The 144,179-nt window shown below is 32.6% G+C and overlaps 2 protein-coding genes across 3 annotated transcripts; one reads left to right on the top strand and one right to left on the bottom strand.

The window, feature by feature from the left end:
- Positions 1-75,578: 75,578 nt before the first annotated feature.
- Positions 75,579-76,646, bottom strand: LOC141898923 (uncharacterized). The gene has a single exon (XM_074785069.1). The coding sequence runs from the start codon at positions 76,644-76,646 to the stop codon at positions 75,579-75,581; it is 1,068 nt and encodes a 355-aa protein (XP_074641170.1).
- Positions 76,647-88,705: 12,059 nt separating this feature from the next.
- Positions 88,706-130,849, top strand: LOC141899260 (transmembrane protein 127-like). Of its 2 annotated transcripts, XM_074785447.1 has the most exons (4): positions 88,706-88,799; positions 107,703-108,129; positions 120,424-120,594; positions 129,531-130,839. In XM_074785447.1, exons 2-4 carry the CDS (start codon positions 107,844-107,846, stop codon positions 129,848-129,850), a joined length of 777 nt encoding a protein of 258 aa, XP_074641548.1. In that variant the 5' UTR covers positions 88,706-88,799; positions 107,703-107,843; the 3' UTR covers positions 129,851-130,839. The 2 variants fall into 2 exon arrangements, with proteins under 2 accessions (XP_074641548.1, XP_074641549.1); XM_074785448.1 differs by lacking the exon at positions 120,424-120,594 and having other exon boundaries at positions 129,531-130,849.
- The last annotated feature ends 13,330 nt before the right edge of the window (positions 130,850-144,179 follow it).

Raw genomic sequence — 144,179 nt, 5'->3', positions numbered from 1 at the left:
ATCACACTTGATATAGTAGAAGCATATTCAATGATTAATGATACCAAGTCCATGTATGATGAATTACGCAAGTAGATTCAAACTTCAAGAAGATATACGACCTGAGTGTCAGAATGGCTGAATCGGTTGGGTTTTCGCCAGCAGGACCACGCATAAATGCACGCCAACGACACAGAGATAATATTCCTGCGCAATCTTTCGAAGAATACTTTAGAAAAACTTGGCGATACCATTAATCGACCATGTAATCAATGAGCTATCTCAGTTTTCTAAACTGTCAATGAAAGCGGTAACCTTCTAGGTTTAGTGCCTTCCGTGATGATCGGAAAAATCTCCAGTACTCCGATCTGAAAGATGCTATTGAAATGTACAAATGTGACTTACCGTCCCCAGAGCTGATAGAGTCCGAGTTGTTTTCATGACGTGTTAAATTCCGGAAGCTTGCTGCTAGTGACCGCCCAGATTCGTGTGCAAAGGCTATCAAAATTTGTAAGCAATTGGAATATCCAAATATCTTCATACTCTTACAGATCGCGTGTATGCTGCCGGTCACGTCAAATGAATGTGAAAGGAGTGCAAGTGTAATCAGGCCCCTACATAACTATATGCGAGCAAGCATGGGCCAGCAAAGGTTGTCTTATCTTGCTCTTAGGCACATTCACTATGACAAAGATGTCAACATTGATACTGCCGTACAGAAATTTGAGACCATGCACTCCAGGTGTGTACGTTTCAGTAACTTAATGTTCGATGATTGATATGATGGGAATGCACCTGTAACACTATAACTAATGTCTATTTCAACTTGACTTGAGAGCATTTCAGGTAGCCTAGCTCAGTCAGTTTTTGTGGTACATACCTGATACAGGTCTTATTAGGACCAGGAAGGACCAGCAGTTGACCGAAACATTGCATTTTAATCCATTATTTACTGTATTGAAAGATCGCCAAAAAGTTTTCATTGAAAGGGGTGAAATAGAGAAAAGTGACACCATGATTTGAAAGTTTAACAATATGTTTCCATGCCTACACACCAAATGTCAGTTGGTAGGCATGGAGACATGGGGCACTATGGCCAGCCTATCAGCTTTTCATAAAATGGCAAATGATGATTCATTCTGTGGGTTAAATTTGTCAAAATACACTCCAAGCTCAGAGTCAATACCTAATAATTTACACAATACAATCGTACAATACAAAAGTAGCAAAGACAGCGACTGGATCTGGCAGGAACAAATACCTTAGATAAATCTTTCCCCTTGGTCTTATTGATTTTAATGCGGAATAGAATTGAATTTTCTAAAATTTGCTCAATAAAACAAAATTGAATTGGATTTGATATTTTTATTTGTTCAATAAAGTGAAATTGAATTTTATATTTTTTGTGGAATAAAATTTGATTGAATTTGTAGTTTGAGCACATGGCTAATTAGCATATCAAGGTCATCTATCCGATTTAAGAAAAAGCTATTTTTCCCGCACAATGGTCAATGATATTTTCTGTAGTGCTAATAAAAATATTCCTCCTAAAAACCAAATCAACTAAAGCTTTCACAGAAATCGATCTTGAAATACAATTTTAGATCTTAAAATAAAACCCGGAAGTAAATCGCTAGACGATACCGCTGGTTCACGTGAACACCTGCTGATTTCTGCGGCTAAGCCAATCATAGAGGAGTCTGCTTTCTGATTTGCTTTTCAAAACCAATATTTTTTGTGATCAGATATTCGCGAAAAAGCTCATATAAATTTTAACAAACCCTCTTTCAAAATTCAGCTACGTAGAGTTTGGAGAATGGATAATGCTTTAATGAATGATTTGAATGAATATATGCTCTGTTGCACAGTAAAAGAGCCTTTAGTTGTCGAATAAACACTATAATCCGTGTAAACTGTAGATAAATGAAGAAATCCCACACTTCGAATTTGAAATTATACTATCAAATTTATTATTACGAAACCACAACGTTTCGGCTGTTGACTAACAGCCAGCATCAGGTGGAATGAAAGAGCCTTTGCTCTGGAAACCATGTCATTTAAATTCGCTACATTTGTATAGTAATAGGCTCAGCATACGGCTGGCCTAAAAACGAAACCATTTTTAACCTCAAACGTCATTTAACTTTTATTCTGTTTTCTAGATAAACGTACTCCAGTGATAGATAGACCTAAATCACCGGCTAGATGCACGATCCGTGCATGAAGCAATATGAAGATTCAAAGGCTAGAATTGATTATTCATTGTGAAACACAAAAACAAGGCAAATGTCAAAACATATTCACGAATATCATGTTCTTTTTTACGGTATTACATCTGAAACTAAATAGAACTCCATTGGTATTTATCTTGTGCCTATATTGAAACGATGACATCAAAAATACCCGAATACTCATGTAAAATAGAATACAAAATGAATACCATAATAAATCTCTTTATATGTCATCGATGATATTTACAGCTTTCGTGTACAAGCTTAATCAAACGAGTTTCGGATACAAATTTCATTGAGTATTTCAGAGTACATGGGCGGTGGAACCGGGGCGTTTGGGGCGTTATTGGCCCGACCAGTATTGTTCTATTTAGTTCCGCACATTTTCCGACTAAAAGACTTGGGTTAAAGGGGCACTGCAGTGAAACATTTTTTATATCTATATGACGTGTTAGAAACCTTTATAAATAAATTTTCAAAACAGCCGACAAACATTTCATCTAAATCTTTATCCAAAAAGGAGGGTTTTGTAGAGTGCCTGGCCGCCGCCATTATCTCCACGTAGCAGACGCTTTTCTCTCGGCTGTGACGTAGTTCGGCCCACTTCGATACGTGTTACTGCTGCTGTTCATAGTGTTTTCATCACTTAAAGTCCAATAACAGTTCTTAAATGCAGCATAATGCCTCATCAGCAATTATTTGGATATGTTTCACACAGTGAGTGGATAAATAAAAGTAAAGACCCTACTGGCAGCCCAGCAGGAGTATTTTAATCACAATTCTCAACTGAGATCTTCAAGGAGTGTATCTATTTGTGTATACACCGGAGTGTGTGATGGGCCGGGATACGTCATCAATGTTTACATGCCTCACTTTGGAATTTATATATGGCGGCTCTCATCTGCCGTAAATTCTGCTGATAACAGTATTAAAATCGTTGTAGCCTATACAAGTTAATTAGGAAGAATTGGAAATTTCAACTAGCATTATGCTAAAAAGCAGCAAGAGTAGAAATGAATGGCCAATCATAATTTTTTGACTGCCTTTCCCCTTTGAAAAAAATTAGTCTTTTCAGTTTAATCCTCGGCCTGACAACCTCTCTACACGCTAAGTAAGTAGATGCCTTTATTCAAGGCTTCATAAGCTAAACCTTAAATTTTGCCAGAACACAGGTCCCTATCCATACACTGAATTCCATAAGGGAAACGGAAATTCTACTTCTAAAATCGCTATACTTCTATAATTACAAATACTCTCCTATTTCGGAGGGATTTTCAAAATGAAAGAACTATCATTAACATTAGAAATAGCCAGAATTGAGATTGATTTCATGGATAGTGTCTATTTTTTGGAAAGAGCCATTTGCTCGTCGAATAAAAGGAAATTATCTTGTTATCGAGAGGCACCCCACCCACCTACCCTACTGGCAGTCATGCGATAATCCGTTTCTGACTGCTTGGCTTTCAGCTTCAAACAAAATTTCAGAGTTCCACAGACCGATGTGAGAAAACCTATTACGCTAATAGACTTAATTAACAAAATAAAATAAATCTAAAATACCCAAATCATTCAAAAAGTGACAAATAGATCTGCATGCACTATCTATACCTAAATTGCGATTGTTTCGAGCTCTCGTCAAATGCTTGCATCTAAACTGTGCTACTTGAGGGCGGGTTCGATTGCTACGATCGATAGTTCGGCAGTCGTGATCAATTCGCGGGAGCCTTCAACCCTCCATTCCCTTGCGCGAGTTATTCTAATTGCAGCAAACAAGAAATTTTGAGATGATCACCTAGCGAGTAGCCAGCTGACGGTATTGTTGAGTATCACTTTCGTCCGTAGAAATACAGTGTATATAAATTTTTCATTTATTTAATTCAAACAGATTAATCAACATCAGACTTCATACACGCAAACAATAATGAATACAGTATTACCAACATTATCACGATCCGCACATACTCATTTAGAAGCATGATTTTAAGAGTAATACGCCCATTTAACTTTCTATCATCCCACCGTCCCCTACAAATTCATTTTCATTCACTCTCGAATTATCGAGTAATATGAACCGCCGTTAAGCCGTTAAGCGTCGGGTTTTTACATTTCGCCTCATCAACTAATGATGACCTAACAAATTATTTATAGACAGGATTAAGATTATGATTGATACAGAACTATATGACTAAACTATTTGAGCGTTTATTGATACTGGACAGCGGAGGTAAACGATTGACTAATCCTCGGCAACCACCGAATACTGATGATGAGCGTCATAAACTATTATCATATCGGTGCTAATTGAAAGGAAAAGTAAGAACCACAATGTAAACACAAAACAAATGTTTAAAAACACTTAAGTTTACAAAAATAAGTTTATGAACGCCAACGGTGTTCATGGTCAACTGTGAGTAAAGAATGCCCACACAATCACAATCGCCAATTATTCCAATTGGGAGTGGTTTACAGTACATTGATAAACGGAATCCCCATAGTGAAATATTAGATGTACACTGAGATAGCATTGCTGCCTTTGTACAATGTATGACCTTCTGAAATCCTAAATAGCGTAGATTAGCTTTTGGTTCCACCAATTAAGCCTTTCACTTCCACTTATCGCACACATCATATTTCATCTCATTTCCTCATATATACCGGTAATTCCCTTCATTTTGAATGTAGACGATGCAACGAAGTAGTTACTGCCGCTTTGAAGCTATTTTTTTTCTAAATTTAGTCCGTATTATTTTACGAGACGGCTTAAATTAATAGCGTGAGAAACACAGCACGGCATTTTCAATTGTAATAAATCATTTCCTGTCATTATGAAGGTTAATGCAAATCGATTAGGCCAGTGTTTTGATAGTCTTCAATGCATTGGTCTTGCAATAAATCAGAATCTCATCTTACACGCAATTTGTAAATTTTGTGAATTTTTTTACTTAACTCAGTATTTAACACTGAACGGCGTCGACATTTGGATCTAAAGTGGATACTTGACAATCTGGTGATTAAGTAGATTCAGCATGTCTAATTATCTGAAAAGAAATCTGGCAGTTTTGTATTTCCTTAATTGCAAGATTTCAATTTGAACAAAAAAGAGACTCCAACGGCTCACACAAGTTGTGCAAACAGGTGGAGCAACATGATGATCACATGAAAGATCTGACTGTGGATTTTAATTCACAGGCAATTCACAATTTTAATTCACAATGAATATTTAAATGAGGAAAACAGTTCGAAATCAGTCAAGCTAAATAGAGGCCAAAAAACTGTCGCATTGGACAAACAGCAAAGAGTGATAAAAAAAACCTCGAAAACCTGTGCATGGAGCTCCAGTGCACGATAAATAGTTTTCAACCCCACGACCCTCTGGTAAACACGGATGTAACTCTCGTTGTAACAAACCTCCACTACGCCGAGAATAAAAACGTGACAAAAATGTGAAAACCTTGTAAACAAAATCGGGCTTAACCGAGAAGCAAAAGTGGTAAAAGCTATCCGTCTTAAAAGTAACCCAGCATACCTTGGTATAGTTAAGTTTTCTGTACAGGACAAAGAAACGAAAATATCAGTCTTAGGAGCAAACAAGGTGCCCATGGGCACTGTAAGATTCAGCGCAGAAGTGAGTGAATTGAAGGAGTTAATCATATTCACCTAATATTCACCTTGTAAGGTGCTTTATCAGCTTATACTTGACATAAAAGGAAATGCATGTTATGAAAGTATAAGGTAATTAGATTTTATATGAAAAACAGTTGTTTATACCAGGAAAAGAAGGTAAATACGTAACTCATTTTAAGTAGGCCTAATAGATTTTGAAATGAAATACATACATACAATCATTATAAATTATAAGCCTCCTAATGACTTATAAGGTTTCGTTAAATCAAAAGCATCTCAGATGTCATATTCATATTCTTGTTGCTGAAGCTGAAATCAAATCTAGCTGTATCGGGAGATGAGAAAGTATTCTAAGTTCCATACAAACTCTGTCCCGATTTTCAGGATTCAAAGCCAAGACCTAAGGCTAAAAAATTGACACCTTGTCTTTCAACTCATTGTTGAGCTTAATAGTTGACACAGCCGGCCACATATCTACCTTGTACACTTTTTTAAAACCATGATCAATGATATTTTTATCAGACTCGGCAGTTTAGAAATGAACTGATAAAGTTCATAACATTTTACAACTAAACAGATTATTTCTGTGTGGTCGGGTTTGTCAAGTTCGACTTTCTAAAGAATTGCCTATCTATTTTTACACTACGGTGCACCAGCCCGACATGAACAATATGTACGCGAGAGCGGTATCTATTGGACAGATAGCTGGACAGAAGCGACAGTCAACGTTCCCTCGGAGTATCATTCTATCGGCGAGGCAGCTGTATGAGAGAGGGCGCGGATCGCCGCTTCCGTACAACGTGACCGTCTCATTATAAACCTTTACGTCAAGCAGTAGTGCAAACAAGACGCCGAGGTCAATAGGACGTTTTCCACGCATTGGCATTTTTTCTATATCTTTATTTTCCAATGGAAAGCTCCATTACATCTTCATCGCACCCACTGGAGTCAGGTGGGGGACTGAATAGTTGTTACATGATTGTAGCGAGAAATTGCAGGTCAAAAAAGAAATTACCTCAAGATATATCCGTGCATTAGGTGTAAAAACACCTTACGACCGAGATTGAAAGTTCATCGGTCACTGTCATTTCAATTTATATTTTTCTGCTTTAACTAAATATAATGTATTTGTTTTAAAAATGTTCATGTTTTTAAATTTTTTTCTAATTAATATTTTTTCCTTTTAGATTTCGGAGTATTATACACGATAATCGGTACGGAATCCTATTTACATACTATACATTAAAAATTCAGCATTCTTCAATATATATACACACATACATGATTTAACGAATTTCTACGCATACATACACATCAATAACAAGATCGTAGCGAGTCACCCACGGCACAGCGGAGAGTCCGAATTCAACTTTATACTACACAATATTGGTCGACATGTATGGTGTTTTCAATGCGAATGAGAATTGTTTAAAATTCATCTGCAGATTGGAAAAACGTTTTATTTTTTCGTCAAGATAATCCCGAGCGTATGCATAATTAATTTTAATTCAAATATTTTCTAACAAATCTTTTTTTATTAACATAATATCCTTTATCTAAAGATTAACGGCTTCGTTGACTTTGGTGAGCTCCACATGTTACTAAAACGAGGGCGCTATCATCACAGCTCCGCAGTAAATACTGCAAACGACATTGCTGCATGCTCAAGATTAAAAATTCACGCTGATCAAACATTTCCACGACGCGATTGACGGCTCCATTGATTCCGAAGTTTTCAAAACTCCGGGTGCTAGCAATAAACGCAAAGTGAGATCTTTCACGGCAACGACACCATCAGCCAAGAAAGCTTAAAAAAACCAAATGTTAAGTAATATGAGTTACTTAAATATTTCTCCCGATCGCCAGGGAATTCTTAATTTTTCCTCACATTTGTGAGGAAGGAGTGTGTCGATTTAATATTTTTTCAAATTTAATGAATATTGTCTATTTTCACTTATGTAATTTAGCATGTGTTAATCAGTGTACATTACATGGAGAACGTTATTGATATACCCAGTATAAACAACAATTGTTTATACGTAAAAGATGATTTTCTCGTGGACCACGGGCAACTCACAATAATCTCTCATAATGTTCGAAGTGTTCATAAAAATTTCGACGATTTTGATTTTTTGTCATATGTCAGTGGTAGTTTATTAATCATTGGGTTAACTGAGACATGGACCAATGATATGCACGATAACTCTGCCTTGTATCGTCTTATCGATTATAATAGTATATTTCAATCTCGTATAAATGGACGCTGGAGGTGGTGTCTCTTCTTATCAAGAACGAGTTTAATTTTAAACCCCGGTCTGATTTATCCTCTGATTTTGAATCTTTATTTATAGTGATCAGGGAAAAAACTCAAATGCATTCGTTGGTATAATTTACCGCCCACCACGTGAAAAGTTAATTACTTTCCAAAATGAGCTTGATATTTTGCAGTGGCGGATCCAGAGGCATAATATGACTACCGCATTTCGGCAACCGAGATGTGCCATACGAGTGCCGAAGGCACCACGTGCCTACTGGGGGTTTGGGGGTCCTCCCCCAGATAATTTTGAAAAATTTAAAGGGCTGAGATGACAATTCCTGGGTTTTGGAAGAGAAAAATCCTGTTTTAAAATGGTAACTTTTTTACAAGGAATCAGCTAAGTCAAGTCCATCCATGAAATAAATAAAATGTTGTTAGAGGAAAAATGTTGACTACCGCATTAGCGGCAAGTGCGGTAGGCTAAATCCGCCACTGTTTTGTCAGATATACTTAGCGGAGAAAAGAAACTTTGTTATCTAATTGGTGATTCAACATCGACCTTTTAAAATGTAGTGAAAGTTCTTTTCCTTTTATGGACATCAATTCGAAGATTCCGGAGTTCAATATACCATGGATATCACCCGGTATAATTCGATCGATCAACAAAAAATATCGTTTGTATAAAAAATCTTTGCGCTCTAATTCTGAGCTAGTTCATGCTAGATGTAGATCTTATGAAAATATTCAAGTTATAAGAAGTGTCGAAACATCATATTATTCTGAAAAATTACGCGCCGCTGGTATGAAAGATACGTGGACATTAGTTAACAATGTATTAGGGAGGAATTCGTCCTCAAAATTACCTAACCTTTTTATTTCTGACAACCAGACCATTATTGGCAGCAAAACATAGCAGATAAGTTCAATGAATATTTTATAAGTATTGGTGACAGTCTAGCAAGTCAAATTCCTGGCACTAGTGAGGATTATCATCTATGTTTCACAAATCACGTAAACGATAATTTTTTCTTTTTTCATACTTCAGCTAAGGAAATTAGTGATATTGTATTGGGTTTTCGCTCCAAAGTGAGCACGGGTCTTGATGGCGTTAGCACCAACCTTGTCAAGCGGGTCATTGACATTGTTAATCTCCCATTGTCCCATATATTAAACTGTAGTTTACAAACCGGTATCGTTCCATCTGACCTGAAAATAGCTTAAGTGTGCCCTTTATTTAAAAACGGAGAAGAGTCCTCTTTTAATAATTATCGCCCTATTTAGGTCCTTCCAGGTTTTTCAAAAATTTCGGAAAAGATCGTTTATTCCAGGTTGATATCCTTTTGTGACAAACATGAAATTATAGTGCCCAACCAATTTGGTTTTCGGTCTGCAGCTATGGCCCTAACTGAGGTTATTGACGATTTATCAAATAATCTCGAAAATAAAAAGATTACCCTTGGTCTATTCTTAGATTTGTCAAAAGCTTCTGACACTCTCAATCATGATATTCTTATCGGTAAATTATATCACTACAGTGTCCGAGGCATAGCCCTCAACTTGTTTAAAGATTATTTGACTAATCGGCGTCAAATTGTTAGAACAAACAACACCTTTTCTAATCCCTTGAATATCTTTGTAGGCGTTCCTCACGGTTCGATTTTAGGACCCCTTCTTTTTATTTTAGATATTAATGACGGTGTTAATGCTTCGAACATATTACATTTTACACTTTTTGCCGATGACACGAACTGTTTTTTAAGTAACACCGACATAAATAGACTATTTTTCAAAGTCAATCAAGAACTTGACAAGCTATCTAAATGGTTTCAAATCAATAAGCTCTCTCTCTCAACTTGAAAAAAAGTCATTACATGGTTTTTGGTAGTGTCAATCCTTTAATCTGTCTATGAAATTAAATAACGTATCCCTTCATCAAGTTCATAGTACTACTTTTTTAGGACTTCATATAGACGATAAATTAAAGTGGGATGTACATATAACACATGTTTTAAGCAAAGTTACCCGAAGTCTTGGAACTTTAGATCGATTGAAAAAGATATTTCCCTCAAAATTGTTGTCTACCCTGTACTATAGCTTTGTTATACTATAGCCATACCTTCAATATTGTAATCTCATTGGGCTAGCATATATGATACTATCCTTAAGCCGTTGATCATATTGCAAAAGCGCGCCATTAGAATTATTAGCAATTTACACTCTCGAACATCTTGAACATACCGAGCCTATCTTTAAAAGACTCAAAATTCTCAAATTCAAAGCTATTACCAAGTTTCAGTTATCCTTATTCATGCATAATTACATCAACTCAGAGTTACTTAGTTCTTTTAATTCCTATTTTCAAAAAGGTGCCAATTTCCACAGTTAAGCCACTCATTTCGCATCGATAGATTTTAAACCCAATATAGTGAAATTCTCTGTGAAAGTATCTTGTCCTACAGTTTGGAATAATCTACCTAAATATTTAAAAAATATTACCAGTACCCTATCATTCAAGGTCAAATTAAAACATTATTTAATCAATCAATTACTCAGTGTCTGTAATATTTGTCGTTTTTCATCATTATGGTTTCTGTCATCTATCACTTTATTATGCGTGCGTGCGTGCGTGCGTGCGTGCGTGCGTGCGTGCGTGCGTGCGTGCGTGCATGTGTGTGAGTGAGGGTGAGTGTGGTTCTTTGCGTATTGGGGGACTTGTACGTTTGACATAAGTCTTAACTGGCTTCTTCAAGCCTCCCCTATATATTCCCCCTAATATATTCTCCCCTAATATTTCATTTAACTTCATTTTTTGAATGTATAATGATATATTAAATATTCAGTGGATAAAATATATTATTATTATTACGTAAAATATGTTATGCAGCTGTGTTAATTAAAGTTATTCAATTAACACGGCTGCATAACATATTTTAAGGTCAGTGGTACCTTCACGTGCCAGGGTTTGATTGAAGTCACAAATCGTGCCTGCAAACCCTGCATTGGTCTAAGAGATTTCTTGGGGCGGTTAGGTAGCGTCCACCATTCTGTATATCAAGTCAGTTGCGTTGTTTTTACCGGAAGGTTCGCTCGATCAATTACCTTTCATTTGAATGGCTAGAGGGCTGGAGGGCCCTGAGTGGGAACCCCTCCCCCAAAAATCTCTTAGATTGAGTGGTGATCTATTAGATCAATGTAGGGTTTGCAGCCAGAGTTTGTGTTGCCGTGACCTTCGGTCAGAGGCAATCAAACCCTGGCAAGCAAGGATTTGTTGGCGGTAACCTATGGCATTAGGCCACACAACGAAATACCCTAGTTTCTCAAGAAAGTCAAATGCCGCCCGCGTCAAGCTTTTTATTTAAAATTTTTATTTAAAAAAAGCAACAACTAGGGGTCCAGGGGCTCCATGCCCACTCTCGGGAAGTGGTTTCTAATGCTCAACAATCTAACAACTTCAATATTCAACGCCCCCTAGAGACCACATACAAAAACCAAAACCTTGAAGACCTTTAAACTCGCCACAATCATAGTACATGTCAGCAGCTACGATTTTATAATTGATTGTGATAATAATATATGCCTTGTTACCAATTTAATATGGAAATACTAGGTTATTCTACTATTCAACGCCCCCTGGTGACCATATACAAAAACCAATGACCTTGAAACTCACGCCAATCATAGAACATGGCAGCTGCTACGATTTTATAATTGATTGTGATAACAAAATATGCCTCGTTACCAATTTAATATGAAAATACACAGTAATTCTACTATTCAACGCACCCTGGTGACCATATGCAAAACCCAATGACCTTGAAACTCACCATAATCGTGGAATACGTTATGAGCTAATTGACAATTGATTGCAGTATTGAAATATGCTTAGGTATCAATATAATGTGGAAAAACTTTTTCTCACCTACGAATGAGTACTGATGACACCAAGATGGCCGCAAATTGCATCATAATTGGTTGATAAGAAATACCTGTCTCGGGTATAAAACATCCCGTTCCAAAGAATACTCATTACAAATTGCAATGAGAAATGGCAAACCAGTAGGAAACAACAGGACTCAGAATTCGGCCAAAATTGACATTTTTTGGGAACTAAAAAGGTCATAGGACGGTCATCTTGAGTCCAATCGACCCAATTTTTCTTACGCTGATAGGCCTTTGGAGGACTCAAATATATACGAAAGATCAAGGTGATAAAATTGATCAAAGCGTCTTCAAAATTTCTCTAAAAAAGATAAAAAATGTGTAAATGTGGCAAACAACAATGGCTGCCAGTCGGCCATCTTGATTCTGACGGGGCAAGTTTTATGGCGGTAGATGTGTCTAAGGTAGATGCATGTGCAACCCAAATATCAAGACATAACATTGAAGCGTCTTCAAAACTTCCCAAAATAACTCGATTCCGTCTACGGACGAACGGTCGGACGACGGACGAAAAGTGAACACAATAGCCCGTTGGTCCCAAGTGGGCTTAAAATAAGATTTGCTCGCCCTCGCTACTCTCCAGAAAAAGATCTGAGAACCTTTGGTATTTCTTTGTGTGGCCTAATCCTTTTGCACATAAGTAATTAAACTATTGGCAATTATAACTTGCCAAATCGACAGGAAATTTTAGGATCCCCGAGGCCCTTTTCGTACCACCAACTGATAATGGTTTTGGATGACACATGACAATTTCATCATTGTTGACAGATGATACATCTTCAACACTTGGTTTTACGAAATGGCCAGGCACTTTCTTACTTTTCCGAAAATACAAAACGACAGGCTCATCATCTTCAGCGTACTCCATTAACTCTCCAACATAGTAGTGGGGTTAATTTGCATTTGACATTAGTAATTGGTAAATCAGGCGTTCAGACCAGAGATTTATTAGCAACAATAAATAACAGAATAAAACCAGCAAAAAAACAATTTGAAATAAAAAAGTTAGTCGATGTTACAAAAGAATTGAACATAAAATATTGAAATTAGAAAAGATAAAAACTAAATATGGAGAGAAAGTATCAGCAAAATTAAGTTACTGTAATGTTAGTACAACGCGAGAATTTAAAGTATTTGTACCTGATAAATGGGTTTCATTGACTACAGAGGAATTAAAAGATTTAGAAGGATTTAAAATAATTTACCATTGGAAGAATGAAGACGGGCATCATGATTTAGAAATTGTTGATTAAAAAAATGAATTGATGATAAAATTAATCATATATTAAGAATCCGAAATGATTTATTTAGACGATTCAATTGATCGAGGCACTGACAAGAACGGTTGATAGTGTGTTTGCTATATACAGTGATTGCGCGTAACAACCAGCTGTGCTCAGATAGATCGATGCGGCGAGGCACTGACGAGAACGATCGACAGCGTGTTTGCTATATATAGTAGTACAGTGATTGTGCAACCGGCTGCGCTCGGAAGATCGATGCAGCAAGGAACTGATGAGAACGGTTGATAGCGTGTTTGCTATATACAGGGGGGAAGGTGACCGCGTTCTGATGGTCCCGCGTCATTTAATTGTTTCAAAATAGAAATATTGTTTGATGAATTAAATTTTTAACAAGTAAACAAAAACAGTTTCAAAAACTAAATCTATTTCAAATAAACCCTACATGGAAAATGTTAGAAATTATATTGATTCACTAGAAATAAAAGATACAATTGAAATTTTAGAAACACTACTTAGTAAAATTGGTCCTGCAGCTATTCTATTTAGATTTTTTAAAGGAGCAACAATAGAAGACTATAGCAAATATAATGAAATTATGGAAAAATAATAGATTTTGTAACAGATGTTGAATATCCAAAAATTAGTATTTCTGGAAAAGTTAGTTTTATAAAATCAGCAAAAAATATTTAATGAATTCAAAAGACATATTGAAGAAAGATATTTTGAGGGTTCTGGCTTATCATTGAATGAAATTATATTTTTAGATTTAGATATATATAATACAAAAAGGAATAAAACATCAAAAAATAATAAAATGTTTAATAATGATTCGAACTTTACAACAGAAAAGGATATTAAAGCATCATCTTATATTAAATTGCCATTTAAAACTAATGCAGTAATTAATATGCAGAATGATGATAATAAATGTTTTCTGTGGGCGATTATAAGTTGCTTACACCCAACAGAAGATATTACGCATCGTTTTAGATTAACAGATTATCGGAAATATGAAACATTATATAAAATTGATCAATATCCAGTAACTATAAAAATGATTCCTAAAATAGAAAAAGTTAATAATTTAAGAATTAATGTTTTCGAATGAATGCAATTACCAAACACAAAAGGTGAAAATATTAAAGATTATACATTAGAAGCTTTATATTTAACAGAATATTATGATGATGAAAATGTTATAGATTTATTATACTATAGAAAAGATGAAAATGAATATTATATGTGGTTAAAACAAATTGATTTATTCTTTAGAACAGAAAGTAATCATCATAATAAAATTTTTCTATGTAGAAAATGTTTACCTAAATTTATGACAGAAAATTTGTTACTAAAACATAAAGAATTATGTGATAATAAAGATGTTTGCAAATTAATAATGCCAACAAAAAAGATTGTAAGTTGAAATTTATTAATCATAAATTTAAAAATATTGTTCCATTTGTAATTTATGGGGATTTTGAATCGTTGAATAAAGAATTAACTGATCAAGATAGAAAAGAAATATATAACAAAAGCAATTTTTAAAATCAATGGATAAAGGAAATTAATTAAATGTAGACATAAGACCCGCCAATCATAAATACAATTTAAAAAGTTCATCAAAGAGCTGCTGCTTATGGAATTTATATAAAATCAAATTATCCTGAATTATATGAAAGTCAATATATTTCTATTAGAGGTGAAGATGTAGTTAATGATTTTTGTAGTAAAATAATTAAATAAGAAAGTGATTTTGCACAATTATTAAACAAAAATAAAAAAATAGTTATGACAAAAGAAGATGAAATCGATTTTAATTATGCAACTCATTGTTGTTACTGTGAAAAACGTTTTTATACATAAGTAATATGTACAGCTGTATTCATATGGTTATTCCAATTTGATGGACTGTTTGAAAATTCACCTTTACAATAACCACAATAATTTCTATTTTCACTATAATTTAATATTATTTCATTATTATATGTAGAAGGTAAAACATTATCAGATGTAGAAGGAATAACATTATTATCAATTTCATTACTTAAAATATCAACAACACCACTTTTATTATTCTACTTATTCTATATTTGAATTGATTAAAGTATTCTCCAAAATACTTACTATATTCTTCATGAGGTATTACATAATATATATCTGATATCATTTTACTTGGACTTTGTATTTCATATATTCCTCCTTCCATTTATTATAGAATTTTTTATTAAAATTAAAATTTTAATACATAACACTATTCAATTAAGAATTTACAATATTTAATTGCGCGTCAGATATAATATAAATGTGCATTTTGAAATTTAAACTTCTTTTTTCCTTTTTCATGAATAATTGTATTCACTCTTTTGTTTTTTGTAGTTTTTTCCCAGAACCATGTAATGAATTATCTTCAGTTGTTCTAAAATCTAACCATAATGCGTATGTATTACCGGTATAATAATCAATTTGATTATTATTACAATTTTCAGATGATTTTATTTTTTCATTCATAAAATGTTTTCTAATTTCTGGCCACTGATCTATCATTCTCATTCCAAGAATTACAAGAATTGTGATACCTTCTAGTTTAAATAATAATTTTATTCTATCTTTTAATGATATTTCAGAATTTGGTTTTATCAATAAATCTTTAAAAATAACTTTTAATCTATTAATATTATAATCGTTTTAATTTGATTTTAATAATGATTTCATTTCTTCTTTCTGAAATTCTATGTTATATTCTAAATCATCCCTTTCTTTTTCTAAATATGCATTTCTTTTTTTAAATTCAATCTCTTCAATAACTTTATTATCTCTATCTAATTTTAATTGTTCTACTTCTTTAATTTCATCAGTTCTATCTTTTTCTAAAGCTCTTATTTTAAAATCTCTTATACTTTTATCATGCGCAATTTTATCAGATGCAAGTCTTATACTAATAATTTATCTAATTGCTTTATCAGAAAATATATCTAATTCTTCTAATTCTTGACCTGTTGCATCAAGTAACCCATTTGGTAAAAGTTTTTCAATTGGAACTTTATTTGATTTAAGTTTACTAGTTTTGGAAGTTATATTCTGTTCAGAGGTTGTTTCTGTTTCTAAATTATTTTTGATTGTTTCAAATAAATCATTAATTCTTTGTTTAAATACTCTTTTATTTTTATTTATTTTTTTTGTCGGTAACATTTTCTATTTCATTACTATTACTTATTCTTTTAATTCTAGATGGTTCTAAATTACTCAAAGTTGATTCTGCTAATATTTTGTTTTGATTTTTATAAGTGATGTTAATATAATAATCATCTTTCAAATGATAGTAATATTCACCATCTATAGATTTTAATTCTCGTACTAAATATCTGGCACCTCTATCATTTATGCTATATCCAGATCTTTCAAATATAGGTTTGAAATTATAAATATATTCATTATATTCTAAATTTTGTTTTACTTGATCTGGATTTTCATTTTCAGCATTTATTCTCGATTTAGTTTTTTTATCAAATTCGTCTGTTGAAGGGGCTTTAGAACCACTATCTGCTAAATTAGAATTATATGCTGATCCATCATCATTATCAATATTAGTTTCATTAAAATCAGGTTGTGGTTCATCAGGTATAAATCCATCATTATTATTTCCCATTTCTCCCATTTCTTAAGCTTCTCCACCTTCTACTTCCATTTATATCTTATAAAAATTAAAATTTGAAATATAATATTCCTCCTATTACAATTCTTATACAAGTTATAGCTAATTTAGTATTTTCATCTGATTTATTATCATTATTAGTTTTAATTATATCATGTTGGATAATATCGGCTTATATATTTTCTGTTGTATTGTAATCTTTTACTTTAGAATCATTATTTGATTAAATATTCTTAGTTTTAGTTTCTGTTGATTGAATATGTTTTTTTTTTAATTTTTTCACCTTCCATTAATTTTGGAGCAGTAATAATCTTTTAATTTATATCATTTAATCCAAATGAATTATTTATTGTTGCAGTCTTAATTAAATTATTATAACCAATTATATTTCCCATTTTTAATATTAAATCATAAGAAATAATTAATAAATTAGGACCTATACAATAATTTAATCTTACATGTGATTTATCTAAATAATTTTGGTACCTAACTATATTTTCTGGAATCGATCTATTTTTATCATTATGAATTGAATCTTCAAATAATACTTTAAATTGTTTTTGTGTATCAAATGATGTATTTAAATTTCCAATTATTGGGGATCTTGTTTCAACTTGTGCACCTTGAATACATATCAAATAAGTTCTAATTGTTTGATTTATTCTTTGTATACCTGATTTAGTAAAACCTTCACTATTATCTAAAATAAAATAAACCCAACCATTAATGTTTTCTTGTTTTAAATGATCATAAAATTTCGGTAATTTATTGACATTTAATGTTTGTAAATCCATGTTTTCTATTTTACCATAACCTAATTTATTATTATAGGTATTATAAAAACTATTAGATGGTATGGGAAGTGCACAATATTGTAAAATATTTTCAGGACAAGGAATTGATCTTATTGTTCCAATTTTTGTTCTAAAATCAGAATTATTTATATCTATATCAAATTCGTTACAAACTCTATAAAACGCTCTTGTAATTCTGTTGATTATTATTATTATTTACATATTTTCCACTTTTTTTTCGCACAAAAAGTTCATCTATCAGATTCGACAACTAACAGCTTCTAATCGAAATGTAGAATTCCGATAGTAATATAATAATCATTCTATCCGCGTAGATTCTATCTATGCACTCTCCATCCTATTTTTAACGTAAAATTACGTACTGTAAGATAACACCAGATGAAAGTAGCAATCGCCACTCGCCGTGTCGCGTCCTCCCACTAACGGTAAAAGACGCGTCCTGTCCAGTGGCAGGGTGGATAAGGTGTTTGACTCACAACTAAGAGAGTAATAGGGGTTTAGTTGTTCTATACCAAAGGTCGAGAGGTCGAGTGAGTAAAAAAATAAAAAATAAATTCTCGCACACTCGAATTTATTTTTTATTTTTTACTCACTCGATCATTCAACCTTTAATATAGAACAACTAAACCCCTATTACTCTTAAGATATTCATATACATGAATAACATTTAAATTGACAGATTATTCAATATAAAAGTGTAAGCTCTTATAGAATAGATATATAGATATATTTTAAACATTATTTCAATATTCATATTTGTATGAGTTAGATTTTTAGACATTAAAAGTGTTAGTAAAGTGTGATTGAAATAATACATGATATAAATTATTGAACTTCTAAAATCAATTTTAATAAAAAATTTAGTATTAAAATGGAAGCAAATAAGTACTACTGCCCAACATGTAATATCAATATAGATAAATCCCAAAAATCAAGACATAATAAAACTAAAACACATTTAGAGAATAAATTGAAACTAGAATATAAAGATGATATATTAGAAACTAAATTAGATGAATTAAAGAATGAAAAAGAAACATACAAATGTGATACATGTAATCAATCATTCAGTGATAAAAGATATTATAAAGAACATTTAAAATCTAAAAGTCATATTAGAAATATGAATAATGATATTTTAGGTGAAGATTATTTTGATAAAGATAATGATAAGAAACAGAAGACAATTAAAAGCATAAAAAATAAATTAAACAATAAAAGACCATACATGGAAGATGTACGAAATTATATTAATTCATTAGATAATAAAAAAGATATAGAGATAACCGAAGCATTTAAAAGTGATATTGGCCCAGCAGCTATCGAGTTTAAATTTCATAAAGGAAAAACATTAGAAGAAAATAAAAAACATTTAGAAAATATGAAAGAAATAATAAAAATAATAATAGATGTTGAATACCCTAAAATTAGTATATCAGTTAAAGTAAAGTTTATAAAATCTGAAGATAAACCAATATATAATATAAATTCTCATTCACAACATATTATATATAAACAACATATAGATGATAAATTAGATAAATGTTATAATGAAGTAAAAACTAAAATAGAAGAGAAATATTTTGAAGGATCAGGTTTAATATTCGATGAAATAATATTTATGACTTTACATGTGTATAACACAAAATATAATAAGTTAACTAAATCAAAACCAATTGATGAAAATAATGTATCATATTATAAAGAACCAGATATTGAAGCATCTAGTTATATTAAACTACCATTTAAAACTAATGCTGTAATAAATGTACAAAATGAAGATGATAAATGTTTTCTATGGACAATTATAAGTTGCTTACATCCAACAGAAGATATTACACATAGTTTTAGATTAACTCATTATAAACCATTTGAAAATAATTATAAGATAGATAAGTATCCTGTTATAATTAAAAACATCCCAAAAATAGAAAGAGATAATAATATAAAGATAAATGTATTTGATCTAATCAAATTACCAAATACAAAAGTTAACAATATAAAACATTATACATTAGAACCTTTATACCTATCAAAAGATTATGATTCAAATGATGTTATAGATATATTATATTATGAGAATCATTATATGTGGATTAAACAAATCGATTTATTTTTTAAATCAGAAAATGATCACCATAAAATATATCTTTGTAGAAAATGTTTACATAGATTCAGTAATGAAAGTACATTATTAAATCATAAACAATTATGTGAAAATCATGATTATTGTAAATTAGTTTTACCAAATGAAAAGGATAAAATATTAGAATTCAAAAAATATGATTACAAAAATAAAGTTCTATTTGTCATATATGGAGATTTTGAATCATTAAATAAAGAATTAACTGATCAAGATAGAAAAGAAATATATTATAAAAGAAAGAAATTAAATTCTAATGTAAATTATTTTTCAGATGAACCACCAAAAACAAATACAATTAAAAAGATTCATCAATCAGCTGCAGCTTTCGGACTATATATAAAATCTGATTATCCAGAACTAATTAAAAGTGAATATTATAATTATAGAAATGAAAATGTTATCAATCATTTTTGTGACTTATTAATTGAATATGAAATAAGATTTAGTAAATTATTGAATACAAATATAGAAATTATAATGACAGAAGAAGATAAAGAAGAATTTGTGTTTGCGGGTAAATGTTATTATTGTGAAAAGATATTTAATTATAAAGATAAAAAAGTAAGAGACCATGTTCATTTGAATGGAAAGTTTAGAGGCGCAGCGCATGAGAATTGTAATTTACAAGCCAAAAAAGTAAATTTTGTTCCAGTTATATTTCATAATCTATCAGGATATGATGCACATTTATTTATCAAACAGTTATGCCATAAAATAGAAGAAATTAATAATGAAATAGAAAGATTAAATTCAAATAGATCAAAAGATAAAATACCAACTTATAAATTTAGAATGTTAGCTAAAACATCTGGAATTATATATCATTCCAATTTGGTTGCCTAAGATGTATAGATTCATATAGATTTTTAAAAGGTTCATTAGATAACTTATCAAAATCATTAGTTGATGATGAATTAAAAATATTAAAGCAACACTACCCAAATAATGATGATTTTCAATTAATGAGATATAAAGGCGCAATTCCATATTCATTTTATAAATCACATAATGATTTTAACATAACTGAATTATTAAAAGAACAATTCTATGATGAATTAAAAAATGAATATGTTAAAGATGAAGTATATAACAGAACATTGAATATTTGGAATCATTTTAGAATGAAAAATCATGGGCAATTAGTAGATTTATATCTAAAATCAGATGTATTATTATTAACCGATATATTCGAAAGGTTTAGAGATGTAAACCTAAAATATTTTAACATTGATCCTTGTCATTGTTATTCATCACCAGGTTTAACATGGGATTGTGGATTAAAATTTACAGATATAAAAATGGATTTGTTAACAAATATAGATCAATTACTATTATTTGAAAAATCTATAAGAGGAGGTGTTTCAGGTGTATTAGGGGATAGATATTTCAATGTAAATGATAACCCTGGATATAAGTTATTATATATGCAAATAATTTGTATGGTTGGGCAATGATGGAACCACAACCTTGTGGAGTATTTGAAATAAGTGAAGTTTTACAACGTGAAAATAATGATAAATTTGATTGGAAGAAAAGAATTCTAGATATTGCAGATGATTCAGATACTGGTTACTTCTTTGTTGTAGATTTAGAATATCCTGAACATATTAAATTTAAATCTAGAAATCTAGCTTACTGTCCCGAACATAAAACTGTAACTCATGAAGAATTATCAAATTACCAAAAAAGAATTAAACCCGAAAATCGTATTCATACAGAAAAGTTAATGGTAACTCAGGAAGATAAATCTAATTATGTAGTACATTATAGAATGTTAAAGTTGTATCTAAAACAAGGAATGGTTCTAAAAAAAGTACATAGATATATTTCATTTAGTCAATCTAAGTGGTTAGAAAAATATATAGATTTTAACACCAAACAGAGAACTCAAGCTAAAACTGATTTCGAGAAAGATTTCTTCAAGTTAATGAATAATGCATTCTATGGTAAGACTTGTGAAAATATTAGAAATAGAAATGATATTGAGTTAGTAAGTAATGGCAAAAGGATAAGGCATTTACAAACATATCCTAAATTTATAGGTAACAGAATATTTGATGAAAATTTAGCTGCAGTTAAGATGAGAAGAACATCAATGAAATTTAATAAACCAATCTATGTTGGTGCTTCAGTTTTAGAAATATCAAAGCTATTGATGTATGAATTCTATTATAACGTATTACAACCTCATTTTGGAGAAAATCATATAGAAATTCTATACTTTGATACTGACAGTTACATATTAAAGATAAAAACTAATAACATAACTGATGATTTAAAAACATTTAAACATCATTTTGATTTTAGTAACTATCCTAAAGATCATGAATTGTTTAGCAATGATAATAAAAAGCGACCCGGGAAGTTTAAGGATGAATTAGGCGGTGAAGAAATGATAGAGTTCATTGGTATTAGATCTAAAATGTATTCATATAAAACTAAAGAACATGAAGCTAAAAAGTTAAAAGGAATAACCAAAAGTGAAGTAGAAAAGAATATTCATTTCAAAGATTACATCAATTGTATATTCAATGAAGAAGTTAGAAAACACGAGATGAAATGTTTAAGATCTGAAGATCATGAAATGTTTATTGAAGAAATTGAAAAGATAAGTCTAAACCCATTTGATGATAAAAGATATATTTTAGATGATGGAATTCATACAGTTGCTTATGGTTGTAATTTAGATGAATACCTAAAATTTAAAAGAGAAGAAACAAAAGAGAAGGAGATACTGAAAAGAATTCTAACGTGTTATTCAAATTTTAATAAAAATATGTATAATAAATGGAGAGTAAACAAGCAAACAGTGAGAACAACAAATCATTTCTAGATAGAATAAAAGATACTTCAAATGTCAAATCAGTAGATTATAAATTTAAGAAGTTAAAAGAATTAATAATCCATAAGAAATATCTAATTACAAATATTGATACAGTTACTAACAAATATGGAGATAAATTAGTTATACACTTAGAATATGAAGGATTAAAAGGAAATACATATAAATTTAGAACATATTTACCAGATAGATTTGTTAGATTATCAAGTAAAGATCTAGAAGAATTATGTTCTGGAGATTTCTATTTCGTATACAAAGGGTAAGAATGAAAAGGGGCACCACGAAATAGATTTCGAATAAAATATGTAAAATAAATGGTGGAACTAAAAGAATACAGAATATTTCTAGATTCTACAAAGACTTACAAATTATAAATCTCATAATTTACTAGTACAATTAGATAGAGAATATAAAAATTGTGTTGATTTAAAATTAGTAAATATAAGTTTATGTAACTCATTTTACAATATATCGAATAAAACTGTTGAACATAGAGCCTTTTTAATTTTCAATAAAAATAAAAATGAATGGGCCTATATATATTTAAAACCGGGGGGTTATATAATTTAGATACATTGGCACAAGAAATTAATAGAAAAGCCTGGCACAAGTCAGGTAAAAATTCCGGGTCTAATATTAGATTTTTAAAAAGTGAGAGTTCTGACAAAATAAAGATAAGGTTGGCTGATATTGAAAAACATAAATTTATGGTAAAAAACCTATAGCTAAACTGTTAGGAATTCCTCCAGATAAATCTTTTACAAATATTGAGGCTACACCAAACTTGATACCTTTTACACACTTTTATATTTATTGCAATTTAATCGATCCTACAAAAACATTCGAAGCAACAAAAGATATAACTTGTAATTCTGGTTTACTAAACATTTTACCATTGAAAAATGTTAAAGAATTAGGAACGCAAATAAATTATAATTTAACAGAATGTGATTTCAAACCATGCATTCCTCGTTTTAATAATTTTAGATTAGAAATTAGAAATCATAATGGATACTTAATTGATTTAAATAATTTCCCTGTAATTTATGAATTAGTTATAAGATGTAGAGAGTAATTTTTTTCACTATATAAATGAATATAACTGTTGGGCCGAGTATATGTTTTGGGTTTGATTTTAAACATGGTAAAGAAATAAGAATTAAACTAAATGATGTAATTACTGATATAAAAAGTAAATCATTTAACAATGCATCAATGATTAATAAAGAAAATTATAATATAGAAAAAGTAATTGATTTAATGAAATCACCTTTAGAATATTATGAATTAAATGAAGATGGAATTATTGATGATATTAAAAACATATTAACCAAAATATATGATAATCATCAAAGTAGTAATGAAATAAATGTTGAATTAATCATAAATAAGATAACTAAATATTTTGATGATAGTAATTTTTTTGATTAATAAATGAGTGATAATAAGTGGATTATAACTGGATTATATAATGGAGCATTACTATCAGTTGGAAACTGTTGGTTATTCAATGGTATTAAAAAAAGTATTTAAAATGGGAAGTGTTAATGTTGATAGATTTGATATAAATGATATTTTAAAATTAACGTTAGCAGTTACTTTATCTAATTTAACTATTGATTATTTGGAAAAACAAAAATATATCCCTCCCATATAAATACATAATTATTTTACTAAATAAATGGCTTCTGCAGTTATAACTATTATAGGATCGGCAATTGTTAACGCTTTAGCATTTACAGGTGGCGGTTATATATTTAAGCATATCGATAAAAATGGTTCATTAAAAGAACAAAAAAGACATAACTTAGCATTAGAGAAATACAATAAAGCTGCAGAAGAATAAAGAGAAAAGAGACAAAACTATATGGATTATATTAACAAAGAATTATATGATCAGAAGATTTCACACAGAGATGTTCAATCAGTTGATGATGCAATGAGTTTATATAACGCAGTAACAAATAAAGAAAAATTACATCTACATTAACCTACAATATCAGATTATTATACCCCAAGTAAAGAACAACAGAAATATGAAATCATTTGGATTTTAGGCGGAACAGTTATTGTTATATTTGTTGCTTATAAGTTTACTAATTAGTAATTTTTTTTTGCTAAATAAATGGATGATAAAGTTGATAATATTGATATTATTCCTCATGATATAAATAAAACTAAATTAAAAATATATTTAGAAAAACAAATATTAGAATTTGAAAATGACTTAAAAGTTAAAAAGAAAAAATATTTAAAAAGTAAAATTATATATTATCTTATTATTAGTGGTTCGGTTACAATTAGTTCTGTAATAACATTTCTAGCAATATTCAGTCCATTAACACCTTTAGCTATATCAATTGGTGTATTAGGATTAAGTTCAAGTGTTTTAACTGGTATAAGTTCAAAATTAAATATAAAAAGTAATAAAGAAAAAAATTAAAACTAATATAAAAGAAATTAATAAATTAAAGAATACACTAGATTATATAATAAGTTTAAATGGCCATATAACAGTTGAAGAACAAGATAAATTATTAAAAGAATTAATAAATTATTAAATTTTTAGTTATATAAATGGCAGATAGTTTTCCAAAAGCTTTCCAATATAATAAATCAATTAAATACAATATTCCAGCAATAGATTTTAATAAAGATATTACATATAGAAATGAAGTTTTTAATTCATTAATTGATTTATATATTTATGTTACTGAAAGTAATAATTTTCATGTAAAGATGGAAAATATATTTCATGTGTATACAATTAATTTTAAAAATTTAAATGAGGCAAAACAATGGTTATTAAAATGTAACATGAAGTATTGGCGGAACCAATAAAATTTTGCTGTTTATTGCGCAACAACAGGATGTGGAATTAGTTGGAATGATCATTTAAACAAACCAAGTTTACCATTGATGTTATCACTTTTTAGATTTCATACTTATTTTCAAATAAAATTAATATTAGATGAATTAGAATGTCCTTTACCAGGTTCAAAATATTTTAAAGAATTGAATAATAATATTAATTTTTCTAAGTTTTATAAAATATGTAATTAATTTAATATTAATTCAAATAAAGATTTTAGAGCAAAAATTGGAACAATGGGCGGATTAGGAATATTATAAACTAAAGAATTTGGAAAAATAATGACAAATTCAGATATAAGAACACTAAATTGGAATGAATTACCAAAATATTATAATAATAAACAACAACAAAACAATAATGGTTGGGTTAATTTCATTTTAGAAAATAGTGAAGGTTTTACTAAAGCTGGAATACAAAGAATAAATCAATCTATTAGAACTTATTTGATATGTATTTTAGGTGCGCAAGTTGAAGCAAGATCCCCAATAATTGGAAATGATAACACTTCATTCGATGCGCAGAAACAATTTAAAGTAGTATTTGAAGATTCCATTCATAATGATAAAAATAGATCGATTCCAGAAAACATTGTAAGATATCAAAATAAATATATAGATAAATCACATATTAGATTAAATTATTGTATAGGTCCTAATCTATTAATTATTTCTAATGATATAGTATTAAAGATGGGAAACATAATTGGTTACAATAATCTAATTAAAACTGCAACAATAAATAATTCATTTGGATTAAATGATATAAATAAAAAGATAATTACTGCTCGAAAATTAATGGAAGGTGAAAAAAATAAAAAAACATATTCAATCAACAGAAACTAAAACTAAGAATATTAAATTAAATAATGATTATAAAATAAAAGATTACAATACATCAGAAAATATTAGAACTGATAATATTCAACATGATATGATTAAAACTGATAATGATAATAAATCCCATGAAAATACTAAATTAGCTATAACTTGTATAGGAATTGTAATTGGAGGAATATTATATTTTTAATTTTAATTTTTTTATTATGTAAATGGCAGAAGGTGGAGAAGATATTCAGTTGGATCCTTTAGATGAACCTGGTATAAGTGATGAACCACAACCCAAATTTAGCGAAACAAGTTTCAGTAACGATAATAAAACAGAATATAATACTAATTTAGGTGAAGATGATGATTATGATGGAATTAATACCGAAGTACGTGAAAAATTAAATAAATATTTAGAAGCTCCTGAAAGTGGTAAAATTTCAACTAGAACAGAAAGAAAAGAATTTATGAAACTATAAGAAAAAGAACAAGAAGAATATCCTGATAAACCCATGGAATTATATAGAATGAAATCTAGAGTAACAGATAAAATTGTTAACGAATTATTGCCAAAAGTTGTAATAGATGAAATTGATTCAGAAGATGTTGTAATGCAAATTTTAAAAGATGACCCATTTTTCATGAGATCGATTAGATAAATTAAGATCTTCAACACCCGAAACATCGAGAAGAGATATTCAACAAATTGATAATGATTCAAGCCAATTACAATTAGGAAAACATTTAGATAACTTACTGGATACAATGAATTCATTTGAAGAAGAGATGAATAGTGTTTTAGATACACCCGGTACTGAAACTGGAATAAATCGAATACAATCTTTACTAGAAAAAGGATTATTTGATTTAACTGATGATGAATTAGAAGCATTTATTTCCTGAACAAGCACGTAGAGAAATAAAAGGTATGCAAGAATCAGCTGGTGAAATTGCTAATATTAAGATGAGATTTTCTAAAATAACCATGTTAGAAAAAGAATTAACTAATGCAAATGAAGAATTAAAACAATTAGAATTAAATAGAGATCTTCAATTAATCGAGGAAGCTGATTATGAAAGCAGAAAGTTAGCTTTAGAAAAAGAAATAGATGATTTAAAATATAACAAAGAATTACAGGAAAAAGAAAGAGATACATTATTAAAATCATATGATCTTAATCATATAAAAAAATTAAAAGTTTTTTTTAAAGATTTGTTGATAAAACCAGATTCTATGATATCATTGAAAGATAGAATAAAATTATTATTTAAGTTAGAAGGTATAACAATTCTTTCAATTCTAACAGCTGTAACTATGTTATTTACAACAATTGGTTTAGCAATATCAAATACTTTAAAAACTACTCCTACTCCAAATAAACCGGATAAGCCCCCAGGTAATAATTCTATACAAGATAAAGTTGAAGATGGTTTAAAGAAATTAGCAAAATATTTATGGGAACTATCTAAAAAATCTGCTGCAGCATTGCCAGGAGTTATTGCATCAATTGTTGGTTTTATATTGAAATCTGCAGGAAACATTATTAACTTTGCTGCTGAACATATTATTTTATTTTTAATTACAGTTGTAAGTGCAATTATTTTTGGGTTAGTAAATATGATATCAAAAAATATCAAGTAAACATGATAAAAAATATATAATTAATTTTTTTGTTAAATAAATGAGTGGGAGTTATATCAATCCTTCTAAGAATCATAGAATATCTAATGCTATTAAAGCAGAAAGATCTCATCATAGAATTACTCATAACCCTTCTAATATTAATCCCGATGAAACTTTATATGTTAGAATTCCTCGATTAACACAAAATACTTTTTATGTTCCAAATAGTATTTATTTATCAGCCGATAGAAAAGTAACCGGTAATAATAATAATTATGTTGTCGATAATGTTGGGAGATATTTGATTATAAAATTAACGATAAAGATTGGTCCAGAAACAGTTTTCTCATTAGATGATTATAATTTATTTATGCATTATAAAGATTTATGGTTAACTAAAGAAAATAGAAATAATATGATATTTCAAGGCATCCAATCAGAAAACCAAAATAAATTAAGATCAGAAGCGCATAATGCAATATTAACTAATTCTATAGATTAATTGATAAAAAGTATATATGGAAGCAAATATAAAATTCCATTAGACTTTGAATTGATAAATAATAATGCGCCTTTATATAAATACGCAATTCAAGAAGACGTTATATTCGAAATAACATTTGCTCCTGTAAATGAAATTGTAATATCTAGCGTTAATAAAGATATGAGTTATAAATTATCGAATATATGTTTAGAATATGATACAGTAACTGATGAAAATATTTCAAGTATAATTCAAACTAAATACAATCAAGGATTTTCATTATTATATGATTATATTGATAGATTTAAAACTGTAACTATTAATGCAAATGATGAAATTATTAATGAGAATATTAACTTCCCAAGAAGATCTATTAAAGGTATATTAATATTTTTTACCATTGCAACATATACTAATGGCGCAATAAATGTTGATAATTATTATAATCCTGAAATAACAAAAGTAGAAATAACTATCGAAGGAATAGCAAATAAGATATTTTGTCAAGGAATGAGAATGATTGATCAATGGCCAGAAATTAGAAAACATTTTATGAATGAAAAAGTGAAATCATCTGAAAATTGTAATATCAATCAAATTGATTATTATACCGGTAATAAATATGCATTATGGTTAGATTTTAGAACAACAGAGGATAATTCATTACATGGTTCTGGAAAAAAACTGCAAAACACTAAAGATGGAATACAATTATTCATGAAAAAGAATAAAGGAATCAAAAATTTCAAAATGCACATTTATATTATATCTGACGCGCAATTAAATATTGTAAATTCTCAATTAAATAGTGTTATGTATTAGAATTTTAACTTTAATAAAAATTTATGTAATAAATGGAAGGAGGTAAAGTATATAAACATATTCCATACATCGATACACATGAAAATAATGATGGTTTATATTATGCAATACCTTGTAATATAGCTTTGATATTTGATCTTATTTTCAAAATTTATAAAACAAAACTAATAGAAATAGATAATAATAAAAGTGAAGTTGTTGATAATTTAAGTAATGTAATTGATAATAATGTAATACCTTCTATATCTAATAATGTAATACCTTCTACATCTTATAATGTAATACCTACTACATCTAATAATGTAATACCTTCTACATCAAATAATGTAATACCTTCTACATCAAATAATGAAATAATATTAAATTTTAGTGAAAAAAGAAATTATTGTGATCATTGTAAAGGTGAATTTTCAAACGCTCCATCAAATTGGAATAAACATATGAATACAAGGGTACATATTACTAATGTAATAGAGCGTGTTGGTTTAAGAGAATTTATAGAACACCCATTTAGATATGTTACAAAATTTGTTTCAAATAAAAAAGTAAATAGTAAAGAATTATATGAAGATTTATTATTAGCAACACCTAATAAAGATGAATTAGATTTAACCGATGCTAATAAAATATTAGGATCAAACATTATAAATGAAATATTAGGAGCAAACACTAATAAAGATGATAATGAAAATATAGTTACAGATATTGATAATAAAGATTCTATGAAACATAAAGTAGAAAATAATGATAAATTTGATTGGATGAATAAGCATAACGATGAAACAACTATTGATGATGCGGTAAAAAGGGTGAAGAATAAGTATAAAAATAATGAAGAATTAGAAGTAGATTCGATAGAGCATTTGAATAAATTGTTAGGGGGGTCTGATAGTGAAAGTGATTAAGATATTAATTATATTTAACTCAAAAAGTAATAAAGGTTGAAAATTGTAAAAATAATATTTATTTTAAAAAAGGGGGTTTTAAGTATTTAAGGCATTTAAGGTATCTAATACATATCTAATACAATCTAATACAATCTAATACATAAAATATCTTATTTTATAAACTGATATTCATATGGAAATTGAAACCTCAGTAATAATAAATAACCTTTATTATTTTCAAACTTATTCATATATTAGTTGAAAAATAAAAAGAAATTGGTTGAAAATTGTATAAATAATATTTATTTTAAAAAAGGGGGTTTTAAGTATTTAAGGTATCTAATAGGGTATCTAATAGGGTATCAGGTATTAGGGTATCTACAATGAATAATGTATTTGATCCTTTATAAGTATCAATTGTTATTTTTATACAATTATCTAAATTTTCTTTTACTGTTTTAGGATCTAATATAATAAACTTTTTTATCTTAACTATATCTCTATTATATGTTTTATTCATTACATAAGTAGGACAGAATAATATTATATTATCAAAATGATTCTTTACTAATAGTTTCTAACAAATCTAATATGAAATGTGTTTTACCACAGTTTGTTACACCAGTAACTAACATAATATGCGGTTCAAATATAAATAAATCTTTATTCATTTATTCTTTTAATTTTACTAGATAAAATCCATTCATTAAATTTATCATCGTATCCTTTATATTTCACCAAAGAATACTTTTTTCCTTTAAGAGTTTTTGTTTTCAATACTTTTTCTATTTTGTATTCTATTTCATTTGGATTTGGTACAAGTGATAATTCTTGTTCATAGAAATAACCTAATATTTCTTCATCTTTTAGATCTTCTAATTTATAAACAAAAGGTTTAGTTAATATTATCTTTTTAATCTTAAATATTTCTTCTGTAAAATTAGGGGTATAACCTTTATAAAAAGGTTTTTCTATATTTAGATATTCTAACGTGTTGTCCAATTTTAAATTTAGGTTCTCCAAAATCATGTTTAACAAACGCACCATATAAATTTTTCCAAACTATTTCTGAATTATCTTCTTTTCTAGCTTGTATAGGTTTCATATTTATAGAACTATGTTTAGAATTATTATAACCTTTCACTAAATCATCTAACACATTGATATATTTATATGTTTCATTAGCAGTAAAATATTTCCACATTCTAGTTTTCAATGTTTTATTAAATCTTTCTATAATAGATGCTTTTTTATCTGAGTGTGTTGAAAAATAATCTACATCGTTATCAGATAATAGTTTTTTGAAATGTTTGTTATAAAATTCTTTACCTCCGTCAAATTGTATCTTATCTGGAATAGCTTCTTTAAATATTGATTTAAAAGCATTTGTCACTTCTATACCAGTTTTATTTTTGATTGGAATTGACCATGCGTATCTCCTGAATATGTCTATAACATTTAATATCCAGAAATATCCTTTGTTGTATTCTTCTAAGTTCTTCATATCAATTAAATCTGCTTGCCATTGTTGATCGATATATGAAACCATAACTTTTCTTGTTAAATAAGTTTTATCCATTTTCTTGTGGATTTGATATGTTGGTTGATTTTGTAACCATGATTTTAACTCACAATATTTTATATTTTACTTATCAGATTTAATTTTATTCCATAATTCTGAAACGTTAGAATATGATACTTCACTTTCTGGGTTATAATATAAATCTCTTAAATATTGTTCTTTTTTCATTTTATTTTAATCCATTAATAATAATTTAGATTTAGTTTCAATAGCTTTATGATTTGATTTATTTTCTGGTATAATAGGTTTATTATCATTGAAATCATCTTTATCATCAGATTTGAATTTTGATTTATATATTACGCCGGATAATATAATAACTGTTACTAATCCAATTGTAATATATAATTTATAATTACTTCCAGTATTAGAAGAATCAGATGGATTATTATTTGAATCAATATCAGATAAAGTCTGTGATTCATTTATATCAGTTAATTTCTTTTTCTTAGCTTTTTTTAATTCTGAAGATCTTTTACCTAATTCTCTTGCCCATTTAATTTGTTTCTCGGATCTAACCTTTTTCCATCACTCATTTAGTTTAGTTAATTTTTGTTCTGATTCATTTTCTGTTTCGACGTTTGGTTGTAGTACATCTGTTTCGTTCTTACCTGATTTATATTCCATAGGCTTGATATTCGAAAATGTTATGACGCCAGTAGAAATTAATGTCATAACCGATCCTAATTGAAATGAAGCATCTCCAACCCATTTTTGTAATTCAGTCATAACTAAGTAGTCATTTTTCAAATCACTATATAATTTATTTTCGTCATCAATTGGTATTAACTGGTTACATAACTTAGAGCAACATTTGACAATACCATCTGAAATAGAATCATTTATTCTAGCTAATCTTGCTTCTTCATAAATCTTAAAATATTTTATTACTTTATCTGGTTTCATAGCATCTAATTCTTGAAAAGTAATAGTTTTAGTTAAAAATTGTTTAGATTTCCCGCCAGCAATTAGTAACTCAAGATGGTGTTTACAATATAAGTAGTATTCATAATCAATATTGTTATTAACTTGAGCACAATTAGTTACAACTGTATCTTTATTATTACTTATACCCAAATCATCTAATGTCTTTTCAATATCAATACTATTCTTACTCGATTTCTTTGACATTTATATTAGAGAAATTTAATAAGAAAAATATTATAAGTATTATAAAATGATACCAGTATCTCTTTAGATTAATACTAGCTTAGTTAAAGGTAAAGAATTTTAGAATTAGTTATTGTTTTTTTAGTATTTTTTATTTGTGATATAAAGTATTCTTTTTTGAAAAGAAAATATTAAAAAAACAATAACTAATACTAGTTAGTTGAAGATGTGTAATTTTTAATATATTTTATTTGAATTCTATTTGATATCTCACTACTTTTGTTTATCTATTAGGAGCAGTAATTATAACTGTCCAGATAAGTCATTTCGGATCCTTGATATCAAATCCCTCAACATATTGTTCATTATTTGGATCATTGTTCCATTGATCAATAAATTTCTTTGCCTTTGTTAACTGTTCTAAATATAACTGTAAATCTAGTTTATTAGATTTGATTTGATTTTCCTTCTTTTCAAGAGGTCTTAAATTTTTCCAATTCCAAATAAGTTTTTTATTGTTATCATCATTCCTTTCCATTTATAAATCAAATTTTTATTAAAATTGATTAACATTTTAGAATCCTCTTCCATTTCTTCGACTAACGTCATCCTTTTTCATTCCTAGCTGCTTTTGATAAGTCATTTCGGATCCTCGATAATAAATCCTCAACTGAAAATCAATTCAACGAAACGACTGGTGGAAATATTATTTCACAAACACATATATTTATTAAGTAAATTTTAGCGATCGATAATAGAACAATGGAGAACAATAGAAAAGCGGTCCAATCGGACCGGTTATTGCGCAATACACAGTTATATTTTTATTCTGTAAACTACAACATTCAAACATAGAACTGTAACCAATCAATATTGAGCAGCTGTTTCCGTCAACAACCATCGATAATAGAACAATGGAGAACAATAGAAAAGCGGTCCAATCGGACCGGTTATTGCGCAATACTTAGTTAACAGTAAACAATACAATATTAAAACAGATATATACAATCGAGATTACATTTTTTGATATCTAAGACCTTCAGTGTTATAATTTATTATTTTGTCCAGAATTCTTTAATTACTGGATTGTTTCCAATCATTTCTTCAATTTCTGGTAAATATCTGACTACTTCACTAAATGCTAATCCTAATATTTTGAATTTTTCATATTTTATTAATCTACCTACTCTTCTCAGTTTTCTTTCAAAACCGGCACTGATATCTCCACTCATTTTCTTAGTTTTCGATTCTTTGAGTCCCAACAGCAATTTAAGTCGCGTTGCTGGTAATTTTGGTAATTGTAGTTCGCGCGGTAATTGTTTATTATGTATTACATCACTCAGAATTTTCACCAATTCTTGATGATAGTCCAAATGTTCTTGTAATTTTTGTGAAGTTTGTTCGTCAATTACGAGATTTTCATCCTCCATTTCTATTGATTCCTGTGTTTCACTATCCATCGTTTCTGGTTCCTCTTCCGATGGTTGACTTGGAATTTCTGGTTGATCTCTGTATTCCATTTTAATCTAAAAGATGTCGTGAAAATGAATTACTGTACTTAAATATGTTTAAAGGTTTCCCTACTTCATAATATATGAACTTACATTTAGATTTAGAACTGTAAACTGTGTTTTGAGAGAGAATATCCAATACGTACTATGTATGTGAATGTTGATTTCTAACTGCCGACGTGGCGCACGTTCGACCAAACTAATTATTTCTGCACGTTTGCCTGGATTGTAACAGATGTTCCTTTGTGGTGTAATTGATTAATCCTTTTCAACTGAAATAGCACATTCGATCAATATTCAAATGAGGTACACCCCATTCAACTGAATATAACTGCCGCAGATGTTTTTGTAAACAACCTATAGCTAACCTAATACAATTGCATATAGGCAGTTTGACATAGATCGAGAGTAACCGGTTTTCTAAGCATTTAACATTCAACGTATTTTTCATTATGTGTTGAGTTACATAATTCAACAAATGTCTTTGCTTTATCAAGTTGATCTAAATATAATTTCATATCTAGTTTGTTAGATTTAATTATATTTTCTTTCTTTTCTAAAGGCCTTAAATTTTTCCAACCCCAAATAAGTTTTTTATTGTATTCATCATTCATGTTAAATTTAGATATTGGTAACACATGATCAATATGGTAATAATCCCCATAATTATCTATATTCATTTTATCATTAAACTGATATATTATCCATGATTTTAAGAATTCATCTGAACAACCCAATAAATTAGATAGTGTTTCTGAATGTGTTTCTTTGTTGAATAATTGTGTTAATCTAGTCCTTAAGCATTGTTTAATCTAAAATTAAGATCTGTTTGATATCTTTCTCTCATATATTCTGCCATATAATGATTATAATGTTCTATATTATCTTCTCGGTATTGTTTGGTATATAGTTTAAAACAAGTTTTACAGTAATATTGAAAACCATCTTTGCTAATCTTACGCTTACTAAATTCTGTTAAAGCTAATTTATCTAATTCACATTTAGAACACTTCTTGTAGTATATATTTATGACGCCAGTGTTATTTGTAATATTGATAGTTTGCAGTTGTTCTGATTCCATTTATTATACATATTTTTTTACTAAATTGATTTTAGAAGTTCAATGATTTATATCATGTATTATTTCAATCACAATTTACTAACACTTTTAATATTTAAAAATCTAACTCATACAAATATGAATATTGAAATAATGTTTAAAATATATCTATATATCTATTCTATAAGAGCTTACACTTTTATATTGAATAATCTGTCAATTTAAATGTTATTCATGTATATGATTATTTTAAGAGTAATAGGGGTAATGGGCTTTCAAGCTAAAGGTTTTTGGGCTTTCATACCAAAGGTCGAAAGGTCGAGCTCATAAAAAATGAAAAACATGAAAATAATAACAATTTCTACTTGAATTAGGAGTGAAACTCATAAAAATGAAAAATAAATTCGAGCGTGTGAGAATTATTTTTCATTTTATATGAGTTTCGCTACTAATTCAAATAGAAATTATTATTATTTTCATATTTTTCATTTTTTATGAGCTCGACCTTTCGACCTTTGGTATGAAAGCCCATTACCCCTATTACTGTGCTGGCCGCAGCATATCCATGATCAGCTGTGCTAGAAGCAGCATCCCCTAAAAAGTGAAGTGGGTATATTGATTTATGTGATGATTCATGTTACGATGACTCTCTGACTGTCGATGAAATTCAGGATTCAAAAGTATAGAGGTATTAATTAGACCTACAATACGCCTGCAGGCCTATAATGTTATATGTAATTCAGGATTCTAAATATTAATCCAGTCTAGGTCATAAAATGAGGCCGTCACAACCAAGCGCGGATTTCTAAATAGATCAGTCTCAGACTGACTCTGTCTCTCTGACTCGGCCTGACTGACGACCCGGGCCCGGCCTAGTCAGTAACCTGTCTGTGGTTTAGTTTCACGATCGGATATTTTCACAAACCACAGTCAGGAATGGGAAGGTCATTTTTGTATGAAATCTTCGTCAGCCAATTTGACTGACGAGTAATTTGCCTGGCATTTCATTGTCTCTTAAGATATCCGTCTAATTTTTGCTGTAATCGACGCACAACAGATTCGTAGTTTGTCTGATACCTATAACACCTCACCTGACGATCTTAATCCATGTGCAAATCGGCCGTAAAGTGAGAGTAAATTTCCGTCCAGTCAACAGCTGCCATTTTGAAAATTACTGGAGGTGCTGGCACCTGTGGACTGAGGCCAGGACAACAGCACAAACTCACGATTCTCTCATTCGTTTACATGCATGATTTGAGTGCTTTAATGATGATAAACAACGCAATGTTTCTCCTGATTACTCACCAATATTTGAAACGAGCGCCATTATAACACGGAAGTATTTTTCACCGTATGACGTCACGGCTAAATTATCGATCGGTGTCGCCATCTTTACGAGAGTCGTGTATAACTGCAGCGATAAGTTCCAGTTGTGGTACTGTCAAAGGTTTGACGGGCGCGACTTCGACATCAGGAAACTCGACTGCCCTGACTTAACAGGATACGCTACAGCACCATACGACTTCTCGCTGGCGTCCGCGAAACATGTAGCTCGTAGCTAGATATTGAGTCTATTCCAGTGTCAAACAAGTACCTAGGATAGGATCGGTTCAGCATCGACGTAATATTATGAACCGCGGTTATCCATCTACATCTAATTTCGTCTGGTACATGTTCATCCTAATAATATCCCGATTTCAAAAGATCTTGCATCAATAACTTCGGTGTCACTAAGACCGGCGAGATAAATCCTAACGGATCATAAACTTTCGCTGAATCGCTGAGTATCATACGTTTAGTTACGACATCCTGATCCATAGACCGAAATGGATTTGACCGAATTCAGCTCAATTTCACCTACGCTTGCATCCCATTTTATACCTAAGACTTTTACTTTTGACGATTACTCATTGACGCAATCAATTTCCGCCAAATGCTGAACGTCACGACTATTACTCGTCCACGAACGCAAGTTAAATCCACCTTTGCCTAACAGTTCCCGAGAATTCCTGTAGAAATCAGTTAACTCCGCCTGACTGTTCATACTACTGATTACATTGTCCACGTAAACGTTCCTCTTAATTACGTCACTCGTCACGCTCGGATTCATGTCCAGATGCTTCAGTACGGTAGCGTTAAGTATAAGCGGCGAACACGTAGCCCCAAATAAAACGAATCGAAACCTGTACGTCACCAACTCACTGTTAGGATCTCCCGCATCTTTCAACCAGAGAAAGCGGTTAAATTCTTATCTTCATCAGCCAATTCAATTTGAAGCAAAGCCTTCTCGTTATCAGATACGGCAGCAAACTGTCCTAAACGAAAACGCAACAAAATACCCAAGACATCGTTATGAAGAGACGGTCCTGCTTCCAAGCAGACCATTAAGCCACGTGGAATTGGTATTTTAAGGGCTATTCGGTTTGCTCCAAAACAAGCTTCATATCAAAGCTGCGAAAGCAGCAGAAACCCTAATAAACTTGTTTGATCCTTAGTAATACAACAGCACCGCAGGTTTAGTAACAATAAAGTGGACAGAACAGAATTAAATTTTCATTTTAAGAGATTGATATATGAAATAAAACGTGCATTAAAACATCATATGCAAAGCTTCCAGTGAGTTCCGTACAGATTGAGACTGCCTAAGACTGGCTTCACAAGAGATTACACAAGAGATCACAAGAGATTAGGTTATTGTCATAACCTAGTATGTCATCATATCAACTCAGATTTTTTCTTATGAATATATAGACTGACCGCACCTCGCCGACTAATTGAGTCGTAATAAATTTCTTTTTATATATATTTGGAACCTCGAATGTTTCGAGGGCTTCTTCAAAGTGGTCTGAGAATTCCTCGACTGATATGTCGTCTTCGCTGTTGAACTTTGGTAGTTGCGTTATGATGGTTCGAAGTTGTGATTCACCGCCCTCCCCCAGAAAATTTTGATTTTTAAAGGCTCCAGCGATGCCATTTTCTGCATTTTAACCTTGAAATATGAACAATACTTCCACTGCTATTTTCCTGTGACTTCGTTCCTCAGGTCTTTTTTTAACGACCATGGGGATGATGGCATTTTCCCTGATATATCATCTGAACCTGAAATACGTATGAACACTGTCATTCCACATTCTGGAATTTGGAGTGAATTACTCCAATTTATTTCACACCGATTTCGAGAATTATTATATCAAACTGAACAAAAATAGCAACACTTTATATCCATATGGCTGTTTTTTGAAATTTTATTATGCACAAAAAACCCACATAATTTCTAATACTTTTACTAAAATTTCATACTCTAACACTTGATGAAGCAAACTCCAGGATTTTGATAATTTTAACCTCTGGGCCCGGTTTTATAGACTGGTATTATCTTTAACTCAGGGGCTAACTTAATTAATTTTCAATTGAGTTAACCCCCGGGTTAAAGTTGATACCAGTCTATAAAACCGGACCCAGAGGTTAAAATTATCAAAATCATACACTAAATTAGTTTTTTTCAAAAAATAGAAGTAAAATTCTAGAAAGGAGTGTTGAACAGATACTTTCACTGCATACAGATCAGCTACATGATTTAAATGGTTCAGTTATTTTGATTGAAATTCAACAGGTAAATGATACATAGATAATTATTGCAGAGCGGAGAACTAGAGTATAGTGAATTGCAATGAGACTACACTCTAAAACAAACATATACACAAAAATTGGAGGCCACAGAGCCAATACTGTTATCTATTTAAGTAACTATAATACTGAGAACATTTTGACTGATAATCCTGTAAACAGGAGGGGAACCTACGTCTATAGAACACATTAAACAATTTCGAAATTAAACACTATAATTTCAACAAGGTATATTTCTAAAAGGAAATATACTGCGACAGGTGGTTTTGTAAAGTTATATGACAATAACATTAATAGGCTCAAGAAATATAAGTGTTGTAGTCCTGTAGGCATTAGTTATAAAGAATGAATGATCAATAATTAAAGAATGAACAATTGAAAGTATGAAAATAAATGAAACATGTTTATTTAAAAAGGAAGCTCCACAATGTCAATATAACATGTAATTAGAAAGGAAATATTACATTATTTACATAATCAAACAGAATAAAATGAAATATAAATTGTAGCAAGAGTCAACAAACATCAAGAATTAACCTTACACTGAATGTAGGCTTATGTGTACACCTTTATGAAATTGCATCTTAATTTGAATTGTAAAAAATTAAATCTTAGCAAGAATTAGAAATATACTGTGAAGATTGGCTTGCAATATTAAAAAATGAATGTTAAGATAAGAAGTAGAAACCACATTGAACTGAACTTCAAACCTTTAAGCATGAGTAGATGTTTAAATAACATCAGAGATATATAGTTATATACAAAAATAAGCTGTAAGAATCAGAAATATCCGTAATAAGATAAGATAATTACAAACAGAACTAAATCTAGTGTCCGCACCGTCAGATAGAAGTCTATTAATTTACAAAAATACATATTAAATGTAAGAATTAAAAATCAGATTACATAATTTCATGTGAAGCTAACTCTTAAGCTTAACAGAAATTACAGTCAAGATGCAACAGTTTCATGCAAAATCAAAGAGAAATCTAGTAAGGTACAAAATATTACTCTACATGTATGAATCAGAAATCAGAGTAAAGATTGTCTTAAACTATGCAAAATTTACTCTGAAGCTTATCAGAAATTACAGTCATGATGCAACAGTTTCATGCAAATGTGATGTATGTAGCTTTCGGAAATTAGTTTGACTGAATGAAGCCCATTACCCCTATTACTTAAGAGGTTGAGAGTTCGAATCCTAGTGACACCATGCATTCAGGCAGGGCGCATATCAGTACAGTGCCGGCGCGCAACAATTGTTTTATTAATGAAACAACATGGTGGATGGTTGAAATCATTTTCGGCTTAAATTTATCGCGAATTTTAAGACTTTAATGAATTTCACGGAACCATGATTTCTAAAACGAGTCCATTGATTAATTCTATTCGTAAATCAATTTACGTTGGCTACATTTCCTGAAGATTTCGGGCTCAAATCAATTTGATATGGACAGAAATTGTAAGAATTTTCACACGGAATTTTACTTCCGCGTTCAGTTGACGACTCGGATCGATGACAACGACAGCGGAGTTTATGTATTTTAAGGTGAGAATCCGTTAACCAGGGAATGTATTAAATGATTTCTTTAATAATATGAGTATGGTAGCAAATGAGTACTCGGTGAAGCAAAGATCATTGTTGGCTACTTATTTAATGCCTAGCTTTTTTGGAGGGATGCATCTAGAATAGATTTAGGCCCTAAATACAGTGGGTAGAGCCAGTCAGTGGAATGCCTTAATAGCAGCTAGTTATGGCCTGGTTTACACTGAATGTGCACGACAATTTATTTTGATTACTTTCTTTCCAGCTATTATTCGTGGAATGAACTGGTCACTACGGTCTTCAATTCCTTTGCGGATTCTTGTTGATTCTTGCGGATTCGTTTGAGTCGTTAAATTTATAGCCTAGAACCAATTTCTTCGTCAAAGCGTGATGCACAATTTTGACTGGGTCTTTTTTCCACGTGGTAGTGTACAGAAAATTTGAATAGGCCTAAATAAAAGATGCAGCATTAACTTAGATTAATGCTTATCTTTTACAATTAGGGCTATATTTCAAAGGAGCTTATATTTCATTGGAGTGCGCATGCGCGTCAAGAGTGGATCGTTTTCCCGATTTAGTCTCGTTTGAAGTGGAAATTCTTCTGTTTTTTGGACTCACATCAACCATTGCTACCCAACAATCGATGTCATTTATTGTGCTAACCTTACAGAGTGAAGTTCTGATGCTCTAGAACTCTTTTTTTGCCGGTAAACCAGCCCCGAAACTGCCCGGTCATAATTTGTTGAGCCCGCCATCTTGGATACTTAGTCTGTGAGAAATCCACTAGTCAATCTGCACTAACCTGTGTCGAAATGAAGGCCATCCTCAGCCTCCTAGTAGTCATCCAGCTAAGCCTACAAGATGGAAGACCTCAAGCCCACGCCAGCAAGCACCCTGCTGAACCTGGAAGTCCGATCACCACTGAAATTGGTGGCAAACCATCACGACCGCCGCTCAAAACCGAAAGCACCAGCAGTCTATATAATCATGACATTACTCCTCACAACATCAGGGGACGTTGAATTAAACCCAGGACCAGCAAATCCTAGCATTTACCCCTGTGGCCTATGCAGTCATCCTGTTACATGGTCTTGCGAAGGTGTCGCATGTGATGGTTGCGACTGTTGGTATCATAAGTCCTGCATAGAAATGTGCACTGCTAGTAATAGGGATAATGGGCTTTCAGATCAAAGGTCGAACGGTCGAGCTCATTAAAAAACAAAACATTAAAAGTAATTCAAAACTATAATATATTTTCATAACCGTGTGCATTTTATATTATAACTAAATATTTATTCTAAGATATCAATAATTTAAAAAGCATATTGTATTAAATCAATTGGTCGCTCCACTTCGCTACAGCTCCGCTCCGCGACCAATTGATTTATTTACAATACACAAATTCATATAATCAAATATAATCAAATAATAATAATATTCAACTGAAATACACACGGTTATGAAAATATATTCTAGTTTTAAATTACTTTTAATGTTTTGTTTTTAATGAACTCGACCATTCAACCTTTGATATGAAAGCCCATTACCCCTATTACTCTTAAAATATTCATATAAATGAATAACATTTAAATCATTGAACTTCTAAAATCAATTTTAATAAAAAATTTAGTATTAAAATGGAAGCAAATAAGTACTACTGCGCAACATGTAATATCAATATAGATAAATCCCAAAAAGCAAGACACAATAAAACTAAAAAACATTTAGATAATAAATTGAAACTAGAATATTTACAGTTATATTCAGAACAGTTAACAAAAGCAAATTTATTGAATTATGGAATAATGATCCAAATAATGAACAATACGTTGAGGAATTTGATATCAAGGAATCGAAACAACTTATCAAAAGCAGCGAGGAATGAAAAAGGATGACGTTGGTCGAAGAAATGGAAGAGGATTCTCAAATATTAACCAATTTAGTAAAAAATACATATAATAAATGGAACCAGAACAACCACAAACTATAAATATTACAAATAACACTGGCGTTATAAACATATACTACAAGAAGTGTTCTAAATGTGAATTAGATGAATCATTAACAGAATTTAGTAAGCGTAAGATTAGCAAAGATGGTTTTCAATATTGCTGTAAAACTTGTACTAAACTATATACCACACAATATCGAGAAGATAATATAGAACATTATAATTATTACATGGCAGAATATATGAGAGTAAGATATCAAACAGATCTTAATTTTAGATTGAAACAATGCTTAAGGACTAGATTAACACAATTATTCAACAAAGAAACACATTCAGAAACACTATCTAATTTATTGGGTTGTTCAGATGAATTCTTAAAATCATGGATAATATATCAATTCGATGATAAAATGAATATAGATAATTATGGTGAATACTTTCATATTGATCACGTGTTGCCGATTTCTAAATTTAACATGAATGATGAATACAATAAAAAAAAACTTATTTGGGGTTGGAGAAATTTAAGGCCTCTTGAAAAGAAAGAAAATATAATTAAATCTAATAAACTAGATATACAGTTATATTTAGATCAACTGGATAAAGCAAAGACATTTGTTGAATTATGGAACTCAACACATAATGAAAAATACGTTGAATGTTAAACGCTTAGAAAACCGGTTTCTCTCGATCTATGTCAAACCGCCTGTATGTAATTGTATCAGGTTGTTTACAAAAACATCTGTGCCGTATTTCATATTCAGTTGAATAGGGTGTATCTCATTTGAATATTGATCGAATGTGCTATTTCAGTTGAAAAGGATTAATCAATTATATTACAAAGGAAGGAACATCTGTTGCACCAGACAGTGTTTAGCTAGTGAATAACTGGCAGTTATAAGCGCGCAGCACATAAGCATAGGAACGTATAGGATATTCTCTCTATAAACACAATTTTAGGAGTTTACAGTTATAAATGTAAGTACTGTTTTTGTTGTTATTAAGGCGTTGGAAAACGCTAAACATGTAAAACTTATCCTGGTAAGATGCGCCAGAAAATGGCCATGTTTAAGTGTTGTAATTAATATTTTACAACTACAACTTCAAGTTAGTTTTATTCTACGTTAGATATTTATCTTTAAGATAACAAAATGAAGGCCATTGAATCAAGAAAGTGAAGATAGATGGATGTGGAATCAGAAATAATGGATATTTCAACTCATGAGACTGTAGCAGTTTAGCCATACTGTATAGGCTTCCAATGCATTACGTTTGTCGGAATTTCAATTGCGTCATTAAGCTGTTGTTAATGTCACATAGTGACAGATGTTGTATTATACTTTATTGATTCCTGCATTCCACGCATACCTTACCGCTCGGCTGCCGAGCGGCTTGGAATGTGGAAATCGATAATGATTGTAGAATAAAATATATGTGTTCATGAAATAGTATTTCCACCAGTCGTTTCTTTGAATTTATTTTCAGTTTTAGGATTTATTATCGAGAATCCGAAATGACTTATCTGGACAGTTATAGTTACTGCTCCTATAGATAAACAATAGTAGTGAGATAATCTAAATCCTAATTTAAATAAAAAGTATTTAAAAAACAATAACTTCAACTAGTTAGTGAATTCTATTATATTTTTAATACTTTCTTTTCAAAAGAGAATACTTTATATTTTGAATAGATCCGAATAGAAATTCTTTAAACTCAAATAGCTAGTATCAGTAGTCAATACTAGAATTCTTTAGTTTTAACTAGCTAGTATCATTTTATAATACTTATAATATTTTTCTTATTAAATTTCTCTAATATAAATGTCAAAGAAATCGAGTAAGAATAGTATTGATATTGAAAAAACATTAGATGATTTGGGTATTAGTGATAATAAAGATACAGTTTGTTTCTAATTCTATTCAAGTTAATAACAATATAGATTATGAATACTATTTAACATGTAAACACCATCTAGAATTATTAATTGCTGGCGGGAAATGTAATCAGTTTATCGGGAAAATAATTACTTTTCAAGAATTAGACTCTATGAAACCGGATAAAGTAATAAAATATTTTAAGATTTATGAAGAAGCAAGATTAGCTAGAATAAATTATTCTATTTCAGATGGTATTGTCAAATGTTGCTCTAAGTTATGTAACCAGTTAATACCAATTGATGACGAAAATAAATTATATAGTGATTTGAAAAATGACTACTTAGTTATGACTGAATTACAAAAATGGGTTGGTTATGCTTCATTCCAATTAGGATCGGTTATGACATTAATTTCTACTGGTGTCATTACATTTTCGAATATCAAGCCTATGGAATATAAATCAGGTAAGAACGAAACAGATGTACTACAACCAAACAGTGAAACAGAAAATGAATCAGAACAAAAATTAACTAAAATAAATGAGTGATGGAGTTAAGAAAAAGGCTAGATCCGAGAAACAAATTAAATGGGCAAGAGAATTAGGTAAAAGATCTTCAGAATTAAAAAAAAGCTAAGAAAAAGAAATTAACTGATATAGAGAAACAAATTAAATGGGCAAGAGAATTAGGTAAAAGATCTTCAGAATTAAAAAAAGATAAGAAAAAGAAATTAACTGATATAAATGAATCACAGAAATTATCTGATATTGATTCGAATGATAATCCATCTGATTCTTCTAAAGCTGGAAGTAATTATAAATTATATATTACAATTGGGTTAATCACAGTTATTATATTATCCGGTGTAATATATAAATCAAAATTCAAATCTGATGATAAAGATGATTCCAATGATGATCGGAAACTTAGTTATCCGTGTACAGACAATAAACCTATCATACCAGAAAATAAGTCAAATCATAAAGCTATTGAAACTAAATCTAAATTATTATTAATGGATTAAAATAAGATGAAAAACGAACAATATTTAAGAGAGTTATATTATAACCCAGAAAGTGAAGTATCATATTCTAACGTTTCAGAATTATGGAATAAAATTAAATCTGATATTGGTGATATAAAATATAGTGAATTGAAATCATGGTTACAAAATCAACCAACATATCACATCCACAAGAAAATGGATAAAACTTATTTAACAAGAAAAGTTATGGTTTCATATATCGATCAACAATGGCAAGCAGATTTAATTGACATGAAGAACTTAGAAGAACACAACAAAGGATATTTCTGGATACTGAATGTTATAGACATATTCAGTAGATACGCATGGTCAATTCCAATCAAAAATAAAACTGGAATAGAAATGACAAATGTTTTTAAGAATATATTTAAAGAAGCTATTCCAGATAAGATACAATTTGATGAAGGTAAGGAATTCTATAACAAACATTTTAAAAAACTATTATCTGATAACGATGTAGATTATTTTTCAACACACTCAGATAAAAAAGCATCTATTATAGAAAGATTTAATAAAACATTGAAAACTAGAATGTGGAAATATTTTACTGCTAATGAAACATATAAATATATCGATGTGATAGATGATTTAGTGAAAGGTTATAATAATTCTAAACATAGTTCTATAAATATGAAACCTATACAAGCTAGAAAAGAAGATAATTCGGAAATAGTTTGGAATAATTTATATGGAGCGTTTGTTACACATGATTTCGGTGAACCTAGATTTAAAATTGGACAACACGTTAGAATATCTAAATATAAAAAAAACATTTTATAAAGGTTATACCCCTAATTTTACAGAAGAAATATTTAAGATTTAAAAGATAATATTAACTAAACCTTTTGTTTATAAACTAGAAGATCTAAAAGATGAAGAAATATTAGGTTATTTCTATGAACAAGAATTATCACTTGTACCAAATCCAGATGAAATAGAATACAAAATAGAAAAAGTATTGAAAACAAAAACTCTTAAAGGAAAAAAGTATTCTTTGGTGAAATATAAAGGATACGATGATAAATTTAATGAATGGATTTTATCTAGTAAAATTAAAAGAATAAATGAATAAAGATTTATTTATATTTGAACCGCATAATATGTTAGTTACTGGTGTAACCAATTGTGGTAAAACACATTTCATATTAGATTTGTTAGAAACTATTTATAAGAATCATTTTGATAATATAATATTATTCTGTCCTACTTATGAAATGAATAAAACATATAATAGAGATATAGTTAAGATAAAAAAGTTTATTATATTAGATCCTAAAACAGTAAAAGAAAATTTAGATAATTGTATAAAAATAGCAATTGATACTTATAAAGGATCAAATACATTATTCATTGTAGATGATTGCGCAAATTTACATGATTCAAAAGTGAGAGAAAGTGAGTTATGTTATTTAGCTTTCTCTGGAAGACATTTCGGGATAACAACATGGGTTTTAAATCAAAAATATAATTCAATTGTTAAGGACTTTAGGGAGAATATAAGATTTCTAGTTTTATTTTATAACAAAGATAAAAAATCTATGCAACAATCATTGGAAGAAAATCAAATTATACCTACTGAATTATATGATGAATATATGAATAAATTAAAGAATAATAAAGGTTCAAAATTATTACTGAGATTACAATTTCCATATGAATATAAATTTATAAAATAACTATTTATATACCTATGTATTAGATACCCTATTAGATATCCCAATACCTGATACCCTATTAGATACCTTAAATACTTAAAACCCCCTTTTTTAAAATAAATATTATTTATACAATTTTCAACCAATTTATTTTTATTATTTCAACTAATATATGAATAAGTTTGAAAATAATAAAGGTTATTTATTATTACTGAGGGTTCAACATAAATTTAAAAAAGAAATATAATTTAAGGTATTTTCAAATAATATGTATTAGATATGTATTAGATATGTATTTGATACCTTAAATACCTTAAATACTTAAAACCCCCTTTTTATTTTCTATTATTTTATACAATTTTCAACTAATATTATTATTTGAATTAAATATAATTAATATCTTAATCACTTTCACTATCAGACCCTAACAATTTATTCAAACTCTCTACCGTATCATCATCAATAGTTGTTTTATTGTTATACTTATTCATCCTTTCTACCGCATCATTTAAAGTTTCTTCTTTATCTTTCACCAAAAGTGTGTCCACATAATCTTTAATATCAATATCTGTAACTATATCACCATGTGGGTGCCATACGGCACCATTTTCATTATCATCTTTTTTAGTGTTTGCTCCTAATATTTCATTTACAATATTTGATCCTAATATTTTATTAGCATCAGTTAAATCTAATTCATCTTTATCAGGTGTTGCTAATAAAAAATCTTCATATAATTCTTTACCATTTACTTTTTTATTTGAAACAAACTTTGTAACATATCTAAATGGGTGTTCTATAAATTCTTCTAAACCAACACGTTCCATTACATTAGTAATATGTACCTTGGTATTCATATGTTTATTCCAATTTGATGGGGCGTTTGAAAATTCACCTTTACAATAATCACAATAATTTCTATTTTCACTAACATTTAATATTATTTCATTATTAGATGTAGAAGGTATTACATTATTAGATGTAGTAGGTATTACTGTAGTAGGTATTACTGTAGTAGGTATTACATTATTATCAATTACATTACTTAAATTATCAACAACTTCACTTTTATTACTATCGATTTCTATTAGTTTAGTTTTATAAATTTTGAAAATAGGATCAAATATCAAAGCTATATTACAAGGTATTACATAATATAAACCATCATTATTTTCATGTGTATCGATGTATGGAATATGTTTATATACTTTACCTCCTTCCATTTAATATAAGATTTTTTATTAAAGTAAAAATTTTAATACATAACACTATCTAATTGTGTATTTACAATATTTAATTGCGCGTCAGATATAATATAAATGTGCATTTTAAAATTTTTGATTCCTTTATTCTTTGTCATGAATAATTGTATTCCATCTTTAGTGTTCTGTAGTTTTTTTCCAGAACCATGTAATGAATTATCCTCTGTTGTTCTAAAATCTAAAAATGTTGTTCTAAAAATGCATATTTATTACCGGTATAATAATCAATTTAATTAATATTACAATTTTCAGATGATTTTACTTTTTCATTCATAAAATTCTTTCTAATTTCTGGCCACTGATCTATCATTCTCATTCCTTGACAAAATATTTTATTTGCTATTCCTTCGATAGTTATTTCTACTTTTGTTATTTCAGGATTATAATAATTATCAACATTTATTGCGCCATTAGTATATGTTGCAATGGTATAGAATATTAATATACCTTTAATAGATCTTCTTGGGAAGTTAATATTCTCATTAATTATTTCATCATTTGCATTAATAGTTACAGTTTTAAATTTATCAATATAATCATATAATATTGAAAATCCTTGATTGTATTGAGTTTGAATTATACTTGAAATATTTTCATCAGTTACTGTGTCATATTCTAAACATATATTTGATAATTTATAACCCATATCTTTATTAACGCTAGATATTACAATTTCATTAACAGGAGCAAATGTTATCTCAAATATAACGTCTTCTTGAATTGCATATTTATATAAAGGTGCATTATTATTTATCAATTCAAAGTCTAATGGAATTTTATATTTGCTTCCATATATACTTTTTATCAATTTATCTACAGCATTAGTTAATATTGCGCTATTAGCTTCTGATCTTAATTTATTTTGGTTTTCTGATTGGATTCCTTGAAATATCATATTATTTCTATTTTCTTTAGTTAACCATAAATCTTTATAATGCATGAATAAATTATAATCATCTAATGAGAAAACTGTTTCTGGACCAATCTTTATAGTTAATTTTTTAATCAAATATCTTCCAACATTATCAACAACATAATTATTATTATTACCGATTACTTTTATATCGGCTGATAAATAAATACTATTTGGAACGTAAAAAGAATTTCAGAATTTGGTTTTATCAACAAATCTTTAAAAATAACTTTTAATTTTTTAATATGATTAAGATCATATGAGTTTAATAATGTATCTCTTTCTTCTTTTTGTAATTTTATGTTATATTCTAAATCATCTATTTCTTTTACTAAAGCTAATTTTCTGCTTTCATAATCGGCTTCATAAACTACTTGATGATCTCTATTTAATTCTAATTGTTTTAATTCTTCATCTGCATTAGCTAATTCTTTTTCTAACATGGTTATTTTAGAAAATCTCATCTTAATATTAGCAATTTCATCAGCTGATACTTGTATACCTTTAATTTCTCTACGTATTTGTTCAGGAAATGTTTCTAATTCTTCATCAGTTAAATTAAGAAATCCTTTTTCTAGTAAATATTGCAGTCGATTTATTCCAGCACTATTCATCTCTTTTTCTGAATCTCTTAATCTATCAATTTGTTTTTCTAATTGTAATTGACTTGAATAATTATCAATTTGTTGAATATCTCTTCTCGATGTTTCGGGTGTGTAAGGTCTTAATCTATCTAATCGATTTGCAAAATCTTCATCAGTTTCTGGACCAACATCAGTAGGATTTGGATTTTTAAATGGATTTTTAAATGGTGAATATTTGTTTATATCAATATTAGGAATTGGTTCTTTTTATTTATTCTATCGAGTGCATTCCATATAATTCTGATAAATTCTGCGCCACCTTTTGAACGTTCAATTGTAGATCTTGTTAACATTTCAGGTTCATAAATATTTTCTTGACCCTTTCTAGATAATTGAATTGTTACAATATTCCTATTTAAATCAAGATTATAATACCATGCATCATTTTTAAATTCTAAATTATTCGCGAAATATGGGTCATCTTTAAAAATTTGTTCTACAACACCTTCTGTATCAATTTCATGTATTACAACTATTGGTATTCATTAACAATTGTATCTGTTACTCTAGATTTCATTTTAAATAATTCCATAGGTTCATCAGGATATTTTTCTTGTTGTTTTTCTAATAGTTCCATAAATTCTTTTCTTTCTCTCCTAGTTGAAATTCTACCAATTTCAGGAGCTTTTAAATATTTATTTAATTTTTCACGTAATTCGGAATCATCATCATCATCATCATCATCATCATCATCATCATCATCATCATCATCATCATCATCATCATCATCAGGCATATTTAAATTATTATTATATCCTGGCTCATTACCATCATTAAAACTTGTTTCACTAAAATCAGGTTGTTGTTCATCACTTATACCGGGAGCGTCACCAAAAGTATCTATTGGAATATCTTCTTCACCTTCTGCCATTTATATAATAAAAAAATTAAAATTTGAAATATAATATTCCTCATATAACAATTCCTATACAAGTTAAAGCTAATTTAGCATTTTCATGGGATTTATTATCATCATTAGTTTTAATTATATCATGTTGAATATTATCGGTTCTAATATTTTCTGATGTATTGTAATCTTTTATTTTAGAATCATTATTTAACTTAATGTTATTAGTTTTAGTTTCAGTTGATTGAATATGTTTTTTATTTTATTATTTATATCATTTAACCCAAATGAATTATTTATTGTTGCAGTTTTAATTAGATTATTATAACCAATTATATTTCCCATCTTTAATACTAAATCATTAGAAATAATAAATAGATTAGGGCCTATACAATAATTTAATCTAATATGTGATTTATCTAAATAATTTTGATATCTTACAATGTTTTCCGGAATCGATCTATTTTTATCATTATGAATTGAATCTTCAAATAATACTTTGAATTGTTTCTGTGCATCGAATGAAGTGTTATCATTTCCAACTATTGGTGATCTTGTTTCAACTTGAGCACCAAAAATACATATCAAATAAGTTCTAATAGATTGATTTATTCTTTGTATACCAGCTTTAGTAAAACCTTCACTATTTTCTAAAATGAAATTAACCCAACCATTATTGTTTTGTTGTTGTATATTATTATAATATTTTGGTAATTCATTCCAATTTAGTGTTCTTATATCTGAATTTGTCATTATTTTTCCAAATTCTTTAGTATATAATATTCCTAATCCGCCCATTGTTCCAATTTTTGCTCTAAAATCTTTATTTGAATTAATATTAAATTCATTACATATTTTATAAAACTTAGAAAAATTAATATTATTATTCAATTCTTTAAAATATTTTGAACCTGGTAAAGGACATTCTAATTCATCTAATATTAATTTTATTTGAAAATAAGTATGAAATCTAAAAAGTGATAACATCAATGGTAAACTTGGTTTGTTTAAATGATCATTCCAACTAATTCCACATCCTGTTGTTGCGCAATAAACAGCAAAATTTAATTGGTTCTGCCAATACTTCATATTAGATTTTAATAACCATTGTTTTGCCTCATTTAAATTTTTGAAATTAATTGTATACACATGAAATATATTTTCCATCTTTACATGAAAATTATTACTTTCAGTAACATAAATATATAAATCAATTAATGATTTTAAAACTTCATTTCTATATGTAATATCTTTATTAAAAGCTATTGCTGGAATATTATATTTAATTGATTTATTATATTGGAAAGCTTTTGGAAAACTATCTACCATTTATTTAATTAAAAAATTAATAATTAACTAATTCTTTTAATAATTTATCTTGTTCTTCAACTGTTATATGACCATTTAAACTTATGATATAATCTAGTGTATTCTTTAATTTATTAATTTCTTTTATATTAGTTTTCATTTTTTCTTTATTACTTTTTATATTCAATTTTGAACTTATACCAGTTAAAACACTTGAACTTAATCCTAATACACCAATTGATATAGCTAAAGGTGTTAATGGACTGAATATTGCTAGAAATGTTATTACAGAACTAATTGTAACCGAACCACTTATAATCAAATAATATATAATTTTAGATTTTAAATATTTTTTCTTTTTTATCTTTAAGTCACTTTCAAATTCTAATACTTGTTTTTCTAAATATGTTTTTAATTTAGTTTTATTTATATCATGAGGAATAATATCAATATTATCAACTTTATCATCCATTTATTTAGCAAAAAAAATTACTAATTAGTAAACTTATAAGCAACAAATATAAAAATAACAGTTCCGCCTAAAATCCAAATTATTTCATATTTCTGTTGTTCTTTACTTGGGGTATAATAATCTGATAATTTAGGTTTGTATAGATGTAATTTTTCTTTATTGGTTACCGCGTTATATAAACTCATTGCATCATCGACTGATTGAAAATCTCTATGTGAAATCTTCTGATAATATAATTCCTTGTTAATATAATCCATATAGTTTTGTCTTTTTTCTCTATATTCTTCTGCAGCTTTATTATATTTCTCTAACGCTAAGTTATGTCTTCTTTGTTCTCCTAATGAACTATTTTTATCAATATGTTTAAATAAATAACCACCACCAGTAAATGCTAAAGCGTTAACAATTGCCGATCCTATAATAGTTATAATTGCAGAAGCCATTTATTAAGTAAAATAATTACGCATTTATATGGGAGGAATATATTTTTGTTTTTCCAAATAATCAATAGTTAAATTAGATAAAGTAACTGCTAATGTTAATTTTAAGATATCATTTATATCAAATCTATCAACATTAACACTTCCCATTTTAAATACTTTTTTTAATACCATTGAATAACCAACAGTTCCAACTGATAGTTATGCGCCATTATATAATCCAGTTATTATCCACTTATTATCACTCATTTATTTATCAAAAAAATTACTAGCATCAAAATATTAAGTTAACTTATTTATGATTAATTCAACATTTATTTCATTACTACATTGATGATAATCTTATATTTTGGATAATATGTTTTTGATATCTTCAATAATTCCATCTTCATTTAATTCATAATATTCTAAAGGCGTTTTAATTAAATCAATTACTTTTTCTATATAATAATTTTCTTTATCAATCATTGATGCATTGTTAAATGATTTACTTTTTATATCAGTAATTACATCATTTAGTTTAATTCTCATTTCTTTACCATGTTTAAAATCAAACCCAAAACATATACTCGGTCCAACAGTTGTATTCATTTATATAGTGAAAAAAATTACTCTCTACATCTTATAACGGATTACAGGGAAATTATTTAAATCAATTAAGTATCCATTATGATTTCTAATTTCTAATCTAAAATTATTAAAACGAGGAATGCATGGTTTGAAATCACATTCTGTTGAATTATAATTTATTTGCGTTCCAAATTCTTTAACATTCTTCAATGGTAAAATGTTTAGTAAACCAGAATTACAAGTTATATCTTTAGTTGCTTCGAATGTTTTTGTAGGATCGATTAAATTGCAATAAATATAAAAGTGTGTAAAAGGTATTAAGTTTGGTGTAGCTTCAATATTTGTAAAAGATTTATCTGGAGGAATTCCTAACAGTTTAGCTATAGGTCTTTTTACCATAAATTTATGTTTTTCAATATCAGCCAACCTTATCTTTATTTTGTTAGAACTCTCACTTTTTAAAAATCTAATATTAAACCCGGAATTATTACCTGACTTGTGCCAGGCTTTTCTATTAATTTCTTGTGCCAATGTATCTAAATTATATAACCCCGGTTTTAAATATATACAGGCCCATTCATTTTTATTTTTATTAAAAATTAAAAAGGCTCTATGTTCAACAGTTTTATTCGATATATTATAAAAAGAATTACATAAACTTATATTTACTAATTTTAAATCAACACAATTTTTATATTCTCTATCTAATTGTACTAGTAAATTATGAGATTTATAATTTGTAAGTCTTCTAGAATCTACAAATATTCTGTATTCTTTTAATTCTACCATTTATTTTACATATTTTCTCATTCGAAATCTATTTCATGGTGCACTTTTTCATTCTTACCTTTGTATACGAAATAGAAATCTCCAGAACATAATTCTTCTAAATCTTCACTTGATAATCTATGAAATCTATCTGGTAAATATGTTCTGAATTTATATGTATTTCCTTTTAATCCTTCATATTCTAAGTGTATAACTAATTTATCTCCATAGTTATTAGTAACTGTATCAATATTTGTAATTAGATATTTCTTATGGATTGTTAATTCTGTTAACTTTTTGAATTTATAATCTACAGATTTTACATTTGTTATATCTTTAATTCTATCTAGAAATAATTTGTTGTTCTCACTGTTTGCTTGTTTACTCTCCATTTTAATAACATATTTTTATTAAAATTTGATTAACACGTTAGAATTCTTTTCATTATCTCGTTCTCTTTTGTTTCTTCTCTTTTAAATTTTAAGTATTCATCTAAATTGCAACCATATGCAACTGTATGAATTCCATCATCCAGAATATATCTTTTATCATCAAATGGGTTTAGACTTATCTTTTCCATTTCTTCAATAAACATTTCATGATCTTCAGATCTTAAACATCTCATTTTATGTTTTCTAACTTCTTCATTGAATATACAAGTGATGTAATCTTTGAAATGAATATTCTTTTCTACTACACTTTTGGTTATTCCTTTTAACTTTTTAGCTTCATGTTCTTTAGTTTTATATGAATAGATTTTAGATCGAATACCTATGAATTCAATCATTTCTTCACCACCTAATTCATCTTTGAATTTACCGGGAACTTTTTTATTATCATTGCTAAACAATTCATGATCTTTAGGATAGTTACTAAAATCAAAATGATGTTTTAATGTTTTTAAATCATCAGTTATGTTATCAGTTTTTATCTTTCATGTGTAACAGTCAGTATCAAAATATAATATTTCTATATGTTTTTCTCCAAAAAGTGGTTGTAATACATTATAATAGAATTCATACATTAGTAATTTTGATAATTCTAAAACTGAAGCGCCAACATAGATTGGTTTATTAAATTTCATTGATGTTATTCTCATCTTAACTGCAGCTAAATTTTCATCAAATATTCTGTTACCAATGAACTTAGGATATGTTTGTAAATGCCTTATCCTTTTACCATTACTAACTAACTCAATATCATTTCTATTTCTAATATTTTCACAAGTCTTACCATAGAATGCATTATTCATTAACTTGAAGAAATCTTTCTCGAAATAAGTTTTAGCTTTAGTTCTCTGTTTGGTGTTAAAATCTATATATTTTTCTAACCACTTAGATTGACTAAATGAAATATATCTATGTACTTTTTTTAGAGTCATTCCTTGTTTTAGATATAACTTTAACATTCTATAATGTACTACATAATTATATTTATCTTCTTGAGTTACCATTAACTTTTCTGTATGAATATGATTTTTGGGTTTAATTCGTTTTTGGTAATTTGATAATTCTTCATGAGTTACAGTTTTATGTTCGGGACAGTAAGCTAGATTTCTAGATTTAAATTTAATATGTTCAGGATATTCTAAATCTACAACAAAGAAGTAACCAGTATCTGAATCATCTGCAATATCTAGAATTCTTTTCTTCCAATCAAATTTATCCTTATTTTCATTCTGTAAAACTTCAGGTAATTCAAATACTCCATAAGGTTGTGGTTCCATCATTGCCCAACCATATAGATTATTTGCATCTATATATAATAACTTATATCCAGGGTTATCATTCACATTGAAATATCTATCCCCTAATACACCTGAAACTCCTCCTCTTATAGATTTTTCAAATAATAATAATTGATCTATATTTGTTAAAAAATCCATTTTTATATTTGTAAATTTTAATCCACAATCCCATGTTAAACCTGGTGATGAATAACAATGACAAGGATCAATATTGAAATATTTTAGGTTTACATCCTTTAAACCTTTCGAATATATCGGTTAATAATAATACATCTGATTTTAAATATAAATCTACTAATTGCCCATGATTTTCTATTTTGAAATGATTCCAAATATTCAATGTTCTATTATAGACTTCATCTTTAACATATTCATTTTTTAATTCATCATAGAATTGTTCTTTCAATAATTCAGTTATATTGAAATCATTATGATTTTTATAGAAAGAATATGGAATTGCTCCTTTATATCTCATTAATTGGAAATCATCATTATTTGGGTAGTGTTGCTTTAATATTTTTAGTTCATCATCAACTAATGATTTTGATAAGTTATCTAATGAACTATTTAAAAATCTATATGAATCTATAAATCTTAAACACCCAAATTGGAATGATATATAATTCTCAGATGTTTTAGCTAACATTCTAAATTTATAAGTTGGTATTTTATCTTTTGATCTATTTGAATTTAATATTTCTATTTCATTATTAATTTCTTCTATTTTATGACATAACTGTTTGATAAATAAATGTGCATCATATCCTGATAGATTATGAAATATAACTGGTACAAAGTTAATTTTCTTAGCTTGTAAGTTACAATTCTCATGTGCAGCGCCTCTAAACTTTCCATTCAAATGATCATGGTCTCTTACTTTTTTATCTTTATAATTAAATATCTTTTCACAATAATAACATCTATCTGCAAACTCAAATGCCTCTTTATCTTCTTCTGTCATTATAATTTCTATATTTGTATTCAATAATTTACTAAATCTTATTTCATATTCAATTAATATGTCACAAAAATGATTGATAACATTTTCATTTCTATAATCATAATATTCACTTTCAATTAGTTCTGGATAATCAGATTTAATATATAACCCGAAAGCTGCAGCTGATTGATGAATCTTTTTAATAGTATTTGTTTTTGGTGGTTCATCTGAAAAATCATTTTCATTAGAATTTAATTTCTTTCTCTTATAGTCTCTTTCAGTTAATTCTTTATTTAATGATTCAAAATCTCCATATATTACAAATGGTGCTTTATTTTTGTAATCATATTTTTTGAATTCTAATATTTTATCCTTTTCATTTGGTAAAACTAATTTACAATAATCATGATTTTCACATAATTGTTTATGATTTAATAATGTACTTTCATTACTGAATTTATGTAAACATTTTCTACAAAGATATATTTTATGGTGATCACTTTCTGATTTAAAAAATAAATCGATTTGTTTAATCCACATATAATGATTCTCATAATATAGTATATCTATAACGTCGTTTGAATCATAATCTTTTGATAGATATAAAGGTTCTAATGTATAATGTTTTATATTGTTACCTTTTGTATTTGGTAATTTGATTAAATCAAATACATTTATCTTTATATTATTATCTCTTTCTATTTTTGGGATGTTTTTAATTCTAAAAGGATACTTATCTATCTTATAATTATTTTCAAATGGTTTATAATGAGTTAATCTACAAATATTATAAGTTGCAGGATGTAAACAACTTATTATAGCCCATAGAAAACATTTATCATCTTCATTTTGTATATTTATAACAGCATTGGTTTTAAATGGTAGTTTAATATAACTCGATGCTTCAATATCTGGTTCTTTATAATATGATACATTATTTTCATCAATTGGTTTTGATTTAGTTAACTTATTATATTTTGTGTTATAAACATGTAAAGTCATAAATATTATCTCATCAAATATTAAACCAGATCCTTCAAAATATTTCTCTTCTATTTTAGTTTTTACTTCATTATAACATTTATCTAATTTATGATCTATATGTTGTTTGGATATAATATGTTGTGAATGAGAATTTATATTATATATTGGTTTATCTTCAGATTTTATGAATTTAACTTTAACTGATATACTAATTTTAGGATAGTCAACATCAGTTATTATTTTTATTATTTCTTTCATGTTTTCTAAATGTTTTTTATTTTCTTCTAATGTTTTTCCTTTATGAAATTTAAACTCAATAGCTGCTGGGCCAATATCACTTTTAAATGCTTCGGTTATCTCTATATCTTTTTTATTATCTAATGAATTAATATATTTTCTTACATCTTCCATGTATGGTCTTTTATTGTTTAATTTATTTTTTATGCTTTTAATTGTCTTCTGTTTCTTATCATTATCTTTATCAAAATAATCTTCACCTAAAATATCATTATTCTTATTTCTAATATGACTTTTAGATTTTAAATGTTCATTATAATATCTTTTATCACTGAATGATTGATTACATGTATCACATTTGTATGTTTCTTTTTCATTCTTTAATTCATCTAATTTAGTTTCTAATATATCATCTTTATATTCTAGTTTCAATTTATTCTCTAAATGTGTTTTAGTTTTATTGTGTCTTGATTTTTGGGATTTATCTATATTGATATTACATGTTGGGCAGTAGTACTTATTTGCTTCCATTTTAATACTAAATTTTTTATTAAAATTGATTTTAGAAGTTCAATGATTTATATTATGCATTATTTCAATCACACTTTACTAACACTTTTAATGTTTAAACATCTAACTCACACAAATATGAATATTGAAATAATGTTGTAAATATATACTTTTATATTGAATAATCTGTCAATTTAAATGTTATTCATTTATATGAATATTTTAAGAGTAATAGGGATAATGGGCTTTCATATCAAAGGTTGAATGGTCGAGTTCATTAAAAACAAAACATTAAAAGTAATTTAAAACTATAATATATTTTCATAACCGTGTGTATTTCAGTTGAATATTATTATTATTTGATTATATTTGATTATATGAATTTGTGTATTGTAAATAAATCAATTGGTCGCGGAGCGGAGCGGTAGCGAAGTGGAGCGACCAATTGATTTAATACAATATGCTTTTTAAATTATTGATATCTAAGAATAAATATTTAGTTATAATATAAAATGCACACGGTTATGAAAATATATTATAGTTTTAAATTACTTTTAATGTTTTGTTTTTTAATGAGCTCGACCGTTCGACCTTTGATCTGAAAGCCCATTATCCCTATTACTACTGCTGATTATGAACTCCTCAACAGGCCTAATGTCCAGTGGATGTGTTATAAATGCGACAGTATAAATTGCGCAAGCTTCACATTTCACAGCTATGAGATTGATCAGAGTGTTAACTTCTATACTCCTCTTACAGACAGTTCAATTGACTCGTTCAACTTAACTCCTGCTCTGACACCACTGTTTACGAGTAGCCCGAGATCATCAACCACCAGCCACAGCTTGCATAACACCACTGACCGAAGACGCCTGCGTTCATCAACTTCATCGGTTTACCAGCTACCAGCGAAAGGAAAACGGAACCTAAGACTGATGACCGTGAATTGCCATAGCATAGTTAACAAGTCAGCAGAATTGGCAGCTGTTATTAACTATATTAAACCAGATGTGATATGTGGATGTGAATCCTGGCTTAATAGTAACATCAAATCGAGCGAAGTAGCTAACTATACTGCATACCGTGCTGACCGTAGCTCACTAGGGGGTGGATTGTTCACCCTAGTACACCAAAACCTCATATCGGAGGAAGAACCGAGTCTAAAAGGGAAAGGTGAATTGTTGTGGGTGAAGGTGAAACTGGAGAAGCGGAAAGACCTCCACATAGGATCGTTCTACATGCCCAAGAGATGCGAACGCGATGTCACCGAGCTATCTAATTCACTTGATAAACTCAACAATTCTCCAAATTCCAAGGATATGATACTAGCTGGATACTTTAACTGTCCCGATATAGACTGGGAAACTGGTACCGTGGTCAATTCAGCACCGCAGAAAGACGTCCAACAACAACTCGTCGACACCACATCACTAGCTCAACTAACCCAAGTCCATGCAGAACCTACGAGAGAAGATGCTACCCTGGACTTAGTCTTCACTTCGAATCCGACGCTTGTAAAAAACTCATCATCGATTCCTGGAATTTCTGACCATAGCATTGTTGTCACAGATATGGATCTGAAACCAAGCCGCACCCTCACGGCACCTAGGAAATATCGTCTGTGGAAAAAGGCAGACTGAACTAGTATTTCCACTGATCTGTCAAGGATGTCTGAGGAGGTCGTACAGTCATACGAGGATGACGCCGACCCTGAAACCATGTGGTCAAAGTTCAAATCATCGATTTCAAACACAGTTGACAAATTCATCTCTTCGAAGATGAGCCGCCCGAATAATAGTCCGCCATGGATAACACCGAACATTAAAAAGTTGTTGAACAGAAAACGGCGACTTTATTCAAAAGCTAAGAAGACTAAGAACTGGAAAAACTTCAACCATTACCAGAAAATCTGCCGTAATGAAATTCGTAGAGCAGAATTGAACTACATTAATTCAACTATCGAGGAAGGCCTGGCCCAGAAGAACAATAAACCTTTCTGGAACTACATAAAAAGAAAGAAGCAAGATAATGTTGGTGTGTCTCCGATCCGTAATGGCAGCAAACTCGTGAGTGACACCAAAGGAAAAGCCCAGCTACTGGTCAAACAGTTCCAGTCTGTTTTCACTCGTGATAGTTGTGCGCCTCCGCCCCGGACCAGAAAGCAGTATCCTGAAATCGGCCACCTAGGAATAACAATTCCAGGCGTGGAAAAACTGATGCGGGCCATCAATATCAACAAAGCCGTAGGACCGGATGCCATACCAAATATCATACTCAAGAACTGTGCGGAAATATTGGCACCAGCAATGACGTGTATTTTCCAGAGGTCGATCGACACAGGACTACTCCCGAGTGACTGGCGGAGAGCCAATGTATCCTGCATCTTCAAGAAAGGGGACAAGCATGACCCAGCTAACTACCGACCAATGTCCCTCACCTCAGTCTCATGCAAGATGCTAGAACATATTGTATTCAGTCACATCATGGACCACCTTCAGAAATACAATATACTCACCTCACTCAACCACGGTTTTCGTGCAGGTTTCTCTTGCGAGACGCAACTAGTGACAACAGTGAACGACCTCGCAATGTCCTACGACAAAGGCAAACAAGTAGATGTCGCCATATTGGACTTCAGCAAGGCGTTCGACACCGTCCCACACAGAAAACTCCTCTCCAAGCTGACCAGCTATGGGATAACAGGACCTGTACATGCGTGGCTAACCAGCTTTCTAACCGAACGCACCATGAGGGTAGTACTTGATGGCGAGAACTCAGATGAGGTATCGGTGGATTCCGGTGTGCCGCAAGGCACAGTTTTAGGACCTCTTCTCTTCCTCTGCCATATAAACGACCTGCCGGAACGTGTGAAATCCCAGGTCCGCCTGTTTGCGGACGACTGCCTCCTATATAGGACAATTCACAAGATGGCAGACCATCACACACACTCCAAGACGACCTCCAGAACCTGGAACAATGGGCTGTTGACTGGGGGATGAAGTTTAACGCCAAGAAATACCATATCCTGTCAATCCGGAATAAGTCATCCTACTTCTACACACTGGACAACACAGTGCTCAAACAGGTGAAGAGCAACCCATATCTAGGCGTTGAACTATCCGAGGACCTAAAGTGGCTGACCCATGTGAACACCGTTACTAAGAAAGCCAACTGTAGTCTTGGTTTCCTCCGCAGAAATCTCACAAACTGCCCGGAGCAGTGCAGGAAGACAGCCCTATATCGCACTTGTCCGTCCCATACTAGAGTATGGATCAGTTGTTTGGGATCCGCACACCAAGCGAGACACTGACAGCGTTGAGAGAGTCCAGCGTAGTGCAGCCCGTTTTATTAAAAAGGACTACCACACCAGAACTCCGGAGTCCGTGACCAAGATGATCCATGACCTACAACTACCAAGCCCGGAGGACCGACGGAAACAGCTCCGACTCACTTTTATGTTCCGGGTAGTGGAAGGGTTGGTCCTGGCAATTCCCGTTACCAGCTTCCTGACACCAGTTAGGCCAGGGCGACGTTCTGTTAGAGCTAAAAAGTTTGTTGACTATTCAGCTGCAAACATTGTAGATCGCTCAGTAAGAAACAATAGCAAACCCTTCGTCATCCCAACTGCTAAGACTGAGCAATATAGACAGTCGTTTTTCGTGCAAACAGCCCTGGACTGGAATTATCTGGACGAGGAACTCATCCAGTCAAGCACTGTTGATCAATTTCGGCTAATGATCAACAAGCGCATGTCGCAGCAGTAAAACTCTCTGCGCACTCCGCTTCGTTGCAACTGAGCCTGTTAAGGACTACAAGCAACTATACAGACAGATACAGATACCGAAGGAAAACGCCCAAAGTTGGTCGAACAGGGGTTAGGCATTGATGGTAGAGGGGCTGTGCGCTGAAACAGAGATAAAAATGCACGGGAACGAGTTTGTCGATAAACGTCCGTCGCCGACTGAAAATTCGGAATGACAAAAACTTCCGCAATGAGAGCGCCACCGCACCAATTCAAATTCAATTACACTGTATACACTCTATGATCTTAAGAACATGACTCTGCTGACTGATATTTCTATAAGGTCTGAGAATAAGCGACACTCAATGCTAGTGCCGTGACCACTTGTTAGTGACGTCATCAAGAAGGGTGGCTCCGAGAATCGCCAAATCACAGGTTACTGTGAATAAATGGGGTTCGACCATTCAAAAGTTCAAAATGTACTCTCTTGTTTTGTTAAACAAGTTTATTCATGTTGTTATATAAAGCATTTTGTTTGAAACATTCTTTAATAATGTTTGTTGAGTTTAAAGCCAATTCTCGTTGTGTAATTCCATACTGGTCACTGACATCAAAGTTTTAGTTTCTGTTCACATGTTTCGACTTATAAATATCCAACTTGTATGTTCTATCTTTTAATACAGGCCATGTGATTAATTGCGTATCTCTCCATTAGTTTAAAAAGAGAGCACATATTTCGATGTTGTTAAATAATTAACTACAATTTTTCTGTCACACGTCGATTTTTACCCATCACTTATAAAATTCAAATGTACGTGATGTATTCTGTAAGATATGTAAGCATGTTCTTAAAAATACACTATGCATTTTCAATTTGTACTGACCATAACAGTTTATTTTTCATAAATAAAATTTATATTTTAATTAAATAATTTCAAAATCTTTTCTATGCCCTCTCCAACGGAAAGTTACCAAGGACTATTACATATTCAGATGCACGTTGATAATTGATTTCAATCGTCCCTTCAAATAATTCTATGAACATTATTTCGGAAAATGCAGGTGGCTCACAATCATAATACATACAACTCATCAAGCTGACGAGTCGTTTCCGTAACCAATGTTACAGACGGGTAACCAATCTACTCGACTCCACAGACAACTAAACGAGCCGAGTAACCCACAATTTGACTATAACTATAAATTATGTTATTTTAAACCGTATTGGTGTGACTTGACACATCAAATGCGTATCCCGCATTGATATATTTCTATTATCCACTTTTCAAATTATGAATAGCACGCCTGCTCAGAAAACCCGTTATCGCTGCTTCGCAGCTGTCTTAGATTTTATTTTTTCTTTATTACTTTTTATATTCAATTTTGAACTTATTCCGGTTAAAACACTTGAACTTAATCCTAACACACTAATTGATATAGCTAAAGGAGTTAATGGTGAGAATATTGCTAAAAATGTTATCACCGAACTAATTGTAACTAACCGCTTATAATAAAATAATATATAATTTTGCTTTTCAAATATTTTTTCTTTTAAACTTTTAAATCATTTTCAAATTCTAATATTTGTTTTTCCAAATATATTTTTAATTTAGTTTTATTTATATCATGAGGAATAATATCAACATTATCACCTTTATCATCCATTTATTTAGAAAAGAAAATTACTAATTTGTAAATTTATATGCTACAAATATAACAATAACAGTTCTACCTAAACTCCAAATTATTTCATATTTCTGTTGTTCACTACTTGGGGTTTAATAATCCGATAATTTAGGTTTGTATAGATGTAATTTTTCTTTATTTGTTACTTACTGCCTTATATAAACTCATTGCATCATCGACTATGTGAAATATTCTGATTATATAATTCTTTATTGATGTAATCCATATAATTTTGTCTTTTTTCTTTATATTCTTCTGCCGCTTTATTGTATTTCTCTAATGCTATGTTATGTCTTCTTTGTTCTCCTAATGAACTCTTTTTATCAATACGCTTAAACAAATATCCGCCACCAGTAAATGCTAAAGCGTTAACAATTGCCGATCCCATAATAGATGCCATTTATTTAGCAAAAAAATTATACATTTATATAGGAGGAATATATTTTTTGTTTTTTCAAATAATCAATTGTTAAATTAGATAAAGTAACTGCTAACGTTAATTTTAAAATATCATTAATATCAAATCTATAAACATTAATACTTCCCATTCTAAATACTTTTTTTAATACCATTGTATAACCAACAGTTCCAACTGATAATAATGCTCCATTATATAATCCATTTATTATCCACTTATTATCACTCATTTATTAATCAAAAAAATACGATCTTCAAAATATTTAGTTAACTTAATTAATAATTATTAATAATTATTTCAACATTTATTTCATTACTTCTTTTATGATTATCATATATTTTAGATAATATGTTTTTAATATCATCAATAATTCCATCTTCATTTAATTCATAATATTCTAAAGATGTTTTAATTAAATCAATTACTTTTTCTACATTATAATTTTCTTTATTAATCATTGATGCTTTAATTAATGATTTACTTTTAATATCAGTAATTACATCATTTAGTTTAACTCTCATTTCTTTACCATGTTTAAAATCAAATCCAAAACATATACTCGGTCCTACTATAATATTCATTTATATATCAAAAAATTACTCTCTTCATCTTATAACTAATTCATAAATTACAGGAAAATTATTTAAATCAATTAAGTACCCATAATGATTTCTTATTTCTAAATTAAAGTTATTAAAATGTGGAATGCATGGTTTGAAATCACATTCAGCTAAATTATAATTTATTTGTGTTCCAAATTGTTTAACATTTTTTAGTGGTAAAATATTTAATATACTAGAATTACAAATTGTATCTTTAGTTGCTTCGAAAGTTTTTACATGGTCAATTAAATTGCAATAAATATAAAAGTGTGTAAAAGGCATTAAGTTTGGTGTAGCTTCGGCATTACGTATCCTTACATCTGGGTTAATTCCTAACAGTTTAGCTATAGGTTTTTTAACCACACATTGATGTTCATCATTAGCTTACTTTATTCTTACTTTATTATTGACATCACTTTTTAAAAATTTAATTCCAAATCCAACAGACCCTCCCACTTTTAAACGAGCTCTTTTATTAATTTCTTGCGCTAATGTTTCTAAATTATATAATCCAGGTTTTAAAAATAGATGATACCATTTATTCAAATTTCTAGCATGAACTAAAAATGGTAAATGATCAAGACTTTTATTCGATATATTGTAAAAAGAATTACATAAACTTACATTTACTAATTTTAAATCTACACAATTTTTAAATTCTCTATCTAATTGTACTAGTAAATTATGAGATTTATAATTTGTAAGTTTTCTAGAATCAACAAATATTCTATATTGTTTTAATTCTACCATTTATTTTACATATTTTCTCATTCGAAATCTATATCATGGTGCCCTTTTTCATTCTTACCTTTATATATGAAATAGAAATCACCTGAACATAACTCTTCTAAATCTTCACTTGATAATCTATGAAATCTATCTGGTAAATATGTTCTGAATTTATATTTATTTCCTTTCAATCATTCATATTCTGAGTGGATAACTAATTTATCTCCATATTTATAAGTAACTGTATCAATATTTGTAATTAAATATTTCTTATGAATTGTTAGTTCATTTAACTTCTTAAATTTATAATCTACTGATTTGACATTTGTAGTATCTTTTATTCTATCTAGAAATGATTTGTTGTTCTCACTGTGTACTTGTTTACTCTCCATTTAATAACATATTTTTTTATCAAAATTGATTTTAGAAGTTATTCATTTATATATGTTATTCATAGATATATATATATATGAATATTATAAGGAGTAATTGGGAATATGGCTTTCATACCAAAGGTCGAAGGGTCGAGCTCGTAAGAAATGAAAATAAATTCGAGCGTGCGAGAATTTATTTTTATTTCTTACGATCTCGACCTTTGGTATGAAAGCCCATATTCCCAATTACTCACGTTTACACAACGCGATACTGCAACATTGGAAGCTAATTCTATCGGACCAGAATTTGAACCCTGGTGATCTACCAAAAATCTATGACCAATTTGATAATATAGATTGTACTATAGGGAAAATTGCATCATCCCAAATTTATAGAATTCTATTATTCAAAAATCTCCATCAAATCATACCGATTGGGCAAAGGAAAATTACTGAAATGTTAAATATCGATCTGAATTGGCCAGAAATTTGGAATGAAGTATATAATAAACATATTGATAGACGATTTAGTGATATTCATTGGAAACTACTACATAATAATCTTGCGACAGCTGCTGGCCGCATTAACAGTATAATTTACTTCAAAAACTCACTAATAGATCGCCTAAACCAAGAAATCATACTTCACCAAAATCTCCATATATGGAGTCTTAACGATATACTTATACATCTGGACGCAAGCGGACAGAATACAGTAAACAGAACGACAATCGACGCCATTAGCGTAATGTACGAATCAAACCCTATGTCATTTTTATCAGTTACACCTGCATATCCTGACTTTGACACTTGAGGCATGTTCTGATTTAGATCGAACAGGGATGACGGTCTATCAACACGCATAGAACTGCCTTGACAACAGTCTCATTAAAAACTACCAAAAACCCAATTGTGACACTGTAAATAAAACCCGAGAAAGACTTATATACGTAAACGTACAAACGCATATGTAATATTCACGTGTCTGTGCCGCTGCCTTACTGACGGTCTTGCGCATAGCTCTGTCAGTTTAATTGCGACACATCCACGGACCTAACTATGCACTGTATATTAGGAACACAAAACTGTTCCCCGTGTGCAACTTTTACTTTTAAGCAAACTCCAGTACCAGATATGAGGTACCAACTGCGCACCCCTTAACGGAGAAACCCATCCTCATCGGAGCTGTCATACAACTACACTTCGGATACCCCAGGACCATACATTCATCTGGATAATTTGCGTTTCGAAATGTGCTTCTATCTTGTCAAGACGCGGGACAATCAACTTAGAGGACTTCTACATCAACATCTACCCGGGAAAAACAACATTAAACTATCGGACTATTTACACGTAGAAAACGATTTAAAAAATATAAAAATGGACAAAAGGATCTTCAACCTTGTAATATAGGTACTTAAAAAATTTCGATGTATTAAATTAGGCAGCCAAAAATAACCCCAATCAGTCGCTTGCCCGTTCAGACTGGTTGTAAGATTGTTTGAATGAACCGGAACCGAATTTCCCAATAATGTACTTCGATAAAAACAAAAAATTATGTAAACTCGACCGCCAATCACACAACTATAGCTGTACTTCGATTTCCGATTTCAAAATCAAACCCCCTGTTTCGTTCCCGGCAGGTGTGGTGGGTTTGTAAGGGACACTCAATCAAAAAATTCAAACGAAATTTACCAACCAAATAAATAACAGGGTCAATCCCTACTTAAAGATAAAAAAATATTGAGAAAAATTCAAAAAAACATGGATTGATAAAAAAAAATAGATCGATCATTACAAATTAATTAATTCACAACAACTCTATCGTGTTCGCGTGTGTCAGATGTTTTGATATTCAGGCAATTTCACAAAGAGATTATCGGGCGTTGCTGTAATTATTCAGCCGCTTATTAAAGTATCAAAATATTGTTCATTATTTGTTCAATTCTTTCAATTCTAACAGCTGCAACTATGGTATTTACAACAATTGGTTTAGCTATTTCAAATTCATTAAAATCTACGCCTACTACCAATAAACCAGATAAACCACCAAATCATAATTCTATACAAGTTAAAGTGAAAGATGGTTTAAAAAAATTAGCAAAATATTTATGGGAACTATCTAAAAAATCTGCTGCAGCATTACCCGGAATTATTGCATCAATTGTTAGTTTTGTTTTAAAATCTGCTGGAAATATTATTAGTTTTGCCGCTGAACATATAATTTTATTTTTAATTACAGTTGTAAGTGCAATTATTTTTGGATTAGTGAATATGATAGAAAATAAATAAGTAATTTTATTTCTTAATAAATGAGTGGTAGATATATAAATCCTTCTAAAAATTCTAGAATATCTAATGCAATTAAAGCAGAGAGATCTCGTCATATAATTACTCATAATCCTTCTAATATTAATCCTGATGAAACTTTATATGTAAGAATTCCTCGATTAAATCAAAATACTTTCTATGTTCCAAATAGTATTTATCAGCTGATATAAAAGTAACTGGTCATGATAATAATTATGTTGTAGATAATGTTGGAAGATATTTAATTAAAAGATTAATTATAAAGATTGGTCCAGAAACAGTTTTTTCATTAGATGATTATAATTTATTTATGCATTATAAAGATTTATGGTTAACTAAAGAAAATAGAAAAAATATGATATTGCAAGGCATCCAATCCTTAAATCAAAATAAATTAAGATCAGAAGCTAATGATAAAGTAGATAATGCTGCAGATAATTCAATAAAGAAGATTTATGGAAGCAAATATAAAATCCCATTAGATTTTGAATTGATAAATAATAATGCACCTTTATAGGAATATGCAATTCAAGAAGATATTATATTCGAAATAACATTTGCTCCTGTTAATGAAATTGTGCTATCTAGCGTTGTTAAAGATATGGGTTATAAATTATCGAATATATGTTTAGAATATGACACAGTAACTGATGAAAATATTGCGAGCACAATTCAAACTCAATATAACCTAGGATTTTCATTATTATATGATTATATTGATAAATTGAAATCTATTTTCATTACGATGTTACATTATTGGACGATATAATAAGTATGATTAAACGAAGAAAAATGTAACAGAATAATGGGGCTACACGGAGAGACTGAAACAGTCTATCTAAGCCGTATTACCCAGAAGCATCCACATCACATTCATCACACTCACACATCATGCACACAAGTAATTTACAGGCGAAAAGAAACAAAAAAAATGATTCACATATTAGACATGTGAATTGGTTTGTATAGAATGAAAATTTACAAAGTGTTGAATAATGATTCAATGTAGGTTCGCTTAAAGGCAGGTTCGCTTTGATTAGTTCGAATTGATTCTGATAGAGTATTCCATTATGGGAGACCGGATATTTTAACAGAAATTTGTGGACATGCATTTTTTCTGCACCAAAAGGATGAAGTATATTATCTTTGCTTGTAAAAATTTGAAATTTTAGGGAAGATTTTGCCTTCGTTAACTTGTGAACATGTCCTTCATATATTTTCTTCATATAAGACCGACCCTTTAAATAAGAGAGTTTCGAGGAAAATTATGGTAGGATGTAAACTTAGGCCGCTTCGTATCAGTGGAAGGTTGCTAATTATTGATTTTATACACAATAATCATAAGTACCATGGGACTCCATAGAATATCGTTTTTCAATCATACGTACACAAATTATCGCGATATAAAGATAAATAGTACTTTAATATACTTTTTACTTCTTATAATGTATATTTCTTTAGTAGTATAGATAAGGAGTGGGCCAGCAGGCCTCCTGAGACCATTCCATGATCTAAGGTCAGTTACCAAAAGTTAGTAAGTTTACCATATGGATAGTTAACATTTATAATGACAATTAAAACTTCATTGCTAAAATAACTTTGTATTTGGAGAATAGTCACATTCAAGTGCGGAGAATTGATAATACGATAATACGATACGAAACTCACTGTGTGCAAATTCAAAAAGATGATCTCTAGTGAGAGATCGAATGTTGTGTCGTAATTTTCTAATGATAAAACTTGGTTTGAAATGTTTCAAATGTGTGCATAATGGATCTTTTTCATATTAACAGTGTATTTGGTCATGTATCATATTGTATAATGGTTAATTTAAACTAACTGGTCCCAGAGTTGTATCCTTAATTCCTGTCATAGAGGATGCAATCTTTTTGCGGCAAACAGTACAAATAGCTAGAAAAAGCAACGAGGGTGCATTGACAAGCTTAAAGCAAGCGTACATTGGTTGTTTAGGTTTTTCGTTGGAAAAATTAATCTTTAATCATTATTGAAATACCCGAGGCGAGCTTTTCCAGGATTTTACAAAGTTGAGCTTTACACACGGAATTTTTTGTAGTCCGATATCCATGATTACCGCTGGCGTTAAGAGATACAATCTAAAGCCAACCGTAGAGTCTACTATTTTACCACAATTTTCTATGATTAGTAAAAAGATCGAGTAACAGACTTAGACATGCAAACAGTAATATCTGAATTCCACTCCATTTCAAACTCATTCATCTTTACACAAACTCCAACTTGTTGAACAGTTCAAAATCGCGTGGCTTGAATTATTACGATAACTAAAATTAGGGACCACGATACTTGCTCATCTACACGGCTATCAATTTAACAAAGGATTGAATTGAGTGTTTGATGTTGTAACAATACCATACTGAATTATGGATTCAGTTTCTACTTTTTGATTGAACATTTATATCACATATTGGGTCATTTTTATGGAATATATGGAATAACCTATCCATAAATCATGTTTAATTTTATATAATCCGACTTTTGAGATGTCATTCAATCAATGCATTCATATGCGGTCGTCGTCTCAGCCAGCACGGACCGGCTCCTTATTATCTCCTTGGTGATACCTTGGCGAGGATCCCACAACATTCTTACTCCAGCCCTAGAATGCTCAATTATAGTCGTCATGAACACCCGATTTGAATTTAAATTCAAAAGACTCCTAAAAACACACCTGTTTACTCGATTAAACTAAAGCGCCTTTGAACATTTATATGCAAGAATCAGTGAAATTGGCGCTTTATCAGTTTTATTCATCATTCGAACCCACAATTCTCCTATCCTATGAATGTAGAGGCCCATCCTCGTAAGAGAATGAATATATAGGCTCAGTTACGTTCATATCATTTGATATGAGGCTACGTGTCATCTTTAATTGAAATCATGTGATTTCAATGAAAGATGACACGTGGCCTCATATCCGGTTCCTGAACTTCGCTGAAAAAGCTGAAACACTGAAAAGCTGAAACGCTGAAATTTCAGGGAATTTCCGAAAAACGCCGAAATTTCAGGGAATTCCCGAAAAACGCTGAAATCGTGCTAGGTACCGACAATACACGTTTTGAAATATTTTCCGGGCCGGTGTCCGCTGACGAGTCCTGAACCGTGTTTTATGCTCTACCTTCGGTTACAGAGACATGCCTTAAGGTCGTCGTCATGTTCGACTTGATCGATTGCGGATTGCGTGGATTGTTAGATGTGTTTTTTGCCATAGTTTTATATGCATATACCGGTACGATCTAACAATGAAGTTATCACTTCGTTTGAATAAATTCTTAATTACAGTAATATTAATTCACAATATTTTTTCTTATGTTTGGTGATTTCTTGCAACTTATCATTGCCAAGTCTCATAAAAGTTGTAGCTGAATGAAAGTACAGTTAGGCTGAACCTGATAACCGAAATTAAGTGCTAGCATGGAACTTATGATTATTTTGATTCTATTTTCGGTGTCATTGAAATACGTTAATGTTTCAAATCCTCAAAGAATAATATTTGTTTCTAGTAATCCGTAGCCATCCTGGCCTACGCCTTTATTCAAACTAAACTACTCTAGGTCACAAAGTCACATGATAAGCTGGATGATAAGTGTCGACATCTGTACATACATATTGGTACTCAAGTTAATGATGATAAGCAATATTGAGATATTGTAACATCCCTTGTTTTTAAAAGTTATGTATTAAATTCAAATTAATCCACACATACAGTAATTCAATTTTTTATAATTATTTAAAGAAATTAAATTCGTGAAGTTTGTCCGAATCCTCTGAATTACTGACGCACTTTAATATTAGGCAAAGTTGTGACTATGATCTACTGTTCTAACGATATTCTAATATTCTAACCAGTAACTACAATGTACTACATTTCCAACACAAATCCTATTCAAATTCATTCTGTTACGACTGATCTAATATAATCTTTCAAGTATGCTGGTTCGCTAGTTTGTCTTCTTGGACGCGGTGTTGTCGTCGTCGTATTAGTCGTTTCTATCGGCGGTGTTGTTACAGCTGTATTTTCCGCTGTTGATGTTGTCGTTTGGTTTGATGTTGGTGCGACTGACTCGCCCTCTCGCGGTTCTGATGATGATTCGACTCGCGGTTCTGCTGCGCGTATGAACTGACGGTTACGTCGCAGAGTTCCATTGTCAGTGTCTAGTAAGTAAGATCGATCGTCGAGTCTTGAAATAACTTTCGCGGGCTTCCAAGTTTCGTTTCGCGTCATTGGCTGAATGTAAACGCTTTATCCCTCGTTGATTGGTTTGAGATTTCTCGCGCCCCGATTATAGTATTTTTCCTGTCGATGTTTGTTTTTCTGAAGATCCGGATACGTTACCGTTGGCTTCGATAAATTCGCAGTAGTCGGTAATAACGTTTTACACCGTCTATTGAAGAATCTCTGAGCCGGACTCAGGTTGATATTTTGCGTGGGAGTGTTTCTATAATCTAGTAGAGCCAGATATTGGTCTTTACACGCGGCTTTGGCTTTTTTCATAATTCGTTTCGCGGTTTTCACCGCTGATTCAGCCTGCCCGTTTGCGCGACTATTATACGGTGATATAGTACGATGTTCTATGTCCCACTCATTCGTAAAGTTTCCGAATAAATCACTGATAAATTGTGGGCCATTGTCCGATACCAGAACGTCTGGAATGCCATACCGTGACAAATGCGCTTTCAGTTTAGTAATAACTGTACTAGATTTCGTTGATGGAAGTTTGTCGACTTCCCAGAAATTGCTATAGTAATCCACAGTTATTAAATAATCAATTCCATCCAGTTCAAATAAATCACATGCGATTTTCTCCCACGGCCTGGATGCTAGGTCGGCCTGCATCATTTCTTTTTGTTGTTTTACGTCACGTTCTCGACAGATTTCACAAGCTGTCATGTACGTTTTGAGCTGATCGTTCATCCCAGGCCAAAATACGCACTCTCTGGCCCTCCTAAGGCACGCTTCAACGCCAAGATGAGACGCATGAATTCGTTCCATGATGAATGATCGTGGTGATTTCGGTACAACGATTCTTTCTCCCCGAAAAATCATACCGTCTTGAGCCGAAAGTTCGTTCTAACATGAAAATACGCCTGTAGTTCACTCGGCAGTTGTTTCTTGTCGTTCGGCCATCCGTTAATGATCGTTTGCGACAATAATATTAGAGTTTCGTCTTTCGCGGTCTCAGATTGAATCTCACTAATACGTTGTCTATTCATCGGTAAATATTTTACCATGTTCATGACGTGTATATTTTCAGCTGCACTCTCAGATACATATGCACGCGAAAGAGTGTCCGCTATATACATTTCTTTGCCTTTTTTGTATACGATTGTTGTATCGTAATTCTGCATCCGCAAAAATAAATTTTGCAATCTTCGCGGCGCTTTCGATAGAGGTTTTTGTACGATTGCCTCTATTGGCTTGTGATCAGTTTCAACTTTTACAGGACGAGCATAGACATACTGATGAAATTTCTCAAGGCCATAAACGATGGCCAATGCTTCTTTCTCGATCTGAGCGTAACGCTGCTCCGTCTCTGTTAATGCACGACTTGCATAGGCACATGGGCGGCCATCTTGCATAATTGATGCCCCCAGTCCATTTTTGCTACTGTCACATTGCAATACTATGTCCTTATCAGGGTCAAAGTATGCTAACAAAGGTGCTTCAATTAACATTTGTTTGATTCTCTTGAAGGCATTCTCCTGTTCACTGCCCCAGTTCCACGTCACCTCTCGCCTCGTAAGTCGACGTATGGGTTCTATAATATCCGATAAGTTCGGCATAAATCTCGATGAATACCCAATCATGCCATTTAATCTCTGTACTCCTGCGACGTCCGTAGGAGCTGGCATATTGGTTATTGCTTTAACCTTCCCAGGATCAATTTTAAGTCCATTATCGGTGAACACATGTCCCGTAAATATCACTTCCTTTTGATGCAGCTTTAATCTTTGAATGTTTATCGCTATCCCTTTCTCTCGACAACGGTCGAGGACTGCCTTTAATTTACGATCATGGTCCTTCAACGCTTCTTCGTAGGTGTCGCCTACACCATAAATCGTGATGTTATCAACTATACAGGCAACACCCTCTAGGCCTTCTATTGCCTGAGTCAGATGTTTCAGAAATATCTCAGAACTTACAGAGAGGCCAAAAGGTAGCCTCTTGAAACGGTATCTCCCGAAAGGAGTAGCGAACGTAGTCAACAGGCTGGACTGATCATCTAACTCAAGATGCCAAAATCCAGATCGTAGGTCAATAGTAGAGAACACTTTTGCTTTTGACAATTGTGGCAAGATGTCATCGATGACGGGAAGAGGGTATCTCTCGCGAACTAAATATTTGTTTAAGTGAAGAGGGTCTAAACATATTCGAATGTCATCAGAGTTCTTTTTTTCATTCACTACTAAACTGTTCATCCATTCAGTAGGCTGATCTACTTCCGCCAAGACATCTACTTCCACCAAATGGTCTAATTTAGCTTTGACCTTTCCTCTCAACGCATGTGCGAAATGCCTGACTGGCATAGCCCTCGGTACTGCATCATCAGACAATTTAAGGCTCACTTTTCCCGGCAATTTTCCGATCTCGCGATCGAATACATCGCTGTATTCTTCAATCAATGCTGACGTCGATACACTGCGCACGCGCACGAAGTTTTCTTCATTCACGCTAATCAACCCCATGATTTCTGCAACAGTAGAGCCAATTATCGGAGTCAAGTTTTCATTGACTACGATAAACAAGACAGAATATTTCTTTCTGTTTTTGGGATTTCGCACAATCAACCTGATTTCTCCTGCAGGTTTTAGTGTCGTCTCGTCCCACATTCACAACACTTTGTTCGTAGGCTGTATATATTTCAATCGTTCCACATACCTAATGGGCAATAAATTAGGTTTAGCCCCGGAATCGACTTGAAAACGAATTTTCCTCGAACCGATATACATCTGCGCATATATTTCATCATTAGTTTCACTGTTCTCAGGAGTCCTGACCTGATTTATGTAATATACGTCTTGAGCATCTGGTTCAGCGTTTACAGCTGACACTTTTTTACTACGTTTCGAACACATTGTTAAAAAGTGACCCATAATTCCGCAACCATGGCACTTTTTTCCATACGCAGGACATGTCCCTTTTATAAACGGATGTTCTTTACCACAGAATCTGCAATTCCTTGGTTTATTGCCATTGAACTTTGGACTTGGCGCTTTCTGCTTCGGATATTTATACTGAGGTTTTTTCTGATGAATCACGCGATTCACAGTTGTCTCGGAATTCGAACCAGATATCGCCAGTCCTTTAATTTGCATATGTGTTGATTCTGCAGAGCGACATAAATCGATACATTTATTCAAGTCCAGGTCTCTATATTCCAGTAACTTTTTACGAGTTTCATCGCCACGTATCCCCAACACGATCCTGTCTCTGATTAGTGACTCACATAAGCATTCGCAGAAGTTACACGATTTCGCTAAAATTCGGATCGCAGACAAATAAGCTTCAAAATTCTCACTTGGATTTTGATTTCTGTTATTGAATTTATAACGCTCGTACGTCTCGTGAGTTGCAGTTGACGTATACAAATCGAATTTATCAATAATCTTCGCAATCTTCGTTTTGTCATCTTGGTTGGCCCAACTAAACGAATTACACACCTTCACTGCCTCCGTCCCTATACTATGGAGGAACAGGGCACACTGGTACTGTTCCGGGTATGCTCCGATGTTTGCAATTATTTCATAATTTTGCCATTGTTGTTTCCAGAGTTCCCAAGTGTCTTTAAGATTTTCATTGTCCGTAATCACGAAAGGTCTCGGTGGAGAGACACCTGCCACCGGCCTTTGTCCATTACTCAGCACAGGAGCTGTTGCGGTTTGGTTTGATGTGGACATATTTAAGAATTACGTACTTGCCACTTTTCAGAATATTCCACTATACAATCCTCGTAACACAAAATATAATCACAGCCAATTCTTATAATCAAGTATTGAACATCGGTTGAAATCCAGGCAAATATCCATTAACAACGGTTAACTGTCTCAAGTTCATCAACACCGGTTGAATTATATGGGTACCATCGTTTCACACGCTGCCACCATGTTTCAGAATACAGGTTCAACCGTCATAGTATACTGTACTTAGCATTCCTACGATTGGGTGCCATATTTCTACAATTTCTACAAGGAGGAAGGAGTCTTTAAGTGTCTTTGTTCCCGGGTAGAGTACGGGGTAAACCTGGTTTACTTTCTCTTTCAACTTCCCGGAGACTTCTATTTGCAATGTATTGCATGCTTTGATTTGTCCGGTTCCTGAACTTCGCTGAAAAAGCTGAAACACTGAAAAGCTGAAACGCTGAAATAAAAACGCTGAAATTTCAGGGAATTTCCGAAAAACGCCGAAATTTCAGGGAATTCCCGAAAAACGCTGAAATCGTGCTAGGTACCGACAATACACGTTTTGAAATGTTTTCCGGGCCGGTGTCCGCTGACGAGTCCTGAACCGTGTTTTATGCTCTAGCTTCGGTTACAGAGACAAGCCTTAAGGTCGTCGTCATGATCGACTTGATCGATTGCGGATTGCTAGATGTGTTTTTTGCCATAGTTTTATGTGCATATACCGGTACGATCTAACAATGAAGTTATCACTTCATTTGAATAAATTCTTAATTACAGTAATATTAATTCACAATATTTTTTCTTATGTTTGGTGATTTCTTGCAACTTATCTTTGCCAAGTCTCATACAAGTAGTAGCTGAATGAAAGTACAGTTAGGCTGAACCTGATAACCCAAATTAAGTGCTAGCATGGAACTAAAGATTATTTTGATTCTATTTTCGGTGTCATTGAAATTCCTTAATAAAGGTTCAACCGTCATAGTATACTGTACTTAGCATTGCTACGATTGAGTGCCATATTTCTACAATTTCTACAAGGAGGAAGGAGTCTTTAAGTGTCTTTGTTCCCTGGTAGGGTACGGGGTAAAACCTGGTTTACTTTCTCTTTCGACTTGCCGGAGACTACTATCTGCAATTTATTGCATGCTTTGATTCGTCTGGCCTATAGGAGTCGAACGATATTTTCCCATACACAGGCTTGGCTTTAGTGAAGATGAAGGCTGCACATTGTGGATTGACTGGAACTCTTAACTCACAAAATAAACGAGTCAACAAGAAAGATCCATTATTGGACGTTTGTCTAACTATATTATTTAACAGCTTGAAATAATACATAACACATTCTGCAAGAGTACACAAAGGAAATCAGTTCCTACATTATATCAGAATCAATAGTTCGCTTAACTCTGGCTAGAATTCTGGTTCCATTGCTTCATATTCTAATGAAATCCACTAGCATACCTTAGAATAACGCTTAGCTTAAGACTAAAAATTTGGTACCAGGAAACAGGGAAGAAAAAGTGGGTGTACTGTACATCCGCAATTGACTTATTTGTCTCTGGTTGAATCAAGTTATTATTGAAATAGCATTCGAATAGCCATTTTATTTTTAGAAATTGTGTCGTTCAGCTATCCTGCTGCAAATTTCGCAGTTGAAGTTTACTGGTGCCAGTTGATTTCTCAGTATCTCAAAAAATTTGCACATTCTAAAGCCTAGCGCACATCGACACTGCGATTGGAGACAACTAGTTGCAAGGCAGTTTTCGGCGCATGAGAGGAACTGGCTGGATACGATCAGTTGCTTGAATGTGTCGATGTGAGCGAGCTTACGATTGGTAAGCGTCGAGTCGCAGTCATATCCGCAGTCATATCATATCGCAGTCATATCCGTCGATGTGCGCGCTCTGGATCTCGACGATAGACACGCGCCATGCAGTTGCTGCAACTGACCGGTTGTAACTAGATTTCGATGTGCGCGGGGTAATCGTTCGGTAGCAACTAGTTGTCTCCAATCGCAGTGTCGATGTGCGCTAGGCTTAAGCCTGAATCTAAAAATAGAAAAAGGTGCATTTTAGTAGGATATAAAAGAATAGTGGCTTATACACCCTGGACTATATAGCCTATGGGTTGGGCCTAGTTTGAAAGCACTGAGGTCCGAGGGAACAGCACTTAGTAAATAAATACTGAAATTAAACTTACAAAACACCCAGTACTTGAGATGATGTACTTGACAAGAAGTGTCTCCAGCTAAGCAAATCAACTTTGTCTATGACTCCTCCTTTTATAGATTCAGTAGTAGTCTAAAAATAAGAATCGGTACATTTTTCTAACAGTTGGTATGTCATTTCTTCAGAAAAAAACTAATTATTATCACGCCACAGCAAATATATTATTCACAGTTGTTGAATGGTTTGCCCGATTTAGATTAATTGGTTGACGCTAATCAGTATGACCCATACGTAGGGGCCTACTGCATGCCATTGGCGTCAATTCCATTCCATTCCATTCCACAGTGATTTAAAAAGAAATTTAGTTAGATCCCTTTTGTCCAAAAGCTGCATCATTTATAAAACTAGCTGTCAAATTTAATTTACCTCCTTCAGAGAATACATAGTGACATAGTCCGTCGCCCATCAACGTGTTGACAAAAAAAAAGTTGCTCCATGTTTTATACATGAACGTTCAAATAAGATATTTTGCGTCTTGCAGGGAATATTGAGCATAGTGTTTAAGATGGCTTGCACGGTTTGTGAATGGGTTTTCCTCATTATGCTGCCTGTATGCATTAAAAATCCGGATTTCAAGCGAATTAATTTGTCCAACAAGTGCAAAAGGTAGAAAGTTTCTAATGTCCGATCGACAGTACCGGTAGCGCCGCTACTTAGCAATAATAAGAACTAATGTTATTGACGATGTTTTGTTGAGTGGAAAGACGCCGAGTACCAGTATATATCCGATAGGTTCGAATCCCCAATTTCTTCGGGATGATTTGATTTTAAAATAGCGATCGTTTTAATAGATTTGGTGTACCTTATTAAACTTACCCACCGTCAACACACCTGCCGGATGTGAAACAGGGGACGTCCTATTCCAATGACGCTAAAGATTTTGTGTGAATTTTATGGTACTGTAACGGCGGTATGAATTAAATTCAGCTTAGACTGGTATTTTAAGGCAAACTCTTATGGGCTAACTGCACATCGTCGAAAGACTTCTCATCCATCGATACTTGATAAAAATGAAATAAAACATCTAGTTCCAATTATCTCATGTAAGCATCACATTTATTTTGAAAATCTCAACCATACATCAAAAGATTTTAAAGCCTTCTATATCAAATGCAATCTTTTGCTAACATAAACAATAGACAAATGGCCATATCTCTATCATATTAATTACATCACGAATGCTAAATATTGCGATATTAATTGAAATCGTTCAACCAACAAATGAATTTAGTTAACATAATATCATCACAAACCATTCATATCCTTGGCAAAGGACTTATAGGCTTTTATAATATCCAAACAGGAAAACTTTAGTCTCATTTCTATGCGAGTAGAAATACATTATCATTATAACATCCATATCTTTGGATTATATATAACATCCATATCTGTGCATTATATATATGTTTACAATGTCATATCTCTTAATAATAATCATTCCAATAATTAAATTAATAATACTAATTTATTTATAAATTAATAATTGATAATTAAACAATCAACTCTGCTATAATTGAGTTACACATGAGGTAAAAAAATTATGACATGAAAACTCCTGTCAGAGTAATAGAAGTAACTCTGTCTAATACATGAAATAACACATTTTAAACAATGAACTGAGCTCTGAATCTGATGAAAATATTCAATCTGAGATCTTACGAATGATGTTATTTAAGCCCTCTACTTCTGAAAACTGAATAGCGCGCTGTGAACTTCAACTTCAAAACAAATTTGTTGAACAGCAGTGTATCGAAAAACTGTACGTACAGTGTACCGCGAACTGAACGCGGCGTCTTCTCACTTAGAAAATTATCGACTTGACAGATTAGTTCGATTTTCGACCGCGGCGGCGCTATACGACATTGGACAAAAGAAACTTTCTACCTTTTGCCCAACAAGTGGCCCTCTAGAAGTATACTGCACACATACTGTCCATGCATGTCTCTGTAACCGAAGCTAGAGACTAAAACACGGTTCAGGACTCGTCAGCGGACACCGGCCCGGAAAATATTTCAAAACGTGTATTGTCGGTACCTAGCACGATTTCAGCGTTTTTCGGGAATTCCCTGAAATTTCGGCGTTTTTCGGAAATTCCCTGAAATTTCAGCGTTTTTATTTGAGCGTTTCAGCGTTTCAGTGATTCAGCTTTTTCAGCGAAATTCAGGAACTGCCTCATATCATTACGTTATGTTTTTTTCAACGGTTGGGCGAGAATATATTCTTATGTTTTTGTTTCTCTGAATGTTGCTATTTAAGTGTTCAATCATTTCAGTCTACCAAACAAAGGAACGTTTCGTGTCCTGTTTTTCCATAACCCTAGGGCTGCATTTTAGGTATTTCTCGCGGATGGCCGAAAGCTGCTGTCCCTTTGTAGTAATTTGATGAAATCTGTCGAAATTTTAATTTTAAAAAGGAATCAGGCATATCTCCTTGTTTGACTAAGTATGAACTCAACTTTAAGGGACACTCCCTTAAAAGGCGCCGAAGTAAAATGTTGTGTCGAGTGGAGATGATATTGTGTCAGAATTTCTTCAAAATCGGAGAAAATTGAATATTTTGAAAATATGATTTTACATTTATGTTTAAATCCGTTATAACTGGAGCAATTTTCATTAAAAAAAACATATCTTTGGAATCAGCGAAATGTAATCCAGGAAGAAAGACACTAAATATTTGGATGGATATATGAAAGCTGTGGGTACTGGAGTGTGTAATGGGTAGTGTAGTGTGATCTGTGTGCATTTGTGGCCAGCACACAGATCACATTGTTCATTGGGGTTTGGTCCAGGACTCGCGAGATTTTCAACAACACGGAAGTAACGTGTAATAAATGATGACTTGAATTGCATGACTACCTACCACCCCTCATTATTGTTGGAATACTAAACGTTCCGCACTGACTAAAAATTAGTAATAACATTTTAGAAATGGCCAGAATTTTAACTTAGGTTCTATCTCATTTTTATTTTACAATTGCGATTGGTATAATTTTTAAACGGCCGTTAAGGCTTCATGTTTCGTCTGCAATTCACTGCAAATAGTTACGCAACTACGCACATTTCAGTGTTTTTGGCAGCTGTACATTCAATCGGCACCGTTCGTGACTAGCGTCACTGCGGAATTATCATTAATCAACATCGCCATATCACATCATCAACTCATATTGTGCCTTAAAACCCTTACAGCCGAAATGATTGAAATGCACACACGATTTCTATCATTGAAAATTGAGAGAGTGGCCATGTTTGTGTTATGCTGCTTCGCGTAAATCCCGTGCGTGGCGCAACTGCGCGGAGTGGGGCCAATACGTCAAGAAGAATACTATGTTTAAGATGTTATCAAAGACATTTGAAAAAAGTGTTCTGAATTCGTCAACTGTTGTCCTGAATTGTGTTTGGCTTATGTGTATGTGGTAATAACTCTGGATTTGGCCTTTATTTCTGTAAGCCTCCTTCATGCCTGACCAGGCATTATATTGTGTATGTTAAGTCGTTAAATAAAGTTGAGTCAGTGTTGTACAGAAAATCATATGGGTTAGTTCGTTCCTATCTATATTCCTGCAGAATTTAGGAAATTGGTCCCTCGAGCCTCGAGAACGATGTCAGAGAATAGAAAGCGTGGGGCCCAACTGGGCCATGATAAAAGGCTTACTGATCAAGCAGACGTTCTGGTTAACGGTCAACATTAAACACTAACCGACCGCGAGCCGAGTCGATGTGAGATGTGGCCTACACTGAAAATCTCAAGCGCTACCATCTGTTTTGCCTCCCTCCTGAATGTCGGCCGTTAAAAAACTGAACAATTGCCATTTGGAAGGGACCTACGTAGTTAGAGAAAATGCTAGATGTGTAATGTGTGATACAGGCTCCATATTCCATTGCGTTCGGAAATTAACCTTGTTTATAATGAAACACATATGTTTTTTTTCTATTTTAGATTTAAAAAGAGTGCATGATAGTGCAATAAAGAACTGATAATGAAAAAGGGCCATAGGACCTAACAGGTGACTGATATCACAACAAATTTCAATTCCTGAACACTTTTCATAGTGAATTCTATACAAGAGAAAAAAACAAAACTTGAAATATTAACGCAACAGTTTTTTGAAAGAAAAATCGTTACCATCAAATTTTCATAACTTTTTTAATGCCTTGGTGATCACTGGTCTAGTACGCGGTTTTCTGAAACAAAAGTGACCAAGTCTAAAGAACAAATAGTGTAACAAATGATTTCAAATATTAGGAGCCCAATGCGTTTAATGATTTAATAAATTGGTATCGCGCGGATTGGTTGAACGATGGGTGATAGTCATCTTGTGATTTAATTGTTTTTTTAAGCATCGAATAACCATAGATTTAATCTTATCATAACTTATTTGTAGGCGCATCTCGCAAACATTTTCTATTCGCTGAGTTTTCAAACGCAGTACTGTTCAGATGATTCGAGTCAAGCTTCGAGTCAAGTAGTAAAAAAGTTTATGCATTTACTATGTAGTGAAAAATAATGCACTGCGGCAAGTGAGGTGCTGTGATCCAGATGTGTAACCTATTTAGGGTAATACATTTCCATCATGTCAACGCCATTCAAAATCAGTAGCAAAACATACTGCTGGTCTATAGAAATAGCAATACGACGGCAGCACTTTCGACCACGATATTCGAGAAGGTTCACTTGGGCAGTGGTGGTCAGCGATTGTCAATTTATGAGTTTTAATGACGAATCATTTCTAGTTTCACACCAAATGCGGTACCGGTATATCGTTCTTACATTCGAGAAGCATGAATTGGTCAGTGGTGGTCAGTGATGGTGAATTTTCAATGGCGAATCCTTTCTAGTTTCACACCAAATGCGGTACTGGTATATCGTTCTTATTTTCGAGAAAGTTTGAATTGGTCAGTGTTGGACACTGATGGTCAATTTATGAATTTTCAATGACGAATCCTTTCTAGTTGCACACAAAATTCGGTACCGGTATATAGTTCTCATATTCGAGTTGAAATTGGTCAGTGGTGGTCAGTAATGGTCAATTCATGAATTTTCAATGGCGAATCCTTTCTCGTTTGACACCATAACGCGGTATATCTTTCACATATTCGAGAATTATGAATTGATCAGTGGTGGTCAGTGATGGTCAATTCATGAATTTTCAATGGCGAATCCTTTCTAGTTTCACACAAAATGCGGTACCGATATATCGTTCTCACATTCGAGAAATTTGAATTGGTCAGTGGTGGTCAGTGATGGTCAATTCATGAATTTTCAATGGCGAATCCTTTCTAGTATGACACCATAACGCGGTAGGCTCTATAACTTTCTCATATTCGAGAAGTATGAATTAGTCAGTGGTGGTCAGTGATGGTCAATTTATGAATTCTAAATATTTATGGCGAATCCTTTCTAGTTTGACACCATAACGCGATATATAGTTCTCAGATTCAAGAAGTTTGAATTGGTCAGTGGTGGTCAGTGATGGTCAGTTTATCGAATTTGCAATGATAATTCCTTAGTAGTTTGAAAACAAACATGACTTAAATTTCCGAAATTAGAAGTCAAGTGTTCAGACTCAGGGATATCTCAACTGGTCAGTTTCTGACCATCATGGTGTCACCATTGTGGTCTATAGCTCAAATGAAACATGTGGAACCGACAGTGGCCAAAAGCGTAAGTCATTTCCTGAGTGACGTGATCCAAAAATGCCCTGACTGGAAAAGGCAGTCTCTCAATTGGACGAAACCAAATCGGACAGGACAATTAAAATTTGGGAAGGCCACAGGCTTTCTAGAAGCCCACGCGGTACACTTTTAGCCTATTATTATCAAATCTTTTTTCATTATGAGAATGCCGGTTTGCTAGCGTATCTATTTAACACCCGTATTGCTCGGGTTAGTTTTACTATCAACGGGTGGCGCTGTATGTAAATTTCACATAAATCAACGACTTTCGGCTATTAGCGGTACTTAAGACTACTTGAAAACATCATAGTCAATTACGGTAGTAGTGAACATAAAAAGATACAGTACAAAGGTACAGTACGGTGTACAGTTAAGGACATGATTCCATAGAAGGACCCATACCAGTGACATTTTGTTCAGACAAGGACTATTAGTTAAACACTAATCTTCATTTTCAGCAATTAACGATCTGGTGAATTAATTAGTGATTCGGTCTTTCGGTGGTTCGAGATAAAATGCCCGCAAAATAAGAACCTAACGAACCAGGGCTGACCACAAATTGCCCAACAGATAAATTTTCGAAACGACACAATCCAATCATGTTTGGTATCAAATGTGGCGTGGACCATGGTCTTTTAACTGACCAATGCATGACCAGTACTGACCATATAGTAAATTATTTGTTTGCAAACAATTAAGTTGTTTGGTGTCAAATAACTAGATATGATGTGGGCATTAATCTAAAAATTGTTTAACTGACCAATGCTTGACCAGTACAGACCAGTTACCAGTGCTAACCAGAACCCCCATAAGTAATTTATATGTTTAGTGAATCCTTCGTTAGTACTACTAGCTCTTACATTTAAATTTGTCGCTTGAAAAAGTCTTGTCCGATTTTTGTTGTAGGTAGCGAGCTAACTTTGAAATTCCGCTAAAATGCATAAGATTTTTACGTAGGGTTTTGAACGAAAAACGTTTCCATTTGTAATTGTAACGTGCGCATTTGAGCCTGTAACGTGCACATTTCACTCGCGTGAACGTGCGTATCGGTACCAACATGCGAGACTTGTCAAACTTTTACGATCAAGACTTTTAAACTGAACAAAGAAGATATCATATCATATTATATATACATGAATAGATGGAATGATAATGTAGTAGTTTTAAATGTTTCGTAGCTGCTGTCCACTGACCACAGATCAAAGCTAATTGCCTGATATGAAATATATTTTTGTTATAGAGATGTAGTAGATCAGTGAGAATTCAAACTTATGGTTAATTTTGAGTGATCACAACGCTAACCAATAGAGAAAGCTGTAAGGCCTAAGAAAAGATGCATTAAGTATAATATATCTTTCAATATAATGATGAAGTATTCAACTGGCCATCACAACAATAGTTTGACTTATCTTATCGAAAAATACCGGAGTGTTAATGGCAAAACCTTGAATTCGAAACAATTCCACACTCAATCGTTTACTTTGAAAACACAATTTGCATTTTGTGGACATGTATTTTTTTCTGCACCAAAAGCATGAAGTATATTATCTTTGCTTGTAAAATTTTGAAAATTTGGGGAAATAACAAATAATCAAAGGGGAAATCAAGTGTTGAGTTTAACCAGTTTACAGAGGAATTTTGATATAAGTTTATTATGGGGTGAAAAACCATTGTTAAGGTTTACAACGTTGTTCGAATTTTCAATAATTAATGCAGATTCCAAAATATGTCTTCTAGTTTTATCGCTGCAAAGGTAAATTAATTCAGCATTAGCAAAATCAAAATTGTGTGAAGTCTGAAAAACATGACTAGCAACTCCGCTTTCAGGTTTAAAGTTTTTTACATCTAATTTATGCTCTTTTATGCGTTGATTAAGATTCCGACTTGTTTCTCCTATATATACTTTGTCGCAAACTTTACAAGGTATTTTATAAATTCCACAGTTTAGGGATTCGGTTTTCGGTTTGTTGTTAATCAATATGTTACTAAGTTTATTATTGTATTTCTTTGGCGATACCATTGGCGGACGATCCCACACGTTTCTTGCTCCAGCCCTAGAATGCTCAATATTCGTCATGAATCCCGATTTGAATTTAAATTCAAAATACTCCTAAAACACACCTGTTAACTAGATTACTCTAAAACACCTTTATGTGCAAGAATCAGTGAAATTGGCGCTTTATCGGTTGTATTCATCATTCGTACCCACGAATCTCGTATCGTATCCTATGAGTGTGGAGACCCATCCTCGTAAAGAGAATGAATAGGCTCTGTTGCGTTCATATCATTTGATATGAGGCTACGTGTCATCTTCAATTGAAATCACGTTGTTTTTTTAAGGGTGGGCGAGAATATATTCTTATGTTTTTGTTTCTCTGAATGTTGCTATTTAAGAGTTCAATAATTTCAGTCTACCAAACAAAGGATTTTCCGTATGTTTCGTGACATGTTTTTCCATAACCCTAGGAGAGCATTTTAGGTATTTTTTTGCGGATGACCGAAAGCTGCTGTCCATTTCTAGTAATTTGATGATATCCGTTGAAATCTAAATTTTAAAAAGGAATCAGGCATATCTTCTTGTTTGACTAAATATGAACTCAACAACAAGTGACACTCCCTTCAAAGGCGCCGAAGTAAAATCATGTGTCGAGTGGAGATGATATTGTGTCAGAATTTCTTCAAAATCGGAGAAAATTGAATATTTTGAAAATAATCATTTTACATGTATGTTTAAATCCGTTATAACTGGAGCAATTTTCATGAAAAAAATATCTATGGAATCAGCGAAATGTAATTAAGAAGAATAATATGTTTAAAACGTAATCAAAGACATCTTTTTTTGAATTCGTCAACTGTAAAACTTGTAATGACAAGGGGCCGGTTGCTCAAAAGTTGGTTAGAGTTAACCAGTGGATAGTTGATATGGTGACAATTGAAATTTCATTGTTACTATGGTATTTAACAGCCGGTTATCTTTAACCAACTTTTGAGCAACCGGCCCCGGATGTGTTACCATTAAACCACCGACCGCGTGCCGTGTCGATGTGAGATGTGCCCTACACTGAAAATCTCAAGTGCTATACAACCGGTTTTTAGGTGCCTCTGAATGTCGGCCGTTAAAAAACTGTACAATTCCCATTTGGAAAGGGCCTACGTAGTTAGAGAAAATTCAAGATGTGTACATCGTGTGATACAGGCTCCATATTTCATGTGCGTTTGGAATTTAACCTTGTTTATAACGAAACACGCATGTATTTATTCTATTTTAGATTTAAAAAGAGCGCACGAAAGTGTTTCATGAGACCCGCAAATAACGTCAAGTTATTCATGCATTTTTGATTTATATGAATAAATTTCGCTTCGAAATCTTTAAATTTCTCAGGTGGATTATTCAATAAATTCACAACAGTCCATTATGGATTAGTTTGACGCCAATCCTTCTTTTAAAGATCTTTCTTTCTCGAAGAAAGATTTTCTTAAAAACTTTGATTATGGCGAATCTTTTATGTGTCCGATAGTTAAACCTTCGGGTATTATACTAGAACACAAATTTTTAAAGATATTCATAACATACTGAAGGATATCACAGTTTATACCCGAAGATATGCAGTTGGATAGATCTTTTTGTTTCGACTCGCATGCGACAGTAAAAACGGTACTTGATATATTAAGTGAACTTCATCATTGATATTTTCACTAATCTACTTGAATTCCAAAAAAGAACTGACAATGAAAAAGGGTTACAGCAGTGACTGATATCACTCCAAATTTCAATTCCTATGAACACTTTTCATATAAAGAAAACTATTAACGAAACAGTTTTTAGAGGCGAAGAATCCGCGTTACAGTTAACCACCATGTACGACATGAAGTAATAAGCATCGTTGTAAGCACTTGAAACACCCGTTAACCAATTGAAACTGTCGGATCAAACATCATACCGCATCCCCGCAAAGAGGGGTAGTTCAGCAAACCGGAGTTTCATTGGCCTCTCTAGACTACCCGTACCCCGCCAGTACGGGTTGCCGAGCGGCCCGGCAAATTCATAGTGGTTTCTATCCATGGATGCCATTATTTGGATATTTTCGGAGCTGTCCCCTGGCAATATGGACGCGCTAATTTGGATATTCTCGGAGCTTTCCCTTGCTCGTTTTGCAGTAACTCCAGAAAGATGACGTCATTAGGAAATTCCTATCAGAAAATGATCAGTGAAACTCAAACAAAAAATAAGGATCGAAACTAACTCAAAGGTACGGTTGTGTAATTTTCAAAAGGGAAGTGGATATTTTGCCGGTGCGATTCAAGAATAGGGGACTATAGCAATATATATGTAGTGATAGTAATCAATTAAGTAATAATATTAGTAATTGATAATGATGATATATAATGATAGTAATGTATATAGTAATTAATGATGATTAGGGAACTAAACCTAAACCTAACCCTAAACCTAACCCTAAACCTAACCCTAATCCTAACCCTAATCCTAACCACTAGTCCCCTATTCTTGAATCTTACCGACTTCAACTTAAGTCTTAAGCTAAGCCAAGGCAAAGCCAGGGGCCCAAGTCCGATATACGTCGAAAATAATATGTAATAGATGCGGGAAATCTAATTGACGGACGCCACGGTCAATGCTTAATCCTTTTCCCTTTTCGGTCTAACTGCAGTTTGGGTCACCTATCCACTGGGTGGCGCTAGTGTTATTAAAGAATAGTGTATGGTGAGGTTAGGTACATAACCATTAGGGACACCTAAACTGCAGGCATACCCTGGATTTTTGCGTGACGTAATTCTACTTCCGATTTCCCCCATGAGATTCAAACCGGACGTCTAGTGACGCCATTTTTTTCTGACTTTGTCAGCTAGTCAGAATCGGTTAAGAAAACACTTCGTAGTATCCATATATACGCGTTTACCAAAGGGACGTCCTCCAGGCGCCCGACGTCCGTCTATTATGAAATTAATGCGCAAAAACATAACAGATGCGTGTGTTGTAGATTGGGGAGTCTCCAGATAGACATGTGGGCCGGTTAACAGAAGACAGAGAGACAGTCACGTCTCCAGGTGGACTATTGTCTGAATACCAGTCGTTGTTACCGGTTCCCTACAACATTTGACGCTAAAGTATCATATAGGCCTAGAGGTCACGGGGGTTTGGCGATGGGCTTGGATTTTATTTCCGGGTTGTTAATAATCTTGCGAGAATGGTGCTAAATATGAACTGCGAATAAATTCAAAATATCACGGAATACCTTGTGTTTATATTGTTTATTTATCCGCTATAAAGTTTCAATAAACAATTGGTCGTTAAGAATCATTATCAGACAGTCGTCACGCTTTACTATAGATGTGACCCTGGTTTTTTGTGGTGTATATTTTATTGAGGTAGACTAGCGCTCAAGCAGATTAGTGTAGTGAGGACGGAGTTGTTTTGGAATATATAGATATCTATACTATAAGCGGCAAGGCGTCTTAACTTTGTAACGCGTAATCTCCGTTCGTGTGGCTTCGATTACCCGTTGAGTGGTATGGATTGAAAGAGGATGGTCTGATCTGTGTTTTAGAATCGATTTCGTGCCGATACGATAAAGTTTAGGTAGACTTTTGGACCATTTAAGTTTGGACGCTCCGCGTGACGTCATTGCGCGCGCTGATCAAAACAAACATTTGAGCTACGGTTTTTGTATAGTGTGCTTGACTACAGAGACGCGGGTGACCTCAATTCTGGGGATCTAATACATGTAGTGGAGATTACTGCGATGCGGTGAGCATCAGCTGTTGCTTTGCTTTTGACTACAGAGATACCGGTGACCTCCTCTCTCTGCCTGGAATCTAATAGTGGAGACTGTATGTATTTGAGCTCACCACAGCACCACTTCCCAAAGAAAAGCATGCCAGCCAATCCATTCTTCTAAGAATCACCGAGATTTAATAACCTGATCTGTTATTGTTTTCGGATTGAAAGGTATGAGAGAGTAATTCCAGTTAGGCCTACGTCCCTGTTTTGCCATGGCATGCAGTTAACAAAGCACAGGGCCAAACATTCAGATACATTGGACTGGACTTCCGGAATTCACCATTCACACATGGCATGAACTATGTTTCCCTTTCCAGAGTACCCAGTACTCACCCAAGCAAACCAAAAACATAGTTTACAGCGAAATATTTAATACTTTTCCTCTTCTTTGATATTTTTTTCTAATGCCAGACTTATAGTGTATATTTCATATCGATAAATAAATAAATATAGGCCCTATATGATATTATATTACATATTATTATATATTATATTATTTTTATCCGCAACTTAGTGATTCATTATAATCTACCCATCCTGGCGGATGGGTAGTTTGCTAGTATGTGTGTATATATATATATATATATATATATATATATATATATATATATATATATATATATATATATATATATATATATATATATTATGGTCTACTGGTGGAAGTTTAATTAGTGGATTAATATAGTGTAATAAGATTTTTTTTAGCTTTCCATATATGGGTGGGGCATTTCCTTTTCTCGTGTGCAGCGTTTGGTCTTGTCAGTGTGTGTTTATGCGTTATACTGCAGTAAATCTGTTAAAAATTCCGGACCCCTAGTATTGTGTTTCAGGTTACTGCGTGGTTGAATTCATAACCAGACTAAAGTTCATTTAAGTAAGCATCATTCGATCACATGATACATCATTATTTGGTAATCTTTTGGTTAGTTTCAGAAATTCTTTTGAGGAAAAATCTTAGTTATTGATATTTAGGAATTATCTGGTGATCATTTGGTCTAGTGGCAAATGGACTGTTGTTAGTTTGAGATTTTTGGGCAATGTTTGCTAAATTTGATATGTTATTTTATATTTCCAATGGGACTATTTTCCTTGGAACTATTTTTGCATCCTGAATCTGGAGTCAGATGATTTCGTTTTCGGGGGAGATCTGAGCTGGGTTTTAGAAGAGAAGGAAGCCAACAAGGTCTATTCCTAAAACACTATTATTTCCGACTTGGAATAATAGGACTTATTATCAATTTTAACCCAGTATGAAGTATTTATCCTAAATTTATGCTAAATTGGAGGAATGGACTAATTAGTCCTGTCGGAGTACAGAGAATTTAGTGATTTATATTTTTGTCAGGAGTTTTAATACTGGATCACAGTTGAAGTAAACTTTTGCTGTATACTTTACTTTCTTTCAAATAGAAAAGTTCTCTATTTGTATATCATCATTGGAAAGAGCATAGTTTCCACTTCTTTTTAACGAATCTAATTTACGATAACTGGTGGTATTCGATTGCGACTCATCGTAGAATATCTACAACAGAATATCTACAATATTCGACGGATGGATCATTGATGTTTCAAACACATTGACAACAGTAATCGCGGTGTTATTGCGCGTGATCAATAGAAATATTGGAACTGGACGTTTCTAATATTTTCTTGCTCCGTTTCGCGGGAACTTTTTTCCTAATTTTGCGCAAGACGTTGGTGATTTCTACAAGACTACATTTCCACACAGTTTTCGACTACGGGACTGAATAAATTAATGACTTTTGTAATGCACGATTGATACACAAAGCAGATACGCAGAATAGATAAGTATTGTTATCATTTTTGTTTCATTGAATCTTGGTTAGGTTATGGTTGGGTAGTGTTTTTTTAAATTTTTGTTCGCTAGTCTAAAGCAAAATTTGAATGATATCTGCTATAGATTTTTATAGTTATACGAGAATTTCTTTTATTTTAAAGGCATGAATAAATTGTATAATCATATTTCATTTCATTGTTTGATTTTGATTTAGTTGGTTTGACGTAGTTAACGAGGATTCAAGTTTCTTTTGTTCCCACAGGCGCATGTTGGCCAAAAACATTCCGGCAAGTGCGTTACATAGGCCTATATAAAATCACAAGGGATGAAACGCAGCTCAAGTCGTGCCAGCCAGAAAGTTGGGACAGTCACGTGACTTAACGCTTCTTATTTGACTGAATGCGAACCTGAAGCATCTAAGTTGGAAACTATGAAACAAAAAATATTTGAGAATAACTTACATTCAAATGCATTTTTTTGACTATGAATTATATATTTCATCATAATTTATTCTTTATAAGTTATTTATTTCATATGAATCATAATCTGACGATTGATATCGGTATGTGAATATGTTAAATTTTCATGTTGAAGTTTTAAATGCGATGAAGTCATCAGAATGTCACGTGACTGTCCCAACTTTCTGGCTGGCACGACTTGAACTGCGTTTCATCCCTTGTTATTTTATAGAGTAAAGCGTGACGACCGTCTGATAATGATTCTTAACGACCAATGGTTTATCGAAACTTTATAGCGGATAAATAAACAATATAAACACAAGGTATTTCCGTGATATTTGAATTTATTCGCAGTTCATGGCCTATTTAGCGCCATTCTCGCGAGATTATTAACAACCCAGAAATAAAATCCAAGCCCATCGCCAAACCCCTGTGATAGAGGTTAACTCCTGTTAATTGCAATGCAACAACTGATTTTAGTATCAAATCAAACCTTTGTACTCAAATAGATTAATCAATTACCTTGTTGACTTTGAAAACGTGTTTTATTATATTATTTTTGATGATTTAAATCGCGAACCGGAGAATTTATTGATTTGATTTGAATTGAATTGATTGCCACATCGGGATTTCCAATACGGACTAAATTAATAAAATGTGAAAATTCAATATGTCTCTCTAAAATTACTCTAAATGTTATTTTTTGTTGATAAAACTCATTAATTTTGATAAATTTTTTTATAAGAATTTGAAACAAGAATAATATCTGCATTGGCATCAATGTCAAAGTTCAAGTCCGAATCCCTAATTTACGCTTCCATCATGCAACACGAAAAGCCGCCATATTTGTTATGTTGCTTCACTTCCACTGTTTTTTGAGGCGACTAGTCAAAAGTTTTGAGTTACTACGATTGTCAAAAGCTACTTACGATTACAAATTTATGCACGCACAATAGTTAACTTCCATCTGATTACAGATCAGCCAGTTTGAGGTAAGTTGATGGTGTTTTAAGGTGTGAAATAGACGCTCAAAGCCTAGTCCCTGAAAATGAGGGACGAAAATTAACCTTATATGAGCACTTTCGCCCTAGACGTTGTTTGGGGAACAACTCAAGACATTACATTGAAGCGTCTTAAAAACTTCCCAAAATAACTGGATTCTATGGATGGACGAATGACGGACGAAGAGTGAACGCAATAGCCCGCTTGGACTTAAGTCCCAAGTGGGCTAAAAAGTTATTCCACTTGATTTATTATAGGACAAATAGCTTAAAGCTACAAGTGTATAACAGGAAAAATTTATTCACATTTCTACGCAAGTATCCTAATTCAACTTGACTTGAGCACATCAAATCTGACCTAGCTATTGTCTGTCACACCTGCTCTCTGTGCCAGGTTTTGCTCTGTAATTTTGTTAATAATCGGTTTATCTCTAAATATTATGCATCAATTTGTTCAGTAAGGAATTTGCATTCAGAAATAAATCATGAAGTGGAATAGATTTGTTTATATTTCATTTATCAGCGATAGTTTACCTAGCATACGCTCGCGTAATGCTGAAAAACGGCTTTTATGGCCCATCACGAGGCACCACTTACTGTATTTTGATATGCTAATGAGCAGGTGATGACGTCACTGTAACGTTTCCGAGTGTCCGCGGAGCAGATTTTTCAGCATTACGCGAGTGTATGCTGAGTAAACAATCGCTCATAAATGAAAACAAAAACAACTTTAGTAACTAGGGGTCCTGGGACACCATACCCACTTAGGAAGTGGTTTCAAATGCTCAACAATCTAACGATTTCAATATTCAACGCCCCCTGGTGACCATACACAAAAACCAATGAACTTGAAACTTACCTGTATCATAGAACATGTCAGCAGCTATGATTTTTCATATTCAATTGTGATAACAAAATAACTCTCGTTACCAATTTAATATGAAAATAATAAGTAATTCTACTATTCAATGCCCCCTGGTGACCACATGCAAAATCCAATGACCATGAAACTCACCACAATCATAGAACATGTCTTGAACTACAACTTTGCAATTGATCATGGAAACAAAATATGCCTAGGTACCAATCTTAAAAGGAAATACTAAGTTATTCTACTATTCAACGCCCCCTGGTGACCAAATAGAATAATTACCGTAAAAACCGGCGTATAAGTCTTCGCGGCGTATAAGTCGAGGTCGATTTTTGGACCTACATTTTATGATTTTAACATATATCCGGCTTATAAGTCGAGTCCCTTCTCTTAGAAGAATAATTACTAGTATCATTGTATTGAATAGTTTGTTTTGATAACGATGTGTGCCTTCACGCATGCCGCCACAAGTCAGCCAGATTGCTGCTGTGTGTTAATCAATAGACTGTTGCACACACTCAGGTATAATACACTACCATACAGTGATACAGTAGTGTGAGTCACATGCTATATATAGCCTAATGTATTAAGCGCTGCTATGAGCGCGCATATATGAATACATCGTTTTAAATGAAGCTGTGTCAAAATGAAAGAAGTTTTTTTCATTAAATATCTTTATTTATCATGAATAATTATTCAAACTGTTATAGCACTGTTATAGTCTCTTTTGTCTGGTAGAATCAATATTTCTTGTGACCTGAAAATACTTCGTAGAAAACTTACTGTACTCGGCGTATAAGTCGAGGTCAATAATTTAGTGGTAAAATCAAGGGTTAAAAACTCGACTTATACGCCGGTTTTTACGGTAATGTTCTTGAAACTCACCACAATCATAGACGATGTCATGAGCTACAACATTGCAATTGATTGTGGTAACAAAATATGCATTGGTAGAATTATAATATAGAAATACTAAGATATTGTATAATTCAACGCCACCTGGTGGCCATAAACAAAAACCAATGACCTTGAAACTCACCACAAGCGTAGAACACGTTATAGCCCTAAGCTACACTTTCATTATGGTACAAAATATGTTTAGGTATCAATATAATGTCGAAAAACTTTTTCCCACCTACAAATGAGTACTGATGACACCAAGATGGCCGCCAATTGCGTCATATTTCGCTGATCCAAAATACCGGTCTCGGGTATAAAACATCCCTTTCCAAAGAATACACATCAGCAATTGCAATGAGAAATCGCAAACTAGTAGGAAGCTACAGGACTCGGAATTCTGTCCAAAATTGACTTTTTTGGGCACTAAAAGGTCATAGGACGGTCCCATCCACCCAATTTGTTATGCTGATGGGCCCTTGGGGAATTCATATATATACGAAAGATCAAGGTAATTGATCAAAGCGTCAAAATTTCCCTCAAAAAGTTCAAAAACATAACTAGGGGTCCAGGGACACCATGCCCACTTGGGATGAGGTTTCAAATGCTCAACAATCTAACAATTTCAATATTCAACTTCCCCTGGTGACCATTTTCAAAAACCAATGACCTTAAAACTCACCACAATCATAGAACATGTCAGCAGCTACGATTTTGTAATTGATTGTGATAACAAAATATGCCTCGTTACCAATTTCATATGGAAATACTAAGTCATTCTACTATTCAACGCCCCCTGGTGACCATATTCAAAACCCAATGACCTTGAGACTCACCTCAATCATAGAACATGTCATGAACTACAACTATGCAATTGATCATGGTAACAAAATATGCCTAGGTACCAATATAATAAGGAAATACTAAGTTATTCTACTATTCAACGCCCCCTGGTGACCATACAAAAAAACTTATGTCCTTAAAACTCGCAACAATCATAGATGATGTCATGAGCTACAACTTTCCGATTGATTGTGGTTACAAAATATTCATAGGTACGAATATAATAAAGAAATGCTAAGATATTGTATTATTCAACGCCCCCTGGTGGCCATATACGAAATCCAATTACTTTGAAACTCACCACAATCATAGAACACGTTATGAGCTACAACTTTCTAATTGATTGTGGTAGCAAAATACGCTTAGGTATCAATACAATGTGGAAAAACTTTTTCCCACTTACGAATGAGTACTGGTTACACCAAGATGGCCGCCAATTGCGTCATAATTGGCTGATGAAAAATACCTGTCTCAGGTATAAAACATCCCTTTCCAAAGAACACCCATCACAAATTGTAATGAGAAATGGCAAACCAGTAGGAAGCTACAGGACTCAGAATTCGGGCCAAAATTAACATTTTTGGGCACTAAAAAGGTCATAGGACGGCCATCTTGAGTCCGACCGACCCAATTTTTGTTATGTTGATGGGCCCTGGGAGGATTCACATATATCCGAAAGATCAAGGTAATTGATCAAAGCGTCTTCAAAATTTCCCTCAAAAAGTTCAAAAATGTGTGCTGATTTTGGCAAACAACAATGACTGCCAGTCGGCCATCTTGATTCTGACAGGGCCAGTTTTTGGGCTGAAGATGTGTCTAGGGTAGATACATGTGTAACCAAAATATCAAGACGTTACCTTGAAGCGTCTTCAAAACTTCCCAAAATAACTGGATTTCGTCTACGGACGGACGGACGAAAAGTGAACGCAATAGCCCGCTGGGACTAAAGTCCCAAGTGGGCTAAAAAGTGCTGATTTTGGAAAACAACAATGGCTGCAAGTCGGCCATCTTGATTCTGACAGGGCCAGTTTTTGGGCTGAAGATATGTCTAGGGTAGATACATGTGTAACCCAAATATTAAGACATCAACTTGAAGGGTCTTCAAAACTTCCCAAAATAACTGGATTTTGCCTATGGACGGACGGACGATGGACGAACAGTGAACGCAATAGCCCGCTGGGACTAAAGTCCAAAGTGGGTTCAACTGAACGTAGCGTCTTCTCACTTAAAAAAATTGTTGGTTTGACACATAAGTTCGATTTTCGACCGCTGTGGCGCTATACAACATTGGACAAAAAAGCAACTTTCTACCACCCTTTGCCGGCTCAAGTCCGATATACGTCGAAATAGAGCGCTATACGTAAAGTCAATTGAGTAAATTGGCTGTTTATCTGTAATTGGGGTCGGCAGGTAGACACTACATGCAATACGTCGTGAACTGTCGATGTGAGCATTCCTTTACTTTTGCACCGTACAGTATCTAAGTCTATGACACTCTCGTTGTTTTATATTTATTTTTGTATGAGGAATCGACTGGTACAAATTGTTTTCAAAAATCATATTACAATAAAATTATGCTGTTATAATTCTTGGTATTGTTTCAAATTATTTTATTCATGTCTTTTGCTTGCGCCTGCCACCGGTTTTTAGAGGTTTTTTGGAAAAAAATCTCAAAGTGTAAAACAATATTGGGCCCGATATTGTTTGCCGACTTGTAATCGATTTTGAGGATTACAACCACGTGAAGATCTCAAACACAAACAAATTGGTCTCAAAGGAAATTTAAAGAAAAACTTCATTATTTACAAATAAAAACGTCTACCCGGTAGGTCAGGTTTCACTTATATCATCATATTATCGGTTTCAAAAATCGCGTATGCATCTTCAAAGATCATCCGCAGTATGAACTAATTCAGAATATAGTTTTCAGACGTACCGTAACACTGGTTCTGATGATGATACTGAACTGGCCTGAACAGAACTATGTATTCATCCTGCCGTTATTGTAATGAATAAATGTTGTGCTCCGACATTCATTTATCGGGTTTTTAATCGGCTCGTTTTACTCTGTTGCAGTCTTTGAGACAGTCAGGTCTCCAGTGGACACGAGGCGGTCACACAGTAGGTCTCTGCGAGTGGACAGATAGGCATTCGGTAACGGATGGGTAATAGGCGATATACCGATAACTCTCTAGTACCGCGCGATCTTTCCATGGCCTCAATTATAACAACGGTAACAAAGTTTTTTAACCCTTTCAGTGCTGACTAATTGATACCCTATAGTGCTGGAGAAAATTTGAAAATTCTAAAAAATTCCACCCTAGTGTGTTGAACAATGGGAATACCACTATAGTGCGTCTACACCGCAGTGCGGTGTATCGTTAGTTACTAGTATTTCACTATGTTTGACACTTGCTGCCAGTTTTCAATAGAGATAATTACAAATTACTAATTACATCAATACACCGCAGTGCGGTGTACTAGCAAAATCCATCACTGATTTATACACCGCACTGCGGTGTAGACGCACTGAAAGGGTTAATGCGTGAACGATATCATCAACTGCTATCATGTCCACAGACAGTGCATTACATAAACAAGGAAAAGCGTATTGTGTGCCGGTACAGGTTTCAGGGCATGGAAGGGGCAGTTTGGCCCCAGACATTCTTAAAAAGCGCCCTTAGCTCAAATTTTGGGATGACTGACGTCCAAGGATTAAAAAGCTAGATATGTCCAGTGCCAGTTGCGCAGTGGTGGTTTGACACCAAAAGTGGTCTTGATTCTTAAGACTTGTGTCAAGTTGTTTGATTGGCTAGAGAACTAAGATGGTGTAAGACTGATCTTAAATGTAAGCAGTGACTGTGCAACCGGCCCCTATATTGCGATGAACAAAAAATGAAGTGAGATATATATGCCTACATAATTCCCAAAGACTGCAACAGAGTAAAACGAGCCGATTAAAAACCCGATAAATGATTGTCGGTGCGCAACATATATTTATTACAATAACGGCAGGATGAATACATAGTTCTGTTCAGGCCAGTTCAGTATCATCATCAGAACCAGTGTTACGGTACGTCTGAAAACTATATTCTGAATTAGTTCATACTGCGGATGATCTTTGAAGATGCATACGCGATTTTTGAAACCGATAACATGATGATATAAGTGAAACCTGACCTACCGGGTAGACGTTTTTATTTGTAAATAATGAAGTTTTTTCTTTGAATTTCCTTTGAGACCAATTTGTTTGTGTTTGAGATCTTCACGTGGTTGTAATCCTCAAAATCGATTACAAGTCGGCAAACAATATCGGGCCCAATATTGTTTTACACTTTGAGATTTTTTTCCAAAAAACCTCTAAAAACCGGTGGCAGGCGCAAGCAAAAGACATGAATAAAATAATTTGAAACAATACCAAGAATTATAACAGCATAATTTTATTGTAATATGATTTTTGAAAACAATTTGTTCCAGTCGATTCCTCATACAAAAATAAATATAAAACAACGAGAGTGTCATAGACTTAGATACTGTACGGTGCAAAAGTAAAGGAATGCTCACATCGACAGTTCACGACGTATTGCATGTAGTGTCTACCTGCCGACCCCAATTACAGATAAACAGCCGATTTACTCAATTGACTACGCATAGCGCTCTATTTCGACGTATATCGGACTTGAGCCGGCAAAGGGTGGTAGAAAGTTTCTTTTTTGTCCAATGTTGTATAGCGCCACAGCGGTCGAAAATCGAACTTATGTGTCAAACCAACAATTTTTTTAAGTGAGAAGACGCTACGTTCAGTTTAGCCCACTTGGGACTTTAGTCCCAGCGGGCTATTGCATTCACTGTTCGTCCATCGTCCGTCCGTCCATAGGCGAAATCCAGTTATTTTGGGAAGTTTTGAAGACCCTTCAAGTTGATGTCTTAATATTTGGGTTACACATGTATCTACCCTAGACATATCTTCAGCCCAAAAACTGGCCCTGTCAGAATCAAGATGGCCGACTTGCAGCCATTGTTGTTCGCCAAAATCAGCACTTTCTATGTTTTTGAACTTTTTGAGGGAAATTTTGACGCTTTGATCAATTACCTTGATCTTTCGTATATATATGATTTCCCCAAGGGCCCATCAGCATAACAAATTGGGTGGATCGGACTCAAGAAGGCCGTCCTATGACCTTTTAGTGCCCAAAAAAGTCAATTTTGGACAGAATTCAGAGTCCTGCAGCTTCCTACTAGTCTGCGATTTCTCATTGCAATTGCTGATGGGTATTCTTTGGAAAGGGATGTTTTATACCTGAGACCGGTATTTTGGATCAGCCAAATATGACGCAATTGGCGGCCATCTTGGTGTCATCAGTACTCATTTGTAGGTGGGAAAAAGTATTTCGACATTATATTGATACCTAAACATATTTTGTACCATAATGAAAGTGTAGCTTAGGGCTATAACGTGTTCTACGCTTGTGGTGAGTTTCAAGGTCATTCGTTTTTGTTAATGGCCACCAGGGGGCGTTGAATTATACAATATCTTAGTATTTCTATATTATAATTCTACCAATGCATATTTTGTTACCACAATCAATTGCAATGTTGTAGCTCATGACATCGTCTATGATCGTGGTGAGTTTCAAGAACATTAATTATTCTATATGGTCACCAGGGGGCGTTGAATAGTAGAATAACTTAGTATTTCCTTTTAAGATTGGTACCTAGGCATATTTTGTTTCCATGATCAATTGCAAAGTTGTAGTTCAAGACATGTTCTATGATTGTGGTGAGTTTCAGGGTCATTGGATTTTGCATGTGGTCACCAGGGGGCATTGAATAGTAGAATTACTTTTTATTTCCATATTAAATTGGTAAATTGAGACGTATTTTGTTATCACAATTGAATATGAAAAATCATAGCTGCTGACATGTTCTATGATACAGGTAAGTTTCAAGTTCATTGGTTTTTGTGTATGGTCACAAGGGTGCGTTGAATATTGAAATCGTTAGATTGTTGAGCATTTGAAACCACTTCCTAAGTGGGTATGGTGTCCCAGGACCCCTTGTTACTAAAGTTGTTTTTGTTTTCATTTATGAGCGATAGTTTACTCAGCATACACTCGCGTAATGCTGAAAAATCTGCTCCGCGGACACTCGGATACGTTACAGTGACATCATCACCTGCTCATTAGCATATCAAAATACAGTAAGTGGTGCCTCGTGATGGGCCATAAAAGCCGTTTTTCAGCATTACGCGAGCGTATGCTAGGTAAACTATTGCTGATAAATGAAATATAGACAAATCTATTCCACTTCATGATTTATTTTTGAATGCAAATTCCTTACTGAACAAATTGATGCATAATATTTAGAGATGAACTGATTATTAACAAAATTACAGACCAAAACCTCGCACAGAGAGCAGGTGTGACAGACAATAGCTAGGTCAGATTTGATGTGCTCAAGTCAAGTTGAATTAGGATACTTGCGTAGAAATGTGAATAAATTTTTCCTGTTATACACTTGTAGCTTTAAGCTATTCGTCCTATAATAAATCAAGTGGAATAACTTTTTAGCCCACTTGGGACTTAAGTCCCCGCGGGCTATTGCGTTCACTTTTCGTCCGTCATTCGTCCATCCATAGAATCCAGTTATTTTGGGAAGTTTTTAAGACGCTTCAATAGAATGTCTTGATATTTGGGTTACACATGTATCCACCCTGGACACATCTTCAGCTCAAAAACTGGCCCTATCAGAATCAAGAGGCCTCAGTAAAATCAGCACTTTTTACACATTTTTTTACGACTTATATGATGTTACCATTATGAAACTTAAACAATGTTAACCATTCAGCGTCATTTTACTAACGACAACCCTAAATCGATGTGCCAAACGTCACAGGTCTATGTGTACATATACAAGCTATTTGGCAAAATATTATTGACTAAGATGTAGAATGGCTCCCTGTGAATATATAATGAGCTGTGATTATGTAATGAACTCTATTTGAACGTCGAAATGTTATATTGCACTGAATATCATTAGAAGTCGTATTGTGATAGAAATGGTTGTATGATTATATCAGAAGCGACAGGCATAAATAGAAATGATAAGTAAATCGGATTATCCGGTTAGATGGCGGATGTATACCTACACGATGTGGAAGTTTGATATAAAAGTAAGAACCTGAATGGGTATGCCTGTGGAATGACGAAGCTATGTACAATCTGTGTATTACTGGCCTGAATTTTATTGGCGGCTACTAGCTATCAATATAAAAATGTGTAAACATATGATTTCAATATTAAAATGTTTTAGAAAATATGTTCGATATTAGGGCCGGGTATGAGAACGATCCCGATTAGCAATTTATAATAGCATAGCTGTCGTATAAGGCTCTGCGTCCTCTGATGATATGTGTTTCAGGTGGCAATTCAATTCAATTCTTTATTGATACTTATGTTTGTCATTACACATAAGAAAAGATTCCCAAATTCAATAAAGTTACAAATTTGAAAATAGGAAACACAACATACAAAACACATGTGTAATTCATACAGAATAACATAAACAAGCCTATTGCCATTTCAAATGACAATGTCTACTTTAACCCGGACTCAAGAGAGATCGAGTGGCAGCCACGGTACTTAATGCCCGGTCGACCTGATACCCAATCGCCATTTCTCACAATTCCCCAAAAATTTGCAATCCCACATAATCCCACAAATAATTTATTAGGGTTTTCTGTTGGAAATGGATCTTTTATACCTGAGGCATTTTTTTTTTATCTGCCAATTATGACGCAATTGGCGTCCATCTTGATGTCATCAGTACTCATTCGTAGGTGGAAAAAAGTTTTTCCACATTATAATGATACCTAAGCACATTTTGTTACCACAATCAGAGATGAGAATTCCCCGTGGATCCGATTGATGATGGTCTCAGTCACTCAGCTAGCCCAGCGCGATTGGTAATCGGGTGAACCGTAAAAGCATTCAGGGCCTGTTTTACCGCGTAGGCCTATTGCATTTCAATGCGTATTTATTGCAACACTGATTTTGTATCTACTTCGATGTGTATGTATTGTAACGATTGGTTGCAGACAGACACGCGCTTGGCAACAGTAGTAATGTATATAGGCCTACTACTGTTGCCGCGCGCATACATGGTGAACGCCTTCAGATATTATACTGACTTTGTGATGATTTTTAGTGAGCATTCATCGGTGCATTTTAAATGCAATAATTCAGGGCTCGACGTGTAATGCATGAGATGCTGATTGTTATAGACTGAGGATGTGCCTCATTGGAATTAGCCATTACCTTCCAAAATATGATAGTCATTCATGGGTTCAAGATCGCTTTAAGTGCTCGGAAAACACTTTTAATTTCTAGAATTTTCTTGGGGGAGGGCCCCTAAACACCCCCTACGTTGCTTTGCACCTTCGGTGCTCATGAGTGCTGACGGCTGAGCCATCACCTTGTTAGCGTGTGTAAGTCTTTACAGTAGCGTGTAAAAGGCCGCGTATTTCAAAGGTCGGCGTTCTCATCTCTGGGCAATAGATTGGAAAGTTTTAGCTCATTCTATAATATTGGTGAGTTTCAAGGTCATTGCTAAGCTTTTTGTATATGGCCATCAGGGGCGTTGAATAATGCAATAACTTTGTATTTCTATATTATATTTGTACCCGTATATTTTGTTACACCACAATCAATTGCAAAGTTGTAGCTCATGACATCGGCTATAAGTATGGTGAGTTTTTAAGGACATTTGTTATTCTATATGGTCACCAGGGGGCATTTAATTGTTGAATTTCTTTGTATTTCCTGATTATATTTGTACCTAGACATATTTTGTTGCCACGATCTATTGCAAAGTTGTGGCTCATGACATGTTCTATGATTGTGGTGAGTTTCAAGATCATTGGGTTTTTACATTTTGTTATTCACAATCAATTACAAAATCGTAACTGCTGGCATGTCCCATGATTGTAGTAAGTTTCAAGGTCATTGGTTTTTGTATATGGTCACCAGGGGGCGTTGAATATTGAAATAGTTAGATTGTTGAGCATTTGAAACCACTTCCCAGTGGGCATGGTGTCCCTGGACCCCTAGTTCAATCTAAAATCAAAACGTCTATTTTAGCCCTATATGACATGTGATATGACACCGATATATCCTACTATCACATCGATTAGGCATATGTGACACTATCAAATTTGTTGAAATGTCTACAGTATCATAAAAGACAAGGCAGTTGACGAAGCGTGAGCACATAGGAAAAACTTAAAAGGCGTTCAGACGGCAACACAAGGTCACCGAATGTCATACAGCCGGCTAAGTTATGTCATAAAGAAATCCTGCTACATGCGAAGATTGAAGGGAAATACTTGGTGCCTGTGTGACCTAGTGTTGCGGTAAAGTTTTTCCCTTCTGCTCATTCCTCGTCATCTACCTTGTCTTTTATATTACTTAAAGACATTTCACAAATTGATAGTCTCTCACAGTCGGATGGAATAGGATAGGCCTCACTGTAATATCACAAGTAAGTGTCATATAAATAAAAGTTTTAGTTTTAGATTGAAAAACAAAGTTTTTTGTGGTGTGGTGGCTGACTGTAACCCTCTTCCTTAGGCGGCGGTGAAGACGGACAGACAGACAGACAGAAGGCAACTCTGGTTGTTAACATATGTAGAACTGATTTTATTACAGAATAGTCAGACTTTTATAAGCCAAGTTTTGAATTGTTCAGTTGCAAATTGATATACACGACCTAATTCGAATACATTTAATCCTGAAAACTTTGAATAACCTGATATGAAAACTATTGTCAGTTGAATAACAGGCTAGAGGATAAGTTCATACTACCATGAGTTAGTACTGTTGTACCTATACATTATGAATATAAATCTAAGATTGAAAACCACCGAACTAATATCGATTTCTGACATTCACCGGGGCATGATCTACGAGATGAGAAAAAAGAGAGAAAACATCAGTTGAAATTTTTACAGTCACGTTGAATTGAGATGTCTGTAAGTTGCAAATAAACCGCCAATTTCCATCCATTCCACGTTGATGATCATGCTTGACCACATAGAAACATAATTAAGCACTTGCTTATTACGCAACACTAATTATTGCTTACTCTCCTCGTTCTTCCTCTGAGGCACGAGAAGTATCATTTCTAAAATAAATATGTCGGATGCGCTCCAGTGCATCCCCTGCAGCTTTCCTTCTAGTGCGACAAGAGTTAACTTGGACCTGACTTACATCCTCCTGCATATCCATCGATGATTGATCCTGAATTTCCTGTGCTGAAACAAATGAGTTCAATTCACAATTAATTTCCAGAGACACTAACTTTGTAATTGGCTGGTTCGTCATACCATTTGCAGTTTTAAAGGGTGGCAGACCTAGGGACCCCATCTTTCCGAAGTGCTGGTTTGCATGTGTAACTCAAGAAAAATACCGCTGATTTTATAGGTCAGTGTTCTCACCCATGATTTGATATCCAGAAATATAGCTAGGTGCTGGCAACACTGGACGTTGAAAATTGAAATTGTTAAATTGCTGAGCATTTGAGACCCCTTCCCAAGTAGACATGGTCAGTGTTGCCAGACATCCGGAAATTTCCAGAATTCGGGAAATCAAAACTTTCAAAAAGAATTCCTGAAATTTTCTACCATTCAACTAAGTCTATTCTAATAAACCACATTTTTAGCCCACTTCTGACTTTAGTCCCAACTGGCTATTGCGTTCACTTTTCGTCCATCGTCCGTCTGTAGACGGAATCCAGTTTTTGTGGGAAGTTTTAAAGACGCTTCAATTTAATGTCTGGATATTTGGGTTACACATGTATCTACCCTAGCCATATCTTCACCCCAAAAACTGGCCCTGCCAGAATCAAGATGGCCGACTGACAGCCATTGTTGTTCGCAAAAATCAGCACTTATTACACATTTTTGAACTTTTTGAGGAAACTTGATCTTTTGGATATAGGCCTATTTGAATCCCCCAAGGGCCCATCAGCATAAGAAAAATTGGGTCTACCGGACTCAAGATGGCCGTCCTATGACCTAGGCTATTTAGTGCCCAAAAATGTCAATTTTGGCCCGAATTCTGAGTCCTGTAGCTTTTTACTGGTTTACTATTTCTCATTGCAATTTGTGATGGGTATTCTTTGGAAAGGGATGTTTTATACCTGAGACAGATATTTTTGATCAGCCAATTATGACGCAATTGATGGCCATCTTGGTGTCATCAGTACTGATTCGCAGAGGTGGGAAAAAGTTTTTCCACACTATATTCATACCTAAGCATATTTTGTTACCACAATCAATTGGAAAGTTGTAGCTCATAACGTGTTCTATGATATTGGTGAGTTTCAAGGGCATTGGTTTTTGTATATGGCCACCAGGGGGGTGTTAAGTGTTTTGTTCAAACAAGTATATTGTTCGATCGAAGGGTTTTTCGTTCCAAATTATTAAATGTTTTCCATTATCAACACCCATGTTCAAGTACCCGTGGTAAAAATGGGTTTCCTGATAACATGCATCCACAGTTTTTCTGAATACCTCAGGCCAAACTCCCATTTTGTTTCGTTAGTGCTCGCATTCTGCCCATTACAGCGGCAGGAAGAGTTGTGTTGTCAGTAAGGGTAAGTTAATGATTTTTCATAATTTCCGCGGATTTTCCTATTTTCATCCCTGAGGGGTATCACTTATAGCAAGCTATAAAAGGATTCAATATTCATTAACGAACATACAGCGTGACAAAGTGAACATCACATGGATTACTTGAAAATCGTTTGAATCGAAATAAACAATAAATTCAAGGTTAATTCTAAGTACATTCAATACATTAAAAAAAAATATTTTTTGTAGTCGTCATCCAGATAATGAGATAAATAGGACGTAATTCATTTTATGAGCATATGATTTTATTTGTATACTCTCTCACATCTATCCTTAAAAACAAATTAAGCCTAAATGACTAATTTGTTTTTTGTCATTCTTTTCTCCAAAATCAAAGATTTATGAACGCACCAGAATGTTTTATAATCGCAAATTTCAAAATTCTAAATTAGGACTGGCACTATATTAGTATTAATGGATTTAATCCATGATGATGTTATCTAAATCAATAGTTTTCCTATTGGATATTGTCATTTTGTTGAGCGTAATATGATTTAGGGGATTCTTAGCAACTCAAAAACCAGATCTTTTAAAATGGTCACTTTTCAATTGTAGACTCTTCGAAACAGCCAGTATAGAAAACCAACCAAATTGAAAGGAATACTATTTCAGAGTGACTGTTTTGAATTGTATACTGCTGGAAAAGTAGCCAATATTGTTACCGGTAATTGCTTATTGTTCTCAAGTGGCTACTTAGTAAAAGTAGATGTTTGGGCTCAAAAGTGCGATAGACATGTTCTTGGAATTGGCCTTTCAAATGTATTATTGATTATAGTTGATTTACATTTTCAGATTTTGTGATTGACTGCAATGGCATAGCAATGACAAGATGTGAAATCGTATCGATGAAATGTCAGTAGAGGAAGCGTTTCAAATAATATTTCCTTAGAAACAAGTATCGTGGTTAGGAAAAGCTTTTGCAAACTGTTAGAAATGCCGGTACAATTCCCCGGATTCGATTCCCCTCTGCAACGTCGCAGCGTCGGTAGCCGAAGACGTCACATGAAGCATAAAGAAAGGAACTTTTTGGCTGCAGCGTGTAGCATGGTTATAATTGTTATCCTGTGCACGGCACTGGCAGAACCTCACTGGATTTATTTGAAAGGTGGTGGGTGTGATAAAAATTCGCTCGGTGTCTTCCAGTTTTTCCACGTTGGAGAATTCTCCTCGGAAGGTAGCCAAGATAGCTCAGTGCTTATTTACAACTATGGAAGTCATGGTAAGATAACCGGAATATTAGGTATTATACGTACATATTTTACTTGCAGTGTATGTCCATTAGACATCTGTAGATGGAAGCAAGTATTAGCTATAGCGTTCACTTTTCGTCTGTCGTCCGTCCGTAGACGTAATCCTGTTATTTTGGGAAGTTTTAAAGACGCTCCAATGTAATGTCTTGATATTTAGGATACACATTTGTCTACCCTAGCCACATGTTCAGCCCAAACACTGGCCCTGTCAGAATCAAGGTGGCCGACTGGCAGCCATAGTTGTTCGCCAAAATCAGCACTTTTTACATGTTTTGAACTTTTTGAGGGAAATTTTGAAGACGCCTTGATCAATTACCTTGATCTTTCGTATATATTTGAACCCCTGCCCCAGGGCCCATCAGCATAACAAAAATTGGGTCGATCGGACTCAAGATGGTCGTCCTAGGGCCTTTTAAGTGCCCAAAAATGTCAATTTTGGCCTGAATTTTGAGTCCTGTAGCTTCCTACTGGTTTGCCATTGCAATTGCTGATGGGTATTCTTTGGAAAGGGATGTTTTATACCTGAGACAGGTATTTTTGATCAGCCAATTATGATGCAATTGGCGGCCATCTTTGTGTCATCAATACTCATGCGTAGGTGGGAAAAAGTTTTTCCACAATAATTGATACCTGAGCATATTTTGTTACGACAATGAATTAGAAAGTTGTAGCTTATAACGTGTTCTATGAGTTTGGCGAGTTTCAAGTTCATTGGTTTTTGTATATGGCCACCAGGGGGTGTTGAATAATACAATATCTTGGTATTTCTATATTATATTTGTACCAATACATATTTTGTTACCACAATCAATTGCAAAGTTGTGGCTCATGACATCGTCTGTGATTGTAGTGTGTTTTAAGGAAGTTAGTTATTTTATATTGTCACCAGGGGGCGTTGAATAGTAGAATAATCTAGTATTTCCTCATTATATTGGTACCTAGGCATATTTTGCCACCATGATCAATTGCAAAGTTGTAGTTCATGACATGTTCTATGATTGTGGTCAGGTGTCCAGGTGGCAACAGTGTAGCGCTGGAGTGTTGCTCCTGTTTTTCTCCCCTAATAGCTGGAAATAACGTGTTAGCTATGGGTGGTGTCTGAATTGGACTGTACTCGATTTGTTATGAATGTGTTCTGACTGTGCTGATGAAGGTTCTTCCGTGCTCGAGTTTGTTCTTATGCTGTTTTCTGGCCTTTTTGTGAATCAATTTTGGAACTACTGACCTTGAGATCTCACTCATGTTGTGGTATATATATATATATATATATATATATATATATAAACTTTATTGTCAAAGTAGAATACTTTTATGAGGAGTACATAATTAACAAAATTTAGTACAACGATGACGGATAACCGCATTCAAGGATTATGCGTACAGGAAATAATAGATAACATTGTATCTTTAGAGTTATAAATTAACAGACTCCCTTTTGACTTGAACTATATATAAGTACTGGTGGAGGATTTTCATGTTACATGATTTACTTAAAAATTTTACACATTTGGAAGTATTAGGATTACTGCGAATGTTTCTCGGAATAAATCTCTCCCGTTCTTCTCTGTAGAAAGGGCAGATTAGGAGTACATGAAATTCGTCTTCTACTACATTCATGTTACAAAACTGACAAAGTCTCTCATTAGAGCAATATATAAATGCCTGTAGATTGTTGATTACTGTGATATGGTAAATGACCATGCAATCATTCACAAGCGATTACTTGCATAAATTGAGGAATGCTGGCACACTTACTGACATTCAACTCAGTGAAAAGCTTAAACATTTAAACATTCTGAAAAGGACTACAACCAGGTGTAGCAAACGTGGTTAAGGACATACCTGGGGGTTTGCACATAAAGGATTAACCCTCGGTTTCCTAAATGCTCAGTCCATTAGGAATAAATATGACCAGCTACTAATTGAAGTCAAGAATCATGATCTGGATATTTTCTGCCTCAATGAAACTTGGATTACGTCAGCTGAACGGGACAGTTGTTATAAAACTGCGATTAGCGCTCCAGGCTATGACTTCATTAATTTTCCTCGTCCGAAAAATATCGGTTTTGGTGGAGTTGGTCTTTTATTTAAAAGCAGCCTGAAAGTCGAAAAAGAGGTCTTACAATCTGTCAGGGACTTGCTTTGAAGCTTGTGCTACAAAATTTAGTCTTGGATCCTGTGTTTTACATTTAGTTATTCTATACAGGCCACCACCATCAAAAAAGAACAAGTTCACAGTGTCTATGTTCTTTCAAGAAGTTTCACCCTTTCTACTTGACCTTATGTCTGAGTCCGGTGAAATTCTACTCGTTGGGGATGTCAACTTCCATCTTGACCAAGTTCATTCTCCTGAAACTGTCAAATTCAACAATTTACTGGATTCCTTCAATTTAGTACAACATGTGACTTTCCCGACACATCGATCACTCCACACTTTAGACGCAGTGACTTTCCCGACACATCGATCACTCCACACTTTAGACGCAGTTATCACTATGCAGGACAGTCATATTCTTAAAAGGATATGTAGAAGGGCCGTGGTGTCTGATCACAATCTTATTGTGTGTGTCGTAGATTTCCCGAAACCATCAGCTGTCAAGCATGAAGTGGTAGTGAGGAAATTGCGCGGTGTTGATCCTGATGCTGTTATATCGGATATCATGTTGCTACCACCATCTGATACGGACCTTGACGTAGCTCAACTGTGTCATTGTTATGATACTTCTTTAAGTCAAATAATTGACAGTCATGCGCCACCACGCAAATGTCTTGTACCTGCTAGAATAGTTCAGCCGTGGTTTACACCTGATCACGTACAGGCAAAGTCAGCAAAACATGCTGAAAATATTTGGCGCAAAGCTCATTTGACAATCCACTACGACATTTTTCGTGCCGCTAAGGCTCACTATAATGGGCTAGTTACAAATGCGAAAGCAAAGCACCTTAACACTAGAATAGTCGCAGGGGGTTCAGATTGTAAAGCTATGTACAATGTTTTAAACGAGATTCTGTTGAAGGATAATACCAAGAAATTGCCAGCTCACTCTGATCCTGGCCAATAAGTTCGCTGACTTTTTTGCTAGTAAAGTTGAATTGATTCGAAGGAGTTTAGCTCATGACGCTCAACTCAGTTCCGATAATTATAGTTTTTTATCAGAGTTACCTGAATTCTATCCGGTGTCGCCAGATGAGCTGTCAACTATAGTAAAAAAGTCACCTACAAAATGGTGCAACCTGGACCCAGTGCCAATGTGGTTTCTTCAGTCAATTCTGCCAGCAATCATTCCTATGATCGCCGACATTGTCAACAAGTCCCTCGCTGAAGGGTTAGTTCCGGATTCCTTTAAGGTGGCTGTGGTGTCCCTAACCTTGATGCTGATGTCCTAAAAAACTACCGGCCTTTGAGCAATCTATCCTTTCTCTCTAAAGTGCTCGAGAGAGTTGTTGCTGCACGATTAACAGCATACATGGATGCAAACGGTCTACACGATTCGCTTCAGTCTACATACAAACCAGGTCATAGTACTGAAACGGCTCTGTTATAAGTGCAAAGTGACTTACGCTCCATGGTTGACAAGCATGGCCTTGGCAGCATTTGACACTGTCGATCATTTCGACCTTTCATATCAAACGGCTACAGATCGCTTTAGGTGTGACAGGTACTGCCTTAAAATGGTTTCAGTCATACCTGTCTAATCGCAAACCGTGTGTTGTTTTAAATGGCCATCATTCTGAATCTAAAGTACTCGCGTGTGGCGTGCCCCAAGGGTCAGTACTCGGCCCTTTACTGTTTCTGGTGTACATTCTTCCTCTAGCCCAGTTGTTCAATGGAAGTATTGTTCACCATCATGGTTTCGCTGATGACAAGCAGATATACATGCCATTTAATTGCAGAGGTTCAAGTATAGGCAAGCAGGTTACTATCATCGAAACACAGGGCTCGTTAGTAAATCGCTGGCTCAATGACAAGTTAAAGTGTAATCTGGACAAATTTGAAGCGATCCTAATAGGTACAGATCAGGCTATGCTTAACATCAATCTGCAGTATATCAACATTGATGATCATAGGATCCCACTTTCTACGGTGCCTATACGCAAGCTTGGAGTTATGTTTGATTCTAAATTAGCCACGGACAACCACGTTAGTAGTATCATGCGAACGACATCATTCCATCTCCGTACTATCGGTTTGGCGAGGCGTCACTTAACTACTGAGGCTACCAACTGCTTGCTCAGTCTGTCATATTGTCCAGGATTGACTGCTGCAATTCATGTTTAGTGGGTGTAAATGCTTAGTACACATACTCCAGCTTATCCAAAACCGTGCAGCCAGATTAGTCACTCTGACAAGGTCGAGAGAGCATATTACACCAGTTTTAATTTCGCTCCACTGGCTCCCTGATCAACAGCGGATTGACTATAAGATTCTATTACTTGTGTTCAAGTGTCTAAACAACTTCGCTCCTGTGTATTTGCGTGATCTGCTCATTCCATATGTACCGGCACGTTCACTTAGATCCAGTTCTTGCAATCTTCTAACCACTTATCGCTACCGTCTTGAAACCTATGGTGGACGTAGCTTCCAATGTATTGCTCCAACTCTGTGGAACTCTCTCGACACAAATATACGGAATATAACTGAAATCAACACTTTCAAACATAGAGAAAAACATTTGCTTTTTTGCAAAGCCTATGCTCTGTGAATTCAGCACCACTACCATACAAAGCGCTGGTGAACATTATTGTTAGTGAAACAGGTGCTATATAAATGTGACATTATTATTATTTATTATTATTATTATTATTATTATTATTATTGTTAGTTACCAGGTTATTGGGTTTTGAATGTGGTCACCAGGGGGCGTTGAATAGTAGAATAACTTAGTATTTCCATATCCATATTAGATTGGTAACGAGGCAGATTTTGTTATCACAATCAATTACAAAATCGTAGCTGCTGACATGTTCTATGATTGTGGTGAGTTTCAAGGTCATTGGTTTTTAGCCCACTTGGGACTTAAGTCCCAGCAGGCTATTGCGTTCACTTGTCGTCCGTAGACGGAATCCAGTAAATTTGGGAAGTTTTGAAGACGCTTCAAGGTTATGTCTTGATATTTGGTTTATACATGTATCTACCCTAGACACATCTTCAGCCCAAAAACTGGCCCTGTCAGATTCAAGATGGCCGACTGGCAGCCATTGTTGTTCGCCAAAATCAGCACTTTTTACACATTTTCGAAGTTTTCGAGTGAAATTTTGAAGACGCTTTGATCAATTACCTTGATCTTTCGTTTATATTTGAATCTACCAAGTGTTCCCTTAGTTACTAGCTATATTTTCGGGTATTGCATTTCGCAAGAATGGAATGAGCTATGGCAGTTTTTGTGTCAAAATGCCGACCTATTGTAAAAATAAGAAAGGAGGCCATAAGAGTTCAGCTTCAAGCATCATTGCACCATGGATAAAATTCATTGATTTTCAGAGTTGTGCTTGATGCAACAGAAATACCTAAAAATAAAACAAGTTATGTAGTGGCTTTATCTGCCACATTTTCCTCTTACAAAAACGAAAACACTCTGAAATCGATGATAGGAATATCTCCACGTGGAGTCGTTTCCTTCGTTAGTGAATGCGATGCTGGTTCAACTATTGATCGTCAGATTTTGGAGCGTCCTCCCTTTGTATCAATTGCTTAGATTGATTTTCGTTGCAATATCCTGACCTTTTTACAGGACATAAGCCAGTTAAAACCTGAGGAAGTAATCCGTGATTGTAGAATTGCTTCAAAACGTATACACGTCAAGAGAATTATTGGGTTGGCCAAAAAGTACAAAATTTTGCAAGAACCTCTTTTCCATTCACGAGTGTTACAGTATAACCTCTCTGTAGGTTCCAAAGAAATTGTTCACTTAGAGAGGTGTTCACTAAATGGAGGTAGCACATATTTGTTTCATGCCACCTACCAGAAGTTTGAATAAGGAAGGTCATTTATACATACCAAAAAAGAAGGGGACCTAGAATGGAGCCTTGGGGCACACCACTGTTTATGAATTTCTCATCCGATTGTGAGGATAAAACCCCATCATTTCGAACTGGTACTTTCTGTTTAGAAGATAGCTAACCAAGAGTGTGTGTTAAATACCACAAATGCCATATGCATATAGCTGCCGATAATATTGACATCCCATGCTGAACCCATTTGCACTTTTGTCCAACGCCGATACACTTTTAAAAATAATTCATTTTCTTTTATAAATAAGCCTTAATTATTTTCCTTTGTAAATATCATGATAGTAGTTACAACCTGGTCTCAGTATGGCATTTTCATAATTTAGGCCTAGATATCATTTACTGATAACTGTGTTATGGAGACTAGGTTATAGGCCTAGTCTCTAGGCTAAAATGATGGCTAAAATGATAAATTAATTTGCATTTGTTTTTAGTATGCACATTTGTGACAATTATCTCAGAAGAAGGCCTGTTTGATGATAGACTACCGAGAAAACACACACAAATACGAACTATACATAATTTCGGAACTTCTGAAATTACGTGAACTAGCCAGAATAACCGGGTATACGATTTTCCGAAATTATGTGTATGGGAGCGAGTTTCTAAAAATAGCTGATATTTCATCAACGACCGTATTACCAATAGCGAATGAATCTTTATAAACAAACTTTTTACTTCCTACTTTTTACTTCCAAACTTCTTGGGAGTGTTAACATATCAACTGGCCGCGAAATGCCGTAAAAATTGGGCAATCAATAACGTACTTACATGGGCAATCAATAATGTACTTACATCACCGATTTTTCCTGCTTTGCTGATTTCGTGTGCCGGGAAGAAATGCGTACTACGTCATCAAAACGGCACGGATTTCCGTGGGATTCCCAGGAAATACCAACCTAAGCTAGTCCGAATAGGTATTCGCGGAGAGGCCGTAGAAGAAAACTTCCGAAATTACATGGTCTTCCGAAATTACTATGAGTTACCCTATTGATACCAAAGCACATTTTGTTTCTAAAATCAATTGGTAGCTCATAATGCGTTCTATGATTATTGTGAGTTTGAAGGCCATTGGTTTCTATGCCCCCCAATGCACTGTGGGGGGCATACTGTATTCACTTCGTCGTCTGTCTGTCCATCCGTCTGTTGGCAGTGGTTTCCGTGCCCTAGCAGCTAAACCCTTTGAAAGATTTTCTTCAAATTCAACAGTTGTGTTGTACTATATGCGGTTAGTAACTGATTAGATTTTGGGTCCTGTACATCCAAGGTAAAGGTTGCAGGAAGCCATTTTGTGAATTTATTTTCCGGGCTCTAACACATAAACGGTTTAAGATAACTTCTATGGAAATTCTATGGATGGGTTGTCCTAGGGACCATTGGTAACTGATTAGATTTTGGGTCCTGTAGGGGTAAGGTCAAGGTCGCATGAAGCCATTTTGGGCGAACTCTTTTATCAGATCCGTTGGCCTCCAATCGTACTCTTTTATTGGTCACGTGACTTTTTGGAGTCTCTGAAACCTCCTTTCTGTCGAGGTGGTGTGATTCGGATTTTGTGTGGAGCCAACCGGAGATTTCAGACAGAGACTTCGGAGGTCATAAAACAGTACGCTCCATTTTGTGAATTTCATTTCCGGGCTCTAACTCATAAACAGTTTAAGAAAACTAACTGAAATTCTATGGATGGGTTATCCTCGGGGCCGTGGGTAACTGATTAGTTTTCAGGTCGTGTTGGTCAAAGGTCAAGGTTACTAGAAGCTGTTATGTATTTTTCATTTCCGGGCTATATCTCATAGGTGGTTTAAGATAATTTGGTGACAATTTTTGGATGGGTTATCCTAAAGACCGTGAGTAACTGATTACATTTCAGGTCCTGTAGGTCAAAGGTCATGGTCACCAGGAGTTGTTATGTATTTTTCATTTCCTGCCTTCAGAAATAGGTCGATATACACTCGGGGTGTAATTTACATTCAGGCATTTCGCCTAATTTGGGGGCATCAGTCGTCTTCAGCAGAGTTGCCACTTCTCAGGATTTCTCCAGAATTCCGGATTTAAAAAAAATCCAATTTCATTTCCGGATTTTCTGGAGAAGTCAAATAACCACAAAAGAAAACATCGCGAAAAAAATAAAATCAATTTGGGATTCGACCCTAAACATCAAAACGTGACGGCTCCGTAGAGGGTTCGAAAAAGCCGTATTGTGCTGCCACATAGTGGCAACAACCCCGCAGTACACGATTAAACCAAGATGACGCGACGATCGAAATCGACTGACGCTTCGTTTGTTTTTGGCTCTGGTTTATATATGAGGTGTATTTGACGGAACCAATCGCTATTTGAAAAAATGATCTATAGGTGGTAATGAAAGTAAGGCCTATAACGCATATTGCGCCAGAACGCATCTCCTGGCGTTCTAATTTCAAAAAATTTTTCAGGGGGAGGTCCCCAGACCCCCGACTTATTTTCCGGATTTTTAGCTTCACATAAGTGGCAACTCTGCTTCAGCGACATTCTAGTGGTATATGGCCACCATAGGACGTTGAATAATACAATAACTTAGTATTTCTGTATCATATTCGTGCCTATGCATATTTTATTACCACAATCAATTGCAAAGTTGTAGCGCATGACATGATCTATGATTTCTGTATCATATTCGTGCCTATGCATATTTTATTACCACAATCAATTGCAAAGTTGTAGCGCATGACATGATCTATGATTGTGGTGAGTTTTAGGGATATTCGTTATTTTATATGGTCATCAGGTGGTGTTGAATGGTAGAATAACCTCCATATTATATTGGTATCTAGGCACATTTGTATTTGATTACTAGGGGCGTTGAAAATTGAAATTGTTAGATTGTTGAGCATTTGATACCACTTTCCAAGTGGCATGGTGTTCCTGGATCCCTAGTTTTATTAAAGAAATCACAAAACCCAGTATAGTTAGTATATGAACGTAAGTATAGTATGCCAACCGGCAAAATTAGTTCCTACAATTGCCACTTGGGAATGGTAAAAACACTGTAATTTCATTATCCTTGAAGTTATTTTTGCTTAACTTGGTTTATTTGTACGTAGTAGCCTATTTTGCACATAGTAGCCTATTTGGTCATCATATTCATGGTATAAGTTGACCTCTAGGTGGCGCTTCTCCAAAATACATTATTAACTGATTTGAAATATGTGGACGCCTCCGTGAGGAGTCATTTTAGGAGTCCTAATACACCATTTAATCTAGGAAGGCAGAAACATAGGCAGTTACCATGGGGTATCTACACACTAATAAATAATTTTGTCCTGTATAACATTTGCCCTGTACAACACTTGATATGATAAGGCTTTTAAATCAACTTCAATGAATCATACCCTGCAATTTAATGGTGGAAGATGTTAGATAATGTAGCTGCTTACAGACACTAACTGGACCCATTTTTATACCTTACTTATTTCTACTTTTTAGGACTAATTTATACTATTTAGTACATGTGCCTCACAGTGAATTGATGAAAATGACCTATTTATCAGTGGTATTGATTAATTTCGTAAAACAAAAGAAATAATCTTGCCAATTATAATTTCACGACTGTCCCTGGCCACTTAAAATATTAATGATCTATGTCTTAGCACCAGTGACCTGGTTTGCTCTATTAGACCTGCTGATCATTTATTCAATGAGATTCTCCTGGTGTTGAACACGACTTGTGCTACTTTTCAGCTGAAAAAGTGCAATAGATATTTCAATTAGTTTTGCCACCTCTACTCAAAGATGTTATCTATCATCAGGCTGCAAAAAGACCCTCAGGTAGCAAATAGAATCTGCTGCCCTTCATACCAGAAGTAAATGTTATTATTATAAGATAGTGTTGTACTGGACAGTGATGATCCAAGCTTACAAAGGGTACTTATTTACTGTACATTTTCATTTTAAACGTTGGAAAATAGATGTTTGAAAGAGTTGAAGGTAATATATAGCTTACATGACTCTAGATAAACTGAAACAAGTGCATTTTCTTACGATAAAATGTACAACATGACGGGTATCATCATCTGCACAAGCATAATTGCCTTTATATCTATTCGACTTAACAGAAACTTCCATTCAAACTTTTCATCTGAAAATGCTTGGTTTGTCTCCACCTGTACAACACGATTTTTGGATGGCATGATTTTTTCTTGAATGTATGATATCAGAATCTTTTTGCTACCTGATGATAGACAACCTCCCTAAGAACCTAAGTACCAAAACACATTGAATTAAAAGGATGTCTTGTAGTTATTTAAGATGAAAATTAATATAAGTGTCCTGTTCAACACAGGGAGAATCGCCCAATGTGCATTCAAACAGCAGTATTGTATAGGTAAAGTGTGTGTGTCTGTATATGTATTGATAGAGCTGAGTTACAGACTGCATTGCTCAATTTAAGGCCGAGTTAAATGAAGCTCCAAAAATTGTTTATAATCATAACGGGAACATATCTGGCTCACACCAGTATCACACAGTATGACAAATAAAAAAGACTTCATATATGTTTGATATCATTTTCGTCATAGTATTCTTAATTTGAAGTTGCTGCTTACGTAGATCTATTTTTGATAAAAATTCCTTCAGTAATAACAGATTTGAACATGGATTAGAGTATTTGAAATTGATTCAACTTTTGTTCGATTGTGATAAAACTTCAACACAAAGTTACTGGTAGTTAAGATGATATGGATAGTTTGATACAACTTTAAGGTAAAAGGTTACAGTACAGTGGGTTAACCGGCAAGGTAAACACGACTACTTAGATGATCAGTAGTGTTTCCCACGCCTCTTAGAGACATACGATGCTGATGAATGTACTATGCAGTGAAGCCGGTCATATAAGATAACTAAACGGGGATAACTAAAACTTTAAATGCCATGTATATCAACATGAAACTAGAAATTCGCACTTGCTTGAATTCAGCATGAAGCCCCTATTGTTTCATCATCATCAGCGCCATCTACTTATCTACATGGGTGTCAGACGAACTACGTGATGTGAAAATTTACACTTTTCAATCACTTATATTTCAGTAATCCATCACTCATTACAGCTAAGATCTCTCAAGAATGATTATTATGTATTTCTGTAACATAATCTATCGTTAAAAACACAACTATCGTGGGCTACACTTGATCTTTAACCGGCAAGTATTTTTTGGCCTGTGAGTGATTTTGGACCTTACAAGGGGAAAACTGATAACTCAGTAGATATGAGGGATAACCCCATATTGCATGTATTTTATAAAAGCTCTTTTCATAAGCTTTCGAATGGTACCTAGTTTGCGAACTTTTGGGGTTACCTTTAGGGTCCGACCCCAAGGTCGCAGATCCCAAGGTCATTCAGATTTTAGGGCCATCCATAATCAAGCACTGTCATCAAATTCATCCCAATGCAAATTATCATCAGAATCTTTCATTAGTATGTCCAAAATATCAGCCAAACTCACTAGAGAACGTATTTAATGCATTGGCCATTACTACTAACGATCTTTTCAACTTCGGAAATCTGACCCATGTGACACGTGATTTCTACGCCCCCTACTACATGTATGATACATCACTTTCCTGCTTTGTTAGACATTGTAGGCTGTCTGGTGTCGCCATCTGCTCACAGGAAAATGAGTAAGAATGCTTCACTGAAATGAATACTTGACTATCCTATTCACTATAGCTGGTCTATTCAAATCGGTCGCTAGTGACCGATTGCCGGTTAAAGGGTTAACTACATTTTAAGCCACAGATATGACTATATTTCATGTTCACACATATCTCTGAATAAAGTAGGATCCAAATCAACTGACAGAGATATTAGGGAAATACCTGTTTAAACCACTGGAGCTCTTGATTGTACCTTGGGTTCACAGATACTGCCATGTCTGACAGATTATAGGTCTAGGCCTTCAATAGTCCATATTCTTAAATGGAGCAGTCTGTCCTTAGATTTCTGGCAACCTCTCGTAGCCGTTAATTTTCAAAGGATCCCCTACTGCATGTAGGCCTAGTGGCATTTTCCATATTGAGCTATGTCTATTTTTTAACCACAATGAACTGCATGATTGTATAATTATAGCTCATGACACACATTATCATTGTGGCAAGATTCAAGGTCAACGATTTCCGTATCTTTACAGGGGGCATGACTTGAAATTGTCTGATTTTCAACCATTTCACCAAGTACGCGTGTCTCCGGCCCCCTAGTATTTCAATATTTTTTCCCTTTTCAGAGATGAGAAACTGTGTGACATCAAGAATTCTTGTCATCATGAGAAGCATAATCGCTCTGACATTCCTTGGAATCATATCAAGCGTTCTGTCATTTAGTCTAGATTTATTTGGACCATCATCACCCTCTCTAAAGATAATTAGAAGGAATGCTTTAGGAAATATACTTACTGGTATGTAAAATGTGTATTCAAGTTATTTGACTGCGCGTATGACCATTGTGGATGCATACCCATGATAAAGCTAGCACCTGTCATCAGGTGATGATAGATACTAGCGTGGATGATGACAACACAACCTGATTTAACATCTCTGTTATCACCTGTGACTATGAAATATGCGTAAAGTAAGATCCTCTTGATGCCAGTGAATGTCCTGAAAACTGATATATCTGAAAACTGATATACAATTTAGATAGTTTGCTCAATTTCCATCTGCCAAATACCAAATATCATGGATGAATCCTTCACCATCATCAATCTCTGAAGATATATAAACAGTTAGTGGATCATTCAGTCAAGAATCAATCTATGTCAAAACTGTATATAATTATAATGAAATAAAACTGATGTTGCAACTAATACATTATTAAGGTAAATTTTTTTCAGAACAACCGTTCCCAAAGCCTACCTGCCAAGGAGCACACTTAGTTATAAACTTCCAGTCCACATGCCTCAAAGTTAGATATTGATGAATCTCTGAAAATTTTTCGGTAGTAGCACTCGTTACAATTTCAATTCGGATTGCTTGTGTCATTGCACAAGTAAATGAACATATCCAGCACTCTTTACCACTATTCACACAGATCCATAATGATAAACGTTGTTCGTATAAATTAAGGCAGGTAACTCTCTACAAACTGCTTGCAGTTTGTGGATATGGGGTAATCCCGCGCAGGGTCAAACGCTTCCCGCAGCGATGATCTTGACCCCCGCCCTGCCCCACCATCTCTGCGCTACATTAAGTCGATGTTGGACTCGGTCTGATTCGGTGACCTTGACCCCTCTGGGTCCTATCAGGAGTCCGCCACTGCTGGATCTGACAGTGAGCTTCGAGCTCAGGTTGTGCCTCTGGTCAATACTTCTATTCAGATGATTTTAATATTGAACACCGCTGTTAGCGGCGCTAGTGTTTGGTTCCAAGTGTTTTATTTTTTTGAGATGTTTAAAACAATATGTTGAATTGGTTTCGTAGTGCTTTTTGACGATTTTATCGGAGAAATCTAATCCATCACATGATGAGAATCTACGCAACACGTATACTCGCTTGCCGCTGCTTCGTGATAAAATCTCAACATCTACAGTTTTACAGTCATAATTCTGTTATTTTCTCGTTTTATTGGTATCATTTATCGTTCTTACTTATATGGATAACTCCTTTATATCTTCAAGATTATAATGGTAGGTAGTTTCCAAAAATATCTGATAATAATGACCGTATAGTGCTGCCATCTGTAGGCCTGTAACAGGGATTGTTATTGCATTGCTGATTTATCTTAAAGTAATTTTTTTAGGAATCAAAGGCATATAACAGTACATTCATGTACTGAAAAATTATAAAATACTTCAATCATCAGTGCCTGGTGGCTCTTTATGGTTTATAGGCCTAGTTTGTTAGTTTCGTTAAATTTTACTCAAACTGTTGATTTCGAACGATTTTCTTCTCATTTCGCCTTTGCCCTAGGTGACCCAAAACTAGCGCTCATAGAAACATTAAAACATTAAAATCATCTGAACAAGTATTCCAGCAGAGTGGTGCATTTCAGTAAATATTCTAAGTTACTAGATTCTCTTGGAGGACATTTCTATGTGAAAGTAAACACTCTTAAGTGTCAGAAATCACAAAAGATTTCAAGGTCCTCTGATTGTATCATCAAATTTTTTTCCTTTTGTAAATTCATATTTTCCTAACTTAAAAAAATCCTCTTTTGGATCCTCCCTTGTCAACTCATTTATAAAGGATGCGAAAGCAATTTTACTGAATTCCCCCAGCAGAATACAAAGCCTAATAAGCTATTTTGCCCTTGTGGCCTGCATTTTGACACTGTTTTCTCCCAAATATGACATGGCCATCACAAAATAAAGCAGTCGGGATGTCCCACAAGTCACATTTAACATTGATTTTTTCCTCTATTTTGCGAATTGCTCTTAATTGTTGAAATTCAAAACAAATGCTATATTGTATATAGGATGGTGAAACTTAAAAAGCTCTAAAGCCGGGCGTAGGTCGACCTTGCGACGCGATCGTCGCGTTGCGTCACAAGTGGCCGCGCAAGTCGGTTGCGATGCGGTTGTCAGCGACTGTGTGCGATTAGTTGCTGCCATACGCAACAGCACGCAGGTCGGTTGCGACGGTCGCGTCGCGTTGCAGAAAGTAGAACATGTGCGACTCATTGCGACTGGCGTCGCTGGCAGTTGCTGGTAGCATAGGTCGGTGAGTCGTTGCGACGCGATCGTCGCTTGCGGTCGTAGTGAGTCGCGTCGCAAGCCGTCGCAAGGCCGACCTATGCCCGCCTTAAGCAAGTTCATACAATCATTCAGTAAACAGAGGGGAGAATGAGTCCCATCAGTCTTATTTTGATAGAATTAGCAACATTTTCATTTAGAATTGGCATTGTTGACAAACTTGAGGCTATGTCCTCGAGAGGTAAGCAGAGAGAGATAGAGAACGAATGACCGAACGCCTACGTGGTTTTCTGTTAATGTGACACATACTATAGAATTCTATTCCGTATTTACAGAGGAATGCACTGATACAGTTGAATAGTTACAGTTACAGTTAAAGGCTCAGTACAGTCTAATAGTTCACGCAGTTCGACAATTGTGTGAAGTTCTACAATTTGATATAACAATATAATACACTATAACTGATAATCTTATTCACGACATACTCCGGCCCCCAATTAATCACTTAGTTAATGATTTAATTAAGTGTAAGGCTTTAAGAGCTGCGGCACGCCGAGGTAACGCACGAACACTAAGAATGGATACAGATTTACACGATTTATTCTCCTCGGGAGAATTGACTTCTAGATAATACAATTTATTTATAGGTCTACTTGTTCGACCTTTAACTGTCCTTAGAGCAACAGAACGAACTATGTTGTCGTTCCCTCGGTTTAATTTTTCTACGACTGCCAATTTCCAGTTGATTCTCGGCATATCGTCGTGAATCAGAACGACGTCTCCAACGCGGATTTTCTCTTGTTGACTTCCGGCAGACGACTTATGATGACGTTCTCGAAGTGCGACAAGATATTCATCCCGCCATCTTTGCCAAAACTGCGACAAAACATGCGATAATCGTTGAAGTCGTTTATGCATTTCGGATGCGCCGTATGTTGGATCGCTGATGGTAGTTTCGTCAACGATGGATTGAGGCATCTGCGTTAGTCGACGTCCGTGCATGAGATGAGACGGTGTTAAAGGTCTGCAATCTGCAATCTGCAGTCTGGATCTGCAAGCGAACTTGAAACAAAGGTCAATGGGCGATCATTGATGACACTTTCGCACTCAATACTAATGTTTGTAATTCATCAAATGTTAATTTCGATTTGCCGAGAGATTTTTTGAGACACGATTTGACGACACCGACCAACCGCTCATAAAACCCTCCAAACCATGGAGCTTTTTTAGGGATAAACCTCCATTCTATACCTTTGGAAGTCATGAAATTTCTCACTTGTGCCGACGCAAACAAATCTCTCAGCATTTCTGACGCACATACAAAGGATGCCGCATTATCAGAAATAGCCACTCGCGGTATAGAGCGTCTAGCAATAAAACTTCTGAAAGCTAGGAGAAAAGTATCAGTTTTCATATCATTTACGAGTTCTAAATGCACAGCTCTGGTAATCGCACTCGTAATTAATAGAATGTAAACTTTCGAGTCACCGCGTCCACTTATAACATATAATGCACCGGTATAGTCGATACCACAGACAGAAAAGGGCGGTGCTTCTTTCACTCTAACCGACTGTAATGGTGCTGAACTCGGTAACTTAAACGGTAAACCCGACAGTAATTTACACGTAATACAGGATCGCAATGCAGACAGAACTCTTTGACGTATTGCCGGTATCCAGTATCTCTGCCTGATGTACGTTACAGTATCATTAACTCCCTGATGCATGACTTTGCTACAGTGCACATACAGGATGAAAAGCTTAGTATAACGATGAAACTTAGGCAAAAGGATAGGGAACTTCGCGCTATCTGGGATGTCTGCATTATCCAGCCTCCCACGACAGCGTAACATGCCATCCGAACCAACAAATAGACGGAGATGTTGAATTATACTAGGCTCTCGCTTTTTCAACAACAAAGCACTGAACACATCGCGATAATACTCTTTCTGAATCGAACTTACCCATAGGCGCTCAGCTTCCTCCAGCTCAGATACTGTGATAGAGTCATTCACGACGTCACGGCCTTTACACTTGTCAACACATCGCTTAACGAGTGCTGTGACTCTTAGCAACTTTGTAAGAGAACTATAACGATTTACATCAATTATGTTATGAACGCCAGGTAAATTACAAGATAACGTATATACAGACGAAGATGAATCACTGCTCATATCAGTACTCTCAGTACTAGCAACAGAAAGATTACAAATATGGGTTTCTGGCCAAGCGGGTGTGGCCAACCACTGTGGGCCATACCACCAAAGTTGAGAACACACTAATTGTCTAGAACTCAAACCACGAGTAAGTAAGTCAGCCGGATTATGTTCTGATTTAACATAACGCCACATAGATGCATCAGACAGTTTCAGAATTTCAGAAATGCGATTTCCGACAAAAATCGGAGATGATTTAGCTGATTTAATCCAATTCAACACAACCTGGCTGTCTGACCAAAGACAAATTTCAACTAACTCTAGATTGAGAGATTTTTTCACATAAACAGCAAGTCGTGAGGCCAACAATGCTGCAAGTAATTCCATTTCAGGTATAGACCGTTTTTTGATTGGACTCACTCAACTTTTAGCCATTACAAATTACGTGTTTTCTCCACAACAGAGATATGCTACAGACCCGTAAGCCTTGTCGCTCGTATCTGCAAACACACAAAGCTGACAAACATTATCAACAATGCAATCAACATCAAAATAGTGGCGGTGTAAATAAATCTCATTTACAGATTCTTGTAAATTGGCTAAGATTGAAAACCATTCATCTCTCAAATCAGCGGGTAACGGTTCATCCAATCATATTTTCGAATCCAAAGTTTTTGTATGAGCATTTTAGCTTTGATAGACACACGGGAAATGATACCTAACGGATCAAATACTTTAGCGGTATCCTTCACAACTTCACGTTTAGTAATTAAACAGTTATCAGAACTACTCACGAAATCCGCTAACTTGAGGGAATCATCATTACATTTCCATTTCAGACCTAATGCTTTGACTTCTTGCTTTTCACTGCAAACATTTTCGGTCTTACATTTTCGATTTAATTCTGGCGAATTCGATGACCACTCCCGCAGGTTAAAACCTGCTCTAGAAAGTAATGATCGGGAGCAAATGTAGTAATTCAACAAACCATCAATATCACACCCACTGAACACATTATCAACGTAAATATTTTCGGATAAATCTTTAGCGACATCATCCTGAAATTGATTCAAATGAAATTTCAAGGTTGCATTGAGCATGAACGGTGAACTCTTCGCACCGAACAACACCACTCTAAAACGATAGGCTTCCAACGGACCCTCTGCATCGGAAGGATCTTTGAGCCTCAGGAATCTGACAAAATCTCTGTCTTCTTCCGGCAGAACTATCTGAAGGAACGCCTTCTCGATGTTTGAAGAAAAGGCATATCGATGCAACCTGAAACGTAGTAGGATAGCAACCAAATCATTCAAAAGAATAGGACCTTTTAACAAACAATCATTCAAACTTACTTCTGCACTACAATTATATACAATCTGTATAGGAGTAGTAGAAGAATCCCTGAATACTGGGTGGTGCGGGATGTAATGACAGTTTCAGCTACAGTTTAGTGTGAAAAAAGTGAAATTATGAAACACATGGAAAAAAGATCTTATACTGCCTAATGCGAGGGAAGTCACAATTTATATTACAAATAAAACATGAATTTGAACTGTTATACTAGAAGTTCGAATTATTAGTAACATTTGTATGTCAAAATATCTTTGTGGTATTTATTAACTGCCAGTTTGTGGGAGGATATACTTATGAAATTTCTATATTCATATGAATGACTCAATATTGAAATTACATGTTAGGCCTATGTAAAACAAATGGATTAGTTTTAATAGATGTTAGTGTTAGGCCCATATTGCATTAATTGTGATATCTTTGAGTGATTAGAAATGTTATTTGGCTTTAATAATTTATCATACTTAGTCACACTGCTTTTGGCCATCTCATCAAATATTTAAAGAAGCCAGTTATATCATATTATCAGTTGTATCATACTACCATACAAAAGCTTCAGATATCCCCATGATTTGTTGCAAGTATTGAGTCCCTGAACCAACAATTGAGATCATTCACAGGGACACAGCCACGGGTGCGACAACTGTGACATTTGTCGCACCGATAATTGAAAAACCCATTAACCTAAAAGGTCATAATAAACATTATTCTGTGTTTATATTGGGGGGATATCAAGTAGTTTGTTGCAACAGTATTTTTTTCGAATGCACCTTAACCGTTGGTAAAGCACTTGAGATTTCTGTGTAGGTCACATCCAACCAATGATTCCAGCGAGTTTTGTTTATGGTGTTTACAGTATCTGGACCATGCACCTGATCTCATAGTATCAAAGTTGCCGAATTCAGAAAAATCTTTTATATATCTTCAGTATGATTTAAAAACGTAGAATTTTTCTAGTAACATTCCATTGATTCTGTAGGTGTTTTCTTTATGAAAAATGGACCAAAATAAAGGGTTTCACTGAAAAATCTGCTCCAGTGCTGAGAGATGAAAACCGAGAAAATCGGCAGAATATTTCCTCTGATTGAAATGCAAAAGCTAACAATTAGATCATAAGTTCTAAACTTTCTTAATCAATAAGTGGTCAGGGGCAGATCCAGACAACTAGTATCGAGGGGTACTCAAGTTCGTGACTTGTGACTTTTGACTTGTATAAACATGAATGTTTCATTCCTGGCAAATACTCTGGAAGTTACTAAAATGGTCAATTTGAATAATCGAAAATGAGAACTTCCCTTTTTGATGGGTTTCGTTGTGAGACGAACTCATCGTCATGTCTGTCTGTCTGTCTGTGGATGTTTCTTTATGGCAGGATTTAAGTGTTTGTATGGAACGATTTTTCTGTAAATTGGCACATATATTCTATACTTGGTGTAGATGGTGCAGCTTGGTTTATATTTGATTCTGATGTTTATAAGTGCTCAAATTTGGTTATAAGATAACCAACGCTACTCGTTAGTTCAAGGTGCTGTAGCGCATTACTAGAACGATGCTCAATACACTCGCTGTGTGCGTGTAACACTGAACACTTTTGTACATGGAGATATTGCTCGTACAGCGTCCACGCAGAGCTAGTCTAACGCTTCGTGTGCGATATTCAGCGCTTATGCCGAGAGACTCTGCTCTGTACACTACGCAGTGAGAACTTTTGGAATTCGGAGAAGCCGGATCATTCTTTGCAGTTTCAGATGGTTGCTACTCTTTAGGTAAAAACCAGCATGAATTAATTGGCCAGCTGGGATTTCCGTCCCGATTATACCACTCGAATTTACAGAGGACGCGAGCTCCAATTACAGTCACAAGAAATATTGATGACTCGGTCGAAGTTCAATTACATATTCCACAAAACAAACTAGGCATTTTGATGAATAGAGTTTATTTTGTTTGAAAAAAAAACATCATTTAAATACCGAAATAATATTAGTGCACCACGGCAGGTAGCGTGCATCCACTATTTTCCGCAGTGATAACACTCCCCAGATCCATGTTTTGATCAACGCTGAGAACTCATCTTGTGAATATTGTTTTCCTGTTTCACTTGGTCAATAAGACTAGCTATAGGCTCTCGGGGTACAGCTAGCAGTTGGCCTTAAGTCTGTGGAAAGCTTCAAAACGCTCGTGTTGAATCATGGACATGAAGCTTGTACCCCATGGTCTGCATGGTCATTGGCGTATGCCATGGGTTCTTGGCGATTGGGCCGAGAGCAGACTGTATCCAGTGGCCATCTTAAGTATACTTACTGACGTTTTACCTTGATAGTATGTATTAATCATGCACCGCATCAACACAGTTATTTCCATTCACTTTTCAAGTTCTAAGTCAATACCGAAACCCAACATGGAAAGTATCTTTCTGGTTTGAATAAACATTTCCTTCCCTAGTTTGTGGCTAAATAGAGGATAGATTTTATGCCTCAAATGTGGTTAAAGATCAAATGTGCTTAAATTCATCTCAGAAAACCTATCTATCTACCCTTGGGTGGGGTAACATCTGGATCCGTCCATAGACCAAAGATAACCTTAGTGGCATTATATTATCTACAGAAAAAAAGTACTCAAATATGAGCTCTCATAAGCATCTCAGACGTTATAATTTCCAAATTTTCTCCTCACCCCTCTGCCCTAGGCCAACTTTCTGTGGTCACTCCCTTACAGGATCTGACCACAGCCTTGGTTACACCTGGAAAGTGGGCAGGCTCATAGGCTACAAGTCTTTAAAAGTATGGGGTAACTCTGCCCTATGGGGTAAGTTTCAGCCAGTTTACAGAGCTTTCACAAAGAAAATGCAAAAAAAATCACCCAGCAACCATTGTCACATGGTTGAAACAATTTGCGTGATTACAGTATCTCTATAACCTGAGATTCACTTCCCAAGATTGCTTAATTCAAACCTAGTCCAAAATATAGGTGGCAACAGTATCAGAATGATACATCGTAACCTGTCCCTCTTTATAGTGAACCATTTTTGTTTAGGCCCACAGGCGATCAATATCGAGAGGTTTACTGTATGTGAATATTCTGTAATCATATTGAAGTGCAAACTTATAGCTAGTGCCTGGTCTAGGATTTCGGTGAGTTTAAATGTCATTGGTTTTCTATGTTCAATTATTAGATTTTGCTTTGATTTTTATATTTTCAGTGATAATATGCGTCGTCATAAATGGCTTCACGTACTGGGTCACCGACTTGCTTGAGCAGTTACAAATCGAAACGAAACCGCACAAAGGCAGTAAAGTTGAAGTGACATTTGACGTTAGTTTTTATCTGATTGCTACAGCAGGCGCAATGTCTGTGATAGCAACAGCATGTAATTGTTTACGGCGTCACCCACGAGACATTGAACCCCATCTGCTTGATGATTATGATCATGATATCTGGGATCTATATGGCCAAGGTGCACCAGCGACTCAGATACCTGAACAATCATGTCTCCCACCACCCCCAGCATATACCCCATAAGTACAAACACTGATACAGATCATAACTGATATGTTGTGTCAATCGCAACCCCAAAGATTTTCTGTTTAAAGTTTGATAGCATGAAATAAAAATGGTTGCAACACATTGTTAACAGGTTTACTGGAGCCAGGTCATTTTCTTGTATCCTTTATAGTTTTGTTAATGAAGTTTCATCGAAATCAGCCATTCTGTTAATGCTGAAGTGGCACGGTTTTAGTACCCTCTGGTGGTCGTAACATGTACAAATTACGTAGGTCATTGTATGACTACAAAACTAGAAAACTCTTGATGGATTACATTGTATCAAATAAATACGACATTAGAACTGAAACTGAACCGACAACTGAAACTGGTTTGGAGACTAACTGATATACTACATTGTGTCAAATGACTGCAACATTTGTGCTTTAACAGAAAATGGTTGGGGTCTACTGCTGATGAACAGAGAATTGGTACCCACAAGTTGAATTATGGAAATACTCACCCTAATTATATAAAGGTGACGGTGTTGCTGTTGAATATCAACTGGATATACAGACTAAAGGCCCTACCCACGGAAAGAACTCATGTACTCTCACTTCAAATTTATTAGGGAGTTCTGTCACTTCACAGAAAACCCTATTAGTATTCTAGTGATCATTATTATTTATTTCCCTTTTCCACAAAAGGTTGCAATTTTACTTTTCCATACTATTTTTGGTAAAGGGACATAACCTTTCTTGGTTCATGGCTTCGTGCTATATTATCTTTGAGATCACTTCGATCTACAAATACAATGTATGAATGTTATAAAAGTACTGTTGAGTTGTAAACATCATGACTAAGTCCAGTGAATTGACATTATTTTCTACGTCGTCATTCCATGTTCTTGTTGCTATACTATAATCAATTCATGTGTAAGGAGAATATTTCGCATGATATTTGTTTTTCTTAATACAATTTTGATTTAGATTTATTTATATCATGAGGAATAGTATTAACACCATCAATTTTATCTTGCATTTATATTATGACAAAATTACTAATAAGTAAATTTATAAGCAATGAATATTACAATAATTGTTCCACCTAAAATTCAAATTATTTCATATTTTGTTGGTTTACCTTTGTCAGCGATATGATGTTGGCATTGAGCCAATTCATGTAAAATCGCGGTAAGTTTTTGGTTTAACTTTGTCAGCGATATGAAGTTGGCATTGAGCCAATTCATGTAAAATCGCGGTACTTGTGAGCATTTGTTTCATTGGTTCTCGGCTTAAACGACGTATAATTGATGCGATTGAAGACATGGCGAACCTCCGTCGATGACATGGTCAACATTGTTAAAATTCTACAAAAAACTGTTTTTGGCGGGAAAATTCTTAGCTCTTCGTATAAAATTGCAATGACCTCGATTGGAGGGCGTTGTCTCTACGAGCGAACGGGATTGGCTGTTTTTGGGATATACAGGGAATTCCGGCGCTACTAGAATAATTATGGGAAAGCCATAGAATGGGGAACGTTTCATTGGACTAGGTGCCGTATACGTGTGAATTTCAAATGACCATCGCTGGTGAGGATGAGTAATAGGGGTAATGGGCTTTCAGGCCAAAGGTCGAACGGTCGAGCCCATTAAAAAACAAAATATTAAAAGTAATTAAAAAACTATAATATATTTTCATAACCGCGTGCATTTTATATCAAAACTAAATATTTATTCTAAGATATCAATAATATAAAAAGCATATTGTATTAAATCAATTGGTCGCTCCACTTCGCTACCGCTCCGCTCCGCGACCAATTGATTTAATTACAATACACAAATTCAAATAATCAAATATATTCAAATGATAATAATTATTCTATTATTCAACTGAAATGCACGCGGTTATGAAAATATATTATAGTTTTTTAATTACTTTTAATATATGTTATTAATGAACTCGATCATTAAACCTTTAGCCTGAAAGCCCATTACCCCTATTACTCTTAAAATATTCATATATATATGAATAACATTTAAATTATTGAACTTCTAAAATCAATTTTAATAAAAAATATAGTATTAAAATGGAAGCAAATAAGTACTACTGCCCAACATGTAATATCGATATAGATAAATCCCAAAAAGCAAGACACAATAAAACTAGAACACATTTAGAGAATAAATTGAAACTAGAGTATAAAGATGATATATTAGAAAATAAATTAGAAGAATTAAAGGATGAAAAAGAAACATACAAATGTGATACATGTAATCAATCATTCAGTGATAAAAGATATTATAAAGAACATTTAAAATCTATAAGTCATATTAGAAATAAGAATAATGATATTTTAGGTGAAGATTATTTTGATAATGATAACGATAAGAAACAGAAGACAATTAAAAGCATAAAAAATAAATTAAACAATAAAAGACCATATATGGAAGATGTAAGAAATTATATTAATTCATTAGATAATAAAAAAGATATAGAGATAACCGAAGCATTTAAAAGTGATATTGGTCCAGCAGCTATCGAGTTTAAATTTCATAAAGGTAAAACATTAGAAGAAAATAAAAAACATTTAGAAAATATGAAAGAAATAATAAAAATAATTACAGATGTTGAATATCCTAAAATAAGTATATCTTCTAAAGTAAAGTTTATAAAATCTGAAGATAAACCAATATATAATATAAATTCTCATTCACAACATATTATTTCTAAACAACATATAGATGATAAATTAGATAAATGTTATAATGAAGTAAAAACTAAAATAGAAGAGAAATATTTTGAAGGATCTGGTTTAATATTTGATGAGATAATATTTATAACTTTACATGTTTATAACACAAAATATAATAAGTTAACTAAATCAAAACCAATTGATGAAAATAATTTATCATATTATAAAGAACCAGATATTGAAGCATCAAGTTATATTAAACTACCATTTAAAACTAATGCTGTAATAAATGTACAAAATGAAGATGATAAATGTTTTCTATGGGCTATAATAAGTTGTTTACATCCAGTTGAAGATTATAATAAACATACTTATAGATTAACTCATTATAAACCATTTGAAAATAATTATAAGATAGATAAGTATCCTGTTAGAATTAAAAACATCCAAAAAATAGAAAGAGATAATAATATAAAGATAAATGTATTTGATTTAATCAAATTACCAAATACAAAAGGAAATAATATTAAACATTATACATTAGAACCTTTATACCTATCAAAAGATTATGATTCAAATGATGTTATAGATATACTATATTATGAGAATCATTATATGTGGATTAAACAAATAGATTTATTTTTCAAATCAGAAAATGATCACCATAAAATATATCTATGTAGAAAATGTTTACATAGATTCAGTAATGAAAGTACATTATTAAATCATAAACAACTATGTGATAATCATGATTATTGTAAATTAGTTTTACCAAATGAAAAGGATAAAATATTAGAATTCAAAAAATATGATTACAAAAATAAAGTACCATTTGTAATATATGGAGATTTTGAATCATTAAATAAAGAATTAACAGATAAAGATAGAAAAGATATATATTATAAAAGAAAGAAATTAAATTCAGATGAACCACCAATAACAAATACTATTAAAAAGATTCATCAATCAGCTGCAGCTTTCGGGTTATATATTAAATCTAATTATCCAGAACTAATCGAAAGTGAATATTATAATTATAGAAATGAAAATGTTATCAATCATTTTTGTGACTTATTAATTGAATATGAAATAAGATTTAGTAAATTATTGAATACAAATAAAGAAATAATTATGACAGAAGAAGATAAAGAAGAATTTGAGTTTGCAGATAAATGTTATTATTGTGAAAAGATATTTAATTATAAAGATAAAAAAGTAAGAGACCATGATCATTTGAATGGAAAGTTTAGAGGCGCTGCACATGAGAATTGTAACTTACAAGCTAAGAAAATTAACTTTGTACCAGTTATATTTCATAACCTATCAGGATATGATGCACATTTATTCATCAAACAGTTATGTCATAAAATAGAAGAAATCAATAATGAAATAGAAATATTAAATTCAAATAGATCAAAAGATAAAATACCAACTTATAAATATAGAATGTTAGCTAAAACATCTGAGAATTATATATCTTTCCAATTTGGATGCTTAAGATTTATAGATTCATATAGATTTTTAAGTAGTTCATTAGATAACTTATCAAAATCATTAGTTGATGATGAATTAAAGATATTAAAAGAATATTACCCAAATAATGATGATTTTCAATTAATGAGATATAAAGGAGCAATTCCATATTCATTTTATAAATCACATAATGATTTTAAAATAACTGAATTATTAAAAGAACAATTTTATGATGAATTAAAAAATGAATATGTTAAAGATGAAGTATATAATAGAACATTGAATATTTGGAATCATTTCAAAATAGAAAATCATGGGCAATTAGTAGATTTATATTTAAAATCAGATGTATTATTATTAACCGATATATTCGAAAGGTTTAGAGATGTAAACCTAAAATATTTTAACATTGATCCTTGTCATTGTTATTCTAGCCCAGGATTAACATGGGATTGTGGATTAAAATTTACAGATATAAAAATGGATTTGTTAACAAATATAGATCAATTACTATTATTTGAAAAATCTATAAGAGGAGGAGTTTCAGGTGTATTGGGTGATAGATATTTCAATGTAAATGATAATCCTGGATATAAATTATTATACATAGATGCAAATAATCTTTATGGTTGGGCAATGATGGAACCACAACCTTATGGGATGTTTGAAATAACTGAAGTTTTACAAATTGATAAATTTGATTGGAAGAAAAGAATTCTAGATATTGCAGATGATTCAGATACTGGTTACTTCTTTGTTGTAGATTTAGAATACCCTGAAAATATTAAATTCAAATCTAGAAATCTAGCATATTGTCCCGAACATAAAACTGTTAAACATGAAGAATTATCAAATTATCAAAAAAGAATTAAACCCGATAATCATATTCATACTGAAAAGTTAATGGTAACTCAAGAAGATAAATATAATTACGTTGTGCATTATAGAATGTTGAAGTTTTATTTGAATCAAGGAATGATATTAAAAAAAGTACATAGATATATTTCATTCAGTCAATCTAAATGGTTAGAAAAATATATAGATTTTAATACTACACAGAGAACTAAATCTAAAACTGATTTTGATAAAGATTTTTTTAAGTTAATGAATAATGCATTCTATGGTAAGACTTGTGAAAATATTAGAAATAGAAATGATATCGAGTTAGTCAGTAATGGTAAAAGAATTAGGCATTTACAATCATATCCTAAGTTTATAGGTAACAGAATATTTGATGAAAATTTAGCAGCAGTTAAAATGAAAAGAACTTCAATGAAGTTCAATAAACCTATTTATGTTGGTGCTGCAGTTCTAGAAATTTCAAAATTCCTAATGTATAAATTTTATTATAATATACTACAACCTCATTTTGGAGAAAAACACATAGAAATTCTATACTTTGATACCGACAGTTTCATATTAAAGATAAAAACTGATAACATAACAGATGATTTAAAAACATTAAAACATCATTTTGATTTTAGTAACTATCCTAAAGATCATGAATTGTTTAGCAATGATAATAAAAAAGTTCCAGGGAAGTTTAAGGATGAATTAGGCGGTGAAGAAATGATAGAGTTCATTGGTATTAGATCTAAAATGTATTCATATAAAACTAAAGAACATGAAGCTAAAAAGTTAAAAGGAATAACCAAAAGCGTTGTTGAAAAGAATATTCATTTTAAAGATTACATCAATTGTATATTTAATGAAGAAGTTAGAAAACATAAGATGAAATGTTTAAGATCTGAAGATCATGAAATGTATATTGAAGAGATAGAGAAGATAAGTCTAAACCCATTTGATGATAAAAGATATATTTTAGATGATGGAATCCACACAGTCGCCTATGGTTGCAATTTAGATGAATATATAAAATTCAAAAGAGAAGAAACAAAAGAAAATGAGATTATGAAAAGGATTCTAGCGTGTTAATAAATTTCAATAAAAATTTGTATAATAAATGGAGAGTAAACAAGTACACAGCGAATTCTTAGATAGAATTAAAGATACCACAAATGTAAAATCTGTAGATTATAAATTTAAAAAACTAACTGAGTTAACAATTCACAAGAAATATTTAATTACTAACATTGAAACAATTACTAATAAATATGGAGATAAATTAGTAATTCATTTAGAATATGAAGGATTAAAAGGAAATACATATAAATTCAGAACATATTTACCAGATAGATTTCATAGATTATCAAGTGAAGATCTAGAAGAATTATGTTCTGGTGATTTCTATTTCGTATACAAAAGTAAGAATGAAAAAGGGCACCATGAAATAGATTTCGAATAAGAAAATATGTAAAATAAATGGTAGAATTAAAAGAATACAGAATATTTGTAGATTCTAGAAGGCTTACAAATTATAAATCTCATAATTTACTAGTTCAATTAGATAGAGAATTTAAGAATTGTGTAGATTTAAAATTAGTAAATATAAGTTTATGTAATTCTTTTTATAATATATCAGATAAAACTTTTGAACATAGAGGGTTTATGATTTATATGAGAAATAAAGATAAATGGTTTCATATATTTTTAAAACCAGGATTATATAATTTAGAATCATTAGCGCAGGAAATTAATAGAAGAGCTCGGTTGAAAATCGGGGGCACTTCTGTATTTGAAATTAAATTTAATAAAATTGATAGTACTAATAAAATAAGAATAAAGATATCTAATGAACAACATAAATTTATGGTAAACAAATCACTGGCTAAAATGTTAGGAATTAAACCGCTTACAGTTACTGGAAACGCAGAAGGCAGCTCAAATATAATACCTTTTACACACTTTTATATTTATTGCAATTTAATCGAGCCTACAAAAACTTTCGAAGCAACTAAAGAAACAATTTGTAGTTCTAGTATACTAAATATTTTACCACTAAAAAATGTTAAACAATTTGGAACTCAAATAAATTATAATTTAACAGAATGTGATTTTAAACCTTGCATTCCTAAATTTAATAATTTTAAATTAGAAATAAGAAATCATAATGGATACTTAATTGATTTGAATAACTTTCCTGTAATTTATGAATTAGTTATAAGATGTAAAGAGTAATTTTTTCACTATATAAATGAATATAACTGTTGGACCGAGTATATGTTTTGGATTTGATTTTAAACGTGAGAAAGAAATGCAATTTAATATTAATGATGTAATAACACATATCAAAAATATTGCATTTTCTAATGAAACAACATTTGAGTATGAAACAACAATAGATAAAGAAACTTTAAATGTAGAAAAGATTACTAATTTAATTAGAGAATCTTTAAGATTTTATGAATTAGATGAAGATTTTATCATAGATGATATTAAAAAAATAATAATTGAAATATATACAAATGAAACTAGTAATAAAATAAATGTTGAATTAATAATCACTAAGTTAACTAAATATTTTGATGATAGTAATTTTTTTGATAAATAAATGAGTGATAATAAGTGGATAATAACTGGATTATATAATGGTGCATTACTATCAGTTGGAACTGTTGGTTATTCAATGGTATTAAAAAAAGTATTCAAAATGGGAAGTGTTAATGTTGATAGATTTGATATAAATGATATTCTAAAATTAACATTAGCGGTTACTTTATCTAATTTAACAATTGATTATTTGGAAAAACAAAAATATATTCCTCCCATATAAATGCATAATTTTTTTTGCTAAATAAATGGCTTCTGCAATTATAACTATTATAGGATCGGCAATTGTTAACGCTTTAGCATTTACTGGTGGTGGTTATTTATTTAAACATATTGATAAAAATAGTTCATTAGGAGAACAAAGAAGACTTAGCGTTAGAGAAATACAATAAAGCTGCAGAAGAATATAGAGAAAAGAGGCAAAACTATATGGATTACATCAATAAAGAATTATATAATCAGAAGATTTCACATAGAGATTTTCAATCAGTTGATGATGCAATGAGTTTATATAACGCAGTAACCAATAAAGAAAAATTACATCTATACAAACCTAAATTATCAGATTATTATACCCCAAGTAAAGAACAACAAAAATATGAAATAATATGGATTTTAGGTGGAACAGTTATTGTTATATTTGTTGCTTATAAATTTACTAATTAGTAATTTTTATTCTAAATAAATGGAAGATAAAGTTGATAGTATTGATATTATTCCTCATGATATAAATAAAACTAAATTAAAAACATATTTAGAAAAACAAATATTAGAATTTGAAAGTGACTTAAAAGTTAAAAAGAAAAAATATTTAAAAAGTAAAATTATATATTATTTGTTATAAGTGGTTCGGTTACAATTAGTTCTGTAATAACATTTTTAGCAATATTCAGCCCATTAACACCTTTAGCTATATCAATTGGTGTATTAGGATTATCATCAAGTGTATTAACTGGTATAAGTTCAAAATTAAATATAAAAAGTAATAAAGAAAAAATAAAATCTAATATAAAAGAAATTAATAAATTAAAGAACACACTAGATTATATAATAAGTTTAAATGGTCATATAACAGTTGAAGAACAAGATAAATTATTAAAAGAATTAATAAATTATTAATTTTTTAATTATATAAATGGGGTTTCCAAAAGCTTTCCAATATAATAAATCAATTAAATATAATATTCCGGCAATAGATTTTAAGAAAAATATTACATATAAAAATGTAGTTTTAAATTCATTAACTAATTTAGAAATTTATGTTACTGAATCACAGTTTTTTATTTCTAAAATGGAAAATATATTTAATACATATGAAGTTACTTTTACTCGAGATGAATATCATATATATAAAGTAAAATCTAATATGAAATATTGGCAGAATCAATTAAATTTTGCTGTTTATTGTGCAACAACAGGTTGTGGAATTAGTTGGAATGATCATTTAAATAACTTAGATAAAAATTTGAAGTATTCTGATTTAAAATTAATTCACACAATATTTAGATTTCACACATATTTTCAAATCAGAATAATATTAAATGAATTAGAATGTCCTTTACCCGGGTCTAAATATTTTAAAGAATTGGATAATAATATTAATCTATCTAAGTTTTATAAAATATGTAATGAATTTAATATAAATATTAATTCCGATTTCAGAGCGCATGGTAAATTGCAAGGTGTTGGTGAACAGTATGAAATAAAAAGAATTGATTATATGCATAGAATTGGAGGTTATCATAATTATAAAATTGATAATAATAATGGTTGGGTTAATTTCATTTTAGAAAATGGTGAAGGTTTTACAAAATCAGGTATACAAAGAATAAATCAATCTATTAGAATTTATTTGATATGTATTTTAGGCGCTCAAGTTGAAACAAGATCCCAAATAATTGGAAATGATAACACTTCATTTGATACACAGAAACAATTTAAAGTTTTATTTGAAGATTCCATACATAATGATAAAAATAGATCGATTCCAGAAAACATTATAAGATATCAAAATTATTTAGATAAATCTCATGTAAGACTTAATTATTGTATAGGCCCTAATCTATTTATTATTTCTAATGATTTAGTATTGAAGATGGGAAATATAATTGGTTATAATAATCTAATTAAAACTGCAACAATAAATAATTCATTTGGATTAAATGATATAAATAAAAAGATTATTACTGCTCCAAAATTAATGGAAGGTGAAAAAAATAAAAAACATATTCAATCAACTGAAACTAAAACTAATAATATTAAATTAAATAATGATTCTAAAATAAAAGATTACAATACATCAGAAAATAATAGAACTGATAAAATTCAACATGATATAATTAAACTAAATGATGATAATAAATCCCATGAAAATACTAAATTAGCTATAACTTGTATAGGAATTGTAATCGGAGGAATATTATATTTTAAATTTTAATTTTTTTATTATGTAAATGGATGTAGAAGGTGGAGAAGATTATGAAATGGGAGAAATGGGAAATAATAATGAAGGATATATTGATGATGAACCACAACCCGATTTTAATGAAACTAATATTGATAATGATGATGAATCAGCATATAATTCTAATTTAGCAGATAGTGGTTCTAAAGGTCAATCAACAGATGAATTTGATAGAAGAACTAGATCGAGAATAAATCCTGAAAATGAAAATCCAGATTTAGTAAAACAAAATTTAGAATATAATGAATATATTTATAATTTCAAACCTATATTTGAAAAATCTGGATATAATATCAATACCAGAGGCGCTAGACTTTTAGTACAAGAATTAAAGTTTTTAGATGGTGAATATTATTATCGTTTGAAAGATGATTATTATATTGATATCTCTTATAAAAAACAAGAAAAAATATTAGCAGAATCAACTTTGCTTAAGTTAGACCTATCTTGAATTAAAAGAATAAGAAATAGTAATGAACCAGAAGATGTAACACAAGAAGAAATTATTAAAAATGAAAGAGTATTTAAACAAAGAATTAATGAATTATTTGAAACAATCGATAATAATTTAGAAACAGAAACAACTTCTGAACAGAATATAACTTCCAAAACTAGTAAACTTAAATCAAATAAAGTTCCAATTGAAAAACTTTTACCGAATGGGTTACTTGATGCAACAGATCAAGAATTAGAAGATTTAGATATATTTTCTGATAAAGCAATTAGAGAAATTATTAGTATAAGACTTGCATCTGATAAAATTGCGCATGATAAAAGTATAAGAGATTTTAAGATTAGAACTTTAGAAAAAGAATTAACTGATAAAAATAAAGAAATAGAAAAAATAAAGTCTGATTTAGATCATCAAGTAATTGATGAAATAGAATATAGGCAAAAAGAATTACGTTTAGAAAAAGAAATAGATGATTTAGAATATAACATAGAATTACAAAAAGAAGAAATTAAATTATTGTTAAAATCATATGATTATAATATAAATAGATTAAAAGTTATTTTTAAAGATTTGTTGATTAAACCAAATTCTGAAATATCATTGAAAGATAGAATAAAGTTATTATTTAAATTAGAAGGAATAACAATTCTTTCAATTCTAACAGCTGTAACTATGTTATTTACAACAATTGGTTTAGCAATATCAAATGCTTTGAAATCTACTCCTACTCCAAATAAACCAGATAAACCTCCAGGTAATAATTCTATACAAGATAAAGTTAAGGATGGTTTAAAGAAATTAGCAAAATATTTATGGGAACTATCTAAAAAATCTGCTGCAGCATTGCCAGGAGTTATTGCTTCAATTGTTGGTTTTATATTGAAATCTGCAGGAAACATTATTAACTTTGCTGCTGAACATATTATTTTATTTTTAATTACGGTTGTAAGTGCTATTATTTTTGGTTTAGTAAATATGATATCAAAAAATATCAAAAAATAAATAATTAATTTTTTTTGTTAAATAAATGAGTGGGAGTTATATAAGTCCTTCGAAGATTTCTAGAATATCTAACGCTATTAAAGCAGAAAGATCACATCATATAATTACTCATAACCCTTCAAATATTAATCCCGATGAAACTTTATATGTTAGAATTCCTAGATTAACACAAAATACTTTTTACGTTCCAAATAGTATTTATTTATCAGCCGATATAACAGTAGCCGGTAATAATAATAATTATGTTGTTGATAATGTTGGAAGATATTTGATTAAAAAGTTAACAATAAAGATTGGTCCGGAAACAGTTTTCTCATTAGATGATTATAATTTATTTATGCATTATAAAGATTTATGGTTAACTAAAGAAAATAGAAATAATATGATATTTCAAGGCATCCAATCGGAAAACCAAAATAAATTAAGATCAGAAGCTAATAGCGCAATATTAACAAATGATGTAGATAAATTGATAAAAAGTATATATGGAAGCAAATATAAAATTCCATTAGACTTTGAATTGATAAATAATAATGCACCTTTATATAAATACGCAATTCAAGAAGATATTATATTTGAGATAACATTTGCTCCTGTAAATGAAATTGTATTATCTAGCGTTAATAAAGATATGAGTTATAAATTATCGAATATATGTTTAGAATATGATACAGTAACTGATGAAAATATTTCAAGTATAATTCAAACTCAATACAATCAAGGATTTTCATTATTATATGATTATATTGATAAATTTAAAACTGTAACTATTAATGCAAATGATGAAATAATTAATGAGAATATTAACTTCCCTAGAAGATCTATTAAAGGTATATTAATATTTTTTACTATTGGAACGTATACTAATGGCGCAATAAATGTTGATAATTATTATAATCCTGAAATAACAAAAGTAGAAATAACTATCGAAGGTATAGCGAATAAAATATTCTGTCAAGGAATGAGAATGATTGATCAATGGGTAGAAATTAAAAAACATTTTATGAATGAAAAAATAAAATCATTTGAAAATTGTAACATTAATCAAATTGATTATTATACCGGTAATAAATATGCATTATGGTTAGATTTTAGAACAACAGAGGATAATTCATTACATGGTTCTGGAAAAAAACTACAGAACACTAAAGATGGAATACAATTATTCATGACAAAGAAAAAGGGAATCAAAAATTTTAAAATGCACATTTATATTATATCTGACGCGCAATTAAATATTGTAAATTCACAATTAGATAGTGTTATGTATTAAAATTTTAACTTTAATAAAAAATCTTATATTAAATGGAAGGTGGAATATATGAAATACAATCTCCAAGTGAAATGATATCAGATATATATTATATATTACCTTATGATGAATACAGTAAGTATTTTGGAGATTACTTTAATCAATTCAAATATAGAATAAGTAAAATAGATAAGAATATTGAAACAAAAATAGAAGATAATATTGAACCTAAAATAGAAGATAATATTGAACCTAAAATAGAAGATAAGAATGATATTGAATATAAAATAGAAGATAATATTGAATCTAAAATAGAAGATAATGTTATACCTTCTACATCGAATTATGATATTGAATCAAAAAAGACAAATGAAAAATATTGTGACGTATGTAAACAGTATAAAAGTTATAAGAATTGGGCAACTCATCTTAATTCACTCAAGCATAAGAAAAAAAAGAATAAGATTTTAAATGAATTGGATAATGATAGTGAAATTGATAATGTTAAAGAAGATAAATATTGTGAAGAATGTGATAAATATATAAGTCGTAGTAATTTTTCAAAGCATAAATTAACACAGATACATTTGGATAATATAGAAAGAAATATATGTGAAAAGTGTAATGTTGTTGTATTACCTAAAGATAGAATTAAACATGATAATTCTTTTGAACATACAATAAAAGCTGCTGATTTAAATTACCTTTATAGAGCACCAAGTGTATTTTTTGATATCGAAAATAATGATCATAGGAAATTATATAGATCAATTTTTATCGATTATGTAAGAAATAATCCAAAACAAGTATTATCAGATCTAAAAACTCGTCGGACGATTATAAAAATTTATCTAAATAATTATTGGAGTATACATTATTTCATAAAATTTAAAAATATAGATTTTTTAGAGAATTGAAAAAAGTTGCTGCTAATGATAATATAAATGATAACTTTGATGAAATAATTCAATACTACAGTTATGAAGATTTTTCACAGGATGTTATAAATAAAATAAGAAATGAAGCAAAAAATGAATATAAAAATATAAGTGAAGACAAATTAAACCAATATATTTATTTAACTTATGAATTCTGGGTTAAGGGTTTGAATAGTAATAGTTATCATTTTAAACTATTAGGTGAAAGAAGATCGCAAGAATTAAGAGATGCATGGAGCAAATTGTTTTCAGAATTAGAATCAGAAAAGTAATTTAAAATATGAATATAATACCCTTTGTGTCTTTATTGTCTTTAGTAGGTTTAGTACTTTTAGTACATAAAGAATAAATCTTTATTTTATTAGTAGTGAATAAAATTATTTTTAAAACTACTAAACTACTAAAGACAATAAAGACATAAATATATATATAACACTGTTTCAATAATTATATTTATTCATCTGATGGATTTTATATATTACTGTTTCAATAATTAAATCTATTTATCACACATATTTATTATATATATCATAGATTTATAATTTATAAAAATTATTTATATATTTATTTTTCTAAGTACTAATTAAATAAAGATTTATTCTTTATGTACTAAAAGTACTAAACCTACTAAAGATAATAAA

This window comes from Tubulanus polymorphus, chromosome 2 (assembly GCF_964204645.1).
Source record: "Tubulanus polymorphus chromosome 2, tnTubPoly1.2, whole genome shotgun sequence".
In the NCBI taxonomy this organism is placed as follows: domain Eukaryota; kingdom Metazoa; phylum Nemertea; class Palaeonemertea; order Tubulaniformes; family Tubulanidae; genus Tubulanus; species Tubulanus polymorphus.
The sequence above is the reverse complement of the archived record's forward strand: the minus strand, read 5'-3'. Positions and strand labels throughout refer to the sequence as shown.

Excerpts from the sequence above, each read along its gene's own strand:
- LOC141899260 (XM_074785447.1), top strand. The coding sequence starts at position 107,844 with ATGCCGGTACAATTCCCCGGATTCGATTCCCCTCTGCAACGTCGCAGC. Across the intron at positions 108,130-120,423 it reads TTACAACTATGGAAGTCATG|AGATGAGAAACTGTGTGACA; the intron begins GTAAGATAACCG and ends TTCCCTTTTCAG. Across the intron at positions 120,595-129,530 it reads TTTAGGAAATATACTTACTG|TGATAATATGCGTCGTCATA; the intron begins GTATGTAAAATG and ends TTATATTTTCAG.
- LOC141898923 (XM_074785069.1), bottom strand. The coding sequence starts at position 76,646 with ATGTCCACATCAAACCAAACCGCAACAGCTCCTGTGCTGAGTAATGGA.